The sequence below is a fragment of the Melozone crissalis genome, unplaced genomic scaffold (genome assembly GCF_028551555.1).
Source record: "Melozone crissalis strain CALT ecotype California unplaced genomic scaffold, PUWL_Pcris_2 ptg000007l_1, whole genome shotgun sequence".
In the NCBI taxonomy this organism is placed as follows: Eukaryota; Metazoa; Chordata; class Aves; order Passeriformes; family Passerellidae; genus Melozone; species Melozone crissalis.
Window position 1 is genome coordinate 17,635,384 of NW_026535785.1, and position 144,179 is coordinate 17,779,562.

A 144,179-nucleotide genomic window follows, 5' to 3' on the forward strand; every position below is an offset into this window, starting at 1 on the left:
GAGAGGGGAAAGGCTGGCCCAGAGTTCAAGCTGGAGAAGAAAATTCCAGGGGAAAGGGAGATGGGAGGACATGACAGCAGCCTTCAAACAGAGTATTCTGCTGCAGACAAGAGCAGTGATTACTGATGTCTCTGGTCAATATAGCAGCCAGAGGATTAAGCTGCAGCAAGGAAGAGCTGGGTTAGACATCAAGAATAATGTTCAAGTTACTGAAGGAGTTCACTGAAGCAGTTTCATTTCTGTCAGTAGATCTTTAGCACTTGGACATGCAACTGTCAGAAATGACAGAGAGTTCATCTGGATTTTCACAAGGGGCAGAAATAATGAGTGGCCTTCTGAGGTTTGTTTTGATCAGAGGAGAACCTACACAATATTAATCTCCTCTGCTCCACATTCCTGAAAACACTGAGGGCAAGTTCTCTCTTAGGCAAAAGGATTTTAACAAAGGGACCTAGAATGATTCTAACATTTTCAAATTTAGGTGTAGTGAAAAGAGGCTCCCTGCTGGCAAGCCAAGGACCTTGATTTGTTATTGGCAGAGATGCCACAAGTGAGTGGGACAGCTCTGGGATGTACAGACAGTAAGCACTTCCCCTCTCTTTGCATCCTACCATGCTGAAAGGCCATGTTTCTGCTGGCTTTTCACTTCATCATTTATGAGAAGCTGATAATGGCATTAGCAAAAATAATAAAGAAGTTAAGAGGGATTCTGGATATTCTGGTGAAATGTTCAGAGCCTTCAGTAGAACACCAGTGTCTCGTGCAGATGTGTGAAGGGAGAAGGTGCTTTGAGATCTGCTGTCAGGCTTCAGTGCTGTGCAGAAGGAATATGGCCAGAGGGAGTGCAGCCCTGCCCTCACTCAGGAGCATTTACACCCAGGTCTCACCCACAAAACAACATCAGCTTCACTCCAGCTGCTGGCATATTGTTCATAGCATGTAAGGGAACAAGACCTGGCAGCCCATCCCCTCCTGTGCCTCTGCAGTTTCAGCATGCAGGAAGTTTGGTGGCAGCAGCTGCATTCCCTGTGTCCCCCTGGCCCAGAGGAGCATTTGTCATGGACACACAGCCCCCAGTACAGCCAGGACAAGGCAGGGCAGGGGAATACTGCTGGCACTGCCTCAGCCTTTTGAAATGCAACACAAATAGAACCTGCCAGATCTTCTCCAAAAATGTATTGCACATTCTTTTTTTTTTTCTTTTGCCCAAATAGAATTGTTTTTCTACTTCATGAGGACCTCAATCCTTCCTTTACCCAGCCCAACTGTCCAGCTCAGAGCTGTTGTGGCATCCTTTGCCAAAAGCCATCAGGAAAGCCCTCACTGTGACTGCAAGAGGCATTTTTTGTGTTAACATTTGTGCTTGCTGAACATGTCTGATATTAACTCAATTTGCATTGCTCTTGTTTAGCCTTGCTGTTTAGGGGGTTGTTCTAACCTGCTCTGTGGATTGAGGGGACATGTTTGCCACAAAGTATTCCAACAAAAAAATGATCCAAATTACTATTCTGGGCCACAGCTTTAGTTGTATTTATTTTTTTGCTTACTGAGTTTGTAAAGCCTAGAAATAGCAATCCCCCACTGTTTCCATCATGTTTACTTTCTTGTTATATGTGTTTGCTCTGTTTTAGGGTTTTTCCTTTTGATTCTTATTTTATTTTTAAGAGTCAGGGTACAGTTTCTTAAAAGAAAAGCAATCAAACAGGGGCACAGATACTGCTCTGCAGATTACCAGATAGTGAGGAATATGTTTGTGTAAGGGACATGTTTTTATGTGCCTCATCCTAAAAAACACTGCTGTCAATACAAATACATTCAGCTTATCCATGGAAATCAGTACTTGACAGGAAAGGGATCTGAAAGGGAGCAGATGATTCCACTGTTCTTGTTAAGTGCCTTAAATGTGATCTAAAGGAATTATGAGCAATTTACTCATGAAATACCAGAATGTAGCAATAGTGCTGCTAAGTGAGTATTTATGAAGGAAAACAAAGCAGAATGATTTAACAGGAAGGACTTGGAGAAGAGCATTGAGAGGAAAAGCATAACTAAATCAAGAAGCTCCCATAAAACAACTAGCAAAGAAAGAAAACCAAGCAGTGAAGAAATGAAAGTAAAAACATTCAAGAAATATATTCAATTATTCAAGTTGATACCCTTTTCTCCCCCAAGCCTTGTTCCATGATGAATATCCCCACAATCCTTCCAGCTAGGAAATAGCTCTTTGGATGCAGACCAGGAGGTGCAATGAGTCAAACAGAAACAGTCAGGAAGGAGAAAAAAAATACTGAAAAATACAGTGGCTTTGCATAATGCATATCCAGAGTCAGCAATGTGGTCATTGATTTCTGACCCAAAAGGTAAATATAAATAAATAAAGATCTAAAATAGTTTCTCTTACTCAAAGACAAGTTAAATATAAATAGAACAAATACATTATTATTACTACTCTGACTCTGAGTGCCAGAATGATACAGTAACTTCTGAGAGTTTCCCCCATTTGAAATAGAACTTGAAAATAGCAATGAACCACAAAACCCTGGATCTCCTGGGCCTCTGCCTAAGAGCAGCAACAATCATTAGTGCCCAGTGATCTAGGGCATTCTTTGGGTGGCAGGTGAGCCACACTACCCTGGCATGGGGGGCAGGAGCTGGATGCTCCTCTGGCTCTGAATTTCCCAGATGCCCTGGGTCCCATGTGGGTCATAAAAGCTGATGCTTTGTGAAGGCTGGCATAGAACAGAGTTAAAGAATAAAGTAGGGATTTATTAAGAGGCCTCAGTGGATCCACCTTGGGCAGCACAACCCAAAATGCTCACAAAATGCACGATCGGTCACAGGGTCTCTCATTTTATAAGTTCTGCTCCATTTGCACATTGCAGTTCATTGTCCCATTCCAGCTTTAGCCCATGCAGTCCCATCCTGCTTGTTTTTCTCTCTCCAGCCCACGGTGTTTGTGCTCTTGAGTCTGAGATTTGGATCATTTGTCCTTGGTCCTCAGCTAGAGCAGGAATTGTTTTGTCTCCCTGCTCTGTGCAGAGCTCACCATCCCTTAATGTGAAACCCAGACCCACACACTAAAGCAGCACAGAATGTGAAAAATATAACAGCTAAACCTGAGGCATCACCCAGGCACTCCCACATCCATGTTGCTCTCCACACAAGACATCCCTGAGCAGCTGTACAGGAGAGGCACAGGGGACAAAACACTCTTTGAGGGGTTACCCTAGCGAAAGCCACACTCCCTGAGGAGGAAGGAAGTGCTTCAACCTCCTAAAGCCTCTCAGAGTCACTCAGAGGGAAGCTCCTTAGTGAAAGTGTTTGCTTGACCACAGGCGGGAAATTTTGCGCAGGACTGGGCTCTTGGAGACTGCCTTGGTTTGGTGCCTTCTGCTGAGCCCTGGCTTTGTGACCTGAGCACTCCAGTGCTTGTAGGAAGCCTGGCTGCCTCTCCAGTGCAGATGGGGTTTAACTGGAGCATGAGAACTCAGGTTCAGGCCACCTCCAACTCTGTAAGCCCAAACTTGGGCAGCACCACTGAATCACAGGTTGGAGAAGGCCTCTGGTATCACTGAGTCCAACAACCAGCCCAGCCCCACTGCCAGGCGTGGCAGCAGCTCTCTGGCCACAGAGAGAAACACAACTTTCCCAGGCATTGTTCTGGGAAGAGTCTGTGAGACTAGAGAAAAGAATGAGAAACAATTCTTACCTTCACTTGTTGCCCCTGTTGTTGTGATCATGTGGAATGTGTTATGGAGATTTGTTTACCAAAGGGCGGTTTCTTAATTAATCAATGGTGATGGGGTTTGGATTGGAGGATCAATTAGGTCCACCTGTATCATGACAGTCTATAAAAGAACAATGGGTTTGTTAATAAAGATTATTATTGATCAGCCTTCTGTGAATCATGGAGTCTGTGCTTGGACCCCCTTGCTGTAACAGTCATGCTCACCACTGACCATGTCCTCAGGTGTCCACATGCTTTGTGAACACTGCCAGGGATGGGGACCCCACCATTTCCTTGGGCAGCCCATTCCAATACTTGAAAACCCTTTCCATGAAAATTTCCCTAACATCCAATCTAAATTTTCCCTGGCCTAAATTTCCTGAGGCAGTTCCCTCTGCTCCTGTTCCTGGGAGCACAGCCCGACCCCCTGGCTGTCCCCTCCTGGCAGGGAGTTGTGCAGAGTCACAAGGGCCCCCTGAGCCTCCTTTGCTCCAGCCTGAGCCCCTTCCCAGCTCCCTCAGCCCCTTCCCCAGCTCCATTTTCTGCCCTGGCCATGCTCCAGCCCTTCCAGGTCTCTGGTGGCCATGACAGGCCCAGAAGTGGCCCCAACACCCAGAATCACAGAATATTCTGTGTTGGAAGGGACCTTCAAGCATATTGGAAGAGTGAAAGACATTAAACACTGGTCAGAATAGAGATGAGAGTCACTAAGGAATGAGAGCAGTAGTGCAGAAGTGATTCATTCACACAGGGCGTGTCAATGTGCAGATGGGGCCCAGCACCTCCACACAGGTCACCTCCTTGGAAATCAGGGCCATGGACAGGGTTATTAAACCCAGCCTTTATTTCAGGAGCTGGGATAGCAGCAACTGTGTGAGGGAGAGATGGGTTTCAGCTGGAGGAACTGCAGAAACCTGTGGTGGTGGCAGTGCCAGCTCCCGCAGGCCATGCCCAGCCCTGCTGGGCTCACCCTGGAACTGCCATGGGGACATTCCTGCCTAGCTTTCCATCCTGCACAGAGCACACACGCTGCTCTAACCTTTCTCTTTAAACCATTTTACTGGTTAAACTCGAGTTTTCTGCACCTTAAAAAATCAGAGCAGCTCACCAGGAGGGCAGGGTGATCCCTGGCCAGGTGGCCACACAGCTGGAAGGATCAGAGCTGGATGAAAGCAAACAGTTAATGGGGCCCTGGAGAATTCGAAAACACTTCAAAAGGCAGGAATCAGGGATTCACTGTGAGCCATTCACTCCTGAGCCATGCCAAGGACAGTCCCACATCGCAGTCAGTGTGGGTGTTTGGCTTCAAAGGACACATGAATTTTGCACAACATGAATCCTCTGAATTTCACACCATTTCCCAGCAGTTTTATCAGCTTGGTTCATGCTCCATGCAAGTGCTTTTAACACTATCCTACCTTTCATGATGGGTGATTTTGTTTGCCACATGATTTCCTATAATCCAAGTAAAAATTACAATAAAACATGACACCTTTTCACATTCTACTTTAACTTCATAATTTGTATTGATAAAACTGTACAAACACAACTCATTTTGCATAGCACCAAGACTATGGGTACCCTCCTATTAAAAAAAAAAAAACACCCCAAAAGCTTCCCAAAATCAGAGGAATGTTTCAAAGTAGAAGGGAAACTAAGCAACTTTAAAAAACCACATTAGCTTTATGCAAAACTTAAGTTAGATGCTCAGATCTGACAATAAATATTGAATATAAAACATCTAATGCATCAAAAAAATCAACACATCATCCTATTTTGACCACATGAACATTTCATAACTAAAGCTGGTTTGATAAATATTAATATTCAGTTTCTTTTCACTTACTAAAATGTTAGAAACCCACAAGATAGCAATTTTGTAAGTACAAGAAGATAACATTCCTGGATACAGGGAAATCTGTAAATTACATTGACTGAGGCTTCTTTAAACAAAAAGATAAATTTAAAATGTCCTAACTTCTGATTTATTTGCTAGTTTTATACTGAAAGGATTAATAAATCTTCTAGAAACTTAAGATGTGTAAGTATAATATCAGGTTAATATATCACATAAGTAATCTTAATAACGATTATATATTCCCATCCTGTGAATAAGGAAAATATTTTTCTTTCCATGTAGTGCATCCATCCCTTTTACTTGGAAAATCCTTGTTAAAAGGAAAATTTCCTAGCTGTGGATTCTGCCTCTCAGGTCTGTTTTATAAAGCCCAGCTACCAGGAACTCTGAATGATGGGTTATGGAAGGCACAGCAGCTTCACTTGGATCATTGTTTTTCACAACTCTCATCCTCACACACTGTTGAAAGGAAGCAGCAAGAAGCTACTAATATTATTTTTCAATATGATATGATATGATTAATATAATATAATATAATATAATATAATATAATATATTGCAATATTATACTGTAACATAGATAAAAAATATATATCATATATTACATCTATAATATATAATATTATAATGTAATATAATATTAAAAAATCATTTATATTATATATTGTAATATTATACTATAACATATATTATATTATAATATATAAATATAATATAATTTATATTATATTATATTATATTATATTATATTATATTACATATATAATATTATATATGTTATGTTATGTTATGTTATGTTATGTTATGTTATGTTATGTTATGTTATGTTATATTATTCCAAAGATCTGTGTGTTTACCAGCTGCTGAACCTTACGGCCTCTCTCCTCCCCACCAGCACATGTTGCTCCTCAGAGCCATTATTTGGGTTGTTGCCCCTAAGCCAGGGTGTGGATTTTTAAGCCACATAAATACATTGTGCAGAACACTCAGACAGGTTTCAGCTCTGCAGCCACCTAAATGATCTAGCACTTAGCAGTTTTATTTTTCTTGTTTAACAAAAACGATCCCTGGCTAGTGTAGCATGAATAACCTTCCTCAGGATAGTTTAAAGCCACACTGTAATAAAGTATGCATCCCACTGCAATGATTACAATGTCATCTACTCCATTTCTGCATGAACAGCCTAAATTGTAAGTTATTACAGCATTGCTGGCAGTGTGCTGGGTATTTTTTTAAACTAACACTCACATGCTTAGGGGGCAGGCACAGGAAAAAGCTGCAGAGTGGAGGTCAGTGAGGACAAACCAAGGTGGCAACTGCAGTTTTAGCATCTCCACTTTGTGTACAGAGTCCTGCTCCAAAGGGCTTGGAAACACCAATTAACTGCTTTTGTGGTTTTGTTGTTGTAGTTTTTATATTTTTTAATATTTTAAGTCAAGGACAAAAGTTGGAATTTAATAGTCCTTGTGGGTCCCTTCCAAATCAGGATATTCTATGATTCTGTGATTTACATTTTTAATTTAAACTTAACATGTAATATTTTGCATCCAATTAAAAGTGATGTTGAATGAAAAATCATAGAATCACAGAATAATAGAAAGGTTTGGCATGGAAAGGAACATTAAAATCCATCTTATTCCACCCCAGCCATGGCAGGGACACCTTCCACTGTCCCAGGCTGCTCCAGCCCCAGTGTCCAGCCTGGCCTTGGGCACTGCCCAAGGGATCCAGGGGCAGCCCCAGCTGCTCTGGGCACCCTGTGCCAGGGCCTGCCCACCCTCACAGGGAGGAACCCAGTGCTTCAATCAAAGCACTATTCTAAATTCTAAAATTTCTTTTAAAATGAGCTGCTATAAAATACAGGAATAATGTTCTTCTCTAAGCCATTGGTTAAAAAATTCTTCTTCAGCACCCACTGCAATGTTTCCATGCCTGTTTCCAAAATCCAAAGGTTTGGCTGCAAACTGAATTCTGTGAGAGGGCCCTGAGCTGAGCCAGGTGCTCTCAGCAGAGTCCATAGCCATGCACAGAGTTCCCCCCTGGTGCTGCATTCTGCCTGCATCCCTGACGTGTCAGTCCCAGTCACTAAATGCCCAAGAACTACATGGCTCCCTGCTGAGCAACCTTTGCAAAGTTCAATGCCTAACAACAGTGGGGTTTGTTTCATTTCATGTCCACAGTGCTCTGTAAGGTGCAAACATCCCTGGAACTGAGGGGACACACTTGATGAATGCAATCTCTTACAGAAGGTACTGATGAAAATCAACCTCCAAACCATCATGTCACAATAACTAAATAACTAAAACTGTCAAGAATTAGAGAATATCAACCTGCAGAGAGTGATGTTCACTGTTGGCTTAAAGTCCAGTTCTCTTTGGATATTCAATGCCCGGTTTCAGACCAGCCTGCACATCTCTCTTTGCATGCAGGCTGTTATCACCATGTGCACATAACTCCTAATTTAAGCTCAGACATATTTAGATACCAACATCTGGACAGGAGAGAAGTAGTATTAGACAATTCCTTTAATCTGGCACACATATTAAATGTATCTAAACTGCATGTTTGTCATGAAAGGCAGCATTTTATGCAGATCAAAGTGTGTTTAAATGATTTAACATTTGTTAACTTCCCATTCTGCAATTTAACTGCTAGGACAGTATCTCTGATAAGGCCATGCCAATGCTCACAGCTCAATGTCTTTAAAACAAGAAATTTTTTCTGGTGGGGATACTTTGGGGAATGATCACATCATTATTTTTCCTATACTAGTATTTTCCCAATTGGCAGGTGAGCCATGTATTCCCTCCAAGCTCCTGCTGCCCGTTGGGCACAAACTAAGCACTAAAATTGCATCTCTAAGATAACTGAGATGCAGCACTCACACACAGAATATCCATTATTCCATGCTGTTCTAGACCAATTGTTTCCTGAAGGACTCCAAGGTGAAAGGACCACAATGACATAATGGCCTTCAATTTATAGTGCTTTGAACATTCAACAATTTCTATATTCCTGCATTTTTCAGCAGTGGTAAGAAACATTAATAAAAAACCATTAAATTCTAGGTTAGTGTTTATTTCTTGGAAAGACTGAAAAACTTTCAGTTAAAATACAGCTGTTTCTCTATTAAGATTTGGTTTTGAGGGTCAGTCACATTATCATGAAAGAGGTGAAATAGCCCTGAATTGACCAAGGGACATTTGTAAAATGCTTTTCACAGACAATCCAGGGAGATGATCATTAGCTGTGTCTCTAGCACAGGTGGGAATGGGACCCATGTGGAAATCACCCTTCACTTTGCAGTGGTTTTCCCTTAAGTTTTCAGTAGTTCCATGGAAATTACCTGGTAAGAGACCAGGTTATCAATAAGGCTTGAGGAAAAAAACACCCAGAGCATGCTGAGGTGACAATGCAGAAACTGTGAGACAGAAATCCTTTTGGAAAGCTCTCTGTACAAGCAAACATTTCAGTTCTTTTCTCAAGTTAAATCAAAAAGTTTGTCTGAATAAGGACAAACATTTCAGTCCTTTTCTCAAGTTAAATCACAAAGTTTATCTCAATAACCAGCATATATTAAGAAGGAAATGTTAAACCCACAAGGCAACTATGAATACAATTGTCTAAATAGGAATGTCAAGTCTAGTTAGTCCAGAGTTTGTGGGGAAACTTATTTTTGGTTTCCCTTTCCTATGGAAAGTGAAACATAGCTGACAAGAAATAGTGTGGAATGAAACAAAGCAGTGATACAGAGCTGTGTGATTTAATTGCAGACAGCCTCCAGCTCAACCCCCAGGAGCACTTACCCAAAATTCCTCATGGAGGCAGAGTGGGAAGCTCCCTAAAGCATTTCAAAAGTGTGCCCTGCCCTCTTTTGCCAGGATACCCTCATAAGGGTGAGAAATCATGGAATTGTCACAAATTGACAGGTGTGTGCCTCAGCCTTACTGCAAGTGAATTCTGCAGCAGGGACCTCACCACAGACATCAGCAGGGGCTGGTGCTGAGTGCTCACAGAAGGGATTCCAGGGAAATTGAGGAAACACCACTTCAGGATCCTTTTCTGTAAAAATCCGACCTGACCAAATCATAGGCCTTAGCAGAAACAATTTAAACACTCATTTTTTAACCTTTGGGGCAAAAATAATTTATGTAGAGTTTCTAATCCTAGAATCATAGAATTATTTTGGAACGGGACCTTGAAGATCATCTAGTTCCAACCCCCCTGCTGTGGGCAGGGACACCTTCAACTAGATGCAACATTTAATAGACAGAAAATGAATTGGGCACCTGCCCAAGAGCTAGTATCTGTTTAGTGTTTCAAATAAGAGGCTCTAACTTGACCAGCCCTTAAGCATTCACTAATCTTTAGACTGAAGTCTTCAGAACTGGCAAAAAACAAACCCTGAAGAAATCATTGTCTAACTGAGGGAGCACAGGAGCCAGCTCAGACAAGGAGGGGAGGAAGCAGAGATTTTGGAGTTGTCAAGCCCAGAAAACACCTGAACTGCTGGTAACCCTACAGAAGGCAGGAGCTCTCCAGCCTCAGCCTTCCCAAACACTGGAGCAGAAAATCAGGCAGGGAATGCAGAGTGCAAAGGTGTGGCTTGGCAGGCAGAGCTGGCTGTAGGTGTGCCCAAAGCAGGAGCAAACACCCAAAGCACAGATTAGGAAGATTAGGGAGATGAAGAGTGGGTGCTGCCCCTCTCGTTGGGCCCCAGAGACACATCTCATGGGGGAAAACCTCCTTTTAACAATTCTGTGCCAGGATTGAGAGATGCACAGGACGTTTTTTGCTCTTCAGGTTGTTGTTTATTGTTATCTCATCAGAAGTTCGGGATGATGTCTGCACCAGACTTAGCGCTCAAGAAAGCACAGCAGAAAAGGTCACAAGATGTACAGTTTCAATGTCTTTTATTTGTTCTACCCAATTAGCTGTTTCATCCAATTAACTCTTAAAACATACTTTATTTCTACCTTTCTTTCAACAACTAATCCCCTGTCCACATAACCTCTGCACTGCTCCTTCCCGTGGCCAATCACCCTGTGCCACCAACACTGCATAAAGTGGAGCAGATGAAGAAGAAGCTCAGACAATGCCCAAGATCCCCCATCTTGCCTCCTACCTACTTCCATATTAAATTCCCAAAAATAAATTTCTCACCCTGTGCCAAACTACACTATTCTCTATTATCTATTTCACACACTGGTAGACTCTGGTCTATCCTAAAATCTTGGAAGCCTTCTCCATGGGCTGTGGAGGTCAAAGGTAGTGCTTCTCTGGGGGTCAGGATAGAATCACAGAATCACAGAATAATGAGGTTGGAAGAGACCTCTGAGATCATCGAGTCCAACCTATGCCCTAACACCTCAACCAGACTACAGCACCAAGTGCCCTGTCCAGTCTTTTTTTAAACACATCCAGAGATGGTGATTCCACCACCTCCCTGGGAAGACCATTCCAGTACTTTATTATTCTTTTGGTGAAATTTTTTTTCCTAATATCCAACTTATACCTTCCCTGATGTGGCTTGAGACTGTGCCCTCTGGTTCTGTCACAGACCAGCCCCACCTGTCTGCAGCCTCCCTTCAGGAGCTGTAGAGAGCAATAAAGTCACCTCTGAGCCTCCTCTTCTCCAGGCTAAACAACCCCAGTTCCTTCAAACATTCCTCATAAGGCTTGTGTTCCAGGCCTCTCACCAGCCTCCTCAGAGCAGGCAGAGAAACAATCCCTGGGTGCCAACAATGAAACATCACTTTGGTTCCAAACCCAAACAGTTCTGTGAGAACAGACTGGGTCCCAACCAGGACACACTCCTGAGTGCAGGCAGGAGATGAAAGGACAGGGAATGGAGAGCTGGAGCAGCATTGATGGACAAGAAAAGATACAACCTCCAAAGCAGGATTCATGAACATATTCTTCAGAAAATTCAAACCCAAATAGAAGTTTGCAAGGCAATGAAAAGGCAAAGGAATGAGGATGTGTACAAAGCAACCAACACAAGCAAATTTCAGTGCAATGGTACCTACAACCACCAAAGAATATGGAGATCAAAAAGGAATACAAATATTGTACAGGTTCACCTCCCATCCAACAAGTAAAAGGAGAGAGTTATAATTAGCAGCCAACCCAACTTCAATTGCTAGACAGGTTCTGAAATATAATTATTAAATAATCAATTAATAATGACCTACAGGATAATATAGTGATGGAAATAGGCAACACAGATTTGTCAGGAGCAACCAATTAAATTTTCTTCTTTTACAGGTAGCTAGTATAACAGATAAGGCAGAAGCAGTAGATGTAAAACAGCCCCACTTCTATAAAGCTTTAAATACTGCTAGGCATGGAATCTCCATTGGCAAGCTAGGGAAATATTACCTGGATGAAAAAGACCCTTGAGCTAAATCCCTAATTAATTTAAAAGATATGTTCAAGGAGCAATTACCAATATTCTTATTTTGAACTGAAAGAGGCATTAAGATGGAAATTCATCGGAGTCCACTCAAGCAATATCTAAATTATCCTCCAGTGAAGAGGGCCAGGGAAAAGTGCTGGGGAAAGAAGGCAGGAGGACATGCAAGCATAGATCTTTGTGATCCAAAATGATCTTTACAAGCTGGAAACAAAGCCAATAAACACCCCTAGGATGAAATTTGTTAAAGGCAGATTCAAGTCATTGTGTGTGGGAGTAAGTCATGAAATGCACCGAGAACAACTAACAAGAAAAGGGTCAGATGTCAAAATTGAAGAAAGGAATATATGAGGTGGAATTTGAACAGCAGTAAAACAAGCTCATTCTCCAATCCCCAGCACAAGCAGGACTGTGAAACATGGACAAGCATTCCTGACAAGTGTGGGGATGAGCCAGGTTCTGAGATCCCAAAATAGATGATGTCAAATTTCAGGCTCTACAAGAGGGAAACAATAAAGACAATAGTTTTTAGAACATGACAGATAAAGAGGAGCTGAAGGAACTTGATGTGTTTGATTTACAAAAGGAAACATTAAAGTGAGATTCATGAGAGACTTACAATGCAAAAATCTGCAAAATGACAGTCAACCTAAGCAGGGCAGGAAAAAACAAATGACAGGCATTATAATTTGGTTCAAAGATTTACTTTCGAAATTAGGAAAAGTTTTCTGACTAAAAGAGGTACCAAGTCTTCAGAGATTTCTAGAAAGGCTGCAGAAAGCCTTTTGATTTGTTGTTGCTATGAACACTTTAGACAAACAGCTATTTTAGTACATGATTTCTTACAGACATCCTAGCCTTAATTTTCTATAGTTAATGGATTATTTTGCTACAGCCAGAGGAACTCTAGGTCAACAAAATTCTAAGCAAACTGAAGAAATTATTTCTAAATCCTTAAGGAAAAATTAATCTTTGCAAGTTTAGTGAAGGTCACTAAAAGACATGGAGTAAAATAAATATTCAATTCTAAATGTGATTGAAACTCATTAGAGGTGGCAAGCACAAATACACTGCATATTTTTATTGATTTTGCTTTTTTTAGAGGAAAATTTTTCCCAATAATTATTTTTTTACTCCACATCAGGTTATGTAAGGGCAAGGACAGCTGAGCTTATGTTGTTCACTGGGATTCCCCCCTTATACTCAAATTCTGATTGTAACTGTAATGAAGGAGAATGTCAGAACTTAGTACTTCTGACCAAGTACTTCTAAAATTTCCTTCAGGTGGAAAAAAATGAGACCCTTTGACATCCAGGACAAGAACTTAATGAACTGCAAATCATCACAAATGGTGACAGCATCCCTGCTGTGGGAGGGAGCAGAGAGGCACAGAAACAGGCATGGGAGAAACCATTTATTTCCAGTCACGTCATGGAATGGCTGCAACTCAACCACTGAATCCAACCTCAGTGCCACCTTCAGGAGCAGAAATTTTCACCTCCCCAGTGCAATTGATCATTTAAACCTGTTTTGATCAGCAGAGAAAGACACCCAGTGATTGTTTTGCACAAATAAATGATTTACCAAAAATCCAAATCCTGTCCTTTCCTAAACAAGTATGAGTTGGGTCAGGCCCAGTGTCAGGAGGATTTTCAGCCCTGTGGGTAGGATGGTCAGAACATCTCACTGAACCCATCCCTGACCCTACCACAGCCCCATTGGCTGATTTATTCCTGGTTGCCAAGAAATCACACTGCTCCTCTCTTTACACTGTCTGGAGCTCTATCTTTGGGCCTTAACATGGTGTTTAATTAATACCTTTTGTTTATTAAGATAATTTAAATTTGTTTATTAAGATAATTTAAATTTGTTAAGATAGTAACAAATTATTAAGATAATTCGATTATTAAGATAATTTGTGATTCTTGGAAATATGAATAAGCCCCCAAATGGTTGATATGAACTTCAAGTAGCATGAAAGGTGGAATATTAGCAAGAGGATAGAAATAACCTCAAGCTCTGTAGAACAGAGAATTGACAGCTTGGTTTAAACTGGCCCTTTTCCCCTCTCTATTTTGCAGCTTATCAACAGGAATTTCTAGGTTTTAGGAGCACATAAGCAATGAAACTTGGATTTCTCAGGCAAAAATTGCTCCAGTGCTGTTATTACCTGATAAAATGCTGACCAATTTTTGGTATCCCACTGACAAAGCTGAATGCTTTCATACAAAAACAGAAACAAAACAAATTTTATTTTCTGCCCCGCTGACCAGCAAGCACATAAGAAATGAGGACCACAATGGACATATAATGTTGCAGTCCTACTTATTGATAATTATCTTTTACGTATCTGAGTCAGCTTATGTTCCTGAAGGTGTAGGGATACCCTGGAGGAATAACAGCAAGAATTAACACTCTAGTGCACATGCTAATTAGGATTTAATTAGGGAATTTAAAAAATGCAGAGTGCATGTTTTCAGCAAGTGCAAATTATCAACTTATTGCTTATAGGGTTGGGGGGTTTTATTGCAAATATCATAATTGTCACTTTACATAAAATTCAAGAAATTCAAATTCTATTTCAGTTTTTAGGAAGAAATAATTTTTCCTCTGGCACATTTTCATTTATTATAATTCTTGTAACATTCTATCCCAATTTATAATTTTTTCTACATTACTAATTCAGCGTGAAAGATATTAAATTGCTTTTTTTTATGCTATTACAATGTACACAGGATGTTCCCTACAAATTGCACTATAACATTTTCCTTCAGCCTTTGCTGTTCATCTGAATAACAGTTATAACCTGTGGGTCAATAAAACTATTCCCTCAAAAAAAGAAAAAGGGTGCAGGCCTTTCTGGGTTTATTTTTTCCAGGAGAAAAAGCAAAATAAAAAATGCCAAGCTCTGTTTTAACACAGCAGTGCTTTCCCCTCCTGCTCTCACCTTTCCTTCCCAGGAAGATGTTCCACTTCTCTCAAAGGCTGGTGGGATCCTGACATGAATAGTTGGGAATTTTGACCCTGATCACACAGTGTTGACAGGAATTCTTCCAGTCCTTCCCCTGCATTTGGCCATTCTCTGCGTCTGCTCACTGGAAAATCCACACAGGAGACAAATTAACATGCAATAAAAGCAAATTTTAAAGATCTCTCTAGCTGGGCTCTCAGAGAAACTTCTGGCAAGGGACTTCCTAATGAAAAGGAATTAACAAGATGAATAAAGTGTTAAGAAAACTCAATTTGCATCAGAACTGTAATTCTTTCAAAACAGACCCTTTAAACAAAAGGTAATCTTGTCAAATACCTTTCTCCTTTAATTATTAATGCTAACTGCCGTTCTTCATTGTTTTCTTTTCAAAATCCAGACTTTTCCAGTGTGCTTCCTTTGCTGTTTGTGGATGTGTTTTCAGCCCCAGTGCTCAGTGAAGACAGGTGTGTCATTTGTGTCATGGGAGGGCCAGCACAGGAACACGCCCCCAGACTCCCCACTTTAATTCCTGGACATCTTCAGAACCTACTAATTAGACTCCAGCACAATTAACATCCTTGCAAGTGTCTCCATCCTCCCATTCTCTGCGGATGAATGGGGAGAAAGCAAATAAAGGCATCTTTACCAGAATCTCTGGGATGGAACACCAGTGAGAGCAGTGATGGCACAGCCTGGCAGAACCACCAAAATACCTTTGCAGGATTGCTCACAACACAGAAAACTCCTGTGGACCACGAGCCCAGAGCTCCTTTGAGTCAGCACTCATCACCAACACTGAGAGCAGTGTCAGTTCAGGGGTTGGAATGGCCACATTTTTTTTTTTTTTTTTGTTCTCATAGGCTGCATTTTGATTAATTTGCTAGACCAAGATTTGAAAAAATGAAAATTAAATGAAAATGAAGGAAAAAATCCAACCAACAAACCAACCTACCCAGAAAAAGCAATGGAAGATACTTCAATAAGACAGCCCTGACACTGCATTTAGTTGTCTGAGTGATTTTTAGTGCCGATATTTAGGCAGGTAATTTGGGTTCTGCATCACTGAATTCATCAGGTTATTACTGGTGGGGTGGGGAGAGAGCACCTGAACACACAAGCACTCAGCACAAATGGATCAGCCAGAAAGGAAACAACACCTAAAACTAACTGGGAGATGCTGATGACACATTTTTGTAATAAAAAGAATTCATCTAACTTCAGATACAAGTCCTTTTCCTAAAAAAAACCAAAAAAAACCCCAAAACCCAAACAAACAAGCAAAAAAAAAAAAAAAAAAACCAAACCCACAAACAAAAAACCCCCACCAAACAAACCCCAAAACACACCTAAATCTTCAATTCCTCCCTTGTCATAAAAACTATTGATCTCCTCTCCAGTGATCTGAATATACAATTCACTTCCTTCAGTGCCTGTACTGAAGTCTATTAGGCGCAAACAAAACATTTCAGAAAACAGATCAGAAAGGAAAGTTTCTGACCTTTAGCAGTCACCAGGTTCAAGGATAAAATTCATTTTTTCTGAAGATCATGCCCCATGAAAAAGGTAAGTGAAGTATAGTCCTAAACACTGTGATTTTGCCTCAGTGAAGTTACATTTTAAAAAAAGAATAGAAGCTTCAGGGACTGTCTGGCAGGATGGATGTGCTGTGAGAGGATAGCCCAGCAAAAACTGAGACATCAGATTTTGTTTAGTTTTCCCTCTGCTTTCATTCAGCATTCAGGCTCACCCTCACCCAGACGAGATTATAACATAATAATAGGCAAGAGCTAATAAATTTGTGCTCTCAGTACATCACTCAGCTGTCTCTGATATCACAATATTTAAAGGATCTATCACAGCATGAAACATTTCAGATAAGCCTTTGTAACAATTGCAAATTAAATCATTTAAAAACAGTTTTATAACCCAATTCCTTCCAAACACTTTTCCTTGCCAATAGCTGGACTGAATTTCAAGACAACATATAGGAATATGATAAAAAACAGCACAAAAAGGCAAAGTTTTTATTAAAACATTGTTTCAGAAAAGACTTTAAATGAGATTAAATTTAGCAGATGTTTGTAGCTAATTAGTAGGTCATGATGTCTCATGAAATGTTTCAAACCACATGAAATTTAGCAGATGTTTTGTAGATAATTACTAGGTCACTTAAAGAAATATTTACTTTTTGACTACTCACCATGTGTACAGTAAAACAGGTGGTTTTAAAAGCACTTCAAAGCAAGAGCAGGGAGAGGCTTTATCTTGTAGAAATTGAATTTATCCTGCTGAAATGCCAAATGTTGTCAATTGAAATATTGAAATATAAGATGCAGCTTTTTACACGAATGCTGTAAAACATTTGAAAACATCAGAGCAAAGAATTTCACAGCTGGTCACCCCCCCTGCTGTATTTTCAGTGACATCCCCATCGAGCACAGCACTGGATGCATTCATTTACACTTTCATCTGCAACCAAACACTGAAGGACAACAAGACCAAAAAACAAAAATTTCTGAAATAAAAATTTCAGAAAATGAATTTTTTCTTTCCATTTCTTCCTGGAGCAACTCATCTCTCTCCAGCAACTCCTCCAGGAAGCCTGGCAAGACCAGGTTTGTGTTTAATTTGTAGGCTGGAGGAAGAAGATGGCATTTCATGTCAGGACCAGAGGCTCTTTCTCTCCACCTCCAAGAAGGAAAATCAAGGATTCAGATGGAGCAGAAATTCAGGCAGAGCCTACTGTGGATGAGGGTCAAGTTTTGGATTTAACTTCCTTCCAGTGACATCTATCCTGGTCTAAAATCTTCCTCAAAAGATCAAGGATTACTCTCAGTAAAATAATTCTATTGTTATTATTATTACTGCTGTTGTTAAAAACAGCCATGATAGTAAAAAGTCCCAATAATTATTATTATAATAATTAATAATTCTGCTGTTATTATTAATTAATTATTCTTTATTATTATTACTACTACTATTATTATTGTTAAAAAAACAGCCATGTTAGTAAAAAAGTCCAAATCTAAATTCAACACGTTTCTTTCAGATAACTTAACTTTACATCCACTATTCCAAACTTGTAATTTTCAAATAAAGTGTGAAGAAGTCGTGTTCCTTCCCATGACTTCTTCTTTAACCAAGTTATCTCAGAAGAAAGGTGATTTCATTTGGGTGCATTTCAGGTTGTTGTGTGTCTGAGCAGCAAATTGCACCTCACAAACACTGACCAGTGAATAAAAAAATTAACAGTATGGGGTACAAGCTTTCAGGATCTGCAAATTAAATATTTATGTGCAATATTTAGAATCATAGAATATCCTGAGATAGAAGGGACCCACAGGGATCATTGACCCATCTCCTGTCCCTGCAGACCCCCCAGCAATCCCCCCTGTGCATCCCTGGCAGCCTCAGGGCTGTGCCCATTCCCTGGAGCCTGGGCAGTGCCAGCACCTCTGGGGGATCAGAACCTTGCCCTGATCACAGCCTGATCCTTGTGACTTTAGACCTTTAGTGCAGTTCAAATTCATACTCCTCTCACCCATTTTAAGCACAAGTTTCAAAGCACATTCCTACACCACTGAAATCCCATTTTGTGTGCAGTTGGCACATGTTTTTTGAGCTCTCCTGCTCGTGACCTCTCATCACAAACATCCTTCCCTCCATCCCTGTTTGCAGCTCCTGGAGCCTCCCCACCCACCCAGCCCTGGGGGTTTCACAGGGTGCCCTCAGCCTCCCACACCCTGCAGAGCTGAGCTGGGACGGTGTCACCAGGATATTTTATGAAAAATCCCTTCACCAGGATTTCTTCTCCTGGGAAGCTTCAGCTTCTCCCAGTTTTGCTGCTTTGGAATGTGATTTGAAGAATTGTTTACCCAGAATGTGAATGGTTTTAATTTAATGGCCAATCACAGGCAGCTGTGTCAGACTCTCTGAGTCTGTCTCGGGTTTTTATTATCATTCCTGTCTAGTCTTCTGATGTATCCTTTCTCTTTCTTTAGAATAGTTTTAGTATAGCATTTTCATATAACATAATATACTATATATAATATATATAGTATATATATATATATAGGATTATATATATCCTATAATATAGTATACTATAATATACTATACTATACTTAATATAATATAATAATTATGGTATAGCATTTTCATATAATATACTATAATATAATATACTATAATATGATATACTATAATATATAACAAAATCATATAACAATTATATTATATATTTTATATATATAAAATATATAATATAATATAATAATAATGTAATGTAGTGTAATGTAATGTTATGATAATATAATATAATATAATATAATATAATATAATATAATATAATATAATATAATATAATATAATATAATATAATATATCAGCCTTCTGAGAACTTGGAGTCAAATTCTCATCTCTCACCTCACCCTGGGGACCCAACACCACAACAGGAGGGCACAGCCCTGGCTGCAGCCAGCCCTGACCCTGTGCCAGGGCAGCTGGCAGCATTCCTGGTTTGGAATGGGACAGGGCATTTCCTGGGAATAACATTAATCTCAAGAGTTCTGCAGGAAAAAAGTAATATATTCCTGAAGTAATATTCCTGAAGAAAAAAGTTATATTCCTGAAGAAAAGTAGTATATTCCTGCCTCTCTCTCTGTTTCAAACACACTTGTGAAAGCTTTCCTCACATTTTTGAGTCTATTTATATTAAGCCTGACTGTGAGAGGTCCATTATAAATAGAATAATATACAAACAAACAAACACACAAAATTCTCCCTTCTATCATAATATTTAGTCTGTGCAAAAATTTGGGGTTTTTTTCCCTTATTGCCTCCTGTTTCACCCCCTTTGAGGGCATTCAGCCAGTGACCAAGCTGGCTGAGCTTGTGCTGATATGTTAGCATGGGTTTGTGTAAGGGCAGGCAGATTTCTTACACTTCAAGCAGGTTTGTAACTCCAGGAACTTACTTATTCTTTCCAAATGAATGGTGGCAAAGATTCTATGAAAGAGAAAGCAGGTGAGGGGAAGCTGACAAGCTACTAGGTCAAGAGAGAGGTGAAGGATCTGAAAGGCTCATAAAAAAAAATAAAAATCAAAACTCATTGCAAGCTCATAATGGCATTTCTTCCAGTACACCAGGGAGCAGCAAGTGACCCTGCAAGGGGATGTAAAGGGGGAGATGGGGAGGGGGGAATTTCTTTTACCAGAGAAAAAACCCAGAAATCCAATCCTGCAAGGAGATCTCAGAAACCCACAGTGCTGCTGGGCAAGAGCAAACCAGAGGATTGAGAAGATGATGCTTTTGGAAATACTGGAGAATTGAAGAATGGATCAGGACATAGAGAATTCTGCTAATGAAGAAAATTAAATAAATCAAACTAAAATACAGCTACTTACTGTATTCCAAATTGAAACCTACAGACTGGGTGATTCTTAATATAAAATGTGATGGTTCAGGAGCTGGAACTGATCATCCAGCATCCTTTCATCATGGCTGCTGCCCTTTCTTGGAAAAGCTGACCACCACAGAAGTCTGGACAGGGACTGTGGCCACATTTTGATTTGGTATGATGGTGCTCTGCCAGGTAAGAAGAGCAGATAAAGCTGTGAGAACATCTCTCTGTGCAGGGTGGTTCAGCAAGCTGTTACTGCAAATGCAGCTCAAAGCTGGGGCTCAAACCTACCAAGCTTCTGAAGGGCTAAAACTGCCTACAAGAAATGGTATTATTTCCGCCAGACCAAATTCTTGACCACTGTTCCATGACCAGCTGTGTTTTCTTGGCAAGTGGTAGAACATTCTAAGAATCGAAGGAATACAGACTATTTAAAATGGTTTTGTGCTGCCTGAAGTTGAATCAGATGTGTATGGGGGGACAGAAATATTGTTGGCTCTCAGAAAAAAAACCCCTCAGGTTTTGTAAGAACAAAATAGTGGTAGATCATCCCTTTAATGTGCATCACACTCTTCCTGCAGTTGCTCTTTGCTGCTGCAGCAAGGCTCTGTCTTCTGCCATTGAATTGTTTTAATTGTCAGGCCAACAAAGAAATGCAGCAAAGCTTCCCAGTCAGAGCTCTCCAAAGTCAATGGTAGCAATCAAACTTGTCTCTGGAATTATTTTTTTTTAATTAAAATTTATTTGCTGGAATTAATTCATACTCAGTAATTCCAGCTGAAAGGGCCATCCATAAATATGTTCATCTATTCCTCCCAGGTCCTTTAGCAGTTTTCAGAATTCTCTCAGATTACACAGAGATTTAAAAGGGATGAGTCATAAAATAAGAAGTATCTCCCCGTAGTTTCTGCTTGTAGCTGCATTCATATTTAACTGAGCTGTGCTTGTCTTATTTGGCTCCACTTAGGAGCTAAATGTGAATTTCACCACGAATCCAGGGAAGATGAAGGCCTCCTCAATTTGTAAACTAGAAATTAGCACTGTTTGCTTTAACACTGTAAAATGTTGCAAACAAACAGCTCATGAGCAGTACCAGCTCCTCTCATGTGAAGTGACACATTCACACCTTTGCTGAGAGCATCCGTTGGCTGCAGAGCTTCTGCGAGGTTGGGCTAACAATGCAGCAGAGTTTATGTTTGCATGCTGACACTGTATCCTGGAAACAGAACTACAGCTTCTGGGCTAATTCCAGAATATACCTCGCATATTCCAGCTTCTTGTTCACATTTTTTGCTCTAGGGGTTGTTTGGTTGTTTGGAGTTTTTTGCTTGTTTGTTTTTTGGTGGGTTTTTTTATATCTGTGTTGTTTCTGATACCAAAACAATGGCCATTGGAAGAGTTTCTGGGGATTCCACTGAATTATTTGTGGCATAAACCAAGCAGAAGTGATCTGGCCAAAGCTCTGCCTGCAGACAGGCAGGGAAAAAATGTGACAAAAATTCTACTGGTTTCCTCAGGAAACAGGATAAGGCTTATTCTGCATCACTCTGAATTTCAGTCCATGACATTTCAAATTTAGGGGGTGTTTTTCTGTTAGACATTTGAGCATTCCCCAGCAGAACCCATGCTTAGAACTTTTAAGAATGACCACGCTAATCATAAATGCAGATATACTAGAGAAAAGGGAAGAGAGCAGTTATTATACACTGGGGTTTTCATTAAGCTTTATCATAAAGTCATTAATATCCTCAAAAGCAAAATTAATGATGAGGTTTTTTTAAACACTTTAGCACAACCACTCCCAGACAGAGATCTGTAGTTTCAAATAAAAATATCATTCCCTATTACCCCAACACAACCTCCTAATATTAATTTGAGGTTACCTCCAAGCCACAGCAGCTTGGCCTCTTCACACAAATTCCTGTTATTTCCAGCAAGGCTGCAGATCTTTGGTTAAAACCCCCATAACCCAAAGAGCAGCACTTTTTTCTCTCTTTTTTTTTTTAGTGAAATTATACCAAAAAAAAAGCTTAAATTATCAGCATCTTGCCAACTCCCTAATGGCAAAGTTGTATAAACCCATATTTAAAGAGCAAAACCACTGCGTCCCCATCTTGAGTCATACAAATTACTGCTTTCAAAGGACCTGCTTGCTGAAAAGGAATATGCAGAAATGTCCCTGCATCTTTCAGCTAATTTAATTTGTTTTCCTTTTTTTTTTTTTTTTTTTGACCTTCAAGTGTCATCACAGGAACAAGCACTGAGCACTAATTAGGACCCTCCAACCACACCTAATAAGTCTTAATAAGCAGTCTGCTGTACTGGATGAATCAGCACCACTGTATGAGGCACTCCTGCAGATTTCAGGCAATATTCCACCACGGTCTGTGCATTCCTCTGCCAACAAAAAACTCACCAGCACCTCTGCCAAAACTCAAAACACCGTTACTTTGCTTCTAGTTACTTAAAATGAGATTAATGAGTACGCACTTTAGCTTGTTTTTTACTTATTAAGAGTTTATTCAATTTTAATGTAGCCTAAATCAACAATTATGGGACCTTTGTTGTTGTTTGCTTTTAATGCTTTAGGCACTTTCAGGATTTACTGTTCACATCTGAAAAAATTGCAAAGGTGCTCTGGGTAATTTTTCCTCTGGAAATGTACATTTACAATTAAAATTAATTGCAATTATTAAACACCAACACTTTGCCTCAATTATCTGAGCACTCACATTAGAAAAGAAAAACCTTAAAATATTTATTTGTGAGAATTAGAGAACATTACTTTAGGCCTTAGTGAAGTCTAAAATGCCCATTAAATGTCTGAGTGAGCTTTGGAATACTCAAATTCCCATTAAAGCTAAAATATTGACCACAGCACACACATTCCTTTCTCTGAACTCACCTACAAGTCTAAATCAATTCCTCAGTTGTCTGATACTTTGAAGCAAGTGGCTTTTTGAAAATATCAGGGTACAAAGAAGCAATGAGCATCAATCCCTTGAATAAAAGTATTTCCCTCTTTTGCCCTTCCTTAGAAACACAAGAATCATTTAGGTTGGAAAAAATTGCTCAAATCACTGAGTCCCACCATTATCTTGATTCACAACACTTTTTTAAAGAGAAAAAGCCCAAAAAATATACCAAAGTACCCTCATCATGTGAGGTTCTATGTAGCACACATAATTTTAACACCTCACTTCTTCGTAAAAGAGCTTTTTTAACAATCATCAGAGTCCAATTCTGAAATTCTGTCACATTTCTCAATGATTTGCAGAATTATTCCATATGATATCCAACTTTGGCACCTTTGTGCATGCTGTTCATTAGCAAACACATAATTTGGTTTTGTATATTCTGAAATGTCCTGGCTAAAAGGCTTTGACATATTTCCAGGAGCTTTTGCAGAGTGTCCATCCCTGATCTCCATGCTGGTCTGACCCCAGGGACTCTGCTGGAGCTGTCTGGGACTCCTGAATATTTGATAGCAGAGTTCGGGATCTGTGTGTGTCATGGCACTTTCCAAATTCCTGGGAAACAGACAGGTCCCAGGATCACCTGGGACATAAATAATGAGCCCAAAATGGTATCACAGCTTTAGATGTTTGCTGTTTATCCCCTGCAGAACCAGACAAGGCATGGAAATCTCCCTGCCCTCCTACTCCCAAACTTGACTCCAGTCTGCCTGATGCTAACTCCTTTTATTTTAATTATTATTTATATTAACAACCCAACAGCAACACTAACTGTAATCTCACTTATATAAAAATACACTGCTCTAATGAAGTAGACATGAGTAAATAAATTTCCAACTAATTTCTTAATTTTGCCTGTGCCCATTTCTGCTGTCTCAAATGGAGTACAGAATAAAACTAATCTACAGAGTCTTCAAGAAACAAATAAAGCAAGAATATCTCTATTATTTTATCCTAGTAATACTTTAATTGATTGCAATCACCTTGAATTAACTTAGACCTTTCCCAGCAAAACATTAATTTCTATTGACCAAACAAAATCAACCAACCTAAATCAGTAGGTTTAATAATTTCATATCTCCTGAAGAAAGCAACTTATTTCTCCACTTCAGAAATGCCAAATAAGCAATTGGTTTTTTTCTTACTGAAATAACTAGATCCATACAAACACTGTTATTCAACAAATAGTACCAGCACCAATACTGTGAAGTTCTTAAATATTCAGGTTGGGTCATTAAAACAGGTTGGTGTAGAATTAATTGACAAAAATTGCTACAACTCACCTCAAAATTATTTGGTCATGATGAGGTAAAAGGCCAAATTGTCTGTAAAATCATATTCTTAAATCAGCATGAATCAGCCTGGCAGTTAGGCTGTTAACAGTTTAATCCTCTTGGATGACAGAGTTAAGAAACATTATATATTATTAATATGGCTGGCTAATTTCTAATTAGGAACCCATTAGCAGTTCTAACAACAAGAGATTTTGATGGATTTGCAGTCAACCTGGCCAAAAAGAAAAAAAAATTAATAAATTACTAGGTGACCTCTTGCATGGGATTCTTCCATCTGTCCATTATCATTTAATGCCAGTCAAACCTGGATTGAAAATAGAGGAAATGTGGGTGTGTTCTGACCTAATTTCATCAGTGCACAATGACCTCTTACCTTCTTCTGTGGGCTTCCCTCAGGGATCATGGCAACTTGTCTTAAATCAAACTGTTTTTTCTTAATTAAGAATTAAAACCCCAAGTTATTTCCTGGCTCGCTCATTCTCCTAAGTTTGAAGGTGCACCCTGAGAGAAATGTAAGCATTAAATCATACCTTCATGGCCTATTTGTAAAAGGGAAGAATAATAATTGGCTTTAGTGGGGTCTGAGCTGAGCTCTAAGTCAAGACAGCTCCAGTGGCTCTGCAACGGAACTGACAAAAAACCAAAAAATTGCACATGGAGGGGTGTGAGGCTGTGCATGGAAATACAAGTGAACAGGAAAAATGAAGAAGCTTATCAAGGCTCACTGAGATGTCCATCACTCCTCCACAGGGACATGGTTAATATCCAGTTAAACACTATTTAGCTGTTTTTTCCTTTTGTTGCTTAGGGTTCATAAAAGTCAAATTAGTGTGGAAGAGTTTGGAATAAGCTTTATTGGAGTCCTTCCTTGTGGATGCTGAGGACTGCTCAGAGAAGAAAGTCAGATAAAGTTTGCCAGACATTCCTCTGGGAAGCTTTGAGAAAGCTCAGAGGAAGAATTAAAACAACCCTGCAGCTGCTCTTTTGCTCTTGTTGTTACCTCTAAGATGTTTACAAGAGGGGTGCTGTTCCTAATTAACCAATGGTGCGAGGGGGGCTCATTAGGGACCAGCCAGGTCCACCTTGATGGTAACTGTCTAGAAGAAGAGTCTGTGGTTTCTAATAAAGAAATTTATTAGAAAATTAAAGGCATTGTGCCTTCCGAGACTTTGGAGTCTATATATCACTTTATTCACTCATCCTCAATAAAATAGCCACAGTTCCTGTCACCAACTCAGCCTCAGCCCAGGTGTGGCTCCTGCTCTGGAGAAGGTTTAGCAGCAACAGTGCAGCATTTGAAAGGGAAAATATGTCAATATTGCAAGGTTCAGTTTGCCCTGCACCAAAGGGACAGCAGAGCATTAGGACATGTGGAAACTTAAAACTCACCCAAATCCTTCTGCGGAATAGCTGAAAGGACTCTGGAATGAACAGGAATAAAAGGAAGCTTTGCCATGTCCATGTTCTGCTGGAGCTGACAGTCCCAAGTATTGAGGGCACATTTCTCAGGAGTACTGGAGAACTTTTAAACACTGCCCATCACTGAATTGCTCTTCCTTTGTAATTCTGTAAATTCCAGAGGCTTTGGCTCCTGAGAACACTGAGGAGCAGTTCCTACCATTTTCCTGGAGGCTGACATGAAATTCTGTTCTGGAGAAGAATGAAGCAGGACAGGAACACGTTCCAGAATTTCCTAGAACAGGAAGCAACAGACTGAGCAGCATCTTGTGTCCCAAAATTCATAAAGTGCATGTCAAACACACAAACAGGACACAATGAGAAGAGTAAAGCCAACCTGGCCAAGAACAGCTGCCTACAAACATTGAACTGGTGCTTCTTGTCTCCAACCTGTGGCTATTGACTGGAATAGAATGCACTGAGTGGCAGCACAGCTTTCAGCTGGGTCAGAGTGGTTTGGAGAAAATAATTGGATACCAAGTCACAAAATAAAGCAGGTTATAATCAAAGGAGACTATTTCTTATGATATTCCACTTCTGAAATAAAGCAAAAAGCTCATGCATTATCCTGTGCTTGCAAACTATAAACTCTGTGAACCTGTAATCCCACTCAAAGTAGCAAAGGAAAGGTCTCTTATTGCTGTGGTGTTTTTTGGAGATTTATTCCACCCACCCACTCTGGTATATACAAATCCCCTTTTCTTTCCCTTCTCTTTCAAAATAGAAAATCAGGTGGGTTTTTTCCCTTGTTTGTTTGTTGTTGCTGTTTTTAAGAGTGATGAAATCTGAGTCAGATCATAAAAATATTAATAAAATAAATAAATTTTAAAATAGTTTAACATTTTATACCCCAAGCCAAAAAAAAACCCCAAACCAAACTAAAATGTCCCCAGGTATTACCATAATACAAACATTAATTTATCATATAATCTGACATTCTTTTAGATTTCATTAAGAGCAAGAATAAATCTGAATGTTATCCACTACCCTATAATGAAGATTTCAAGCCAAGCATACATTATAAATGCTGAAGATGGCTGCAACAAGTTAGCCAGTGAGTTATTCCTAAAATTCTCTGCTACTAAAATGAAATTGACCCTGTAGCCAGCCCTGTTTCCAGAACATATTGTAACAGATTGTGTTTTATTGCTGGTTCTTTTAAAGATCTCAGACTGCCAATGGAAAGCCCAAAAGCAGCCATTTATGATTCAGTTTTAAAACCCTGTAGAAGTATGGATTATACACAAATTTATAACTCATATACATTTAGATCTGCCTTGGAAAAGATGAGAAAATACTAAATGTTTGCAGGAAAGAGGCACAATTGAAAATGAAGAGCCAAAACATGATTGTTAATCAAATTTTTCGGTGTTTCAGTGTCTGGCTCTCTTGAAATATTTCCACAACATTTCACAACTTGGCTTAGGTTACACTGCAGTTCAGCTTTTACTGCAGGACTGCCTGGATTTCAGTGCTTGGTGTCCACTGGCATTTGGAAATTTGGTCAGTGGCTTGTACCAGCACAAGAAAATTGCAATTAAATCCTTGAGTGCCCTTGTAGCGGTGTAACTGTCTTTTCTGTGAAGTGGATACCCTGTGCAGTGTCATAAATTATTATTGATATCTAATCAATAGATATCTACAGCCATGGATAACAGGTTTATTTACTGTCCCAGGCCAGAAAGGGAGGGAGAGTCTTTCTCATGAAATAAAGGTTTCTTCTGCTGCAACTGCAATCAAAACTTCATTTTAAGTTTCATATTGAATTCATTTGATATGTTTATTTTTAATTCCAAGCACTGCCTGCCATAGATTCTTAATTATTGCTCAGTGCCGTCATAACATTATTTGTTTTTTTAAACTTATGAGCAATGGCTGCTTTCTGCCTGATTCTGAAACCACATTTTTCTCCAGTGACTTGGGCACTTTGCTTTCTCTTCCCAGACCTCCCTTTAAGCTCTTGCATGGGCAGCATCGTCGTATTTTTGTTTTTCTGGTTTAGAGGAGAAGCTGATGCCCTTTGGTCCCAAGGAATGGTCCTGTACTGAGGAAATAGTAATAAATTCTGCTTTCCTTCCTTCAATATCTCTGAGTGTAATATCTTCCTACTTTAGGAGATATTTTAGCTTCAGTCAAGGTATACAAACACACATAGTGTGAGATCATATGTGAATACTTCCTTTTCCACTATCTTTGCTGAGTTATTGTAGGAAAATGCAACATGCTCTTAAATACTGCAGAAAAACAAATTACTAAAAGTCATTCAGTTTCAGGCTCTTTTCCTAAATAACTAAAGGCCAGCTAACTTTTTCTCTTAAATCACAGTGGAGGACCCCAGGTAAAAACAGTAATGGAAGAAAAAAATACCTTAAAGTTGGCAAGCTCAGTAGCATGAAGTTTGCTCCTCCAGAAAAATCAATTGCTAGAAAGGCAAGAAAGCTGAAAGGAGAGCAGGCTGATGAGAGAAAGGAAAATTAGGATTTCATTGCTAGGCAGTAACGTTCCCACTGACAGCTCTTTTCTAAAGATGCTAAAGACAGGTTAGATAGTTTGTATTTTGAAAACAGGTTTTCCCCTTTCACCTCAGATTACCTGAATTCAAATAATTTGAATTTAGAATAATTCTGATTTACAGATCCATATTGTACTTAAAGTGTACTTAAAGTATGAAGGAGGAACCATCTAAAAATCCACAACTGCCACTTACAAGCTGGCTCAGAGGCTCTCCCTCTGAAACTTAAGTTACAATATCCAATCCCACATTCCAGAGGTATTTTGGATATATCCAGTATGGAAACCAGTGGCTCTACATGATACTCAGTATCCTGCACATCATTATAAAAGCTAAATGCTTAGTTCACGTACATTAATATGTGGGTAGTTAAGGTACATTAATATGTGGGCATGCAAAGCTTTTCAAAAGCAAGACACAGAAAATTAGTAATCCATCAAAATTTGAATTTTAACAGAGCTGCAGCATTAAAGATAAAAACAATGCTGTGTCTGATCACCAAGCAGTAAGAACAGCAGGTAAATATTTGCTTGATTTCAGTTCACCTTAAAAGAACAACAGAATACAGAACAAAGAAATAGCAGATAATGATGCAATGCTCACTTAAAAATTTGAGCCTTTGCCTCACATTTATGAGGAATATTCCTCTTCTTCCCAAATGATAATTACAATTTTAAGTCAAATTTCTACATATTCTTGCATTGTGGCCTTCCAGCAGCTGAAGCAACAATAAAGGTGGAGAGAGATAATTGACAAAGGTCTGGAGTGACCTGACAAGGGAGAATGGTTTCAAACTGCCAGAGGGCTGGGTGGGATCTTGGCAATGAGGAATTGTTCCCTGGCAGGGTGGGCAGCCCTGGCACAGGGTGCCCAGAGCAGCTGGGGCTGCCCCTGGATCCCTGGCAGTGCCCAAGGCCAGGCTGGACACTGGGGCTGGGGCAGCCTGGGACAGTGGGAGGTGTCCCTGCCCAAGGAGGGGTAGAAAAAGATTTTGAGGGTCCTTTCCAACCCAGCCCATTCTGTGATTCTATGAACACTAAGCAGCTTTCTGCTTTTTCTGATGGGTGTTAGCTGCAAAATGCATTTATGCTCCCAAAGTCACAGGCATATGAAGGAGGAAAGAAACTGCAGAAAAGTCTCCCTACATTCCTTTTCCTCAAATTGCAGTTTGTTTGCAAGAGGGGGTTTTGGTTAGTCAGGCTCCAGAATTAGTTTGATTTCATTTAATGTATGCTGTAGGATTCACCAGGTACAGGGAGAAATCAAGCTTGAACCTTCCTCATGCTGGGGGAACATAAAAGTATCCATGCAGCATTAACATCAATCATTAATTACTAGCATTGCTTATAAAATCCAAAAATAACAAAGGTTACACAGGCCAATGGGATCAAAGCTGTGTCCTGGCTCAGACAGTCACAGGCTTTTCTTTAGTATCTTTTTAGTATAGTATTCTTCAGTATCTTTGTAATATAGTATCTACTTAGTATGTCATTTAGTATACTATTAGTGTAGCTTATATATATAAATATATATATATGTGTGTGTGTGTGTGTATATATATATATATATGTACATACATACATACATATATAGTATAGCTTAATAAAGCAATTGTTCAGCCTTCTGAAGTCATGGAGTCAGAGCACATTATTCCCTGGCTGGGGGATTGTTTCCACCATAGGACAGTGCTGGAGAGCTGCTGTGAGCAGCTGGCCAAAGCTGAAAGAGCTCTGTTCACCCTGCCTGCAGCACCCCAGCAGGAAGCTGCTCCTGAACTGAAGGTTTTAGCTGAAGAGACAGACATAACAGTCCAGAAAAGGCCAAAAAATCAAGCAGTGCCAGGCTCAGCTCCTGCTGTTCTCCTTCTCCAGCTGCAGTGTCTCTTGCTGGGAGGTGAGGCTGCTCACAGAGCCCAAGAGCCACCACTTGTCCCAGAGAGGCTTCAAGGGGACTCCTGGGCTTCCCCCAAGCCCCAACAGATCATCATCCTGACAGGCTGGGAAAAGGGAGGAGAAATTACTTCCAGACAGGGTTATTTACTTTTTTCTCCTAAGTTTGTCTTTTTTCTCCTACCACAGTTTGCACATTTGCAAAAATATCAGGAAGGATCACTTGGGGCAGGGACCAGAAACTTGTTTCTTTTCATTCACAGGGATCTTCTCAGCCCTTCATCTCTGAGAAAACAAAGATCTGATATAAGTTGAGTGCGGGAGTATCTATAAAACTTGGGGAAAATATTTTCTATGACTGAAGATTATGTTTATTCCTTTAATGATACACTTAGTCACAAGGGCTTTTCAAACATGTATGAAACCTAAAACAATAATAAGTATCTAAAAGGATGCCCTAGTTATAAAGGCTGAGCACACACAGCTCTCAAGCTAAAGATCCAATCACTTGTTTGGGGTATAAGGAGTTTCAAACAGAATTTTGGTTTTTGTTCTCATTAACACTGAGTGATGTAGCAGCTCTGTGGCATAAGAGGGAACTTGTGGAAAATATAAAGACAATTCTAGATATTAAGAGAAAAACTGTGATAGTGGGTCCGGCATTACACATACAAATATGAAAAATGCTCATCCAAATGCCACTGATTTTGTGATGATGTTCTTGAACAGAATCACAAATCATGTTTCTCATTAGTGCTTTGATAATTCTTTTTCTTTAGAGTTTTCCACTTTCTCCTGTGCTTCATTCTTCTGCTCTAACTCCAATGGCTTAACAGGTTCTAGAACAAAAGTGCATTTCATTAACTGAATGGAACAGGCACCAGCATTTCACTGTCACCTTGTACCTAAATAAAACCAGAAAATCTTGAGGATTCTGAAGCAGAACAGGCTGACTCTTAAAAAGATGAAGCAGACCAATGTAGGAGTCCAGCTAAAACAAGACAAATCCTGCCAGGTCCTGGCATTTTGTTTGCAAACCCATTCAGCAGATATTATGCCTTCCCACCAAGGAAACTGCAGCAGCAGAAGTCTTGAGATATCCATGTTTATCACACTTCTCGTGCTTGGATCTGTGGAGCCCCACAGCAGCAACACTTCCAGTTCTTTCTTTATTTCTACAGGTCCCCAAACTTGTTTTCATTGACACAAGACATTTTCTTGGAAGCTAGGAAATGTGATTTCCATGATCTTTCCAAACTGCTTCCTCCTTTTCTCTGCATAAAGCCATGGATAATCCTTTGCAGAAGGACTATTTGTGGCTTTATTCAAAGAAAAGGAGAATCACACCAACAGGGAACATCAATCCTCCCTCCTTCCATCTCACTGTGGCTCAGGTCTGGGATCAGTCTATAACAGCAGTTTCACACCTGATTTTTTTCTGATCACAATGAAATTGTCATTAATGGTACAGAACTGCTGCTATCCTGCTCAGCTGGCCTCTGTAATTCTCTAGAGGAAGGAAATATAATTTAAAATCTTGTAATACTTGTTTCTCTCTAGACACAGCCCATCTCTGAACTTCTACACTGCATTAGCTCACAGCATGTTGTGTACACTCCAAACAACATTCCAGGCTGCTTCTTGATGAACATTTTAGTATTTACTCTTGACTTAGGAGTTGGATTTGGTGGCAAACAGAGCTGAGATAAAGAAGTCTCAGCTTGGACAGTCCTTGAAGTTCAGCCAGACTGTCTTGACACAGGTGGGATGAAACCAGAGCCAGCATCACCTTAAATCCCTCGTGCTTGTTCAAGATTTATGATTCAGCAAATCCCTCCTGGAGCCTCAGTGGCAGCAGGAGAATGCAGTCTCCAGTACACAGCGTACAATTTACACAGAAAACTGAATTATACCGGGTCCAACACCAGGAGCCACCAACTGTGACAAAATCCAAGCCTTTAAAGTGCACCAAGCCCATTTACAAATTCTGTGTCTTAAAAAGCTGCAATTGCCCTTATTACCAAAACCAGATTTCCACCAAATTCTGAGCAGCTGAGCAGAGTTTTAAGGAAAATACACCCTTTTTGTTACACATTGGTGTTCAGGTGCTCTGAACATCAAACTTACATCACTCACTGTTGTTCAAACACAAACATTTGCAGCTTTAGGTACTTTCAGGCTATGTGGATCTTCCTTGTTTAATTGCCTTAGAACACACATCAAACATGATTGAATGAGAAAGATAAGCCTTTCCTTTTTGAGGAAAGATTTGTTCTAAATTCTGTTGAACAGGAAACTAAACTAATATGAAATGTTTCCCTTCACATCCTGATCAAGCTATCAACAGCACTGAGCAAACAGATTGTGCTTTATCACCTGTTTTATTGTCTGTTTATGTACAAGCACCACTGCTATCAACTGGGCACATTCCTCAAGCCTCTGCAACATCACAGCCCCTCAACCATTTGATCTACAGGCAGAATTATGATGAAATATGAGAGGGTTGATAGATTTCTCAGACAGAGAGGAAACATGAAGGGGAAAAAAGTGGGAAATTATAAAATAAGCTTTCTATATATATCTTTATGCTTTAATCCTAACAAATAAGTAACTATTATACTCCATTTGCTGAAAGTAGAATTGTAATTTGTACACATACACAGTAAGCTCTAAGAGAAAACAGAATTGTTTATCACTTGAAATTGAAATAGAGACATTTTGTATAGAAGCCTAAAAAGCCCCACTACATACCTTTAATGCGTCCAAGCTGAACAATATTAATTGCCATAAAAAGTAATTTTTTTCCACTCTGAGGAATACCAGGTAAAATATTTGCTAAGCAGATGAAGAGGTAAATAAAGTCTGTGCTACACTGTATGGCAAAAGGAAGAGACATTTCTTCATGGATTTTCCCAAAGGAATAAGGCTCACACACAATAATTTAGAGAAGAAAAAATTGCAGGGGACTTTCTTATGAGAGGCTACATCTAAAATCCAGTAAAGAAAATGGGAATTTCTCCACTGAGATTACAGGAGTCTAAATCTAACACAATATATAGAAAAACCCCAATGTATTTAACTTCAGCTCTCTGTAAGAGATATACAGAAAAACCTCTTTTAATGATCAGAAGCACTTATGTCTACTTGTAGCAATTACCATGCCAGGAATATGTTCTTTTTTTGGATACACTGGACTGCAACAAGATTGAGGCAGAAAGCAGAACAGCCACTTTTGTGAATTACTGCAGAAGTGCTCAGGGTATCAGGTCTAGCAAGTGTCTCATGGCTATCACCTGTGCTTGTCTTAATGACAAAGATGAAAATGCATCAAACAAAATCTGAGCTCAGTCAGGGAGTCAATCAAAAAAAGCTTAGCCTGGGGAGGGGGGGGGAAGCTAAAGGAATCTGCAATGAAATAGAGCATTTTTATTTGTTTTTGGGATTCCACACAATATTGTTCTCCCTTCTCACTACTAATAATTAATCCCAATACAGAGTTTATTTGGAAAAGTGCATGTAACCTTCTGCCTTGTTATGAAAAGAAATTCTTCCTGAATTAAAGGAACAGGGTCATCTGCACAGAAACTGCATTATCTGAAAGTGCACAATTCCTCTGCAGTTTTTCCTTCTGATATCAACTCCATCTTTATCACTTGTGTCAAGCAAAAGGACCATGTAGTTTTCATAGCTCACTTTTAAACTTTCATCGAGGTATGAACAACATTAAATAGATTTGATTCCACTCATCAAAAAAACAATTGGATTCACTTACTGGGATGTTTAGTAAAGAGAAGCTTTGGGGTCCAAATTGAACTAAGTGCAATTGATCTGTGGGCAACACCAAGAAAGAAACCATTCTGTCCTTCATTTTTTAAAGAGAAGACATTTGCCGAGGCAAAAAAATCTTGTAACAAGCTTAATTCTGAGCACATGCACTGCATAAAATATAAATAAATGTAGAAGCAGGTACAAGAAGGGAGGTCACTTCAAACATCTGGTGTTCTGTCTCTAAAGTTCTGTGATACTACTGAATTCTAGCTGTTATGAACAGTAAGATAAATTAAGAAAGAGTTATGAAAATTGCAGCCAGTTAGAGGAGAAATTACATTTATTTCATGGAACCTTCACCTTCTAAGGACACTGATCACTGTAACCTTTTTAGACCAATCAACACATTTTATATTTTTTATATATTATGTAGATGTGCACACACTCACACATATATATCTGTAGATATAATCTTAATATAGTATATATATTTATATGAATATAAATATATATTTACAGAAATATATATTTATATAGATAAATATAAATGTTTATAGATTTATATTAATATATATGAATATATATATTTATATGAAAGTAAGCTTAATACTCTTAGATTTTGTACTATTCAAGTTATTAAAGTAAAAACTGTGTTTGCTTAAACAACACCACTTTCTGCTACTTTTTACATATTGTTTACACTGGAGAAATCACTTTCTTTAGGTAAACATTTTCTGATTTCTCCATATTTTATGGGACTGCATCAGGCTTTGAGGTTTGATTCCCCACACAAATATTTCCTTGTGTAGAACAGCAAGGATAAGGATGGATTCCTCTGAAGGCACTTCCATCTTCCAGCTGGATTCATCGCACAAGGAATGCTGAATATAAAGGCAGTTACCTCCCCCCAAAAGCACAAAGCACTACAGTCCAATTTGTCAGATAATCTTACCAGTCCCTGATCCCTTCTCAGACTGACACATGAAATGAGGAGTAGCCCACAGAGCAAACTCTGGAGTTTGTCTGTCACATTCACATTCTCTGAAAAAATCCCTTGACCCAGGGTTTTTCTCCTGGGAAGCTGAGGAGCCTCAGAGAAAAGGAAAACAATTCTTATCTCATTTGCTTCTCCTGTGCTGTGCTCATGTGGAATGTGTTTGGAGATTGTTTACCCACAGGTGATTGTTCCATTGCATTCTGCTGTGAGCTGAGGGCCAAGCTGTGTCAGGACTCTGGAGAGAGTCAGGAGTTTTCATTATTGTTTTTTTAGCATTCTGTAAGTATCCTTTCTCTAGAATAGAATAGAAATAGAAATATGGAATGGAATGGAATGGAATGGAATGGAATGGAATGGAATGGAATAGAATAGAATAGAATAGAATAGAATAGAATAGAATAGAATAGAATAGAATAATAAATTGGCCTTTTGAGAACATGGAGTCAGATTTATCATTCCTTCCTCCATCTGGGGGAACACAAATACAATATTTATGCTTTGTCTCAGGAGGATGGAAGCATTCCCAGAGCTTCAGCTGCCCATCACAGTCAGTCAGTCACTGCAGAGCAGGGCTCCCTGCTCCTGACCTGACAGCAGTCATGCTCCAAACCTCATCACCAGCTTGCTCTTGACTCCTTCAACATGAAATGTTACAGTGCACTGCTTGTCTTGGGAATAAGAATCGTGAAATGACTTACTGGATAATTATGGCTTGAGAAGAAATGTGTTAAAAGCACAAGCTGTTTAAAGACAAAACCCCTACTTGAATTCACAGATAACTTATTTACTGTAAATGTTTGTGCTCTAATCAGTAAGTACTCTAGAAATCAATGTGGGCACGCTGAAAATGTTTTTCCCAAGAGATGGAATTATCTTGGGACACCTCAGGACTGTGGAATGAATCTTATAAACTAAGAATTATCATAAATATTTGCACATTTCACTTAGCTTTCAAGAAACATCCTGCCACAACCAGTGAGTGTGGGGCTGTGTTAACACCTGTGCTCCTTCCTTCTACGCCCTCCTGCCATCAGCAGCACATCTGTGCACTTACACTGATTATTGTTTTTCATGAGAAAATTTTGCTGCATTTTTAGGGACATTATTCAAGACCAAAGCATTTTTTTTTTCTGTGAATTTCAGATATTATTCATGTGGCTTTCTAAAACACAAAGTCTTCCTTCAGTATAAGACTTTAGAAAAAATCAGTTTAAAGTTTGACAAAAATTTAAAAAAAATAATTTAAATTAAGCATATTTGTGGAAAACCAGTTGTATTTCCAAAGAACACTGGCAGCACTCCTTCTGCACCTCCCTTCCGCATAAAATTTTTCCATGAATGAGAAAATATTCAGTTTTTGATTTCATGACCAGCAACCACAATTTTAAGTAGATTTGTTGAAGTATCTCCATCATAAAATATATATCCAAATTCCAACATAGCACCAAGTTTCACAGCTTAATAGAAATTATTGTTAAAGTTCTCATTTTGCAAATTTAGTGGGGGAATTTGAAAGAGATTCATACTTTTTAAAATGTGACAGTGACAGACCATAAAAGGAGGGAAAAATTATTTTATTCATTGGGTTAAATATTGCTTGTATGCCTGCAATCCCTGCTGCACAAACCACCCTTTTGATGAATATTTTTTAAACACAGCAAATATCTAGCATAAAACAATAAAACGTGTACCTGGAGAGGAACCCAGCAGGACTCCAATTTTCAGAACTATCCTGCAATTAAACTTTTACTCTTTACATCAATAATGACACTGAATATTGAGCTAGATTGCCATGCAATAATGAGCTTTAAAACAGGACTCTGAATGCCTAGTAGGCTGTGAAATGCTGGGTGATGTTATTTAGCACATGCACACAGCAGGTTGGCAGCTCCTCCCTCCCAGTGAGGGATAAGTGAAAAATCTGCCAATTTTTGGGGGGGGAAAAGGGTTAACCCTTGCAGAAGCAGTTAAACCAGTAGCTGCCAAGGTGAAGTTCTACCTGTTTGTTATTGTAATCACAGGTCGTTTTCACTAATTGCTCCTTTTGTATCGGTAAGGCCCTGCCTGGGGCTAAGTTGATGGTCCTTCTCCCGAATAGTGACAGGGGGGGACATGGGGGGGGGCATCAGAGAAAATGCAAAATAACCTCAAGACCAGCATGCCATGGGAAGCTACCCACCAAACTTACCGAAAAGACCCCCAAACCAACGAGCCAACACAGAATTAAGAGATCAGAGTGATGTCTGGATGTGAGGAACAGAGTACCGAGCCTGCAGAGATGCTGAGAACCTTTGTTGCCCCCCGCCCCCGACCTCAGCTGGAACCAAGACCACAACCCTAGAAAACTCAAAAGTGAAGAAAATATGGGGCTATGGCCGCTGCTCTTGTGAGGACAGGACCCCCAGCTCTGCCCTTTAGGGGACAAAGCTGCACATTCCCACATTCCTCCTCCTCAAAGTCACTCTGGGAGCAGCAACAGCAAACCGCGGACGCGTCGAGCTTCCCAACCTTGAGCTGATCACTTTTAATAAAGCCATTAAAGTGAGAAAAAGTCTTGTGCCCTGTTTATTTCAAGGGATGGCCATGAAACCTTCATTGTCAGATGATTGCTGCTAACTCTCTATTCCATCAGTGCTGCTCAGCTGTGCTGCAGTGGCCAGCATCCTGGCAGTGAATGATGACCACTACAGATGTTTTACGCATCTGTCTTAAAGAACAGCCAAGACAGGGAGATAACAACTTTTAAGAAGGATGCCAAATAACAATTTGTTTATTCACTGCTACACCTTTCTGGTGTTTTTGCTTATGACCTTTTACATTTTTGAGCAAGGCACTGCAGAAACAAACATTGGAGGTGGAGTGGAAGATGTAGAGCAATAGCAGAGATAAAGTGAAATAAGACACCAGCTTAAACACTGCCAGAGAACAAAGGGCTGACGTGTTGAGTAGGCAGGTTACAGAGAAAAGTCCCTGTCCAAGATAATTACATTTTGCACATCAGCTTTGGGCTGGATAAAATAGTCCTGGGTTTGCTTGTGTATCATGACTCCAAGATTTGAAAAAGTAAAAGGATGAAGGAAATCAGCAGGGCTGTCATTTTCTTCCCTGACACTAATGCAAGAGAAAAAGAGAACATGTTTATATGGTGTGACTGACACAAGACTTCAGCTTTAAGGGAGCATAACCATTTATCCTTGTTTACAGCAAAAGAGAAGGATAAGGAACTGCTCTGTGATAGCAGCGGCACAGCTTTCATTATCAAACACAGCCTACCCAGAAACTGAAGCACGTGTCTTTTGGAAACAAACAAAAATCAAGACTGGGAAAAATATTTCAGGAAAGTGAGAGAACAGATCCACAATCCCTCATCTCCAAAGGCACCACTGTGTAACAGGCCATGCCACACACACTCCAAAGACACACAATTCTTTAAGAAGGGTTTGAATCAGTGGTTTCACCCTTTGCATTCTGAAGAGGTTCTGAGAGAGAAGTTCCTCTGCTTCTTGATGCTTCTATGAAAGTCAATAAATGAACTCTTTCTGATGAATAAAGGTCCTCTTGGAGATCACCAATCCAAATTCAATTTCAGGCAGTCAGGACAATTTGCCTTCCCAGAATGGCCTTGTTTTGCATTTCCAGTTTTGTTCTGAGCCTTTTTTGTAGCAGGTTTGGTTGTTACCAGCTGCTGAGTTTCACTGCAGCAGTGCCTCTATTGATTAGGACAAGAGCACAAATGAATTAGGAATAGGAGAGCTCATTTAAAGTGGGAGGCTGTAACTTTATTTACTTTTATCACAAGCAGAGATATTACACTAAAATGTTTTTGCTTGGTTCAATAAGTTGCTAACAGTGTTCCAAACCAAATAAAGATACAGCCTAGGCCCTCAGATCATCAGGTCTTCCACCATTAAAAAAGCAGGAAAGCAAATACAGAAGAGCTGTCTTAATCAGAGAGGATTAAGAATACCTTTTTAAATTATTGTACCAAAAATATGGTGCTCATTATCTCCTTTATATCCTGCATCACACTGGAAATTATTTGTTATACTGCAAGTAAACCTGTTGCTAGCTGAGTTTACAACTTCCCTTTCCCTGGTGGCCTGGCTCTAAACATCCAGCCTTCTCTAAGAGGAGACCTTGGAAATGCAGGTTCCCTGGAAAAATGCATTCTGACTGTGTCTTAGCACATTGTCCTGGGAATGCCAGGGCTCTCTTTAATTCAGGGCAAGGGAGGTGGTGCTGCCCCACACATGGACACAAAGACAGGAGCAGCTCTGCTCTCCTGGACCAGCAGCTGGTAAAATAAAGTGGGAAAGGACCTCAGCCAGGACTGCAGTGTGATGGTGTTCACAGAGGTCTTATGTTGAAGGAAGAGATGGAGATCTGACTCTATATTTTAGAAGGCTTGATATATTATTTTATGATATATGTTACATTAAAACTATACTAAAAGAATAGAAGAAAAGGTTCTGCTCAGAAGGCTGGCTAAGCTAAGAATAGAAAGGAAAAGAATGATAACAAAGGCAGCTGTCCTGGACACTCTGTCTGAGCCAGCTGACTGTGATTGGCCATTAATTAGAAACATCCAACATGGCCCAATCCCAGATCCCCCTGTTGCATTCCACAGCAGCAGATAATCATTGTTTACACTTTGTTCCTGAGGCCTCACAGATTCTCAGGAGGAAAAAATCCTAAGGAAAGGATTTTTCATAAAAGATGTCTGCGACACTGCAGGGCTGATTTTCAGGGATCAGCCTTCTCCTTGCCTGTGTGACCACAGGTCTGGACAGACAGGAGGATTGGAACTGCCCTGGAGCCTGCACACTGGCACTGGGAGGGCTCCAAACCCTGCCAACACTGTTCAAACACACACAGACCTGTCCCAACTTACTCAAAGGATGCACAGCATAACTTCTGAAACGCCACAGAGTTTTTGACCACATTAACAATTGCTCTCTGCCACTTTAACTTGCAATTTAAAAAAAATATATATACATATTCCTTCACCCTCTATGGTTCAAGCAGAACCAGTGAACTCTGCTTGTAGCAGAAAGCAGATTTTCTGCAGCAAGAAAGCATTGCTGTGGTATCAGTTATTTATATTTGCATGACAAACAGTTGCTGGCTCCTTGCCTAACGCGTTGGTGTTGGAACATTTGGTCCAAACAGTGTGTCTGCCAGCTCAGGACTGTGCTGAATCTGTCACCAGGCCTTAGATAAATGTGTCACCCCTGACAGGCTGCATGTGGATGGTTTGAACCACGATGAGGGCGAGTGGCTGACCACAACTCAGCCTGTCCTAGGATTGCACACTCTTCCCACGCACACACAAATAGTGAGGGCAGCTCCAGACCCATTTCTATTTCCTGACTGTGGGTGTTGTACTGTTGCCCACCACTCTGAATACTATTTCAATTCACAAGTGGGCCAAAGAAGCCTTTACAGCCAAAAAAATTCCCAAACAAAATAAACGAAATGAAACCCCAACCCCGCAGTCCTATGTCAGCGACACGAAATCTGTTGCATAAATTAGGATATGAAATACCACAAGCAAGTTCTCCAAGTGCCTTCCCCCGAGACTGTGCCACTACAGGGCACCTATTCCCCCAGTCAATGGATGCAAAGTGAGCAGCAATGAAATCCTGCAGTCTAAAAGAGCCACCAGGGCTCTCCCCAGCCACTCTGGTGCGTATCTCCACTGTGTGATGCCAGATGTACTGAAATCCACTCGTTTAGCCTGTGCTGGAATCACAGGGATGGTTCTGAGGCTCTGCTCTGTGTTTCACTGACCTTCCTCCCTCTGAGCTCAGTAGGGGTTGGCTTTCAAAGAGAGAACCACTGAGCCCAAAGGTACCCACACCACAGGCAGCACCGGAAAAACACCACTGGTATGCCAGTGATTCGATGGAAAACTCATTTTTGGTGCCTCACTGGAATGCAGAAAATCATCCTTTACAAAGCAAACAGAATGAATTGTAATAATTGAAAACAGCGTGAGCTCTCACTGTTAATTTGGGGAAAGGGATCTCGAAATCTGAACAGTTCCCATCTGAAGCAATGACAAAGAATTTACCAGCAATTTATAGAAATGCCAAGCCAACGTAATAGGGATTTAACTGAGCAGCAGATGGAAAGGAAAAGAGTTGTCTCTGCTTTTGCAGAACTGCTTAGCACAAATGAAGCCAGCAGGGTATCTGCTGAGTGACATCACACTTGGGTAATAAATAGATCTTCCCTGGCAAAATTATGACCCAAAAATGTAACTCACTTTTGGAAAGTTTAGAAAACACATATAAACAGTAAATTTGGTAATTCTTATTTGTCCTGTTTTCTGGAATACTAAGAAGAAACTGCCAAAAACTTATATGTGTACCTGCATACTGTGCTCTGGACACTCATCCTGGCAAATTTAAACACTTTGTTCCTCAGCTTTTAAAAAAAATTTACCTATATTGCAGTTTTTTGTTGTTGCTTTGTTTCCTTTTGGGATGCTGAGAATTTAAGTCACTAGAAACAAGTGACTGTCCTTATCAAAACAGAAGACTTAACTTTGCTTGGAGGTTTCTGAAGCTTAATTTCTACTTTCTATACACTCATGATCACTGAAGTCATAAATATACTTCACCTCACTGCAGTCAATTATGGCAAAACTACGTGTCTGCATCTGCTTTACTCTAATCCTCAACATAAATGTGCTTAAGCATGGGAATTAACCTGCTGAACCATACTTAATTACATCCAGGGAAGAAAAAGACAGTGAAGAGCCTGTCCTGGAGACTGGATCCATATTCCACACAAAGATCAGTCCAGCAGGAGGGCTCTGCTGGGCCCTGGGGTGGTTCCAGGGGGTTGGTGCAGGCTGTGATGCTGCAGGAGACAGCCAGGGCTGGCAGCCACAACAGAGCCTGTGCTGGGAACAGCTGAGGACACAGCTCCCTCCAGCCCAGATGTGCCAGACTAAAGCTGCTGCCAAGCTCCCTGTGCCTGCTCCTGCTCTCACAGCTCTGGCTCTGAGTGCCATCCTCCCTCACACGAGCAGGGTGGCTCCAGCCAGTTTGTGGAGGAGTCTCTCCAGTCCCAGCTTGCTGCCTGGAATAGGGGAGGGAGCTTTCCAAAGGGCAGCTGTGCTGCTGGGGAGCACAACTGGGCCTGCAGGGGTGAGCACGGGGTGCAGGGCATCGCTGGCAGGAGATGATTGCTTCCAGAGGCACAGGGAGCTGCAGCCTGGCACAGCTGTCTGTGCCCGTGGTGCCTTGAGAGGCTGTCCTAGAGCAGAGGCTGGAGGGAGTTAAAGAATAAAGTTGGGATTTACTAAAAGTCCTCAATGGATCCACCTTGGGCAGCACAAGAGCCCAGCCAGGGCTGCACCCAAGGTGAACAAAAATGGTCACAAAATGCACGACCGGGCACGGGGTCTGTCACTGTGATCAGCTCTGCTCCATTTGCACATTGGAGTCAATTGTCCAATTCCAGCTTTAGCCCATGCAGTCCCATCCCTCTCATTTCACAGAATTCCCAGAATGATCAGGTTGAAAGAGACCTTCAAGATCATTGAGTCCAACCCAGCCCCAACACCTCAGCTGAACCCTGGCACCCAGTGCCACATCCAGGCTTTGTTAAACACACCCAGGGATGGGGACTCCACCACCTCCCTGGGCAGAGCATTCCAGAACTTTATCACTTTTTCCATTAAAAACTTTTTCCCAATATCCAACCTGTATTTCCCTTGGAGCAGCTTGAGGCTGTGTGCTCTGGCTGTGTCGGTGCTGCTGGAGACAGAGCCCAGCCCCAGCTGAGCACAGGCACCTTTCAGGAGCTGTGCAGAGTGATGGGGGCACCCCTGAGTCTCCTTTTCTCCAGGCTGAGCACCCCCAGCTCCCTTTTTCTCTCTCCAGCCCACATTGTTTGTGCTCTTAGGCTGAGATTTGGATCATTTGTCCTTGGTCCTCAGCTAGAGCAGGAATTGTTTTGTCTCCCTGCTCTGTGCACAGAGCTCACCATCCCCTAATATGAAGCTCAGAACTACACACTAAAGCAGCACAGAATCTGCAAAATATGAAAGCTAAAACTGAAGGCATCACCTGTGCCTGCCGATGAGCTGGGAGCCAGCACAGCCCAGCTGGGTGAGGGCTGCAATCCCCATCCCTCTCCTCTCTCACCTCCCCCAATCTCTGCTCATTTCCACCGGGCCCATGCCTGTGAAAAACAGGCTGCAGTAAACCCAAGGCAAAGAATTGGTAAATGTTTTACTGGTCTTTTCACCTGGATTTTAATGATTTTACTATCCTTACAATTTTAAAGTACTTTCCTGAGAATCCCTTGAATTATTCATGCATTGTGCAGGAAGGCCAGCCTAGAACACCACTAAATATTATGCAGGTACTGAATGGGGAAGTGCTTTGTCTATTTGCTATTGTGTTATTTAAACAGAATTCTTATTAGCAACAAAACATGACCACCAGCAATAAAACACCTCTTTTTTGATATCTGAGGGTTCACAAAGTGTTTCAAAAGGCACCACACTCAATGTTGTGCTGGTAAAATTACACTTTGCCTCCTCACCTAACAAGCATTTCCATTAAACATAGCATTCTCAGCAAGATGTTTTCTCAATGGCGAATACTTTGATTGACAAAGGATTAAATTACTGCTGAACCTTTCGTGATTTATGGCTCTTAACACCTGTTAGGTGTTAAATTTACCTTTTCACATCTCTGCTGTGCAAGATATCTGCTCCCACTTCATTAAGGTCCTGTGTTTTACACCAGTGATGACACTTCAACACAAAAACTGATGCCTTTTTGAATATAATACTGAGAGGCTTTTTAATAAATTTATCTTTAATGATTTCACTGGCTATTTTTTGCCTCACAGAATGGATTCAAAGAAGGAATTTTGGAAGAAAAGCAGTGCTGAATTTGGTGTTTTTCTTGTTGCCCCCTGCAATATGGCATGGTGGAAAAAAAGATACTTTTTGCACTAACAAATTGTCTATAGACACTGTGTCTGAATAGCAATGGGCAAAATATATTGAATTCAGCACCTAAATTTCAAGAAAGGATTCTCTTAAGGGCTATGAATTACACCTAAAAGAGGTTCAATATATATGTGCAATCAAATATAGCATATAATTAAACAAAAAAATATTTAATCATCACCCAAATTTTCTCTTAAAGAAATTTATTACAGTGCTGCAGTAGCACAGTTAAAAACCACTGAGACTATCAGAGCATCACAGTGTATTTGTACAGGCAAGAAGTGCTCAAATATTTTAATAAGGTGCTGTGCAGTAATAACTTCAGTGTGTTCCCAGATCACAGAATTAATTTACAGTCCTTTTGCAAAACTAAATGGATTTAATATAGTGATCATAAATTAACACTAGCAATGGATGTAAACAGCTATCTGAGAGAGATTTCCTTCAGTTCTGTACCTGTTTGTGATGTGATAAACCAGACTTCAAGGTATTACAGCAGAGAGGCAATCTGTTTAATATGGGAAACAGACTTGGAGGCAGGAGGTGACCTGTTTGCAGAATTCTCCTAAATCCCAGGACAATTATTAGAGAAGCACTTCTATATAATCTTGACAAAGGCAGAGGAACGTGGCTCTGTGGTGATGTGACTTCTCGAGAAATCTTTTAATTAAACAAACGCAAAGGGAAAGGTTAAGTGAAAAATAAACAGCTCCTAAACAGGCATGATGAAAAGAGCTTAACCCACATCAAAGGGGCAGGAGATGGTTTCAGTATTAAATCAGACCTTGGGAGTTAATCTGGCCAGGAGGAGCCTCAGAGTCTTTTCTGAAGTGCACATCTGTGTGACTCAGCCTGTTCTTGCTCACAGCCAGCATATCCATCCATAAAATACACATGCAAGTTTTCAACTCCATGTTAAACCACAACAACTTGCTTTCCATTCCCTTCTTTTGGAAACATTTTTAAGACAGCTGCAATCCACTGCTTCAAGATTCCAGACTAGAATTTTGCAACTGGAAAACTGCATTAAACCTGCAGGAAGCCCAGACAAAATTCAGATTGGTTGGTTCTTTTTGTGTGTGACTTCTCTGTACTCTTTGGAATAGCAGTGAACCAAAACCACCTGGTCAACTGGCACAGGCAGGACATGACTCTGGTTCTGAGGATGAGGAGCTTTCCACCGGCTGCAAAAGAAGCTGGCACCCACACTGCCCAGGTGAAAGCTGCTGCTCCACCAAGGCCTTTGGAAAATCACTCAAAAGGTGGTGGGAGAATCTATTCCTTCTATTGAGTCTATCCCATTTCTTCTTTCTCTATAAGAGAAGATGCAAAATTAAATCTGGTGAAGAAGTGTTGGAAAGACAATTTCTCAAAGACCTGAGAGCCTCATGCTCATGAGTGTGGTGACAGCCCCAACAACCATGCACCTGCAGTCAGTATTTCCTTCTATTTCCACCAGTTCTGAGTGGTTTGCCTGTCATTTTGTATAATTCAGTGCCTCATCCTCCCAAGATCCATACCATCACTTCCTTAAATCATACTGGGAACACACTCTGCATTTTCAAATGTGAGAAACCTTAATTGGAAACACCAAATGTGCCTTTTTACATCTCATCCTGGTAGACAAGAGACCAAGCAGATTCCAAGTTGGATGTGTGCACCAGAATTAAGATTTAAAGGAAATTTATGTGCTTCAACCTGCCAGAGCGACACCCAGAATTCCCATCTATTCCCTTCATGCATGTACATTTTCACCAGTAATATTTCAGGTGTTACAGATGTGATTTTCTGGTGAGACCAGACCTAAGTTAGAGCAAGGCTTCCTTTGTTTGGTTTTTACCTCAGCAACATTTGTCTTCTACATTACCATTTTTCATAAACTAGAGAAGGCCATTCTCTCTCCTCCTGGCCTAGCACATTTGTTTCATATTCTCCTGGTCCAAGCACAGGCACCTAAAGCACTTTACATCCTGCTGGGGAGCTCATTTGCTCCCTTTTCTATCCAACAAAATCCTTCTTCATGTTCAACCTCCCTCCTGGCCACCATTTCCACGTGGTTGGGTTGCAGTTTGACTGATCCCTTGCTGAGGATCTGTACATGAACCCAGAATTATGATTTTTCTGGAGGAGGAAATGGGACTGGGGTTGTTTTTCCTGGGCTTGACTCAGTTCAGGGAGTGGTCAGCAAAGCACCAGACTCCAGACGGACACAAGTGACCATGCAACTTTGACAGTGACAAACAGACAGCCCTGGCTTTAGCTGAAGAGGAATATTTAGATATTTCTGTTGCTATCTAATGGGTAACATTGGGTTCTTCTCATTTTTAAGGTTTTTATATCAGCTTTCCAGGGTTCTTCATTATCTGAACACCTTTATTTGATACCTAAAGTGTCTAGTTCCAAACCCAATGATGAATTATGAATAATACTGGTTAAATTTATAATACATCCAAAATCAGATAAAAGATGTAAAAAGAAACAATAATTAGTTTTATCACCTGCTTTTTCTCCGAGGCAAAGAATTTATCAAGCTAAGATCAAAAAAACAGTCCTCTTAAAAAAATAAATATTGTTCTTAAAAGAGATATTGATTTGGCATATCTTCAAACAGTATAAACCTGGAAATAATACTGCTAATGAAAACATCTAAACAGCCTAAGGTACTTGACCTTTCCCAAAGCTCACTATAAATAGCTTCCAATACTGAGGCTTGCACTCTGCAACTGCAGCAGATTGATAAGGAACAACAGCAATGCAGAGGGAGCAAAACAGGTTATGAAACACTGTCCCCTGTTTCAGATAGCACAATATAAACCACTCCTGTTAATGCACTGAGGATGCCAAGGTTATGTGGCTGAATTCAGTCCTGTGATGAACGAGTGCAAAGGATGTCAGAAATGTGCTGGGATAAACAAAGAGCAGAAACAACTCTGGTTTCTGCAAGAGAAAGTGGCATTTGTTTTGAAATAGCCTGGGTTTTTTTGATAATTCCCTAAAGAGCCTGGGAGCCTGTGCTTTAGGCAGCACCTTCAGTAACACAAAGCTCAGCCCAAGCAGACAAGCCCATTTGGCAAGGAGAGATACAATTAAAAAATTAATGATAAAAAAATATAGGGTAGAATGATGTTTTTGGAGTTATACTCTCTCCAAACACACTGTTCCATATTGCTCTGAAGCAATCTTTTCCATAATAAACCTACCTTCAGAATGAAGATATTTCTTCTGATTGGAAAAATCCCACATAATTCATAATTCCACATCAAGAGCAGTATAGCAAGACGTTTTATTTCTTAAAGGTAACTACTTTCTCTCTTTTGGTTTAAAAAGTATCCAAAAAGCATGGTATAAATAGAGGTAAGCCCTATTTATCTAGGGTAAAACCCTTCCACAACATTTCAGTATTCCTAATATTGCCCCAAGAATTAATTTCTAAGAATTAAACAAGTTGGGCCTTTCTAAATATTGACCTAGTCACCAATGTTTTCCTTTTTCAGAATTCATTAGACACTGACATGGCTCATTTAGAAACCAAAGTACCTGATCTATTCAGTATCCTGTGAACATTCCCTGCCAGCCTGGGGCTGGGCATTTCTTAGCTCTATAATTCCATTACAAAATGTTTCCAGTGTAGTTGTGATGTCTCTGCATATGAAGATCAGCATCTTACACAGATAATAGAATCTGAATGCTAATTTCTCCTAAAAACAACCACTAGAACAAGAATCATCAGGCCTTGCTGGAGTATTAACTGTGTTAAAACCAGCATTGTTCCTTTACACGTTTTTAAATGCCAATAAACTACCTTAGTCCCCACAGGTCTGTCATAATTCATGCATGAGATTATCTCATTTTACTACTCTGGAATATGTTCTGAATACAATTCTTGTTTCATTTCTTCTGGGAAAAGGGAGAGGTTACTACTTCAAACTGCTTCATCTGAAAAATTTCATAATTAACTCAATGTTAATTCTGTGCTACAACACAAACATAATCACGTTATTAAATTAATATTTAATTATAAAATAATCACTGTGCAATATAAAGGGTAAAAACAAATTACAGAATGATTACAGAGTAATTAAATATTTATCATTGAAACATCTGAGTGACAATTTGTGACCATAATGTGCTGAGAATTTTGTCCACAGCAAACTGCTGTGAACCACAGTGAATCTCTTTCCCTATCTTTTACACTCAGATTATTAAACCAGGCTTTATCATCTCTGTGTGAGAGTAACCATGGGTTTTTACTCAGCTGTATTATCCTCTGTGAGTAAACACAGAACTATCACTCCAGAATTGTGCTGCTCACTCAAAAGGAGTAACTAAGCTACTTTTTATAACTGTTCATTAAGAATATCATGGAGTACAAATGTTTTCTTTTCCTCATGTAAGTTTGTAAAAATAAAGGAAAAGGCCTGAAAACTTCTGAGGTTTAATGAAGGGAATGAGACAAGAACTACTCCATGATCAGGTATTACTGTCACATTCATATTTTCTGGAAAAATCCCTTCACCCAGGATTCTGCTGGGAAGCTGAGGAGCCTCAGAGAAAAGGAAAACAATGCTTATCTCATTTGCTTCTCCTGTGTTGTGCTCATGTGGAATGTGTTTGGAGATTGTTTACCCACAGGTGATTGTTCCATTGCATTCTGCTGGGAGTTGTTTTCACTCTTTGGCCAATCAGGACCAAGCTGTGTCAGGACTCTGGAGAGAGTCAGGAGTTTTCATTATTGTCTTTTTAGCCTTCTGTAAGTATTCTTTCTGTATTCTTTAGTATAATTTAGTATTCTTTAATATAATATAGTAACATAAAATAATAAATTAGCCTTCTGAGAACACGGAGTCAGATTCATCATTCCTTCCTCTGTCTGGGAACCCCACAAATACAAGATATCACCACCGCTAAAACCCCCTGGGTTCAGCCTAACCCACTTCAGATATTCTAAATTTGAGTGAACAGCAGCTACACAGACACAGTCCCAGCTGCCCTTGCAGGATAAATCTCCTTCCTCACCAAGGCCAGGCACAAACATTTCCATGCACAGAGCCCTTCCCTGCCCTGAAACGCTGGGCTCAGACACCAGCAGGGCTGCAATTCTCTGCGCCTCACCCAGGGAATCAACATTAAAGTTTTCACAGGCAAGTTTCCTCCCAGGAGCTGCTTCTTGTAGAGACAAAGAGAGAAGCAAACATGAGAAGAAAGCGAGCGTGTTACTTCACTGCTAAAAACAGCTCCCCTTGAAATTTCACTGAGTGATGATCTAAAAGAAAGCCATGATCCTTGGGGTTGGGATCTGAAGGTTAACCCTGAGCAGAGTCTGCACTCTCTGTATGGCTGGAAAATAAAAATGCCCCAGAAAAAGAGATGCTAAATTTACCATAGGTGTAATAAATGATCCTAAGAATAAAGGTAAAAGTATTTCTGCCACTGCCATGCAATGAACAGCTCGTTCTGTGCCTGAAAATTCTCTCTTTTTTTTATGCAAGCATGGGTGATGGCACAGAGGAGATGTCACTAATCTACTTTGTTTTCCAAATCTAGTGACAAAGATAAATATTCCCAGAGAATTTCTGCTGTGAGGCTCTCCAGAAGAAGGCTCTCTCTTTGCTTTGCCTATTCTCCCTTTCTTTTTTTTAGCACCAAATCTAATTTACTTGGGAAATTGTGGAAAATTATCAAAACAGCTCCGATTTCACCCCTACTGAATAGCAAAAATCCAATTCTTTTACAGCATTTAAGTTTCCAAATTGAGAATCTTTGTATTCCCACAAGATATTTTACTGTGGGAGTGTAAATGAACACAAGGATGCCCAGAAAAAAGAAAAAATCACACTTGGGAAAGGTAAATTTCTTCAAAGAACCCTCCACAGCAGGTTATCAATGGAATCTAATGGAACTTCCTAGGAAGAGCAGTTGTGGGTGAATTGCTGAAGGAACTAATTACTGCAGGGTGAAATGACAGCACACAGTGCTGAAGGGGTCTGAAGTTCCTGACACAGTTGGCCTGCTTGTTACTTAAATGAAAGAGCTGGACAGGAAACTTCACATCAGTAAGGAGGACAAAGAGGTGAAAAAGCGTTTTCTTGAGATGAAACAGAAGGTAACAACGTAAATCAAGAAATTAAAATCAAGCCTGGGCTAACTGCAAGTCAAAATATAGTTTGACTGGACTAGAAGAGCTCCTTCTAACATGGCTATCAAAAAATTACATGGGAATGAAATTTTAACTGAACTAATTGAACATCACAAAACTTTTCTGCAGAGATTCTTAGAAAGAAAGAAAAGATTCTTATCTACATGTAAATATTGCTGACAGCAATAAGTTTAAGATGTCTCCACTATAAATTCATACCTTATCATTAATACCATCAATAAGACTGACAAAGCAAAGAAATCAAGTAACAGGTTGAAAATATTAATTGGAAATAACTTCAATAGCAAAAGTCATTTTCCTGGCACAATCTCTGCTTAGTCAAAAATGAGTAGAGCTGAGGAAAGAATACCTGATGTACACTAAGGAAAGCTTAAAAACTTGCAATCTGAAAAATAACATGGACAAAGATAAAAGCCAGGCCTCCATATGTAAGCTAAACATGTTTAGTATTTTATTAAAAATGTTGTTAGAATTTTTTTTGTTATAGTGAGAATATTTAATAAGGGAAAAGAAGAAGGATGGGTCTTTGGAGGGTATGGGATTCCAGAAGACATCACAATCCATTGACCCTGCCCAGAGGGGAGCCCTTCCAGACTTGTTCTGAAATCCTGGATTGACCATAAACTCACCCCTTACCTGGTTAACTCCACCAGGATTAGTCATTTATTCAGACACCTTTGCACCACTTGGGCGTTAAACATCTTTTGCTTATGCCAGCACAACCTGCAGCAATCTTGCTTTACATCAGCATGAGACAGAATGCAGAATTTAACACCAATTACAAACTGGCTCTTCCTTTATCTGTTGCCAAATAGCAAGGAATTATTTGTTGCTTCCTAGGTACCTTGGTGATTAATGAAGTTTAAGAAGGGCACCTTCACTAATAATATGTGCCTCACATTGATCATGTTTCCAGCAATCATTAGTATTCATTAACAGCAGTCAACTTCTTAATTCCTTTTTGCTTAAGTCCAAATTATTGCAAGTTATTTACAACACCCTGTAGGAAAGAACAAAGCTCTCACAAAATCTTAATGGCTTATTCCCAGATCCTCATATACCAGCACTTCTGGGAAATACATGCACACTGCAAAAATATCCTGGCTGATAGTCCAGAGAATTAACTGCACATAAAACACTCTGTCCAGAGTAAGCAGAAGATAAACTTGCATCATGAACATGGCAGAAATACAAGATACAGGAAGGTAAAATAACTCACTTGCTCAGATCTGATTGTCTTCTATAAATTCAGCACTGCAGGCTTCTCCTTCTCCAGGTGGTCTGGTGCAGTTTTAGGATAATTACAGCATCAAACCATCCTACAATTTGTCTGCACAATCTCACCAGAAATCTCCCAGGCCAGCTCCATGCAAGGAGCTCTCCCAGTGTGCCTATCAATTTACTTCTTGCTTCTTACAAACCAAACCTATGTTAGAATCATGGAATCACAGAAGATGCTGAGTTGGAAGGGACCCATCAGGATCATCCAGTCCAGCTCCTGTCCCTGCCCAGACCCCTCAGAAATCCCCTCTGTGCATCCCTTGGGGCTGTGTCCATTTTCTGGGCAGTGCCAGCACCTCTGGGGAAGCAGAACCTTTCCCTGATCTCCCACCAACCTTGGCCCAGGAGCAGAGATAAATTCCTGCCCCTCTGCTTCCCCTTTACGTTCCTTTAATTGGGAATTAAAAATATTTTTGCCCAAGCTGAGTATCTCTTGCCTGTGACAGTGACTGGTAAAGATTTTCCCTCTCTTTATCTCACCCCAAAGCTTTCTCATTCCAGTTTTTCCCCCCATCCACCTGAGGAGCAGGGGGTGAACAAGAAGCTGGGTGAGCAATTGTCTGGTACCTGTGTCTGCCCAAAGATTTCCAGCATTTCTTGTTCACAATGGTGCCATCCTATTATTTCAGAGCCTACTTTGAGATATTCCTACATCTCCCCAGCCAGCTTCTCCACTTCACAATCTGTGTATAAAAAGTACTCCAAATAATATCCAGGCATCCTTCTTATCACTTTTCTCTTTTGATTTAAATATTCAAATATTACAAGGCAAAGCATCAGAACTCTAAGATTTATGAATACATCACCCATCTGGCAATGGTCTGAGGTTCCTAGCTGCAGTAGATGAGTAAATCTGAAATTATAATTCCTTCAAAGACCGTCAGGATGACATAAATTTGCTAAAATCTGTAACATTTTGTGAAATGCACTAGAAACATTGCATGCCTCAAGATGCAATGCATATATACCCCTATCAGGAGTTCAAATATTGGAAAACAAGTGAAATCTATGATAATTTTTCCACTGAGGGACATAAGAAAAATATAATGCCATAAACACAGAGACTGCCTTTTGGAGAGTTACTTTCTAATTCCTCTATTGGACTGAAATAAAATGGAAATATTGTGGTTCACAACAGTAAAACACAAATGTACAAGAAAGAACACAGACCTCAGCTGAGGAGAAATCTGTTGAAGAAGAAATAGTTGACTGCATTTAAAAATATCAGATTTCTGCTGCTGTGTCATTCAGAAGAGATTGTTTCTTTCTTCCTCAGGTGAACTTCCTGTGCAATAGGAGAAATACAATAAAAGTATTGTCAAAACTTAAAAACCTGTCTGCCAATGCTCACATTCTCTTGCCATTTGTGGTTTTGCATTTCTGGTGCCTCATTGGGCATTCTGGAGGGATCTCATTGATGTTCAGGCCTGCCCAGCCTGCACTCACAGCCACAGAGGTCTGTGATGTGCTGCAATCCTCCAGCCAAGGAATTCATTGTCTCTCCCACTCCAGGCCCACTTCTTTCCTTTCACATCAGAGCAAGAACAGCACAGGAATGAGGAGAGCAAGGTTTGGATGTGGGCTGTGGCAGGAAAGGCTGAAAACTCTTCCACACTGGGGAGATTCGCTCTGCTAATGATGGCTTGTGAAGGCTGGCCTAGAACAGAGGCTGGACAGAGTTACAGAATAAAGCAGGGATTTACTAAAAGGCCTCAATGGATCCACCTTGGGCAGCACAAGAGCCCAGCCAGGGCTGCACCCAAGATGAACCAAAATGGCCCCAAAATGCACGACCAGGCACGGAGTCTGTCCCTGGGATCAGTTCTGCTCCATTTGCATCTTGCAGTTCATTGTCCCATTCCAGCTTTAGCCCATGCAGTCCCACCCTGCTTGTTTTTCTCTCTCCAGCCCACGGTGTTTGTGCTCTTGGGCTGAGATTTGGATCATTTGTCCTTGGTCCTCAGCTAGAGCAGGGATTGTTTTGTCTCCCTGCTCTGTGCAGAGAGCTCACCGTCCCCTAATGTGAAGCTCAGACCCACACACAAAAGCAGCACAGAGCCTGAAAAATAGAAAAGCTCAAACCTGAGGCATCACTAAGACTGTCCTGAGTACTTTCTGCAGCAATGAGGAGGCCAGTAACTCCAAAGCTGATCCCTCCCCTGGGTCCAAGCAATGTCTTGTGCTGGAATATTTCTGATGTAGAAATTTGATTTTGATGAATAGCTCTGTGTCATAAAAAGAAATAACTGACATCATCTTCCTGAAGAGCTAATTTGAAAGCCTGGCAGCTATAAACACACCTCCAAGCAGCAGCTATTAATGAATGGCTTTTCCTCTCAACTTTTCAGGTCTGGGAAAAGAATAAGGAACTTCAAACTTGTCCATATGAATGATTATGGAGATATTTGTCATGCACAGGCCCATCTGCATGCATGGGTTAGCTGTGGATTCACCTCTGTGGGTTGGAATGAGGCCTTGCAGCCAAAAACCAAAGCAGAGCATCAGCAGTGAAAAACCTGACCCAGGCACATGGTTAAGCAGCTTAGACATTCCTTTTCCACTGGATTTCTTTGTAGCAAAGAAGCAGCTAAATAAATAATAAAGCAGATTTTAGAGAAAGGCTTGAAAAATTAATGGAAATCTGCATGATCAAGCCTGGAAGAGCCCGATGTGAAGCTGGCTGCAGAGCTCTGATCAAATCAGAATAGTCAGGGAACAGTTTCACAGCAATGCAGACATCTCTGGGAATACTTTTATAGTGACACCACCTCAGCACAGTTTATTAGACTTGTTAAGACACATTATAATAATATCTGACAAATAAGTAAGTTTGGATCTATTCCAAAATGAATCTATGTATCATTATAGCAGATTCACATGCTGGTTTAAAAATATGGAGTTATGCAATAGACAAAATTACCATAAAGGTAAAGGAGCAAAATAAACCAAGCAGTAAAATAAATTGATTTTCAGGCGATGTAGCTCTTACAGTTCCTCTGAACTCTAACAATACAAAACAACTCATGATGAAAGAAAAGAGATGAGCAATCCCATTTCACTTGTCCCATTCCTGGGCTCCAAAACCTGGAGCAAATGAAGGGATGGGAATTTCTAGCAGAGAGCTTTTTTCTCACTACTACTTAAACATACAAAATAAAAACAAGGACTAATTAGTGCTGATATTGGGGAACTCCAGGCAGCACTGAACACCAAAACTCCATGGCTGCTCTTTATTCAACATCCTGCTTTTTCTGGCTCAAACTTTAGCCAACTCTGCTGGCATTTCCTACACTGGGTCTCTCTCTCTCTGGTTGAGCTTTTCTTTCTCATTTTTAATACTTTCCTCCTGCTCAGCCATTTCTGAGACTGGCAGTGGGAGAGAGGAATTTTGCACATGCAAAACAGTTCCCAGACTTTTTTGTTTTGAAGCCTGCTAGCATTTCCACACTTCCCACACATGTAAGCAGGAGCTCAAAGAATAACAAGAGAAAGAATCTGTTCTCAGTGACTGAACTGAAGCCTCTCACAGCTCAAACTGTTGGATTTTGCTGACCAAACTTTACGAGCATTGTGTCTCTGGAAGAAAGTGGATATTAAATTCATGTCCCAATGCCCTGGGCTCACTGAGCACCTCCTGCTCTTTGGTAGTGGGGAAGGGTTTAATGATAATTGCTGTTACAAGACAAAGTCAGGTGTTGGCATAAAAAGCTGAGATCTTTTGTCTCCTTGCACTCTGCTGGCATTCTGACACCACTGAATCACAAGCTAAAGAAAGAAAGAAAAGGAGCAGTCTGAAGGTGCAAAGAATGTGCCAAAAAGCTAACTTGTTAAAGAAGAAGAGGTTGAGATAAGCAAAAAAAAAACAACCCAATCCCAAACAAACCAGGATTAGTTGGTATTTCTGAAGGATAAAGAACTGGGAGGCAGAAATGAGAAAGAAAGCTCAGTTTTTGTAGTCAGTCCATTCCTGGTGGGTAGCAAGGTGTAATCATAATGTACCAGCAAGAAGTGGCCCAATGCCAGGTATTTCTCAGCTTTTAGAGGGATGCACAGTGGAGTGTCACTTTTATTTTGTATATATTTGGTGGAACATATACATGCTGAGAGCATGTATAGGATATTTCAGGAAGGATATTTCAGTTTCTCAGAAATTCAGCAATTTTTTATTTTTCTAGAAAAATAACACTGACTCAGGACAATGAGCCAAAAACTTGGGAGTGTGTACTTATTGTCAAATATGACATTTCTAGAATTAAATATCCACTTCAAAGTACCAAACTACTTGCTAAAATTCAGAGCAGGACATCCAAGCAAATTTGGCCGTTCTAGACAGATACGGATAAAATACATGGATATGGATAAAATACCTGTCATTTCCATGGCTACTCACCATTGACTAACACAGGAGATTTTTATTCTGACTGTGGAACTCAATTTCAGTCTGCACCTGCCACAACTCCCATCACAGCTCATTAGGGATCCCCCACAGTCAGGAAATCTGGAGAGCAGATGCCAAACAAGTTGGCCTGCCTGGGGATCTAGTCTAGAAGCCATGGATTATGAAATCACATGGCAAGTGGTTCCAAATACATGACCTAAGAAGTGTTGGGTGCTTGGCAACCCATCTGTATTCATCTAGAGCCAGATGAGCAATTTAAGAGAAAATGAAGTTTCATTATGAGCTCATAAAAATGGAAACCACTAACATGAAATGCTTCCAATCAGATAATATGAAAAATGGAACAAGTGAAAAAGTCACAAAAATGCAAGATTTATTGCTACTGCAACAATCTGGTAAATAAATTCCAAAAAAAATTTCTAATTTTCATGTTCTCCTCCATCGCTAGGTCATATCCTCATAAATTCCTGAAAATTCTTACCAAAGGAATACAAAGAGCAGTTTCCTCCTGTGGGAAAACACTCAATATTGTAATGGCAGCACTTACTACAATTTATAGTTTGCTGCCAAACTCCACACTGCACACAGGGCGCACTGCTGCAACGCATATAGCATCAGCGCTCCAGTTTTTAAAATCATACAAAAAAGGGATATTTATTGAGAAGAAAGCCCGACCCTCAACAAAGCACTGCTGTTGGAGATGATAAGAGGAAATCATATGATATATTTCACACTAGGACCTAGGAGAAAATGCTTCCAATCAAATGCACTTTCTGGATGAAGGAGAACACGCAGAGCAAAGGCACACAGAGAACCTGTGACAACAGGGTACAATTACAGTTACAACTGATCCAAACGCTGCTCTCCAAAAGCAAATGGTTTTTTAGAATTTCTTTGGGACCTCTGTGGCAATTTAAGGTGGCTTCTTTAATGGAGGAACTCTTGCAACAATGGGAAAAACTCTGTGCCATAAAATTGAAAAACGTTTACTTCTCCTCTCCCATACAGCACACAAGCATTTTGATTACCACTCCACACTAAAAGGATGTTTCAATTTAAAGCTCTTCAAGGGGCTGCCAGAAATGCTCCTCTCAATGATAAGTCCATTTTACAAGACAAGTGGGAGAGCATTGCCTTCCTAAGGGCCAGGAAAGTATATTATTGTGTTATTTACAGCCAAGTGACAAAACAAAGAGGAATGTGGAAGATATCAAAGAGAATCCAAGACCAGAAGCATTAACACATAGTTTGAAAAAAGACACAATGCTTTAGGTTTATTCTCTCCCCCACCCCATTGGTTTTCATAGACTCTGAAGTTTAAAAGTGATGGAAAACCTTCTGAGGGAAAACTCAAAGCTGTGGTCAGCAGGTTAACCAGGTGGTAACTTGGTTCTACAGGTTGAACAATCCTACCTCATAAATAGGAAAAACTATTTGAGGATGGGATGCCCATGGCAGCCCTGGCTGCAGAGATCACACAAATGGAGCTTCAGATCCTGAGAAAAATAAGCAGAAAAAAACCCAGCTGAGCTAGAGCTCTGAATTTCAGCAAAGGAGATTTTACCCTGCTCAGGGATCTTCAGGGAACATCACAATATGAGAATGTCCTAAAGTGCAAAGAGGGGCAGGGCCTGGCAGGGGAAGCATTTCATCAAGGAAGGTCAAACCACAAAGTGCTTTAGCAAATATCATGGATATTTCCAAGCCTGCCCAGAGAGTTTTTCTATGCACTGGGAGACCATTCCCTACCCCTCTGAACCATTCCAGCAGCCACACGAGCTGCCCAATGCACAGACCCTGAGCAATCTGCTTGGAAAAGCATCACTGCGCATGAGGACAAGAGCAGGTCATAGACAGAGATCTTCTAAAATAAATCATTTTAATCAAACCCAAGATATTTTGGAAAATAAAAACAACAAAGCCCAGGATTATTTAGGTTCTCTGTAATAAGATCACAGGTGCATGAATGAGTATTGTTTTAATGTTTCTTGTGCTGCATGTACACTATGAGAAACACAAAGTACAGATATACTGCAATTGAGTGAGGATATAAACAAACAGTAATCTGTTAATAAAAACACATTTCTTGGTACAAAAATTTAAATAAGAACGCACTTTATCAAAAAATATTTTCCTTTGTCAAATATCCTGTGCAATGATTACTATTGCATTTTTAACAATCTGCCACTGGCAGATTACAAGCCTAATACTGTATAAAAATAAAAAACAAATCCTATTTCACTAATATTTTTTTAAACACTGGTTTCCTATTCCTGGAGGTATTTAAAAGCCGTAGAAGATGTGGCACTCAGGGACATGGTTTTGTGGTGGGTCTAGCAGTGCTGGCTTAATTGTTGGACTCAAAGGTCTTTTCCTACCTGAAAGATTCCATAATGTTGTAATTCTATGATTATGGCTCTCATTCAAAAATGCCCCTAGATTATTCCAACATCTTCACTGCAAATTGGATCAGACTCAAAGGTCAAGAATGGTACCAGAAGAGTGACTAATCCCCAGCACAAGGGATGAAAAAACCTTTATAATTTAGTCCCTGCAAGTGCATTTACCTCCTTTCTCCAGGCCTTGTGGTGGCTGAACTCCTTCAAAGGCTGAGGAGAGGCAGAATTTAGCTGCAAACAGAACTAACCATTGTCTGAGGTGTTTGGTGAGTATTCACCAAACCAATACCAAATATTTTCCTGCAGGAAATTTGTGTCAGTCCACCAGGAGTTGACGTTTGTTAGAGTTTGTTTTCCCTATTTTGCTGCCACCTGAGTGCCAGTTTCCAGCCAGGTGAGGCTCCTGTCACTGTCACAGGTGCCATTGACCCTCACAAGGAGCACAGCAATCACAAACCCTCCTTCTCAGGGGGCCCTGGCTCTGGAACAAGCAGCTGACAACTGCCAATTATTTCATCTTTTGTGCCCATTTCCCTCTGGGACACGCACAGTGTCCATGCTGGGGGTGAGTAAGCTGCAAATGTCTTCATTCTTCTGATACATATTCTGCCCAAGGAATTTAATTACAGGGAGGAGTCTTTGGAACGGGTTACACTTGCAAGCAGCACTACACAAGAGAGACGAGAATTAAAGATAGATGGTAATGGTGGTAACAGAAAGAAAGACATGATGCATACCTTTTGTTTGAAAATTGCAAAGGTCTATCATGGCAAATAACCATCTGTTTTTGTAAAGGAACCAGAAGAACCAACCAAGAATCAACTATTTGCAAAAAAGTGCAAGGAGTTCTTGCACCAGTTCAAGGATGCATCAGCTTCAGAGCAATGAGCAGAATCCTTAGGAAAGGAGCTGAGGCCAAGAAAGAAAACTGTGGCCTCAGTCAAACATGGCATGTAAGCATCAGTCGAGTTTTAACAAACTCTACAACCCTGGTGATGTAAAAATATGTAAAAATGGACAAAGGGCACATTTTCGATGACCACAGTGACATTATTCACTTCTTTAGAAATGCCCTGGATAGAGATATGTGCAAGCAGAGCACAGTTCTCAGACTATATGGAAATTTTTTTGAAGTATGAGCTTATGTTTTAGAAACCCTGACAATTATAACTCTGTTAATCAAGATCTGCTTATTTTATCATGATAGCTTGTAACAGTAATAGCAGTATTTAAAAAAAAAAAAAAAACAGAAAAGAAAAAGGAAGTTACTGGCAAGTCCTATCAAAATCATCACAAGCTGTATGTTAATCTTAGCACCTTGTTTTCCAAGCTGTTGACAAAGTTCACAGGAAGGATTTGGGGAGCACACAGTGCAGATTTCTGTTGAAAACATCCATCTTAGCCATCAGGGGAAAGAATCATAACCTGGTATCAAAGAAATGAAGGCAGAGTTGGATTTTAAAGTAAACGCCCTCTGCTCAAGTTTAGTGTTCACTATTGCATTCAGCTACAAGTACCAACATACTCGGTTGGTTACAAAGCTAAAGCCTCTCTCCAGGAAAAAGGAAATGCTAAATTAATTAACTCCAGCCATTTAATTATTTAATTATTAATTAATCAATAACTAATAATTAATAATCATTAATTTGTTAGTTATTTAATTATTTAATTAACTCTAATATGCTTCTTCATAGGACTTATCTTTTGAAGTAAGAAGTTCCAAAAATGTTGAGAAAATTTCAAGAGAAACAGGTGGGACAAAATGGAACTCTGCTAGATCACCCACTAAGAAAATGTGTGTATTTTGGTCATTTCATATCTCAAGGAGAGTTTCAGGCACTTGCTTAGAGGAAATGTGCATTTAGGCATTCTTCAGAACCAGGACCTATGCTGGCTTTGCTCTGGGAATTGTGGAATGGTTTGGGTTGGAAGAGACATTAAAGATCATCTTGTTCAGACCCTGCCATGGGCAGGAACACCTTCCTCCATCCCAGGCTGCTCCAAGCTCCATCCAACCTTGGGCATCTCCAGGGATGGGCCACACTGAGCTCCCCCCAAAACCCCAGCTGTGCCAGCCTTTCCTCCCAGCAGAGCTGCTCCATCCCTCTGCTCACCCTGGAGCCTCCTCTGGGCTCATTCAGAGCTCACCCATTTTAGAGAAGCACAACAGCAAAATCATCTCCCCCTGAATCCATCAAGGAGCTCCTCTTGTAGAGCTTTTGCAGGGGTTGTGCATGTGAAGTGCAGCATGTACAGCACTGCTGATAAGTGTTGGCACAGCAGGCAGCCCATAATAAGCCAGAGAGACAGTAAAGCATTGCAGCAATTCAGCACAGAGACAAAGAGTTCTGGCCATAAAATCATCTGTCTACACAAATCTAGGAAAAGCAGGAAAAATGACATCTTCACTGAGGCAAATAATGTTCCAAACATACCAAGGCATGTAAATCATTGCAGGAGAGCACATGTTCATCTTCATGAGCAGACTGGGTGCTGACAGGTAGATCATTCACTGCACTGGCAGGCTTGGTAGAACTATTTTCTCTGACTTGACTTCCCAGCACTCTGCTTACTTCATACATTTCAGTTGGAGGGAATAAAATAATCCAGCACCAATAACTGTTGCCACAGAGATTATTCGGGAATTACATACTCAACGCTATTTTTCTTTTTTCTCACATTAAGCAGACTGAAACTTGCAGGAAGAGCTTTTCATATCCTGACCAACTTGGGGATAAATGTCAATTAAGTCCAAAGCAGTTCATGCTAAAGAAAAAGTCTTTCAGAGATGGGTACTGAACCAAACCAACAGAGTTCAGAAAAGAGATCTTTATCTCACTGTGGCCAGATCTCTGAAAAATATAAAAATGTAACCCATACAATTATTACATTATATTCAGGAATTCTCCTGGATTTAAATTCATGGAAGAATGGCATCTCATACTGCAGCCAGTCTGGGCACAGAGCTCAGAGAAGGGGAATAAGAAATTAGAGAAGACAACACCATAGAAGGACTGGCTAGAACAGTGTGAGAACGAGGCATTAAAATACTACAGAGATTTATAAAATCTTGAGAAATAGTGAGGAAAATAAATGTGGGGTAATACATTTTCTCACAGTACAAGAACTGAGAAACCATCAATGAAAGTATTAGGTAGCATATTAAAAGTCCAAAAGGGAAAGTAATGCTTAAACTTCTAACACAATCCATAGTTACATTGTGAAATTCATTCCCACAAGATGTGGCGGAACACAAGAACAACTCTTAAAAGTCTGAGCCATAATTCCTGGAAGATTCTTCACAAGTCACAATCAAATGCAATTAATGCTTTTCAAGGCATTTCCAACTCAATAAATCTGCACCATTGTTGGCTAAAAGCACAAATAATAAAGAGGGAAGGGTCACTCTGCTCCTCTGACATTTCTAATCCTTTTTCCTGGAAACACTTAGTGAAAATTCTGCAGCTTCAGGTATTAGGAACAAGATACAGTGTATGACAACTCTCAAATTCCTATTATCCCCTTAGGAATCCTGAAGGAAAACACAATCACAGTGCACTTTATTAAAGGGCTCTTCCTTGCATAGGTGACTTTAGGCTGCATCATGTATAACAATATCAGTTTCTAACAAAGACACACAAATATGACTAATTGATAAGATACAGACATTGTTATTAAGTCCTTTCTCAAACCAGCACCAAAGTTTCACTAAACTCACAGAAAACTAAAGCTCTCAAAATCCTGCTCAAACCATGAGCTACATATTTTGTATTCTGGACAATATAAGTTCATGCCTTACATTTCTAACTTTCTAGTACTGCCATAAATGACAACCAAGACATGTAAAACCATAAAAAACAATTCCCCAAAAGTACAAAATTAGCGCATGCAGGGATATATTTTTTTTCTCTTCACTGTCCTGTTGTTAAGTTTGATCAGTACTCCTCTAATTGCACTTAGCAGAACTTTGTTAATTAGGTCTTTGCTAATTTTTTCAGAGCAACTGGAATCAAAATGCAGAGCTTCAATTCCATTCAACATCATGCTCCAGCTATTGGAAAGAAAGCTTGCATACTTCATGACTAGTTTCCATCTTGAAATTTCTATCTTGTTTTATATATATAATTATATTCTAAAACTTTAAACTCTAAGTTTTTTACTATGTGATATTACACATTTCTATTCAAACTCCACACCCACATTCCCAGTTTTGTAACTCAATTTTGGAAGCTTCTCCACAGCCTCAGGTCAGTGCAGTGTTCTCCTGGGGGTCAGTGCCTGGCAGCACAGAAAGTCTGAAATTCTCAGTAACCAGGGTTCCAACACTTGTTTTCTCTCCATTTGCGTTGCACACTACTTTATCTAGAATGCACCACTGACAGGGAAAAATCTTCCTGTTGCTAAAAATACTTTGGAAAATTGTTTGTATTGATTCTTGATTCATTTTCTAATTGGTATCACTAGTATTCTGTGTTCTTACATTTTATGCAACCTATTTTACCTAATAATTTAAAACCAGAAATGTGTTCCTCAGGAGCTGGATGCCATTTTTTTTCCTACTTGCCATGCTAATGTTCATAATGGCTTTACCAAAAGTCACAGATAAATAGTTTGAGTTAAAATTTTATTAATTACTACTAATGCCACATGTTCTGAGTATTTCCTAACTACGTACAAAACTGATCTTTTAAAGATTAAAACTCTATTTTCCATAAGTTTCTATCAAGTCTTTTAAGAGAGCTCTGCACGGGTATTTTAATGTTCACTTACTTTAAAAACAAAGTGTTTTCATCCTGCAGATATCTCATTATTTGTCAATCTTGACAATTTCTTTGTTCTGCTCTCTCATAAACCACTTTCCTTGGGAATCCCTGAGGAATGTCTGTTTATCCTAGGGAATACCTCCTTCCTATCTGTAGATGTAATTGAGGAATCTTCTTTTCACCTAAAAAGCACCCATCAAACCCTCAAACAACAAACAAACAAATCAACCCCACGCTCCCACAGTGCTCAGATCATTGTGCTGTGCAAAGGAAGCACCTTTAAATATTTTAGGAATGTGGTGAAAAACACAGTGAAGAACATGCAGCTCCTGTAAACACCTAGGAGACTAAAATATGCTGACAAAAACCAAAAAACATGGTATGCTTCAGTCACCACAAAAATGATGAATGAACTTTTCTACTGATTGACAACAAAAGTCCACAGGCCTCTAAAAGAGGTTCGTTGTATAAAGAAATGTGGTAACTCTCCAAGAGCAACAGAAAAGTTTAAATTCAAAATTATGTACAGCATTTTACTTCCTAATCAAATGCTTGCCAGATTATGGATTTGATAAAGTGCACACAGCCACAAATAACACTTGTAATGAATGTTACCTGTCAATAGCTGGTCACTTATTTCTCAAAAATCAAGTGTTAAGTCATTGAAAAAGTTATGAAGGGAGAAAAACAAGAATAGCATCAACAATAACAGAAAACAATCTGCAAGAATCTCCTTAATTCTCTTTTCTGTAACATTTGAAGTGAGAAAGTGAAGAATCCTTAAATATATTCTGTGCTTGACTGGTATGCAAAACTTCCTGTCAGTGGATGTAAACTCCTAAAAAGATCTGCAGTGTAGATAAGAGAGCTGCAGTGGGACCAGAGAAAAGAATTTTACCTCAAGGATAGCATAGAAAAGAAAATAAATGTCTGGTTCAGAACAGATGTTACGAAGCTTATCAGGAGATTAAGCTGGAAATGGCCTGAAACACAAAACATCCCTACACCTTGTAAGATGCTTAGCAAGGTGCATCAGCACCACCCAAGCACTGCAACGGAGAAAGGGAAATTTTCTTTTGTTGTCTCCATTTCTGACATATTCTTTAACTCATCCCAAATCTGTGCTGCTTCTGCTGCTTCCTAAAGCAGCTGCCTCTCCCAGGCTATCAGCCAGCTCTCAGAATTTCCTCCTCTGTGGAATTCTGTCATTAGCCCCAAATTCCCCCTCTGTTGTCTTCACAACCCCTCGGCCTTTACTCTTCCTCCTGCCCTCCCTTATCCACTTCATTCTACTCCTATTTCTCACCAGTCACCCTTCACACAGCAAGTTTTACTCCTCTTCCCTGACAAAGGAATTCTAGAAAAACCACAGCATCTTACCATCACATATTACTCACTCCTGCATACATTATTTCTATGGCTGTGTTATCAGCGTTCATTACAAACTCTTTGATAAGAGTATTACCTGTTGATCTCTAGCACCTTTTCTGCACTGGGTACGCACCAATAGCTGTTTCCTTGCCATTAATATAATTTGTTACTTGCAGACTACAAGTTCCATGGAATTTCAGTGTGACCCCCAACTCCAGAATTACAGCCTTACTTGTATATTGTAAATGCACCGTGAGCCCAGTGGCAGGGAAGAATGATGAATCTGTCTCCATGTTCTCAGAAGGCTAATTTATTATTTTATGATACTATGTTATATTAAAGAATACTATTCCAAAGAATACAGAAAAGATACTTAAGAATACAGAAAAGATAATAATGAAAACTTGTGACTTTTTCCAGAGTCCTGACACAGCTTGGCCCTGATTGGCCAAAGAGTGAAAACAACTCCCAGCAGAATGCAATGGAACAATCACCTGTGGGTAAACAATCTCCAAACACATTCCACATGAGCACAACACAGGAGAAGCAAATGAGATAAGAATTGTTTTCCTTTTCTCTTGGCCTCTCACTGCCTTTCAGCTTCCCAGGACAAAAGCCCTGGGTGAAAGAATCATGTTCAGAGAATGTGAATGCCACACTTGAAGTTCACTCCACAAGATAGAATTGTTTACCCCATTTACATTTTAATTTTAAAAGCTTTTAGTAACACAAAACCATGCTGCCTTCTCTACCTTATTTGAATGGACATTGCAAGAACACATTACACTCACGCACCTCACGAAAAGCAAAATTTATAATTTGCTCACTAGTGCAAAGGAGAAAATTTATCTTAAAATGTTTAACTGCCTTTAAGGAACGTTGCAGCACTTTTATTCTGAAATAAAACAGTTCCTACATAAGCCAGAAGGGCACTCCACATTCTAAGATTTGAGCTCTGCTTAATAATTGACTTTTTTATTCAATTGCTCATTGAAAATTCAAGTTTTTGATACTAAAGAACGCAGTTTAAATGAAAACAGGATCCCTGGAGAATTTAATAGCATACTTCCCATAGTTTAGACTTTCTGAACAAGTCAGCTTTTATCAGCAATAATTGAAGTTGCCAAATTCAAGAACAGAACTGATGTGGCTACACACTGAGAAACCATTTAGTGACAGCACAAATACAGAACACTGTAATTAGTTGCCTAACTATTGGTACAAAAAAAATTGTGCAGTGTGCTGCCACCTCTACATAAATTTCAAAGCGCTAATATTGTGCATTATTTCTACAGTCATCAACATTAAGTGGTTTGCTTTGCCCATCTGTACTTGTAATTAATTGATTCATAACTTTATGTAACTGAACAAAGATATTTGAAATATACTGAAGTAAAACACTGTGTTATTGAAAGATCATTATCCAAATAATCACAACAGCACCTACATTTGAAATGTTTCAGTTTGACTTGTGCAAAAACATTCTGAAGGACTACCCAAAGAATGTTTTAAAAGTGATTTTTGTTCCCATCAAGTACATGATGTTGTTTGCCTTTAAGCTGTTTCTGAGCCATTCTTATTTAGTGGAGATTTTTTACTTCAAAGAACAGAGGTTTACATGAGGTCTCCCCCTTGGTGCAACTTCACAGCTGCACAGGTGGAGAAAAATAAGTGAACACCACAGTGAAGAAAAACAAAACATGTTTTCATACAAAACTCCCAGAAAAGAAGGTTATGAGTGTGCTTTTTGACTTTTGACTTACATTTTTATTATGCTACTTGACCTGGCCTTCAGTCTAGCCTTTCTCCTGCCCATGAAACTCACAAGATGCAGGGAGGACACATTGCACTCACAAAAAGAGAGAAATATGCCCCATTTTGTTGCTCCAGAAATTTACCTACCATCACCAACCAGTTTATTAAATTCCATGTAGCAGAACTGCCCAAAACTTTAATCTTTACCAGCCAAAAGTAGAAGACATAAAGGCCATTATATTATTCTACCAATTTTCCTCAGCCTAAATCCTTTCAACACAGCCAAAGTCATGTATACCAAAAAACTTAGGAGAAAAAAAGAAGTGAGAGGGCATTTCCTCTCATAATATATAAAGATGGAGTGCCATATTTATGCAAATTATGTAACAATTTCCTAGGTTTATTTTACAAATTTAGATGTCCTAGTTTTCAAAGGTAAGCAGTTTATTGTACATATCTTCCGAACATCTTTGCCTGATTCCTTTAATCTCTCCTTTGCACAGGTATCAAAATATGATTCAGTCACTCAGATGGTTTGAATTCTTCCAGTTGTTCGTCTTACAAGGACAAGTGGAAGGAGCCTTCTTGTACACATTCACTGTAACTTTTAAAAAATTAAATTTCCCTCTCAGAGCAGAACACAAGTGATGAGACATGACATCTTCATTCAACCCTCCAACCCTCTCGTCCATCAGCTCCTGATGCTAAAAATGTCCTCCTGAGCTTCACTTTGTCCAGCACTTCATGAGGTTGTTTAGGTGGGACTTGAGGTTTCACACCAGCCTCCTTCACTGAGGACTCCTTGTCTCTTGTGCTTTGCTTTCACAAGCACAAAGATCCTCAAAAGAAACAGACCATTTAGAAAGGCACTAACATCATTGTGCTTTTTCTTGACCCAAAGACTTCCTGCAGTTTCAATTCTCTGCTTCTGTGAAGCATCTAAAATACTCTTCAGATTCTGAAGTGACTGGCAGCAATTAAACTCCATCCACAATACAATACTGGATATTAATTTAAGCACTGGGCAGCACAGAGCTAGCAAAACTGACTTCAGGGATGTCTCAAGAATTATTGCACTTAGTGTGTGTGCAATAGCTATTTATCCCAGGTTCCTGGGCATCAGGAAGCTGAGCAGAGCTCCAAAACTCCTGCCTGGCACGTAGAATTACTGACCAAAAGATCAGATACTGAATGTAAAGAGGGAAAGGACAGGCAGAATTTAACAAGTAAATTCATACTTGAAATGGATTAAGAGGTGGTGATCTGTGTGTACCCCTATGGCAACCAAGCCTGGACATTCATAGAGGTCCCACTAACACCTTCTGCCTGTGCAAATTGATATTTTTTAAAGTCATTGGGCAGACTAAAGAACTTTGGAGGTAAGGAACACATTCCTTGATTTTGTACAGTACCAGAAGCCCCAAAGTCGAGGGTTTGATCCCCATAGGAGCCCCTTGGACTCAGTGAATCTCCTGGGTCCCTTCTAACTCAGAACGTTCTGTGATTCTACTACCAACAAGAACTGATATTTAGGTAATACAAGAGATGCACACTCATGAAAAATCAGCCCAATCCAACACTTCTGTGCAGTTCCATGTGCCTGATCACTGCATTTGTTCCCTGCAATCATTCCACAAACACAAGACAAGTCCCATATATTTGGAAGAAACTTTCCATCAAATTTCAGAATGGTGCTGCATATAAGCACCAAATACACTCCTGTTTCTGGAGAGGGGTTGCCATGAGGCTGAAAAGCAGGAAATATACACTACAGGTTAGAAAATGACTGCAGGAAAAGCCTCCTGTATACTTGCTTTTATTTTATTATCCCAGTTAGTGGTAATGAATTCAACTATTATAAACCTCTTCTATAACAAGGAACAATGGATTAAATATCACAACAGCCATCCAAAATATTTTGCTATCAAACCAGAGAGATATTTCTCCTTCATTTTCAATCACTTGCAGCACCAAACACTCTTTTATAAAAAGATAACATTAATATAAGACCTTTTTTGACCGTTCAACAAGACTACATGTAAAATAACAGCGTTCAGAACTCTCTGTTGGAAATCTATCTGGAATGGACAGATCATCAAGAAAAAGAAATTTTAAAAAAAGGCAGAAAAATATCTATACTTACACGACATTAATTTGTAGTGAAGAATAACCAGGTAAAACTCTTCACTCTTTTGTGGGGCATGTCACACGTGCACATGTACGTGTTTTTCTCCACAAATAATCTGCAATATTTTTTATAAATTGTCAGAGAATGGCATCCTAGTGTCCTAAGTAAGTGTAGCCAGCTAACAGCACTGATTGCCTGTATTTATTACTGGGAGTTTGCTTTAAGAGGAACAGATGGTTTCCATGTGCTCCCAATCAAATACTCTCAGCTGCTTATTTGATCATCCACACTAGGTTTTTTGATTTAAATAATTGAGCTTTAGCATTCTGTACTTTTAAAATTTGACCTGCTGCCTGCAGCTCTTTTGACTTGTGGCAATTGCTGTTGGCTGGTGGCCAGCAGCCTTTTCCTCAGACCCCAGCACAGTTAATTCAGCAGTGAATTGAAAACAGACACTCTGTATTCCTTAGGATAACATAGTCTAAATTCTGTTCTCCAAATAATCCCTATAGAGGCATACAAGAACAATTAATAATTCAACTATTAACCAAAAATGAAAGACTCGTTTAATCTCATTTAACACTGAGCAGTCTTATGACACATAAATGAGTGGCTTTAACCCAGTGTTTATTTAATTATTTAAAGCGCAAAGTCGTTTAAAATACAAATGCATAATTTACAGGGAGACAAATAACATTTAAAATCCACCTTCTATTTCTCTTGTCCATTTGTTTCAGAGCCAAGGCTTGTTGCAAAATCATTCCATTACACTCTGCATCTTGGGTTATTTACTTGAAAACACAAATATGTATATCAGTGAGTTCTTTAGCTGCTATTCACTGCAAAAAAACAGCCCTTGGTGTTCTGCTGAGTTTAGTCTGTTACTGCCACTGGAGTTGGATGTTTTAATGAGATAATATAAGCTCTTTTGCCTGGCAAGTGCAAGGAAATAAGCACACTAGGCTTGTCTGGTTACTGAATGATGGAAATGTATGTTTGTAATTACCAACACACAATTTGGCATATGCTCCCTTTTGGGAGAGTTCTTCAAATAAAAGTTTAAAACATCAGGGTAATCATTGGCAAAATGGAGGGTTAAATCAAACATTAATCTGAGAAAAAAAAAAGAAAAATTGAGAGAGCAAAAAAGTGCCTGGGAAAGAGCACAAAAATGCATTCAGAGAAATCTTAGTTCTTTATAAATATGTATTGAAGGGTCTTCTGAAAATGAAAACACATATAACTGCACTAAGGCATATTGCCTAATAGTGGAACTGCCTACAGAATTCAGAATATTACATTTACAAATTAAGTTTGAATTCTTTTTTAGTCTTTTGATTTGGTCTGTCTAGGTTAGGCCTGAGGAAATGTTGTGTTAGATTGCTGACTGGCAGTATAAAATTCCAACCTGAAACCTCTGATGGCTGAGTCAGGTCAATGAATCTGTTAGAACAGAATGAGGACTAGTAGGTTGTTTTTCTTCTGTGTGTATGTATATGCAGTGAACCAAACAAAAAAAGTTTGAGTGAGGATAATAGGGTTAATTAAGGTAAGGATAATTGGTTTAGTTGTTTGCACCCATCCTCCCAGATTTACAATAGTGTATCAGCAAAATATCTTCAGAGCCAAGAAAGGAAAGTAAAACAAAAAAAAATAAGAATAATTAAATGCTTCCAAAGACAGAAATGGTGCCCATTGGGCGCCCTGGCAAATGGAAGTGTGCAGGGGAGGAGGAGATCAGCCAGTGAGAAGCAGTGGGTCAGACAAAGGGTCAATATTCCCCAACCCCCTGTGGTTCTGGGTTCTGACTGTCAGGGAGCAGAAGGTCACAGCACATTAACTGGAGTTCCTGCACGGGGAGGAGGAATAATAGTAAAAAGGGCAGTGCTGCCAGTGCTGCCAAAAGCAACAGCACAATCGAGGGAGAGGAGGAGGATTCCATATGCCAGAAGGATGGAGAGCCAGATTTGCAAAGATACTTCAGTACCTAACAAATGGTACTGAGCTCCTAGCTGCAAGACATGTTAACAGCTGATTACTCTCACTGATTACAAAGCTGTACAGTAGTTAAGGCTCTCAATTCCCCAGGGACATAACAGGGTGCTCTCAGTCACACAGGTTTGTCAGCTGATTTCCACCTACATTCATCTAGTACCTAGGGTTTGGGCAATATTCATCCAGTCCTGACCAGACCCTCAAATTTTCCAAGATGCTGCAATATTTGGATTTAGAAATGAGTACTCTGAAGGTATCCCAACAGTTTGTAAAAAAGTAAAAAACCTCAGCTAGCACTGATTGAAAACTTCTTGCAGACTTCCCACATTCATCTGCCCGAAGTGTCTGCATTTCAGTTCATTATTTGTTTTTATTTTCTGCTAATTAAAAACATAAAATGAAAGGAATAATTACTTAATATTATTGGGGTAAAGCCCTTAGTTGAGTTGAAGTAGAATGGGAAAGCAAGTTCCTGCCCAAACTTATTTAGAGTAGGATGTTGGATGTCTTACCCCAAACCCTTCTTCTAGGCTAGGGGATACTGTAGGGCCACTTTCACTCAGTTTTATTATTTCAATTATTTTAGACTGTAAAATAATAAACCAGTTGTTAATAACAAACAAACAAAAGCAAGCAAAAGAAAAAAACCAAACCAAAACCCAAACCAAAACAGAATCCCAGAATGGTTTGGTTGGAAGGGACATTAAAGCCCATCCAGTGCCACCCCAGCCATGGCAGGGACACCTACCACTGTCCCAGGCTGCTCCAGCCCCAGTGTCCAACCTGGCCTTGGGCACCCTGTGCCAGGGCCTGCCCACCCTGCCAGGGAACAATTCTGAGGGAAGGTAAAGCACAGAAAGAATATTGAATAAAATTGAGAGGTAAAGAGTACAGCTGCTCACTGGAGAAACCAAAGGGGCTTGGAGGTCTTTGGGTGTTGGGATCTCTAGGCTGTGAGAGTGACCCCAAGAAAAGCTGGAAAGTCTCTTTTCCCAGCCCAGCACTCGAAGAAGCAGTCAGGGCTCTTCATTTCTCAGTCTCAAGGTTGTTTATTGTTCCTTATCTATAAAATTCTTCCTCCTGTTCTGCTGAGGTCTGTCCAGCAGGACAGTTCCAGGCACTCTGCCTGCCCCCAGGGCAGTGTTATGTATTTATACTAAAAACTACATGTGCAATATTTACAATTACTTTCCAATACCTATCACCTGTGTTAGACAGTGAGCTTCTACTCTAAACCAATCTAAAAGTGCCAACATCACAGCAGAAGATGGAGGCCAAGAAGAAGAAGAAAGGCTGGATACACCCAGATCCCTCCATCTTGCTCCCTTGAATCCCCATTCTAAAACCCCAAAATCTACTTTTCCACCTTGTGATAAATTCACTATCATTCTACTTAATTTGTCATTGCTTGCAGATCTTTATCTAAAGTTGGTAACTTGCTCCATGGATCATAATCAAAACCACAGGGGCATCCAGGGTCTCTGAGCCCCCTGGCAGGGCCTTGGCTGCTCAGGACAGCCAGAGGGATGTCCTGGGTCCTGACATTTGGGGGTTTATTTTTCAAGGTAACTAAAATATGCTGGTTATGTAAGAGGCTTCTCCTGACTTCAGAAGTGTGCAAATGCTCAGAGTGCTCTGGAAAAACAAAGCCTAACAATATGGACAAAATAAACACCTTGATCATTACCAGATGGAATTTGTGTATTCGGCATTACTTAATTTCATAAATACTTAATCATCATTAAAGTCACTAGATGGCTTTTTAAAAGCAGTTAGTTGTTAAGATGATTGGCAGTTTTCCTTGCTGTTGATAACACCTAATGATGCATTGCAGAATGGAAAGCTACATTAAGAAATCCAAAAATACCTTCCCTGTACTCGCCACATTAGATAATTCTGAGTTTTTCTTTCCACAGACATTTACTGGTACTTAACAAGTAAAGAAGGCTGATGGATGTCAAAGGCTCTCCAAGGACACTTTTCTGTTTATTTATTCAAAAGTTTCTTCAACTGATTTTTATGTGTTGGTTGTTTTTCCCCCTACTCTATGGGCCCAACAAACACAATTAGTTTTGTGGTATCAGCTGAATCACTTCAGAAATTCATAATTTTTTACTTGTCTTTATATGAGAAACACAATTATTATGTTCAGCATTTAAACTCAAGCCTTGGCTTACAATAAAGCATTAGGACATGAAAAAGTATCTTGACTTGTTTGTGCAATAGGAAAAAAATCTGTTGGGGTACTGAAGAGGCCAAAACCAGAAGATAAAAATGGGATCAGCCTCATATAAGAGTTTAGTAAACATAAATTAGCTTCAAAATCAGATTTACACAGGACAGCACTCACACCTCTAACAGCCACCCTGACTTTCAGCAAGCCCAGAGTACAAATACAGAAATACAGGCTGCACCTTCCAAACCTTCCTTTTTGCTTCTCTTCCCACTGTTTATACACCAGGATCCTACAACACTGAGCATATTTACTTAACTTCAGGCAAACAAGAAAAGCTCCTTAGTGATGTGCTCTATTTAACTATTTTTTAATTAATTCTAAATACAGAGGCCTTTGTTGTATTTAATTATTCGTGTTTTGTATGACAGACTAATCACAAACATTATCATTAATTCTGAATAGAAGAAAAAGAGAATATAATATTTTCCCTAAATTTCTACTTTATTTTTTTCTTTCTGGTTGGCTGCATCAGTGGTAAGTTTCCCCTACTTATGAAGGAAAGGAAAAAATAAAGAATTTGCAAAGCTAACCACCAACTTTGATATTTCTATGGAAATGTAATTGTTAATTCCAATGAGAAATTTAAGTTATGCATAATTTAGAGCTTTTAGTCTGTACAAATACAGCATAGCAATAGAACAAAACAGTTACTACCTAAAAGTTTTAAGCCTTAATTTGGCCTGGATTTGTAAAGGAATGTTTGATTTCTCTCACAATTGAGCTTCCAGTTTTTCACAGTACCTTCACTTCACCACTACCAAGGCCAGGGGCTTAAAAATTAGGCTACTTTTCATTTTTAAAGCCTGTATGTAGAAGCCAGACTTTGAATACTTTTTCCTATAGAAGAAATTCCTCCAGAAGAGCATAATTTTACACATTAAAAATACAATAACAAGAATACCCATGGAAGTTCTTGACAAAAGGACTTTAGGTGCTCCACCCTCAGTGGTGACCATGGCCAGGATGATTGGCTTTATCTCCCTGGCTCCTCCTTCATGCCTTTTTGGAACACTGAAAGGACATTTCCATTCCTCAGGCCCCTCTCCCAAGCCCCATGGCCATTCCAGGCTTGTGGAGAGTGGCCTCACAGAGAAATCAGGCATGAACCCACCAGGGCCTAGGCACTTTGGGATGTGCAGTTTAGGTGTTCCCCAACCTGATCTGGTCCCACCATAGCAAACACTCCCTGGGATTGCTGAGCCCTGTGTTCCTGCTGGCCAGCCCTGCTGCTGGGGCTGGGATGGAGATGTTTGATGCCTCAGCCTCCTCACCCTGTGCCCCAGGGCCCTGCCTCAGCTCTGCAGCAGGCTCCTGTTTTCCCTGTATTCCTTTGGCTCCTCACGTATTTATAAAATTATAATAACAAGAATACCCATGAAAATTCTTTACAAAAGGACTTTAGGTGCTCCACCCTGGGTGGTGCCAATGGCCAGGATGACTGGCTGTATCTCCCTGGCTCTTTCTTGCCCTTTTGGAGCACTGAAAGGACATTTTGCACTCCTCCAGTCCTCAGGCCCCTCTCCCAAACTCCATGGCCATTCCAGGGTGGTGGAGAATGGCCTCACAGGGAAATCAGGCATGAACCCATCAGGGCCCAGGCACTTTGGGATGTGCAGTTTAGGTGTTCCCTAACCTGAGCAAAGACTCCCTGGGATTGCTGGGCCCTGTGTTCCTGCAGGCCAGCCTTGCAGCTGGGGCTGGGATTTAGGAGATGTTTGATGCCTCAGCCTCCTCACCCTGCGCCCCAGGGCCTTGCCCCAGCTCTGCAGCTGGTCCTGTTTTCCCTGTGTTCCTCTGGCTCCTGATGTATTAATGAAAGCTCTTCTTGTAGCCTTTGACAATCTCACCAGACTTGACTCCAAGTGGGCCGTGCCTTTCCTAACCCATCCCTGAATGCTCAGCTTCTCTATATTCCTCCCAGGAATGACTTTGTCTTTGCTTCTATCTATCATGTATTCCCCTTCCATGTTTGAATTTTGCCAGGAGCAGCCTGTTGATCCCTACAGGCCTCCTGGCTGTCCTGTTTTTGGTTAGACTGTTTTTAGCTTGGAGGATGCAGCTTTCCTGCAACCCTGCTGCCACTAAGGCCCCCACCCATCCTGCTGAGGGAATCCCTGGAAGCAGAATCCTGAAAAGATCCAAGTCTGCCTTTCCAAACAGACTTTTGGGGTTTCTTATCCTCAGGAAGGAGCTGATTCTTTAAGTGTGGGGTTCCCCCTCACTCCCTAGCATGGGACAGCCATGGGACACATCCTGCTCTCTGTTCCCTGGTGATCCCAGCCTGGTGCCTCTGCCACAGCTGATTTCTCACTCCAGAGAGGGCAGCAGGACTGGGACCCCTCCTTGCAGCCCCCAGGGTGAAACCCATCCCTGCACAGCCCTGGATGTAGTGGTGCTTTGGTTAGCTCTAAATAAGCTCAGTCTACTTAAATAGAACAGAGATGAGAAGCCTAAGGAGCCGAACATGGGGGCTCAGACTACAAACCAAGGCATGACTTCTGCCCCTGCAATGCCATCCTCTGCAAGGTGGCAAACCCCACAGCACTGCACTGAGGCCACTGATGCACTTGATGGCACATAACTCATGCTCTGTAGCTTAAAAATACCCCAGCTGCTCTGAAAGGTGACACCACTACACCACTTTTCCTTCTGCAGTTTTTTAAATGATGCAGAAAGAAGAGTCACACCTTGTTCTTAAAATAAACAAAGTATTTTGCTTTTTTTGTAACCTCTGACAGCACAAAGTAAAATGATTCATTAAATGACTACTTTATGGTTATTTATGAGATGCTAACTAGGTGTATGATGTGCTAATTATTAGGAAAGCACACATTTGGAACATATCCAGGTGTCTTTCCAAATCTTTTTCCCCAGGTGCAGCTGTTTTTCAATCTCTTTCTGTTTGAATGAACATAACAGTATCTACAATTTCTTTACTTTCATTGTTTTATAAGAGCAAATTCAGGGCACCTGATCACCAGCCATTCTCTCTCACCTGGACAGTGCTTTTACCAAATCCACAAAAAACATTTAAGCAAGAAAAAGTATCCCAACCATATTTTTTGAAATTAAAACAGACAAGATACAAGACTAAGAGGCTGCTAATATGCAAAGTCTCTGCAAGGGCAGTGAAGATCTTTTAAAAGATTCCAGGAGAAAAAAAGGTTGAAGGGCTCCCCAGATTCATCCCAGTCCAACTTAGGAAAACCTTCCTATTGCTGATCGTACAAGTCTGGATGATCAATATAAGCACCTAAAAAGAAAACTGATCCCCCTCCATGCTCTGTGCTGTCTCTAGGGCTGATGGAATTGTCCTGTTCTAAAGACACAGAACAAGGATGTGGATTCCTGGAGCAGGAAGAGCCTGAGCTGAGTCCCAGAGGCAGAGCAGGCACCAACACTGCCCCACTCAGGTGAGACCCCACCTGCAGAGCTGCCCCAGCCTGGGCCAGCCCAGGAGGGACCTGGAGCTGCTCAGAGAGCCCAGAGGAGGCTCCAGGGTGAGCAGAGGGATGGAGCAGCTCTGCTGGGAGGAAAGGCTGGCACAGCTGGCATTGTTCACCTGCACAGGAGAAGCTTTGGCTGAGCTCAGGGTGGCCTTGCAGGGCCTGAAGGAGCTGCAGGAAAGATGGAGAGAGACAATTGCCAAGGGCTGGAGGGACAGGAGCCAGGGAATGGCTCCCAGTGCCAGAGGGCAGGGCTGGCTGGGATCTTGGGAATGAGGAATTGTTCCCTGTGAGGGTGGGCAGGCCCTGTGTTGTGTAATGTTGCAACAGAGTCCATCATGTCCAGGGAGAGTGGGGCTGCTGGTGCTGGGCATGGGAACAAAATGAGTCTTCATTTTATAAAGCTCAAGAATGCATTTATCACCTCTGGGGATGAGGAGAGGGATGAAGACAAATGACTGGGTAAAGGCAGGGTCGTGGGGCTTTTATTTGGTATCACAGGGGTGGAGTTCAGGGTTTGGGTCAAGGGAGGAATTATTATCAACACAAGGAGGGTAAAATCAAATTTCTGCTTGTTTGGAATGGGAGCACTGCACAGCCCTGGCACAGGGTGCCCAGAGCAGCTGGGGCTGCCCCTGGATCCCTGGCAGTGCCCAAGGCCAGGCTGGACACTGGGGCTGGAGCAGCCTGGGACAGTGGAAGGTGTCCCTGCCATGGCAGGAGTGGGATGAGATGAGCTTTAATGTCCCTCCCATCCCAAACCACTCTTGTGTCTCTATGACAAGCAAGAGGAGTCCAAAGCAGTGAATCTTATCCTGAAGTTAAATAACTGGGAAATTTTTACTACACTGGCATGTTCAATTGGAGGAGATCAATACACACATCCCATTTCATGGACTATTTACTAGTCTGATTGTGATTGCATCAGTGCTAAATGGAAATGTATTTCAAAAGGATTCACTTACATTGACATCACTGTCACTGATTACACTGATGTGGTCATGCCTGGAAAGATGTTTAAGTAGCAGTAGAATTCAGAATTAATCAATTTTGACATATATTTGAGTGCAAAACCTGTGGCTCCACAGCACAGAACCGAGAAAGAGAAGAGAAAGTACCACCAGGCACTGATATTCTTTAACCATCAATACAGCATTTTTTATCTCACCCCTAGCATTTTCCATAGTACTTTGTTGAGATTATTCCCGCATTGAATTAGATGTCAAACCATACAGAACAATTGTATCTTTGTGCTTCAAACAGTCACGAGCTGAGACAGAGTTCCAGGTTTCAGCAAATGGAAGGATGGAAAAGGAAGATATTTTCCTGACAATAAATTTGAAGTTAAGACAATAGTAAATAAGAGAAGGCAGCACATGTGTGCAGAGTCATGGCATTATAGATAAGGCACAAAGCATTTGGTGCATACCACATAATTAAGTTGAATATTTACATTTCCTAACATAAAAAATATTTTTAAATTATAGATTGCAAACAAAAGGTTTGTTCACCTTGCAGTAATGGGAAGAATAAAAGATTTTACTTAATATTCTGCTAAGTCTAAATTCCTGAGCATGTCACAGAATAATTATTTTATTTTTCATTTCTTAGTGATGCATGCCTAATTTGAGGAGGTTTTTGATCTTTGTTTACAACCTGTATTCTTGTGTTTATTAGCTAATTTAAGTTCTGTTCCACATTCTGAGAAAATTATTTCAAGTACTTGGATTATGTTACTAGTCATATGTAATAAGTTAAAAAATTAATTTCATTGCACTTACCCTTTAAAATAAGCAAAGGTTAGGGTTGGGGGGAAACAGTAAAGTTCAGATCAACAATGCATGTTTTATTAAAACCAGAGCTTGTGAATTGTAGAAATAAAAAATATTTCTAAAATACAAAACTGAGCACATTTTCTCTTATAAGCAGAATACATTTTTGCTTGGTTTACAAAAATCATTAAAACAACATTGAAGGCAACAAAGAAATATTCTAATACAGAAAATAAAAGAACATCAGCTTGTTGCTGGTATAGATAACTGTAGGCTTAAGTTACAGTTTTATTCAAATGCACGTTATTTCCCCCCTCTCTGTCCTGTCCTACCCTGAAGATGTTAATGCATATTTCAGTGACCATGACACTCCCCTTTTAGAACAGTCTGGTCAGCTGCTGCTTGATGAATTTATGCTTAATCTGTAATTATCTATGCAGTCTAGAAAAGAAAACCAGGACAGATTTGAGAGAATAAAGGCTATGAGAAATTCTGGATATATTTTTCCCTAGAAAATACAGTATATTTGGATTTATTTTTCATCAATATTTTGCTAAACTTAAATAATTTTCAAGAAAGAACTTTTTTTTTTTCCATTTCATACCATTCATTCAAAAGGCAAATCAAGCTAAACATGAAACTGCCCCTGACTTTGGTATTATTTGGAAAACTGACAAGAAAGTAGCAAATGAAGGTGTAGTCTAGGCTCAGGGTACTGGCCTGCCCCAAAATTGCACAGGACCCCTTTACCTTCCTACCCAATCCTGCAGTGGTTTGTGCTTATAATTTAATCCTAATGGGAAAACCTCTGGGGTTTCAATGGGTGAGATTCGGGTTCAGCCCCTTCTTTAAATACTCAGAGAGTATCACAGAATAATTAGCAATCAAGAGGAATAACAGAATAAGTTAAAACCAAAACTCAATGAGCTAAAACTCTTTCTTTGGAGCAGGGTTGGAGCAGTGCTCCTCTCCCTTTGCCTGGCTCTGCTCTTTATTCCCACCAGGAATCTCCCACCCAAGAGCCCCACGCTGCTCTTGCCACTTCTCCACCCACACCACGATTGTCCATCAGTGCTGTGCACACCTCCTGCCCTCCTGCTGCTGCCTCAGGTTTGGCTTTTCTATTTTTCAGGTTCTGTATTGCTTTAGTGTGTGGGTCTGGGCTTCATATCAGGGGATGGTGAGCTCTCTGCACAGAGCAGGGAGACAAAACAATTCCTGCTCCAGCTGGGCACCAGGGACAAATGATCCAAATCTCAGCCCAAGAGCACAAACACCGTGGGCTGGAGAGAGAAAAACAAGCAGGGTGGGACTGCATGGGCTAAAGCTGGAATGGGACAATGAACTGCAAGATGCAAATGGAGCAGAACTGATCCAAGTGCCCGGTCGTGCATTTTGTGACCATTTTTGTTCATCTTGGGTGCAGCCCTGGCTGGGCTCTTGTGCTGCCCAAGGTGGATCCATTGAGGCCTTTTAATAAATCCCTGCTTTATTCTTTACCTCTGTCCAGCCTCTGTTCTAGGCTGGCCTTCCCAAGTCATCTCTGCCTCAGGTGTGATGGAGATCAGGCAGCTCGGGCTGGCCAAGCCCTTTTTAACACAGCCAGGAAAGCTTTGCTGGGTTCTGTAAAATCTGCTGACTGCAGCACTCAGCTCTAGGCTCTCCTGTTGTCATCATATTTCAAAAGTTCCATACCTTGGTGATTTCTCATGGACATCTCCTCACAGCAGTGACTCCTTCTTCATAGCACAGCCAACAAACTCCAGCTCTCCCCTCACCCAGCTCACCCACTCTTTTATAGTCCTCATCCTTATTGGACACAGCTGTGCCCTGTTAAGGGCAGGCCTGTTCCCAATCTTTGGTGATTAGTACAGCTGCAGCTCCTCAGGTGTGAGATTACCTTCTGCGCTATATCTTTATTCTCTGACATTCTATCCCTCCACACTCTCCAAGCCTTTAATTATTCCACATTACGGAATCTACTTCCTTTCCTGAAAATGATCATTTTAAATCTTTTAAAAGAAGTAAAGCCACAATGTTGTAGCCATTTTGATAATGAAAAGAACAAAAAAATTCCTAAAAAAGCAGTGCAAAGTTAAAAAAAACACCAAATATTTAACTGTTAATATGGTTTTAAGTATTCCAACAAAGAATTTATTTCAGTCTGTTGCCTTTGTTTGGTCAATATATTTTTTTTTATTTTTACTTTAACCCCAAACTATTTGCGCTGTTGTTTCAGGGTTAAAAAAAATAGACTGAACTAAAAATTTCTAATGAGCATTACATATAGTCTGAAAGACAAATCATTAAAAATAAATTCATATAGAAGTTGATCTTAAGACAGCACAGATTTAATAATATATAGACATGTTTTAAAAAGATAATGTATTCCTCAGGTGTGAAATCATTCTGGGTCAAGACTGTAGTGAATTTCTAAACAAATAAAGGAACAAGATTTAAAAAAAAGCTTTAGAAGTAAAAAGAAATTGTCTAAATTTTACCAAGTGAGTTGGTAATTGAGTTAGTTAAGCTAAAGAAAGAGTTCTAAAACACTTAACAATCATTTCAGAACAGAAGCATTAAAAGTGTCTAAGGTGGGCAAGAATACCCATCTGCAATCAACCAGATCAAGATATTGTCTAATTTCAGTGCAGTACAGTGGAAAAGGCTTATAGGTGACATAAAATCTTATTACAATTTTCCTCAATTCTACTGGTAATTTTCATTAATATGAAAAATAAAAAGGCACATTACTATGACAGTGACATGATGTGAGCAATTTTATTGAAGTAGAAAGCTAAGAATGATAATATGCAATAATTATTTTATTGATGCACAGGAAATGAATTATTCATAGTTACAAAGTATCTGTGGATAATTCTAATTACTTGCTTTTAAAGTATATGAGATCCACAGAAAATACATTAACTTTGATTGAACACCTGCTATCCTGTGGAAGATAACAAGCACCAGATTCCAAACTTTTTTGACATTGACATCAATGGCATTAGGGCTTCCAAGGGTGTATTACTAAAAGATCATGGAGGATTTTGTTCTATTCTCTGTTTCACTGGCCTGTGATAACTTCTGATAAAACCAGGCAGACAGTGAGAGCTCAAGTTCATCTCCTGTTTCATATTTTTAGTTCATGGTTCACTCTGCATCTGTATTTTATCTAATGCAGGGTTATTAATGAGGTCAATGTCTGTATTATCAAGTGTCCTCTGGGATAAACTTATTATTTAAATTCTCTAATCTGCATAAGTCTCAGTGCTAGCATGTAGTAATAGTTATTGTTATTCTGTGTATTAAGTTGACCTGCTAATTGTTTGATGTGTCTGATCTTTGCAAGCACAGTTTTAGGTAGGTGGCTACAACTTGCAAATTTTGAATTGCTGGAGTTCAGATTCTGCCACTTCACTCTGAGGATTACCTTTAGGCTAAGAACAATCCAGTATTTCTGCTATCAGCTGCCCAGCTGGAAGCTCAGTGTAACAGGGAAGGGAATAAAGTCCATTACAAACTTCAGGCATGTGTGGTAAGGGGGAGTTCTTCACATTACTTGCCACAAAATCCTTTCCAAAAATGGTGTTCACCATAAAACCCATTGCTTCAAAGACAGGCAGAATGCTCATGGATTATTTCACTATCCTTTACCAAAAATAAAATTAAATCTAGAGTGATTTGAATGGAATCCCTACTTTTTCAAAGCAGCAGCAATAAATATTTCTTTGGGATAAAAAAATAAAAGTTCCATTCTTTCCTGTTTTGCAAGACAAATTATGGGCTGTGCAACCTATTTCTGAAAAATACCCAAGAATATTTTAGTACTTATCTGGACATTGACTCATCTGACTTACAGGGCAGATAATTACCTGTTGCCTTGGGGTTAATCAAGTTAATTACAGTATGAAACATACCACCATATGATACATTAATTTTTAAAGATTCCTTCTCTATACATTCTGCTGAACTACAACACATATTCCACAAGACACCACATAATCTTTCCCCCCTATACACTGCTCTATAAAACTATTTATTTGCTGGGCATTCTATACATTCCACTACAGGATTGCACACTAAATTATTTCCTCATAAGTTTTCATAAAGTATGAAATACAGTGGGCATGTGCTAGGTTAAGCTCAGCCATACTTCCTGTTCATACAGTGTATTTGGTCTCTTCTTACCCAAATAATCTCCATTTCCCAAGCAATCATTCCATTGTTAACTTCATTTTGTCTGACTAAATATAGAACAGCTTTTGAAATTACTTAGCAATGTGTTTGCTAGAGCAGTTGCTCAAAATAAAGGAAATGTCAAGAGAAGCTGAAGTGTTGGAGCTGAAGGTCAGCTGATTTTTCCTGTGTACATTTGTTAGGCGCAATAATGATTTACCCTTTTTCAATTGCTTAAATTTTTAATCAAGCAGATGCAACAGAATTATGAAACAAGAGTAAATACATCACAATCATTTTGACACAGACTTCATAAAATCAGAATGGCAGGTTTTGTTGGTTTGAATTGTTCCAAATCAATCTGGTGTTTGCAACTGCCAATTACATTCTTAAAAATTTCTGTAGGTTTTCAGCTACTTACAAGCAGCTCCAGCTCCCCTTCTGCTGTGAGGATACAAGACCCACAGAAACAGCTTAAGAGGAAGAAAAATTATTTCATTTTCCTTCCCAGCTCTGGTTTTCACTCACACAGAAATTGTGCCAGAGTGCAGTGTGATGGAAGGGATTGTTACACAGTAATTATTTCTCTCTAAGAAACAGATTAAGAAATTGATATGTCCTAAAAACCATGAAGCAGCCACCTAGATATGATTTTAGCACTGTTGGATTTCAACTGATATGACACTATTTGAAAAATTACTCATCCTATTGCCAACCTATGCACGTGCCATCTTCTACTGTTCTCTGACAAGACTGGTCTTTAAGAGGATATTGATTTTAAAAAAGGAAAAAGAAAAACAAAACAGAAAAATGCTACAGAAAATTGTGATCCTAGTTTTTTTTTTAGGAACTTTTAGGAACTTTTTTAGGAAAAGTTGAAATTGATTCCCAATTTTACCCATAGCAGATGGTGGGATACTCTCCTTCTCCATGACCTGTACCAAAAAGCTCATACCACTCTTCAAGGAGTTCATAAAATATCAAACATATTTCTGCTGAGAGGGGCCAGACAACAGAAAAAGAGGGACATTAAAAGACGCTTAAAAAGCATCCTGACAGGAAATAAAGATGGAGCATCAAAGCACAATAAGAGTAACTTGAAGCCATGAGATCTGTCAGTTCAGGGCTGCTACAGGATTAGGAGTTCATGTGTTGGTGGATGCTGTATTTGTTACTGGTACCTGAAACACACCTGGAGAACCTCTCTGGGTTTTTGGATGAACCAAAAACTCAAGGGAAAACACAACTGCCCTCAGCAGAGCTGTAAGTTACAGATATTAATTCAGTCACTTTAAATAACATGCTGGATTTTGGGATAGGAGAGGATTCAGTACCTCAAAAAGAGGGGGGAATTGTCAGAAAGGAAATGCAAAGAAACTTGAAAGTACACAGAGCAAAGCAGTCAAAGTAAGAAAGAAATAAAGTGCATTGCTGCAAGAATTAAAACTTTTGATCATAACCTAATCTGTACACACAACAAAGAAAGATGGACACAGGGCACTGGGGGCTGTGCCACTAAAAGGATGGAGATCATTGGTTTGCTTTATATAATGCAAAATAAATGAAAATATAGAGCTTAGATATGACAATTAATCTCTAACAATTTTTTGCTGAGGTTTACCCTAAGAGTAACTCATGTAACTCTCTGAGAATTGTATTTAAATTGCACGAAATCTGAGAGAAGCCTTCTATAACTGCCTACTCCAAAACTTTTAGGCTGGCTGTTGGCTCTCAACTCTAGCTTTAAATCCACTCTTATCTCCCATGAAATTCTCACAGTTCAGTTAATCCAAAAATACAAACATTTACTCATTTATGAGCTTCAGAATCAAACAAGTTTCCAAATGTAATCTCTGAATATGACAGAGGAAACGGCATGTCTAGAAATGACTGATCAAAGCAACAGCAAGAGCTCAGCCTGTCCTTGGATTCACATTGAAATGCTTGGCTTGCCTTTAAACAAGGTAAACACGTGTAAAATGTGAGGTACAGGGCTTGCAGTTCCCATCTAACTCATCCCCAGTTTGATTTGTGCAAATATGTTTATTTATTATTTAAAAATTATTCCTTATTTTCAAAGCCTTCCCAGCTAAAAGGAGAACAGAAATGTTGTCATCAGCAGAGACTAAGGTAAAGCTCTGCTAGAAAATAAAGAAAATATCACTTTCTATCGGTGAAAGTCAAGTCACAGATGAATTGTAATTATTCCAAAAATGTGCAGCAATTTCATGTGGCAAAGTTCAAAGGAAGTGGTGATGTACTTGGGAAATGGCAGAGATGTCCTTAGAAAGGTAAATATGCAGGTATTTTCATGTAAATAAAGGTACTGCACGACTAGACCTGCTAATCAGAAAAATAATGACTGGTTGTTATAATGAGACATGGCTGCCCTGAGTTGGTTGATCACTCAAGGTTTATTTTTAAGTGTTACACCAGCAAAACCACTAACAACAGCAAAGCAGCTCAACCTTTCCTGGGATATTTTCAAAATTAAAAGAGAATGTCTTAGAGAAAAACAGCAAAAGACAACACCCACAGGCACCATGACCACAGGTTGCCATGAAATTTATCTCCATGCAGGGAGCACAGGTAACAAAACAAATAAATGAGAAAAGAAAGGGAGCCAAATTGAGCTATTTGTACTTGTGCTGTTGTAACTACTGCCATTTTTGAAGAGGCCAGAGTTTTGTCATACCATGACATAAATACCTTAATGTGAGCTGAGGTATTTTGCTCAGCTTGACTTACACTGGACAGAACTTTCCATATTCTTGGAGTAGAAATCTAATTCTCCTACAAAAACACAGTTATTATAATATAAAAAATAATTCTATGGGACTGAGCATTGTATCAGACCTTGTGCAATGTACTCAATTAGGATGAATTGCCAAAAGTCATTCTCTGGTGTTGCAAAAGGCAACACCAGGCACCACGACCACAGGTTACCATGAGAGTCATCTCCATGCAGGGAGCACATGTACACAAAACAAATCAATGAGAAAAGAAAGGCAGCCAACGTGAGCTATTTGTGCTTGTGCTATTGTAACTACTGCCATTTTTGAAGAGGCCAGAGTTTTGTCATACCATGACATAAATATTACTTCATGTGAGCTATTTCCTTTGGCTTACACCGGACAGAACTTTCCTTATTCTTGGAGTAGAAATCTAATTCTCCTACAAAAACACGGTTATTATAATATGAAAAATAATTCTATGGGACTGAGCATTGTATCTGACCTTGTGCAATGTACTCAATTAGGATGAATTGCCAAAAGTCATTCTCTGAGAGAAACCCATATAAACTCCTTTGTGCTTACCTCGGAATAGCCCAGTGTTCTTCAACATGCAACATGATTTTTAATTGAGAGAAACACATAAAAACATCTTTATACATTATAGACTCACTGCAGAGAATATAAATAAAGAGTCACGGTAGGATTCAGATTAATTCCTTTTTTTAAAAAAGTCATATTCAGGCTACAGAAAATTAACTGCACTTTTTTCTTTTTTTTCCTGAAGGTTCATATCTGAATTAAAAGTGGCAAAGAGAGAAGCTGATAAAGGAAACAGCAAGGACACATCTAATGTGGTCTGAACAACACAGAGAAGGAGCAAAGCCCATAGAGACCTTCTAAGATTGTTCAGCAAAATAGAATTTGAAGTAGGGGCAAGAACTGCTGCATTCAGGGAACCAGAACTTCATAGATGTCCTAGAAACAAATAATGCACCAAAATGAGAAAGGTCTCACAGGAGAAATGAAATGCAGAACCCTGAACTTGCAGTTCTGCTCCTGTGACCAAACAGGACAAAACTTTTGGCACCTGACCAGCCCTAAAAACCCCAAACCACAGCAGGTTTTATGGTGAGATACCCTGACAACTCTTCACATTTAAATCTCTTGTAGAAAAGCAGTCAAATCACCCCTCACTGACAGAAACTGAGGCAATACTTTCTACAGAATATTGCTGACTGACATCCAATAGACCTTTCCTTAATGCTCTTTTCATGATGTTTCACCTCAGGATAAATAAAAAGCCCAGGGAATCAGCACACCAGTTAGACTGGGAAAACTCCCCTACAAAATTAATACAATTTTGATGAATGTCAAATTTAAAAAATATTTCAAATTTAGAAATAACAACAAGGAAAAAAAACCCAATAGTTTTTATGCTTTTGCTTCTTGCATTAAAACATGTGAATTACAGACATGGCAATACTTTCCCACATGCTCTTTTATATTCTCCATGGTGCCAGAGGAAATTAAAACCCTACTGAAAAAAAAAATTAAATCCCTGCAAGCTCCAGCTTTTATTTATGCTGGAGATATTTTATATAACTATGTATATGTATTATACATACATACATTAAAATATCTGAAAAGCAAAGAGTATTTTTCAAAATCGGAACTGTATTTCATTCTGAAATGTGCACAGTTACCTTAATTTTGAGAACTCAGGAAAATCCAATTTATATAAGCAGATTTGGAATCCTTTTCTGCAATTGCCTCCCCTGAAGGTTTTTTTGATATCTGTCTCTTTTGCTGGAAGCACTGCCAATGACTTTTTCTGAAAATATTTGAAAGGGGCAATATTATCAAATGTAAAGGAAGTAGAAACATATTATTTTAAATTAAATAAGACTTATTACCACAATATTAAGAGATAGGCTAAGCATCTTCTTCAAGATCAGCAACAAGGCAACTTTTGAATGGCTGTAGTTGCTGCTTTTCAAATTTTGTGTTCTATTGAAACTAGAAAATAAAACTCTAAATACTTGGACACTTTTCATGTGCAACACATGCCTGAGGCTGAGCTTCCACTTTCAGATATTTATTTTTTAATATATTAAATCATTCCAAGGACTACCACCTCTTACACAGGAACTAGAGAAAGCTAACACATTGAATCAGAAACAGCAAGGATTTTTTCTTTTACACTTCTTTTATTTATTCTTTGCTATCCCAAATCCCCTCTATTTTTGGGGATGGGTTCCCATCAAGAAGGCAGCAATAAATTCTCTTCCCTTTCAGAACCATAGTTACCAAGTAAAAAGATTTTTCAGAATCTAGGTATTTGTATTCTAAAATGACAAAAAATACTTATTTGTATTCCTATTTGCCATATAAAACTGGGGTCACTTTGAAACAATTTATAATCTTTGCAAATAATACCACTGGAAAATGCCACATCATAAGCATGATGGATTAGTTTGTTTAAAAGATGATAACTGAGAATTACTGCCAGTCTGGTAGTTCTTTATCTAGCAATAGTTCATTTCTTTCATCAGCAATTATAACAGAAATTGGAAAACCATGGAACATTTCTGCATTCCCTGTGTACAGCTCATGAATCTCTATTTATCAAGCTTATATTCTGTGTTTAGATAGTTTGAATATTTCATAAAATTTGTGATGCCAGTAAAATAGCCATTTTTTCATTAAGAAAAAGAAAATAATATTTATATGTTTTTGTTATATAATTTTCTAAAGAACAGCTTTTCACCATAGAATATCATTAATATCAATTTTAAAAATCAGCAGACATCTTATCAATTCTCTCACTGAATTCCATTCAATTTCAGTAATTCTCAACTAAATCTCAATTAAACCCAATTTCTTCACATTAATTTAATTACTTCTGATCTCTATCAATACCCTTTGTTAATTTCAATTACTTTCAATAAACCTTCAATTAAATCCTTTTACCTCTAATTAATTTCCATACATTTGTTTTCCTTTAACTCATGTGATGGCTTTAAAACCAATCAATGCAATGTCTCTCTGTCTCTTGAAACATCATGTATACATGTATAACAACTCATAGAAAAAGTAATAAAAATTGTGGCTATTTTGGAAGAAGTTAATTAATTAGAAGGTTTATATAAATTTGACAGCTTCCAATTGCCTATGGAGTTAATTGTGAATACTCTGATAAAACAGTGAAAGCTCTTGGCTTTTCCATCACATTAGAGCCATGTGGGCATTGATGGTTATTCAGAGTTATCCAGATATTTTCCAGGTTATCCTCTCCTGATTTGAAAGTCTCCTCAAAGACACCTCAAAGATTGTATTTAGAGAATCCACCTACAGAAAAAGCTCCCAAGTGCCAGATTGCAGAATTCAAAGCAGGTGTGCACACTCTGGGTCCAGGGAAATGCTCTGGCTTCACCTGAATGAGGCTCTGATCACCTGGAATTTGGATTTTTTTTTTTTAATTTACTTTACTAAACTCAGTTTAAATCTTTATTCCTTCATTAGCTAGAACTTATCTCTGAAGCAGAAGACAGAATTAAAAAACACTGGTGGTTTTTAATTGATTAATTTAACTCTGATGCTGTTGAGTCAGGGATGGAATGAATAACTCCAGTCATCAGAAGGTGTAATAGAATTCCTTTATTAGGAAAAATTCTGACTTTTATGGTCTGACTCTCTAAGCTGATCCCTGATTGGCCTCAAAGTGAAAACCTCTCACACCATTGGTGGCCTATGAACAGCACACTCTGGAGAACCATATCTATAAACAATGGTCACAGAAAGAGAGATAATAATTGTTTGAATTCTTTCCTCTAAATTTCCCACAGCTTCTACACAGCTTCCCAGGATCTTCCTGGGAGAAACACGTCTCTGTTCAGAGAATATGTAATTATTACACACCAGTTCAGCCCCTTCAAAACCAGACTCACAGCCAGGGCAGCTCTGTGGATGTTGGCTCTGATCCTTCTCTTCTTCCTCTCTACCAACCTGGTGAGGCCAAAGCTTTTTAGGGGTGCAAGTGACACTCTGCGTCCTCTCAGCTCCAGGAGATGTGAAATCCCTGAGCTGCTCCAGCCAGGGGAATCATCAAACACCAGCTAGACAAGAGGTTTTGCTGCTTGGTGTAGCTCCCACCTCACATTCACAGTGAAGCACATTCCACATCCACATTCCCACTGGACGAGCCAGGCTGCAATTCAGCTGAGAACCTCAATATTCCCATCTCCTGTAGGAAAAATTCCCAAAGTTCACCAGACTGAAATTCAGGTGAGAACCTCAATATTCCCATCTCCTTAGGGTCCATTCCCAAAGCTTATCAGGCTCTCTTACCACTGAATTTTGCAGCATCCCGTGAAAACAGGCCTAATCTGCCAAAAAAAGGTATTGTTTCTTAGTAAATGCTGCAGAAAGGCCTCCTTAAGGTGGTTTATCCACTTTGAGTCACTGAGGAAAACATATACATGCAACCCTAAAGCCCAGGGTAAGTCCACACTTCTTTCAGGAAATACACTCTGAGCCCCTATTTTCCTGTGCTTGTGTCATGTCCCCCTCTCAGTCTAAGTATTTCCTTCAAATGTCTGAAAAATCCTTTCAAACTTACAGAAATCTATCAAATGCTCATAAAGCATGACATTCCTATAATAGAGCAATAACAGAAAAATAAATACACTGAGCTTCTCTAGGAAAAGGTGTTAATTTTCAAAGAGAATGTGTGTGTTTTAAGGCCATTCCTGAAATAATCCCCCTGGTTTCCCCTCATTAAAGAGCATTCCATAAGCACTCTCTCTACCCGGAGTTGCTGATAATTAGACCATGAGGGATTCTCTCCAGCCTGGCTTGGATGAGGACCTCAGTGCCCTCAGGCCAAACTCCTTCCTCTTGAATGGAGGAAAGTGAAACAAAGCTTGGCAGGTTTGGTTCCTTTAAGAAGTTTTTAAAACTTCTTTTGTTCAATATGAGAATTGGGTTTATTTTCTTTCAATCTCTCATGGGTTTAATATAGAATGGTACCCTGACTCTAAGTATTGTGAACCAGGAAAAAAAAAAAAAGGATTCAATGGAGTACTTTATGTTTTTCATTCTACAGAATTTTTTTCAGTTAAACTAAAAAAAATGGAGAAAAAAGTAAAAGAAACACCAAAAAAAGAAACTAACAACAACAACAACAAATCTGGACAGAAAACATTTCCCAGACATTTAGAATATTTTTGTGCAATATTCAGCTCCTTCACCTACTAAAGTTCTTACTAGGACTTTCCCAAGTCAGTAATTTTAAGTTGAAATTATTAAATACTTGCAGCCAAGCCAGAAGTATGAAGGGGAAAAAATAAAAACCAGATTACTGGAACTTTGACATGTTGCCACTCACCCTCTCTGCTGCATCATGATCTTCTGAAGTAGGCACTAGTAAATCATCTTCAGTAATCTATAGCTTATAAATGGTCACAAACATATTTTTTATCTTTTAAACTGCCACTGAGAAGTAGAAAAGGTCTATATGGCCTAGACTTTTGAAAATCCCACAGAATAATCACTCATCTGGGGAAGAAAGTTCTTGAATCCTGAGGTGTGACCGTGTTCACAGGGGTCTTAGGACAAGGGAAGACATGAGGATCTGACTCCATGTTTCAGAAAGCTGCTTCATTATTTTATGATATATATTACATTAAAACTATACTAAAAGAATAGAAGAAAGGATTTCACCAGAAGGCTAGCTAAGAATAGAAAAAGAAGAGATCCTAACAAAAGCTTGTGTCTTGGACTCTCTGTCCAAGCCAGCTGACTGTGATTGGCCATTAATTAGAAACAACCACATGAGATCAATCACAGATGCACCTGTTGCATTCCACAGCAGCAGATAACCATTGTTTGCATTTTCTTCTTGAAGCCTCTCCAATGCTCAGGAGGAAAAATCCGAAAAAAAGGATTTTTTATAAAAGATGCCTGTGACACTGAGGAAGTGCTATAAAATTTAAAAAATAAAAGGAAAAAACTCCTCAAGTAGTAAAGACTTAATGCACTACAATTTGAGATCTAAAATTCCTTTAAATACTCAACACCTTTAAGATAATAAAAAATATAAATAGAATCACAAAACCAATAATATTGAAAAATCCCTGCCAGGCCATGGAGTCCCAGCTGTGCCCGATGCCCACCTTGTCCCCAGCCCAGAGCCCTGAGTGCCACCTCCAGCCCTTCCTGGGCCACCTGCAGGGATGGGCACTCCAAAGCTCCCTGGGCAGCCCCTGCCAAGGCCTGAGCAGCCTTTCCATGGGCAAATTCCTGCTGGTGCCCACCCTGAGCCCAGCCTGAGGCCGTTCCCTCTGCTCCTGTCCCTGTTCCTGGGAGCACAGCCCGACCCTCCGGCTGTCCCCTCCTGGCAGGGAGTTGTGCAGAGCCACAAGGGCCCCCTGAGCCTCCTTTGCTCCAGGCTCAGCCCCTTCCCAGCTCCCTCAGCCCCTCCTCCTATGACTTACAAAATGAATAAATTTCCCCCCCTTCCCTACCAGATACAGGCACTAAATAGAGTTCAGGTTTAAATGAGATGCAACTTCAAAATGGAACATTTTTGATAAAATTAGCATCTCTCTCAAGCTATTTGGCACAGAAATCACATATGCCAAAGATATAAAAAAAGTACACGTACACTGCCTGTAACAGCCATGCACTGTTTTCTTCCTCTAAAAGGCACTAAGCTTAACAGAGGAATTCAAATTCCAGTCTCTATTCTCTTCTCTCTTTTCCTCCTTGTCCAAACCTCCTAATGATAACACAGCAATAATTTGTTCTATCCCCACTGCAATGTACTTCAGATTTTGTCAGCATTTTCCACTTAAACATGGCATTATTTTTTCCTGTCCCACTTTGAGGTTTCTGAGTAGTTTGAAAGTGTCTTTCCAACAGAAATATCTTTGTGTAAGTATGTCCATTTCTGAATGGTTATGATTAAGGAGATTATGTTGCAGGCAACTAGCAGAGCACATCTCGTAATTAAAACCAATTCTTTCAGGGCTGGTGCATCATTCTTCCAAACTCAATACCTTGCCACTTCTGTGTCCTCCTAATAAATTCAAATATAGTTTTATCCCAGCACCATCACAGTATTTGTTGTACAGTGTGTGTGAGAAAGCATTTGTTGCAGTTGTTTTTAAGCTGCTATAATTTTTCCAAATGTGGTTATCTCTACAATAAGCAGAACACACTTGAATGTTGAGGACACAGTCTATTTAAGGAAAATTGTTTTTCTGCTAATCATGTAACATTCTACCTTCTCAGACCTAACTCTGGTCTCTTCAGAATACTTGTCAAGGCACACAAAGAGCTCTAAGTTTACACACTCCAGGAATTGTCAGGACAGTGGCTTAAAACACAAGCACGATACCCCCAGAAGTCATCTTTGTGTGCCTGATAGCTGAACACTTCAAATATTTTCCATTACCAGAAAAAAATGAATTTCTATTGATCTTCATCCTCTCTAGAGCATCCTTTGGAAAAATGATATATATGTATAGATGAGGCACTGCTCACTTCAGTACCACAACGATTGGCTCCAAGTGAAAAATGAGGACAGCAGCTCATTATGGAGCACACAGGGGGCAGTGCCTTTGTTTCCTTGGCTTTTTTTTTTTTTTTTTTTTTTTTTTTTGCCAGAGTAAATGGCAAAAAAAATTTATTTAAAACTTCCTCACCAAAAGCACTTGTGTTTACATTACAGCATAAGGAGGCTTTAGCCTGGAACTAAAAAACCCAACCACCAACCCAAAAAGCAGGGGAGAGAAAGGGAGGTTTGAGAGACAGTGCACAGCCCTTACTCCTCTTGCTGTAAATGGATAAATCACTAGCCATTTTTATGGAACATAATCTATTATAATTTCTTATTTCTCTACAATCATTGTATTTTGCTTTATAACGTTGCTTTATAAACATGGATGAAAAAAAGCTAAATTATCTCTATAAGGCAATCAGATGGGGTTTTGCGATTAAAAACAACAACAAAACAAACACAAATAACAATCCACATTCAAGATCAAGGAAAAAAGCCCAGTAGTTTCTCTCAGAACATCAGAAGTGTTTGGGGTTGAAGGGACTTTTAGGATCATCTTGTTCCACCCCTGCCATGGGCTTCCAATAGCCCAGAGTGCTCCAGGTGGAAGTGTCCAGGGCCAGGCTGGACAAGGAAAGTGTCACAAACCTGGAACTGGACGGTCACAAAGCTCCCTGCCTACACAAGGCACCGTGAAAATTCAGAGGCCGAGCACAACTTCCTAATTTGATTGGAAAGTGGAAGAAATTAAGATTAAAGCCCAATAATTAATCCTCTTTATGAAAGAAAGAACTCTTGTGGAGAAATTCAGGAGGCGCAAAGCAGTAGGAAAACCAGCACCAGAATTTTTTTTTTTTTGTGAGCCACAAGACCCCTATTTCTTTTTCAAAATTCTCTGCATCCAAGTGGACACAGCATCACAAATCATCTCTTATGGAAAGAGTTATACTTCTGTATTCCAGCCCAAAAACTGCAACAGAGGAGCAACAAAACAAGGTGATATTAAATTACTCCATAGTGACTCTTCTCTAAAGAATTTGCAAAAGGCAGATTCACCCAGAAAATATGGAATAGGGGAAAATCTAACCACTTCTGACCAATTATCCATACACAGGATATACCCTGAAGCTTTCTGTGCTGGCTTCATTTCCACAACTAAGGACAGGAGTTTTGATTGGTCTGAATAAAGGAGAGAACAGAAGTTTCCTATCAATATTTTCCCTTCTGGGCTTTTTTAGGAACAAACACTTACTTTACTACAGCTAAGTCCTCTGTTTTGCATCCAGTAAAAGGTTCTCTACTCTGGATGAGCAAAGGAAGCTGATTAAATGAAAGGATTCTTGCTTGCTTTGTGCAGGAAGACAGCTTCTCAGGTTTGTAGATAACCAGAAAATTCCTCAGAGGTCCAAACCTGCAGACACACAGCATCACCAATTTCAGAAGCAGCTGAACACCAGAGACATCGCAGTTACTGTCAGAAGTTTGGTGCTCTCATCTTTGCTAAGCCTGATAAACCCATTTTTATTTCCTGCCAGCAGTTCCCAGTGGTGGGAGCAGACCCCAAGCAGGCAGCACTGCACTCCCACTGTGCAGCAACCCCAGCAGGCTCAGAACCAAGTGGAGCAATTCATGAGGAGCCCCTAAAGAAGGTGAAAGAAGTTCTGTGCAGAGAGGTCTTGGATTAAAAGCTAGCAAGTGTAGCTGTGCAATCAAAGGTGGGATTTGCATTGCAGAGTTTGGTTCCTTCCCAATCACCAGCTCCAAAGTGGGGCTCTGATCACCTCCCTGCAGCTCCCCAATCAGGTGCCCCTGCCAAAGTGCACTGAAGAACTGCATGATGTGACAAAATGTGATGTGACAGGGAAATTTTAAAGGAGAACCCACTAATTTGAACCAATAATTGCTACAATTCACACAGCCCCATGACTTATATATTGAATTTTCCAAGCTGGATTTGTGGCATATTTTTAACTGGATTAAATGTCAACCTCGACGGAGCAATTAGCATTTAAAAAAAATATTTCTCATCAATAGAGTACTATTTATCACCTGGCAGGTAACAATTTCTTATTCCTACCTTTAGTACTGTGGAATATTTTCTCTCAAATAACATATTCAATCAAAAGAACACAACATTTTATGCTAATGTAATCTTTGTACAGCTTTAGCAAAAATCTCAAGTGCTGATAATTACAAAGAAGTCTGTGATGGGATTCCAGAAAACTGGCATTTTATTTATTTATATTTAGGAGGACAAAAATTCAGCATATTCCTGAACAATGTTCAGTAGCACAAACTGTTATCTTTGCATGCCTTGTATTTCTAGCTGAGATATTGGAAATAGCTCTGGAAAAGAGCAGGCAACACAGTGCAAAGCTTCTGGAGAACTGTGCCATCTACATACAAACACCACACATTCCCTTGGAAAGGTGACACAAACATTTCCATCTGTCAGTTTTCAAATTTAAAAAAGGAAAAAAAATGGGGCAGGTTCTATATAAAGCAGCACTCTGGTACCACATAGCAATATTCTAGGATGACAAAATTAATATAAATAGCAATATTCTAGGATGAAAATTAATATAAATTTTTGGATGGTCTGCTGGGCACCACCACAATGCCTCCATAACTGGAGGTTTGGAGTGGAGGCATCATCTTCAGAATGAACACAGAAAAAGTAATTATGGGAGATGAATGTATGCATTTAACAGATTATATATTAGAATCCCAGAAGGATTTGGGGTGGGAGGGACGTTAAAGTTCATCCCATCCCACCCCTGCCATGGCAGGGACACCTTATTTCAATGCTTGGACTTAGCACCAACCCTTGCTCCAGGTTTCCAGTGTCAGGTTAATATAGAAAGGAAACTGCCCATTTCTCCTTGTTTATTTACTGCTTCAGATGTTTTTCCTATACCTAAATGGTTTTGTTCCTAGAAATTTCATAAGGGATTCATCCAAGGCTCAAGCTCCTGCACAGCTTAACTAGTTTTATTGCCAGTACCAGCCAACTGAGAATAGAAAAAAGATTGAAATTCTTTATTTTTGGGTGTGTAATTGGCTTGGACCATTTTTAAAGCTAACAAAATATTGGAAATCCTCAACGCTACTGCACATCTCAGTTCTATTTTGCAGAAAACTGCTCAATATCTTTCCATTCTTTGGGTGATGTACCAATGTTAGCATGTGTTAAAAAGCTCCATGCAGTACATGACCATTTCTAACCTCTCACATGTTCAGCTTTCTCATAGTCAATGATCAGACTGTTTGCTTTGATATTAATTGCACATATTTCAGGCAAGATTAAGCAGCAAAAAAAAATAAATTAAAAAATTATTAAAAAAATAAATAAATAAATAAATAAAATAAAATCAGAAGAACCAGAAGGAAGAGGCTTCTTAAGCTCTTTTAGCTGCTTAGAAGTAAATCATAAAATGTCAAGCTAGAAAAATTGGCTCAGATAAGTATGGTTTTTCCTGAATTAGTTCCCTAAGCTTTTATCCTTGCTGAACACTTTCAAGTCAATGCTAAAGGCTGTGCTTACCTTAATATTAAACAGTTGTGCTACAACACGTGCAAAATATGGGATGTATGAGCTGTTCTCAAAGTGAAAGAGTTTGTGTCTCTCTGTTTAAATAAGGAAAATATCGAATTTGTTTGGCACCAGAAGGAACAGCAAAGCCATTAGGATTATTTTTAGGTATTTCTCTTCCATTTGGCTGAGGGCTTCCACTGGTTTTATCTTCCATTATATTCATTATACACTGCAAAACTGGAGATCTTAAATCTTGCAGCTATTTAATCTCATATATTCAAGTTTTAACAATAATATAGTTATGTCTGTTAGCAATTACACTGTCATAATTATATCATCATATTTTCAAGTGTTCAAGGCTTTAAAATTTTTAAACAAGCTGTCATTTCAGATTCCACAGGGCTTTCATTCTTTTTCTGTGACCTATCAGAAATCCTGTTAATACTTAGTCGTGCACTATATATGGAAAGAGAGTATATAATTTAGATAATGTATCCTTAATTCTGGATCCAATGCCCAGAATGTACGAAAGGAAGCGTTTTAAGGAAATATTAAAAATCTAAAGTTTTGTAAAATTGAAATTCTAAGCCTGAAAATAACTCTTTACAAACCTTTTTTTCAGCATGGTAATGAAAGAATTTAAAACAAAAAATATGTTAATGTAGATATATTTTTTTAGATGGCTGCAATATCCATGATATAAACAAAACAGAAATTCCACAAATTTTGTGTTTAGCTAGGATTTTGGCTACACACCTCAAATTTAAAGGTTCCCTTTGCTCCCCTCCCAGACATCAACATCTTAGAATCCCATCCCTGAATTAAACTGTGCTCTTGTTCTCAAACCTGCAAGATTTCCCACCGAGGTAGATCACTCAGGCCATGCAGAATGTTGTCAGGGAGCCCTTGATTGTGGCCTTAGTAGATAAGACATGATTCTATCAGTACTGAGAGATGTTCTTTCCTCTCAGGAAATGGCCACCAAGGATGGCAGCTGCTACCTGCATATCAAGAAGATAAATTTGCATTTGAAGTCCTTTCTCCATTCCCCAGCATCCCCACCACTGAGGAGCACTTCTTGCAGTGTGAGAAGCCCAGCAGGAACAGGGGTTTGTATGGATGTTCCCTTCCTAGCAGGAACAGGAGTGTGCAGGGATCTTCCCTTCAAACGGGAGCAGGGGTGTGCAGGGATGTTCATCCCTCCTGCAGGAACAGGGTTGTCACACTCACATTCTCTGAAAAATCCCTTGACCCAGGATTTTTTCCATGGGAAGCTAAGAAGCCTCAGAGAAAAAGGAAAACAATTCTTATCTCATTTGCTTCTCCTGTGTTGTGCTCATGTGGAATGTGTTTGGAGATTGTTTACCCACAGGTGATTGTTCCATTGGGTTCTGCTGGGAGTTGTTTTCACTCTTTGGCCAATCAGGGCCAAGCTGTGTCAGGACTCTGGAGAGAGTCAGGAGTTTTCTTTATTATCTTTTTAGCCTTCTGTAAGTATCCTTTCTGTATTCTTTAGCATAGTTTAGTATAGCATTCTTTAATATAATATAGTATGATAAAGTAATAAATTAGCCATCTGAGAACATGGAGTCAGATTCATCATTCCTCCCTGCCATGGGGCACCCTGCAAATACAATACAGGGATGTGCAGAGATGTTCATCTCTCCAAAAAGGAACAGGGGTGTGCAGGGATGTTCCCTTCAAACAGGAACAGAGGTTTGCAGGAATGTTCCCTCCCAGCAGGAGCACAGCTTGGCAGGGATGTGCCCCTGCCTGCAAGGACTGTGGGTGCGGCACTGAGGTCAGGATGGAGCTCCTTCCTCCCAGACATCTGCCTCATCTCGTCCTGCATTGGAAGCTGAGGGGACCATTTTGTCAGGCAAATCTATCGGGGCAGAAGTGTATTTGAGAGGAAATACCTGTAGAAAACTTGACTTCTGTGTGCGCCTTGAAACCTAAACAAAAGTGTGTGCAATTCTTGTGTGTGCATCTTATACACAAAGCTAACCAGAAGCTAACTACAAAGGGTTTAAAAAATTTAGAAAAAGAGTAATATTAAAAAAATAAAAACTAATATTAAAAATTACAATAGGATTAATATTAAAATCCACTCCAGTGCACATACAGAGAATGAAGGGATGGGCATCATCTTAAGCTGTGCCAGGGGAAGCTCAGGGTGGGCACCAGCAGGGATTTGCCTATGGAAAGGCTGCTCAGGCCTTGGCAGGGGCTGCCCAGGGAGCTTTGGAGTGCCCATCCCTGCAGGTGGCCCAGGAAGGGCTGGAGGTGGCACTCAGGGCTCTGGGCTGGGGACAAGGTGGGCATCGGGCACTCCATGGTCTCAGAAATCTTTTCCAGCCTCACAGATTCTGGGATTCTACAAATAGATTTGTAGTGCAAGTCAAATACACATCTAACTTAGCATGAGTTATAATTCATCCACCCTTAAATGGAACAGCGGTTCAGAAAAATAATGTGCATTTCCTTTGAGGTTAAAGATGTCCTAGGGAAAAATAACATGGCAGAGTCATAAAACAAAACAAGGGGGAGGAAAATTTGTACTACACAAAGCAGAGTGTTTTCAATACATCTTGATTGATGGTTCAAAACAAGGGATTGAAAGCAAAAGATATTAAATTTCAGCACACAACAATGGTCAAACGTCTTTTCCACAGGGCATATTCAGACTTGCAAATAAACACAAATAGTCATTAAAAGTTTGTATTTAACATACTGCACTTAGTAACTTAGAATTGAGCAAAATCCCTGAATACAAAAAGCAATTAAATGTAAAGAAAATGTGAAATTGCTGTAGTCCTTTTCTCTTCAATAATATATGATTTTTTTGGTATGATTTTGTGAGGCAGTTTCAGCTGGATCCCCTTTGTGACTCGCAGAATTATTAATATGATGTGCTGTTTCTGAAAGCATTTGGTAAATGTGCCAACATGCAAATTAAATACACTACAGACTATGGCAATAACATATTGATTCTCCTTTTCTGACAATAAATTTTATCTTAAAAATAAGTACATGTCCATGGACACATATTAATGTAAATAATCCATGAAGGAATAGGGGCTGATCTTGGCCAACAAGCAATCACAAGGTGCTTATATAATCTCAATGGAGGTCAAGGGGTTTTTCAGGACTTCAGGAATTTTAAACCAGTCTCTGGAAAAATACAACAAACAAGCAGGTCCCTTTAAACAAAATATTTTGCCTTCTAACCATAAAAAGCATAAAAATATGAAATCTTTGATTAGAGAGCAATTATTTTTTTAAGTACTGAAAGTAATCCCTGTAGCTGCTCTTTAACAGCACCATAGGCAAGACTGATAATGCTTTTGGAAACAGAAAGAACGTGACAGACATTTGGGATAAAATGTTACTCCAGTGTTTATTTTTAGTTCCACAAACTTATATTCTTTTAGAAAATATCTTTCCTATCAGCTATAAGGAAGAATCAGTCTAATCTAAGTACTGTTTCAAGTGCAGCTCCAAACTTTCTGTAATCATTTTCTGAATTGGTACAATTTTATGATGGAAATATCCTGAAGCTCTTTAAAAAAATAAAATTGAAAACATGATTTTCTATTTTCAGTGAATAATCTCCCAATGGAAGAGTTGGCTAAACAAAGAGAAAAATAATATAACCTTTCCACTGTTCCCACTGAAGCAGCCTATTCAGTGATCAAACATAACTTAGTTACATGCTGCAGAATCTTAACAACTTGTAAGTAATGAAGAATCCATATTTTCCAGTTACCAACATTTAAGGAACATCTGCTATCTAAACATCTTGATAGAAGGGAAAAAAAAAAATTTTCTTTGATACTCCAATAAAATCAGATGGTGTGTGGTAATGAGGCAGAAATGTTCATGGAGGCACCCAAGGAGCCCAACCAGAAGCTGAGGAAGACTAAAAGACAAAGTTTAAAGTAAAAAAGGGATTATTCCTTAAAACTATGAAGATTAAAAAGATCAGTTTGAAAATACAAGCATATTGTGGCACAGGCATGTTAAAAACTTGACTTTCAGTACCACCACATTAACAGCAGCACTATAATCCCACTAATAAAACCAGTCCATCCATAGGTGTAAAAACAAAAGGAGGCATTTGAGTAAGAAATTGCTCCAGTTTTTCCAAGCATTTACAAAGACTTTTTCCTGTAAAAATGCTAAAGAAAGAAATCTGAATACCATATTCCAGAAAATATGAATATTGCAACTCTTTCTGAATGTAATAGATCCAATGACTCTTTTACTTCTTTATATTCTTGTTCAGTTTCCAAAAAGTGATTTCTCAACTCTCCAATAGCAAAAGCTGATTTTTTAAAAATTTGCAATAAAAAAATTTAAATTTTTAGCAGAACTATTACAAGAGGATTAATTACAACTAAAAATATATAGAAATATCAAAAGATATTCAAACTCTTTTATATTCTTTACCTTGAGGAGAAAGAACAGAATAAAAATTATCTATGTGAATTTAAATGGGAAATGAAATGTTTCATCTCCCAAATACACATGGAAACACAAATAATAGAACTGGAAATGAGACTATTAATGAAAATTTCCCTGAAAATTTGGATACAAATACATGTCCTTCCAATATCCTATGACTTGAGAAGATTGTATGATTATGATTTTTAACTTGAAAATTATTGACAAATCTGTTTATTTAATCCAAATTTTAACTAAATCTGTGACAGTAGGGAATGCAGAAAGAAATACCAACACTTGTTGGTTTTCCTTATTCCTCACTGAAATCACCCACCACAGCTCAGGTCCAGGAGTGCTGTGCACAACCACTGTGCCCCCATCCCTGTTCAAGCCACTGGAGATGTTCCATAGACAATTCATCACTGTATTAATCCAAAATCCCTCTATATTTATTTATATTCTTCTTCTGCTTTTCACTATTTCTTTCCTTTAAAGCCCCTTAAAATTCAGAGAATCTGCTTAAATTCCCTTTTTCCTTTAGAACATGAGTGAGGAAGAACACTACATTTGGTATTCCTGAATTCTCAATGTGTAATGGAAAGAATTTAAAAATTCAACTGAAAAGACTCCAAAAATGAATCTACACATATTTTCATTTTTCATATCAATCCATAATGTCATTCTAACCATAATTTGAATTTTTTTTCCCAGCTTCTTTTTCAAGCTATAGAAATAAACCAGAAGCTTTGCTTTTCAAGCACAACTGAGCCAATTAAGAGATCCAAATTACTGGATAATTGATCTTATTTTGACCTTTGAGAACTAATTTAGGGAGTAAAATGGCAGATCATTAACAGCTCAAGAAAATAAATTCTGTCTGAAAGTCATATTAATCCTTGGTGCAAAATAAGTATTTAAATGTCCATGCAGTTTACTTGTCACTTTTGTGCACTTTTCATCTTTTGTACATTAAAAAAAAAATCTACAGTCCATTATTTTGAATTGATACATATTTTAATTTTTAGTTTATTCTCTATGGTGTTTAGGGGCATCCATCATAACAGAGAAAATTTAATAGACTTACAGGATGGTTTGGGTAGGGAGGGGCATTAAAGTTAATCTCATTGCACCTCCTTCCATGGCATGCTTGCTATTATGTTCTTCTTTCAAGTTAGAATACAAATTTAAGTAAAAATTTGGACATAATGATTTTCTAGTGTACTACCTGAATGTGTGTTGCTAAGGGAATGAAGAACATGTTGAAATTCTGTGTAGAAGGAGCTGGATTTGAGAGGTGGGATTATCAGATTTGAAGCAATCACTGAATCACAGACTTGTTTGTGTTGAGGGGCCCTTTAAACCCATCCAGTGCCACCCCTGCCATGCTCAGGGACACCTCCCACTGTCCCAGGCTGCTCCAGCCCCAGTGTCCAACCTGGCCTTGGGCACTGCCAGGGATCCAGGGCCAGCCACATTTCTCTTCATAGAGAAAAGCAAGGCACAATTCATCCCAAGAATATTTCTGGGATTCACATTCTCTGAACCTCAGAGAAAGAAAACACAGTTCTTATCACTTGCTGTGCCTATGTTTGTGCCAAAGTAGAATGCAATGTGGAGATTGTTTACCCAAAGTGAGGATGTTTTGTTTCCTTGGCCTGTCAGTGCCAGGTGTGTGTGTGTGTGTGTGTGTGTGTGTGTGTCTGTGTGTGTGTCGGGACTGTTGGGGGACAGTCAGGAGATTCTGGGCAGTGTGTGCAGGGTTGGGTGCTTGGCAGGTTCAGTTTTAGATATATAGAATAATATAGTATAATAAAGTAATTAATCAGCCTTCTGATATCCATGGAGTCAGATGCATCATTCTCTTCCCTCACTGGGGCCTTCGCAGCATTGCTATATCCAGGGGCAGCCCCAGCTGCTCTGGGCACCCTGTGCCAGGGCTGCCCACCCTGCCAGGGAACAGTTCCTCATTCCCAAGATCCCACCCAGCCCTGCCCTCTGGCACTGGCAGCCATTCCCTGGCTCCTGTCCCTCCAGCCCTTGGCAATTGTCTCTCTCCATCTTTCCTGCAGCTCCTTCAGGCCCTGCAAGGCCACCCTGAGCTCAGCCAAAGCTTCTCCTGTGCAGGTGAGCAATGGCAGCTGTGCCAGCCTTTCCTCCCAGCAGAGCTGCTCCATCCCTGGTGATGTTTGCACTGAAGTAATTTCTGACCCAGCCCTTTGGGTGCCACGTTCCTGGCAAGCAGTGTTTCCATCCTGGCTGCAGTGTGGATACCCTGTGTGACCTTGGTGCACACCCTCACAGCTCCTGGGCTCACTGTGCAGCACAGAATTCCCTCCATTCCTAATAATCAATACATTATAAATTAACTCCTCCTAACAGAACTCAAGGTTTATCATGTAGATCAAGACTTGGGCACAGCAGACAATGATGCAAGCTTGATTTCTTTTCAACAGTCCATCAATAATTTCTTACGCATTTTTCCTCTTGGGCTCATTCCTACAGCACCCATTGCCACTGCAGGGCAGCCACAGCAAACCAAACTGCTGACCTCCCTTCTGGATTTTCCTGCCTTGTCTGAGGGGAAATTCATGGCAGCAAGATTTCTCTTCAGCTGTGAGAGAAAAACATTGTTTTCCTCGCCTGTACACTGGGCTCAGAAGGGTACAAGAGCAGCAGAAACTAATCGCTGTGGTTGTACATGCAGAGTACAGTGAGTCCCCTCGTTTTTTTTATCTTGAAGGTAGCTTAATAGTTTGAGAACAGAGTCTTATTAATGTAAATGAAGCTCTAATAGCATATTGCATGAAATTCTTTTTATTAAGCATTTCTTTGGAAAACAGCCTACAAACTGGATTAATCCATTGCACTGTATTTCCACTAAGCACCTAACCAAAGTGACTTTTCAAACAGATTGCTGAGTAAACTTTAAAGTAGCCAATAAAGATACTTCTGCTGTAAAAAAAAAAAAGTGTTTCATATGTAGTTAATTTCACACTTATTTGCACTGGAAAATTAAATTTTTACTTATCAACATGCCACAGAAATATTGGAGGAAACTCTGCTCTGATGTTCTACACAGCACTTTTTGCTTTAGGCAAACTATAATGCAATTAATTGACAATTAGGAAGTTGACATTATAATCCTGGTAATATTGTCTAATTCTCCAGTGGCACTGTCCACACAGCCAGTCCATTTCATCAAGAAGAACAAAAATACTTGTTTGCAATGCCTAAGAATGAACCTAAATTCCTGGATTATTTTCTAAAATAGTGTCAAGGAACACTAATCATTCATGAGCTTTGGAAATGATGCCTTAGGCCTCATTCCAGGGCACTACACTTTCACTGCAAGGAGAAAGAAAATAGGATTGAGCATCTGTGACTGACACTAACACCTTACACTGGCTCATTATCTACTTAAAATGAGAAAAAAAAAGAAACCATTTTCTGGGTAAAACCAAAGAAAAATTAATTGTCTGTCATTTAAAACAAAATGGTGTGGGCTATTTCTAGACAAAGTTTAGGATGTTACCTTCATCAGACTGAAAATCTGCTTTATTTTAAGACAGATTTCAAATCAAGAGGCATTCATAATTTCTTTTTTTAGATTTCAAACATGTTTCAAGTTGTAAATATTACTGAGAGTTGTTTTTCAGTTCCTTGTCCTGAGGCTTTTCTCATATAACAAGTGTAATACCCAATACATTATAAATTAACTCCTCCTGACAGAACTCAAGGTTTATCATGTAGATCAATTAAGACTTAGGCACAGCAGACAATGATGCAAGTTTGATTTGTTTTCAACAGTCTATCAATAATTCCTTACGCATTTTTCTTCTTAAATATTGAATCAAGCATCAACAATAAATCCTGCTACAAGTTTGCCTCAGTGGCTTAAAGAGGGCATCCATTTGAGTCCCTAAAATACAACAGTTACTTCAAATTCCTGGGAAAGCATCAGAAACTACAGAAAAGCTCTGTCTTACAATGCTGTACACTGCTAATGGTTGATGACAAGAAGAAAACCACAAGATCTGTCTGTGCAGGGCCAGGGGCTCTCCTCCATCATCCCTGTGTGTCCCTTCCAACCCAAGATATTCCACATTCTGGGATTTATCGCAAAGCTGAAAGTAACACCAAGCTGATAATATATTTAATGATTATATTTAGTGTGTATTCACCCTTACATTTTGTGATCTGCTTCCATTGCACTATTGTATTTGCAGGGAAAGTCCCAAAGGCAGGAATGGTGCATCTGACTCTATGTTCTCAGAAAGCTAATTTATAATATACTTTGTAATACTATATTATATTATAGAATACTATATTATACTAACTCAAGAGTACAGAAAAGATACTGAGTACTAAAAAGACAATAATGAAAACTCGTGACTCTTTCCAGAGTCCTGACACAGCTTGGCCCTGATTGGCCAAAGAGTGAAAACAACTCACAGCAGAATACAATGAAACAATCTCCAAACACATTCTACATGAGCAAAACACAGGAGAAGCAAATGAGATAAAAATTGTTTTCCTTTTTCTCTGAGGCTTCTCAGCTTACCAGGAGAAAAACCCTGGGCAAAAGGATTTTTTCAGAGAATGTGAATGCCACATTGCACCCCTGACACAACAGCTGACCTTTCAGGCCTGTTTAATCAGGAATAAGCCAATTCCATTCCCCTTTCTGGTCTCCTTGATCCCCTGTCCCTGTGAGTTTCTGCCATGCCATGATGGTGAGCAGTCCTGAACAGAACCTTGCAGCTCCAGGTTCTAAGAGGAAATGGTGGGGCTTTGTTTTCTCAGCAATGATCCCTTTTTTACATTTGCATTTTTTACATTTTACATTACATTTTTTATATTTGCAACAGGCCTTCCCTGAGTACCTGTGTGGGATACAGAGACTGCCTTCTTGGAAAAGATCCTGCATTCTCTTAATTCTAGAACACTTGTAAGAAAATGTATCTTTTTTTTCTGACAATTTACCAGCCAAAGTCTGCTGTTCTTTAAAATTTTAGGAAAACACGTTAAAGATAGACTTTTCCCCCTATATTCTCTACTTTCAATGAGTGAATATTAAAAAGTAAAAGTCAAAAGATTTGTCAAAAGTTCTGCAACGTCTTATAAGCAGTGTGCAGTACTCCCTGTAATCAGGCAGTATAAATATTGGCTGACTCACACTCCCTACTGCTTATCTGCAAGTAAAAAGCTTATCTTGTATGTAAGTAAACATTCTCTTACTGTCTTTCATTGATGCCAAATGATAAAATAGAAGCCCAGCCTGGAGGAGCCCTCTCAATTTTAAAAGGCTTAGAAGATCTGAAATATCCAGATACAAGATGCTCAAGGCAAGGGTTGCAGCAAACCTGACTGTTCCCTCAGTGAGTAACACTTAGAAAAGTGTCATAATGGATTGCTTGAGGGATATATTCTATATATTTCCAGTGGCCGTATTGCTCCCATGCAGTAAACACTGAATTATGAAAGGTTATCAATTATGAGTAACCACCATGCACATTGTAATCACTTTGTTTCTCAATTCTGCAATGGTACTTCCATTATTTAAATAATTCCATTTTGCTTTTATTTCCAGAGCTCCTAGCTGGAATAGATGTTTTAATAAACATGTTTCACTTGATTTTCATTGTTTTACATTGAAACAATTCAGAAATTTTTATTAATGAAGAATCATTAATTGATGCTAATCAGGATTGGCTAGTGATTTCAAGTTTAAGCAAAAGTGCTGCAAGCAACGCCTAATAGTTTATGACCACAAATAGAGGGAGATCTGTAGGTGGAAGACAGATGAAATCTAAATAATTACTAATATTTACAATGCAAATCAACAGTGCCATGATTGTCATATTTTCAATTATCCTTACACAGTTGGCTGTCATGAATGTAAACACCCATGTCTTACAAGACTTAATTTCTCTTCTCAAAGTGTCAGATGCTACTTTTCTTTTGATATATTTATTTTTATTTGACAAATCATGTTTTGTTTTGTTTTTTTTAACTGGGAAAAGTTATTCTCATTCATAATTTCATTAGAACACCATGGAGCCAGAGATTCATTTATCTGTGTCTCTATCAATCTAATGTTTTTCATATTTTGTTCAGCATGATTAGGTTTTGTTTATTTTATATAAGGGTTGTTTCTTGCATTTTTGAAACCTCATCTTATTTGTTTTTACTCTTTCCCTGCTTCTCCATTTCTTGGTAGGGATAAGTCATCAATACTGGATAGATCATCAATACTACACAAATAAAGCAGATGGTAAAGATTGAATATAAAAGATTATAGATATAAATATATAATTATATATATATATAATTATATTATAAATATAAAGATTGTTCATGGTAAAGATTGAATATATTCTCTCACACTCTTCATGCAAAACTGCTCTCACCTTACTTCTCACTGTAAGGTATCACACACCAACCTGGCTCTAAAAGCAAAGCCTTTGCTGACACTATCAAAATACTCTTTCCATCTTTCCAGCCTCTCCTGGCTGCCATTCCCACATCTGCCAACAAATCCCTCACTCCAAATGCTCTCCAGGAGAGCTCCAAGATATTACAATCATCATTTCTTTCTAACAATCAGTTCAGATGGACATTCACCAGTGCATCAGCAGAGAATGGCTCACATTACCTTTGTCCGGAAAGAATTTCAACATTCAATTATAGTTCTATTATCTGAGTTTTTCTCTCTCCTCAGTAGACATGGACAAGGAAGAAAAGTGAGGGCAAGAGGGAAATGGGGAAGAAAGCCACAAATGTTATGAATAAGGAATATTTGTGGCCTTCTCTCTTTTTCTCCTTTCCTTTCCTACCATTCTAAGTTGACCAGGGGAAAGAAAACAAAGGGACAAGAGTAACCATAATGCAAACATGTTAAATGCCATGTATTATTCTAAGATACCTGACTGGAGCAAGTGATGCTTTAAGGGTTTAGAGGAAGAAAAAAGCTGTATTTGCAGCTCCCCAGTGCACTGTCCTTCAGTGCTTTTGCAGGGCTCCTTTCCTCCTTTCAGTTGTTAAATGTGTGATTCTTGACTCAAAATCTGTAGCTAATTAACTAAGGGCTAATAAGAGCACAATAGGAATAGAGTGCCAAATAACTTTGTTCAAACATACCCATATGGTCCAACAGACATTTTGAACACACTTTCTCTCCAGAAGTTAAACTAAAGAAGACCTCTTCTCTCTGTCTCCCTGTCTGTGTGTACACAGAGTGCTGAGACAGACAGGAAAATTGAACAAAATACCAGTTCAGCTCTAACACAAATGACAAAGTCAAATAACGATATTCTACAGATCTTTCACTGTGTTGGACAGACTGAGATTTCATAAAGGATCCAAAGACCACAGAATTCTTCTGCTTTTTCTCTGCAAGACCATCATCCTTTTAAAATCTTTTTTCTTCTATACATGTTTCACATTTCATGAATTATGTGCATTATTACAATATCTGCAGGTCCTGCTTGTGATCAGCTCTTCATGCTACCAGACCTTGAACTTCACAGTTCTGAACTTCCAGGTCCCCAGGTGCTTTTAAAAAAAAATCATCTTGTCCTGTCTAGATTAAAATAAATTATTGGCTAATTCACAGCAATAAAAGAAAATTCTACGAAACTGGAAGCCCTGTCATTTTACTGATTCTTAATCTCAGCTGAACTATTTTTTTTTTAATTAATCTCATTTATTCTATGAAAATAGTAGCCAATTCCAGAGTGGCCAAGTGGGCATGTCCACAGGCAGACCTGTGGCAGCAATTTAATGAAGGATAGATATAAAATCATACCAAACTCTGGTGCAGTGTCCATTAAAAGCAGAAGATAACTTTGTTAGAGCCTCAGCCCAACAATGCTTATGAGATCACACTAAGCACTTTAAGGAGCTTAATGATTGTTCACAGAGTAGACCAGGCCAACAGGGATTTCCAGGTGCAATTTGAGTGTGGTTAGATATTGCATCTGAGGTTCAGATATCCCTCTAATGACTTCCATTTATTTGCACTAAGAAATACCCTGCTGTGGCTCAAAAAAACCATCTTGCTCACAATTACATCTGAAAGTCGAGAAAGCTTCACACCATTCCAAAACCTGAAGTGTACAAACTGTGTATAAATAGCACTAACAGGAGCAAAGACAAGTTGGGAATTAGGACTGCAGTGTCAGGGGATTCAAAGTCAGGAAAGCAAAGTAGAAATCCTCGGGATCCCATACTCTTTACAAATGCAGCTCTCATAAGAACACTACAGAAATTATGTACTTTAAAATACATGGGGGATCTCTAATGGCCTATGTTGACCAGGGCACAAATCCCTTACCATTTTTTAAATTGCATTTTTTAATCAATTTATTTTTATTGCTTTATTTGTTAACTGTACAGCAGCAGCTAAAACTCCTGATTAAGGATCAAGGGTGAAAAGATATCAGTTGCACATCACTGTGCTCTTCCACTGCCTTTTGTGAAAAAAATATGCTCTGCATATGTCATGTGCACATGAGAAACATTAAGCTTTTCTTCTAACCAGCACTTTTTTTAGTGTATTTTACCCCTTTTTTCTTAAAACTTGAACACCAAAAACTCCTCATGCAGCCAGGAGGTGGGATCTAAAAGGCTAACATTGACAACTTTCTGCCCTAGGAAGCATTTCAATTCAGCCTCTTCATAGAATTTAGAAATATCCTGAATAGGGTAAGAGTGAAAACATTCTCTGTTATCTTTTATTTACCAATTAACCATTCCCAGTTTGTCTTCTGGAGCCAGCTGCCCTAAATTATAACGACGTAACAGCTCTTCTACACTTCTATAACTGCACTTTAAAGTCAACTACAAGCAAAGTCTCATATTTCTTAGAGGATAAAGGCACTTGTTTAGGCATTATGGGATGTAATAGCTAGGTTTTGGATCCAGGGGATATGGGGGATAAATCCTGATCTGCTCCAGTCTGTCAAAGTTGACATGTTCCAAAATATAATATGAGCTTTAGTGTAAAAATACATCCACAGCACTGCCAGGATGCCTCCATGATTAGACTTTACAGGAGTTGAGGATTCCAACTTTCACAGCCTAAATTCAATGAAATACCACTTTGGAGGAATAAATCCTTTCATTGACAGGCAATGATTGTGTATTCTTAAAATTCAAAAGGGGATGAGAGGCTGTGCTTTAAAACCCTTCACAGGATTCTGAAGAGTTTTGAAGACTCTGCCTTGTGATCTATGAGATAATAAACTTCATGGGTTACCTAAAATGCATCCCTAGCCTAGGACCAAGGGCTTTCCAGGCTGAAAAAAATATTATAGAATGCTGTGATACAAAGTCCTAAGCACAGCAAAGCTGATTAGGTTCTAATTGACCATTATCTCTCTCACAGATAGAAATGTATGGATTTTATGTGCCAATGTTTACACTTAGTCAAGAGAAATAAAATTCTCAATGCTGTTAAGTTACAATAAGGAAAAAATTCCATCCCAGCAAAGATTATTTCAGACCTTTTATTGCCCAGTGTTTGGATCTCAGTTGCTCTCAACAATTCAAAGAGCACTCCTAGCTTGAACTGTTTTTATGTTTAATTACAGAAAGATGAATGCAACTCATTCTATTTTGTGTTCCTTATTAATGTCTACAAGGCACTAAGTGTGGCATTATCCCTTGATATCTACTGGAATGCTGAAGACAATTCAAAAATTTAATTTACCGCTTCCTAAGTTTCCCATTAAAAGCACATGATACACATTGATTGCTTCCTAACATTTAAATACCCATGGGTGGAGCTATTTTTTTTAAATATGAAATTCTCAGACTACTCCAGAATTCTGTTTAGGGCATCTCAAGTGCTGCAGGTACTGCAGTTACTGAGTTACTGCTCACCAGCTGAAGTCATGTGAGACACGCAGCCCTGTGTATGAAGGAGGGGATTTAGTTGGAGCTGCTGTGAAAACTAAGTGCACACTTAGAGGGGGAAAAACCCACTATTTTCTAAAGCAGTTTTAGGTATTATCCTTTCCTTGGAGGTGTGTCCCCTGAAATAATTAAAATATTGTATTTTGTAAAGCATTAACTGAGAGATCAATGCAATCATTTATCAGTGCACTCAACCTCAATCCGTTTCAGATAAGAGATCACACATTAACAAACAGAAATGAAATTAGATTTACACTTTTTATGAAGTTTAACTATGTGACCATGCTCGTGCCCTCTCCAGACCTGGAACACCATCTCAGTTCCTGCACAGGCCTTACCCAAAAAGTAAGACACATACTTTTAACCCATATTCTGAGACTAGAGCTTGGCAGTAGGAAAGTTTCTGTAAATAATATTTCCATTTAGCATTTTTACTGTAAAAAGAACATTGCAGCTTCTGTAGAGCTCCATAATCTATGGTCAGGGCTTTAGAACTCTCAGGCTTTCCTGAAAGACACATTTTATGCTGGTTCTTGATACTGAAGCAGACTTTAAAACAGAAAATTTATTTGTGCAAATGATTCCCCACTGCAACTACAAGAAGTTTGTATCTATAGATATAAAATTTTGCTACCAAACTCAACTATTGTAATAAAAATACTAAAAACTGTTAAAAAATACTCCTCTACAAAAAATAAAGCTATCCTGTAGAAAGCTAAGAACTGCCCCACATAAAGTCTCCTAGCTGTCCTTTCAGGCAGCAGAATTCACAAATAAATTTAGACTTTGTTGAAAAAAATGCAAAGAGGTTTGAAGTAATTTGAGGTTTTAAAATGACATGAGTTCCAATGGTTAAGCAGACTGTCATTTTTTGAGACAGGACATGTCTTTCTAGTAGAAACTTAATATCTCAGATTTATAGAAAACAAAATAAATAGCTGCTAAATTAATTGCAGTGACATTTTCAATTAAACCACAATACTAATGAAGAACATCAGGGGAAAAAATACAAAAAAAAACCCAGTCCTATTTTGTGCAGAGTGGAAACTGAAATAAACTAGAGTTAAAATGAAAGATGAGTTTTACTTGAATTAATAAAAGGAAAAATGCCTCTCAACAAAGAAGTTGTGCCTTCATAAACTCCTACATATCAGCACACTTAAATTTTATTTGATCCCTAAATCTACGTACTTCCAGAAATGTTTTCTGCAGTTTGGTTATATTGCAAAGTAAGATTATATTGCTATTGAGTTCATTTTCTCAGTATATAATGCCAAACTGAGTTGCAGTGTGTGACAGATTTATGTCTATATGCTTGGGAAAAGCAGGAAATAGGAGGCATTTCAATCTACACTGCATGGCAAGACCTCAGAAACAGTTTAAGAAACTCAATGTGGTACAATGCAGAGGAGGGTTCAGCTTCTCCCAAGCCTTGTCTAACCACCATACACATATTTCCTGCAGCATGGTTTAAAATGCAATGCAAAGTCTAAAGTGATTTCTCCTGGAAAGCAAATACCTGCTCTGCAAGGCCTAACTGCAGCTCATGGGTAAATTAAAACAAAACAGGGTCACAGTTCCTGTGCAGACACTTGTGACAACATCAATTGATAAGTTGTCACTGTGAAAAAGCTGAATTTACAATGAATTACTACATATTTCAGTGCTTTTAGCAATGATCACCACACAGACACTGGGAGTTATAAAGAAATAAGTTTTTTAATGACCAAGCAGTGCATTGCTATTATTGCATGTAGTCCTGCAGCTGCACATGTAAAAAATCAATTACATTAATGGTGTTTGGTGATGTCCCTGATACAAACTGGCAGCTTCTGTTCAGCTGATAAAGAAAAGAAAGAATTATCCTGACTAGCACTGTGACAGCCTTGCTGGCAATGTCAGCAGGAACCTCAATTCACAGAATTCACAGAATTACTGGGCTGGGAGACTTTCAAGATCATGGAGTCCAACCCATGCTCTAACACCTCGACTATGCCACCAAGTGCTGTATTCATTTTTTTTCAACACATCCAGGAATGGTGACCCCACCACCTCTCAGGAGGGCAGGCCATTCCAGAACTTTATCACCCTTTCTGTGAAAAACTGCAAAGGAAATTATGCTTGAAGTGTTCTCACTGCCCCTGGAGCTCTGGCAGCCTCAGGGCTGTGCCCATTCCCTGGGAGCCTGAGCAGTGCCAGCACCTCTGGGGGAGGCAGAACCTTTCCCTCATCTCAGCCAGACCTGCCCTGCCCAGCTCCAGCCATTCCCTGGGGACGCAGAACCTTTCCCTGATCTCTGCTCTGCCCAGCTCCAGCCATTCCCTGGGGACGCAGAACCTTTCCCTGATCTCTGCTCTGCCCAGCTCCAGCCATTCCCTGGGGACGCAGAACCTTTCCCTGATCTCTGCTCTGCCCAGCTCCAGCCATTCCCTGGGGACGCAGAACCTTTCCCTGATCTCTGCTCTGCCCAGCTCCAGCCATTCCCTGGGGACACAGAACCTTTCCCTGATCTCGCTCTGCCCAGCTCCAGCCATTCCCTGGGGACACAGAACCTTTCCCTGATCCAGCCTGACCCTGCTCAGCTCCAGCCATTCCCTGGGGATCAGAACCTTTCCCTGATCTCAGCCTGAGCCTGCCCTGCCCAGCTCCAGCCATTCCTGGGGGATCAGAACCTTTCCCTGATCTCCGCCTGAGCCTGCCCAGCTCCAGCTTTTCCCTGGGGGATCAGAACCTTTCCCTGATCTCAGCCTGAGCCTGACCTGCCCAGCTCCAGCCATTCCTGGGGGATCAGAACCTTTCCCTGATCTCCGCCTGAGCCTGCCCAGCTCCAGCTTTTCCCTGGGGGATCAGAACCTTTCCCTGATCTCCGCCTGAGCCTGCCCAGCTCCAGCTTTTCCCTGGGGGATCAGAACCTTTCCCTGATCTCAGCCTGAGCCTGACCCTGCTCAGCTCCAGCCATTCCCTGGGGATCAGAACCTTTCCCTGATCTCCGCCTGAGCCTGCCCAGCTCCAGCTTTTCCCTGGGGGATCAGAACCTTTCCCTGATCTCAGCCTGAGCCTGACCTGCCCAGCTCCAGCCATTCCTGGGGGATCAGAACCTTTCCCTGATCTCCGCCTGAGCCTGCCCAGCTCTAGCCATTCCCTGGCCCAGAGTTGCCCCTCAGGAACTGATGCTGAGCTCTTCCCTCAGTCTCCAGCCCTGCTTACAACCACATGGTGAAAGCCATGACTAAAATGAAGCGCATATTTGGCAGGGAAATCACCTCAACAAAAAGGTTAAAGAATGGATTAATGGCACAACAGAGACTCCACTGTATGGACAACAGTGTCATGCAAAGAAATGGAAGACCACAGCTTTTTTCTTCTCCAGGGGTCTCTCAGGCATTAAAATAGATCTTTAAAAGAATATATATAGGTTCTGAGTATTTACATTTAAAAGAAAATAACCTTGAAACATGAAGTCCTACAGAGTGGTTAATCTCTGGCATTAAGTGCCCAGAGTATCCTCTGAAGGATCCTCTGTTAGTCACTACAGTCCTGTGATGAGAGCTCTCACAGTCCCCCTTTATCCTTCAAACAAAACACTTGCAGTGGTTCACTGCCAACACCAGCAAAGGCCAGACTGCTCTGTTTTGTACAGCAAAAGCACAGCTACACTGAGGTTATATCTGACTAAAGGAAATTTGACAGTTTTTCAATAAATATACATAGCAGCATCAGGTCAAGTGTCATTCTTCAAGCTGGTGTACTTCACCTGTGCATCTGCATTTGCAATGCAAACTGCATCTTCTGACTCCATTTCCACTGTGCTCTGTTTCCATACACTCTCATCAAAGCACCAAAACAGGAGATATATATATGTATAAAAATCCACCCATAAAATACTTCTTATCACGTTCATGCAGTTCACTTTTTTCTTAGTGCCTTGCTTTTCTTCTAATTTCTCCTGTGGTGTTGAGCTTTTTTATTTTCCTCCTCCTTTTAACATTTTGAAATAAATTAAAAGAAAATAACAATCCCAAAAAGCTCACGCCAGTTGGCAGGGAAATTAAAAATCACAGATCCAAAAGTACTTTCCTAGTTCATGAAAACATCTCTAATGAGACAGATGAAAATATGAATTGCTCCTAATGAGCTCAAAATTGCACATATTTCCCTTAGTTTAATTTTGTAAGCCTTCACAGATATTTTGTGTTATGCTTTATTATAAAACAAGAAGTGGCCACAAGGCTGTGATAACCAATTTGTGAGATTAAAGTACTCAACTTGAATGGTTTCATTAACTTCCAAGCCATGAGTCAGAGTTAGCATAAAATACAATTCCTTTGCTATTCATAGAGGGTCTTACTCTCCAGTGACTTCCAACATTTTGGATTCATTAGCACCTGAGAAGAATAACACTGTTATTCCTGACAGTCAGTGCTGCACTCAGTGGCACAGCCATGAAAGGATAATTTACAGCCAAGCTGTGACAAATAATGCCCTAAACAAGGGTTGGATCTGCGCTGTGGGGCTCAACCTCACAGGGAACCCACCCTGCAGTGCTCACTCCCACATTCCAAACAGATTTGGGAGGGGATGAAGCAAAGCCAGCACAAACATTTCAGCTTTTCTGAAGAGAGTTTGGTATGGCCAGAAGTGCACGAGAGTTATTGAATTTTATATAAATCTACAGAAAATTGTAGAAAGTTAGTGCACTGCAGACAGAAAATGCAAATATGAGATTTGCAAAAGTTCCACATAGATTCCTGTTTTTAGATGTGACTGACTCATGTAATGGAGGTAGGAGAGGGGAGTAAAGGATGATAACAAAAAAAAGGGGAGGAGATAACAAAGCTGAGACCCCATGCAGACAGTGGGAAGTCATGAGACCCTGCAACACTCTCAGATCTGGAGTCCTGAGGTTTCTGTATGAAAGTTAACACAAGCCAGTGAACTTTATATGAGCTTTTGCTATAGAAGTGGATGAAATATGATCTACTGCTACAAACTACAGAATAGTTCTGGTGTGTTCAACTAAATAAAGTAAATGTGCAACCTCCAGGCAGACTGTGCCTTCTCTCCTGTGGGAAACAGAAGTGGTGTCTTCAGTAAAACTGAGCTTATCCTTGAGAAAAGTGTTTTAATATCCAAATGCATTCAGTTTTCACACTGTCATTTGCTGCTAAATCACAGATTTTAAAGGATGACTGCTCTACCACATACCTCAACCTTAGCACTCTGGCAAAGTGAAGAACCTCATTTTCTCACTAGTTGTACGTAAACAGTTTGAGGTGCTGACCATATTGCACTGACAGGAGAGGCACAAAGTGCTGCTCACAGAAGAGCAGTGTCTGTATAGCAGGAGCACAGGGCAGCAGTGAATCATACTCAGCATGGCAACAGAACAGAAGGAAATATCACTACCGAATGCCAGAACATGCTCATGGCTGTCCTGTAAGCACCTACAGAGGAGAATAATGAAGAGAGAGAAAAACATTTGCAATAAACATCCTAAAACTTTGAAGAGTAATTCTGTGCATTTGTTAAACCTATTGCAGAAAAGAACATCCAAGCCAGATTGGAGCAACCTGATCAGTGGAAGGTGTCCCTGCCCATGGTCCCTTCCAAGCCTAACAATTCCACGATTCCATAGCTCTCCTTCACCACTGCTGTTTGCTCCTGCTCTCTCCATTCCAGGAATTGAAATAAGGCTTTCCATAACCTTGACACCTCCAAGGACAATTTAATTACAAGACCAGGACTGTCTTTCTCTGTTTGTGAGCCCCACCATTGCTTTGCAGCCCAGGCACAGGTGGTTGCTGCCTTCCCTTCCCCACACTTGTGAGACACATCCATGTGTGACACATCCATGTGTGACACCAGGGCTTGTGACTAAAGCTCCCTGGAACCAACTGCCAACAGGTGGAGAACCAACACTATCCTGGCATCCAGCTCAAGGGAACTCAGCTAAATCATACCTAAACCATCCTGGTGGCAGCTCACAAACCGAGTCCTCTGTCCTTTCATTTTTCACACCAGATTTGTTCATTGCATTAATAATTTTCCTATGAAAATACCACCACTGTACTTGCAGTTTTGCTTAGCATTAACAAAGAGAGTATGCTGTTGACATTCAATATGTGAATATGCATTTATAAATAATTTACTGATAATCCAAGTGCTTTTTGCTGCAAAATGGACTCACTAGGGTGATCCTTTTGTACTCTTGGTTTTTATGGGGCATTTGGAATTTCTATGAGCATACACCTAACATGCTACTTTAAAATTCTTTTTATGATCTTTGGAACAATAAAAAAAATTAAAAAAAAAAAGAAAAAGAAAAGCACACACAAAGTCTCAGTTGAAAACTGTGGCCTTGGCAAGCATTTGTGGATTTCCACAGATCTTCATAGAGTCTCGACTGAACATCAGTAAAATATCAGTGAAACAGATACTGCATGTCATCTCCAAGAACATCTCCTCATCTCCTGCATGTTGACAGTCAGAAAAACCCTCATACTCTGTTTCTGAAAGCTTGATGGTAATTTCAAATCTACTTATGTCTTTGAGGGTTTTAAAATATACTTTATAAAGTCAAGTTTTGGGTGTCTAATAAAAGGTAAAATAAAAACAAACAAAATACCCCACCCCAAAATATGATGCCTGTCAAGTGATCTATTTCTATCTCCTTCAGCAATAGGATAACGTGAGGAATGGAAGAAAACAGAAAAAAATATCACAACTTCTGTGGTTCCTTCTATTAATAAAATATTCACTTAGGGAAAAAAAAAGTATAAACTTAAATGGACTCCAAACTTTCACAATTTAATTAAAATGGCTTTTAAATTAATCTTACAGTGAAAGCAGCAGCCCAGGACAAAATGCATATGGTTTCTTTTTTAAGACCAGTTACATTTCTTAATTGGTTTCAGAAAATACCCAACTATTGAATCCTATAGAATGAGTGTGTGGCCTTTAAAAACCCTTGTAAATGAGAACTGCTGGCAGGACAATTAGCATTTAAAAGCTAGAATGACCTTAAATCTGTGCATCATTGTGATTCGTTTGGACTTTAATATCAAGTACAGAACCAAAAAATACCTCAGCTGCCAAGAGAAAGAGCTCCCAGCAGCAGGAGAAGGACACTGGGTAATAGGGTGAAGCATGTGCAGTGAATCATAAAGGACAAACTGGTGTGATCAGCTTTGATTTGTGTTGACTTAGCAGCCAACCAGAAGGGCCTTCCTGGGCACTGAGCATGCAAAAGGAAGGGAACAAATCTTTTGCTTCTGATCTTACATGGGGGAACCTCCCTGAAATGTTTATCCCTATAATGAATTTCAGGTTGCACAAGGTAATAAACTGGGCATAAATTCTGTTTCCAAGGAATCACTGGATAACCAGGTGCCTAACTGTACTGTGAATCTGAAATCATCTAAACAAAATAGATGAAACACTTCACTTTATAAATATATATATCAGATATAAATATATGTGTTATGGTTATATATATAAGAGGTATAATTTAATTTTAAATATAATTTGCATATATTGCTTGCAATTATACTATTTCATGTAATATTCTGCCATTCTGAAAATGAGATGACTTCTCTTATCTCTAGAAATGACAGCACTGGCTTGGGGTTGGAGCAGTGGTGTGTTACAGCTGCTGATTGTACCAAAACCAAAGATTCTTAAGTCAAAAGCTGAACATTTATATTGGCTGAGATTGCAATTAAAGCAGAATAATGACTACAAGTGTTCCCTATCTGAAGGTGATTTGTTTTAAGCTTAAATCACTGTGTTGTCTTTTGCTCCAGCTCTCATTCTCATGTTCCAAACTACACAAAAATAAATATCCATAAATGTTAAATTTATTTCTATATAGAAATGCCATATATTTACAAGATTTTAATAAATATAACTGAGTTAAATCCCTAATAATAATACACTGAATATAGATTATATTCTAAATATCATAAATTTTTTACAGGAATAATTTAATTCCATTTCCTCAATGGAAATGCATCAGTAACTACTGATGTTAGTCAAAGTTCACTGGGAGTTTCTGGAAAACCCACTGATGGCCAAAAATTGCACAGTACCCTGGTCATCACAGAAATAACAAGATCACAGAATGGTTTGGAGTGGGAGGGACATTAAAGCCCATCCAGTGCCACCCCAGCCATGGCAGGGACACCTCCCACTGTCCCAGGCTGCTCCAGCCCCAGTGTCCAGCCTGGCCTGGGCCCCAGCTGCTCTGGGCACCCTGTGCCAGGGCCTGCCCACCCTGCCAGGGAACAATTCCTCATTGCCAAGATCCCACCCAGCCCTGCCCTCTGGCACTGGCAGCCATTCCCTGGCTCCTGTCCCTCCAGCCCTTGGCAATTGTCTCTCTTCATCTTTCCTGCAGCTCCTTCAGGCCCTGCAAGGCCACCCTGAGCTCAGCCAAAGCTTCTCCTGTGCAGGTGAACAATGGCAGCTGTGCCAGCCTTTCCTCCCAGCAGAGCTGCTCCATCCCTCTGATCACCCTGGAGCCTCCTCTGGGCTCTCTGAGCAGCTCCAGGTCCCTCCTGGGCTGGCCCAGCCTGGGGCAGCTCTGCAGGTGCGAAATCACTGAGGGGCAGAGGGGCAGAATTCCCTCCCCTGCTGCCCCCAGCCCAGGGCAGGGTTTGGGGTGGTTGTGCATGGCCAGCTCCCACCCACCAGCACCCCCAGGATGCTGCAGTGAATGGTGGTGTTGGAGGTCAGTGAGATTTGACCACATCCTTCTGATCCATAGCCCTGCCTGCACCTGAGACTGTTTTGCCCAGATTCCCCAGAATAGTTCAGCTAAACTTATGGCAAGTGAATTATCTTGTCAGTTTTGCACTTTCCATGTGGATTAAGTTTATGATGTGCAGATTGCTTGAGAGGAGACTATTTAAATCAGATGTTAAGTCCCATTAAATAATTTGTTCACTCATGCCAGGTGTTCCACAGAGATATTTCAGATAGCAATTTTCTTAATATAGCTTACGCAAATACTTAAAAATTTTGACAACAGTAGGTACAGAAGTAACAGTTTGTCATTCAGGAAATGACAGTTCCCTGTAAATAGAGATTACCAAAATATGTGTGTGATTACAGTTTTAGAATACTAAAATAGTTAATAATTGACAGCTCACCAAGGGTTAAGCAACCCAATAGTTTTATGGATTTTAGGAAAAAAAATTTTTCACCAAAAAGGTGATGAAACATTGGCACAACTGGCCAGGGCAGTGGTGGAGTCACCATGCCTGGAGGCAACATAAGAATGTGCAGATGGGGGCACCTGGGGGACAGGGTTTGTGATGGCCTCGGCAATGCTGGGGTAACAGATTAACTCCAACTTAAAGGTCTTTTCTAGCCCCAATAATTCCATGATTCTGCGATTCTAAGTTCATAACTAAGTTTTGCAACTCTCCAATATTAGAAAGAGTGCCCTGGCAAAATCCCAGTGTAGATAATCACATCCTACCTGCCTCCATCTCTCCTGTCATTTGCACTTAGTCAGTTGTTTAATTTCCTACTAAGATTGTCCTGTAGATTTTGCAATTAGCTCCCTATGTCAGAACACACAGCACTGATTCCTACAAAACAAGGGTGAGTTCAACTCACTGAAGTCAAACAGCACCATGGCAATGTCATGTTTAATTCATGTGTAGCATAGGTTGTTGTATAAGATTATGATCATTATTTTCTGTCTCAATTTTGTCTTACATATAATTATAACAGCATTAAAAATTAAGAAATATTCCTGCTCTGTTTATCATCTGAAGAGACTAGAAATAAAGGTGAAGAGGAGGGCAGAGCTAGCAGCTCATCATACTGCGAACATAATCAAGACTTCTAAACAGAACAGAAAGTTTAACAGCCAGACAGTTCCCCAAGCCAGTAGGTGTTAAAATAGTTCTGAAGGATCCCTGGAAGACAAGCAGATTGAAATTGGGAGTGTGGTCTGCAAGAATCCCACGAGCAGACGAGAAGGAAAACACAACAAATTCTGGATGCAGGGAAGAGAGAGGAAAACGTGTCCTGTGGTACTGGGAGCACTGGTGTGGGGCACTGGCTGCACCAGGGAGCACTCAGCCAACAAGAGTGAGATCTGAAACCTGAGAACAAACTCTGGACAAGGCAAATATATGGGAGGAGAATGGAGAAAACACACTGCCAAGAGATGGATGGTATTGAACCATACAACTGCATGCACCAGAATAATTCTCTGTGTGTGTACATATATATATGTATAAAATTATTGTGGTGTTGTGAGGTCCCCAGGACGAGAGATGAGAATTTGGCTCCACGTTCTCAGAAGGCTGATATCATATCACATCATATGAATGCTATACTAAAACTATAAAGAAAGAGAAAGGATATATCAGAAGGCTTGAGAAGAATGATAATAAAAACCCATGACAAACTCTGACACAGAGTCTGACACAGCTGCCTGTGATTGGCCATTAAATTAAAACAATTCACATGCTGGGTAAACAAGTCTCCAAATCATATTCCAAAGCAGCAAAACAGGAAGAAGCTGAAGCTTCCCAGAAGAAGAAATCCTGGTGAAGGGATTTTTCATAAAATATCACAGTGACAAATTATATAAATAATTATAATTATATATTATGTTAAAATGCACCTATAATTAAATTAAATATAAAAATTATATATAATTCTATATAATTATCTACATAGATAATTTTTATATATGTGTACATATATGGGTGTGTATATATATATATATATACATAATATATAAATTATTGGCAACAAACAGCTAGGACAGGATGGCAATGGGAGGGGCAATGAAGCCATCCACAGACAGAACACTCAAGCTACAAAGGACACTGACAGCTGTACTTGTCCTGAAATCAGGAAAGCAAACAGAATGATGCTGCCCATTAAGGAACCTTCTCACACTTTTAGGAGTTCCTGAAACTTCTTCCTTGCAAACTGGTGACACTTCCTGAAGGATGGCTGGTCAAGCATGGGCAGAAAGGATTGACCAATATCATTCCTTCTGTAGTTAGGACAAGAGTGATTTTTTCTTTTACTGCACCCCCAAAGGAGTTATCAGACCCTGTGGAAGCAGGGCAGGAATCCCAGCAGGTTCTTGTTGGAACTGGATGTCAGTGCTGCTGACCTAACTTCTGAAGGGTTTGCATGCTGCGAAGCTGCACAGGAAGATGCCAACTGAACAGTGGTGTTTGATTATGTTTAAGAGAAATATATTTATTTCTCTTAACCTTGCCCAACTGCATTCAGAATAACGAATGTCTGAGGAAACTGCACACGTGTAATTTGCAAGAGACGGAGCAATACAATTAAGTGTGAAATAGCTTTGGACAACTCTTTTTATAAAATATAGTTCTATTCTATAAAATAGTTTGAACTAGAATGCCCAAAATTAAGGTTTTTATTCTGAACCATAAATGTTCTGATTTCAGTGGAAAGGAAAAGTCTCATTTTTAATGTTACATTCACTTAGCTTTCAAAATCTGATCCACATTATGCTCTGTGTGTGCTAACATGAGCAATGTTGTAATCAATTCCATTTAGCACACCGAATTGATAGCAATTTCATTACTATTTAATGTTGAAAAGGTGCTGGGATGAAATTTTCCTAATAAAGGCCTTTTAGCAAGACCTGCTTTTATTAGCAGTTAATACACTACGTGGGGACCATTAAGATTTGCTCTTCAAAATCCTAATCCAAATTCTCCTCTAGTCATATGTGAATAGCACCATTACCAATAATTATATTATTTCAGGTTTCCAGCAGAAAGACTGAACCAAATTATATATTGGAAAATAATGGTGGAAAATAAATAATTGTGGAAAAAATGGTCAGAAAATAAAACAGTCAGACAATAAAATGGCGGAAGACGCAATGGCGGAAGACGCAATGGCGGAAGACAGACACTGGTAGAAGATAAAGGGATGCACTCAATTGTGGTATAGATTCATTTCTTACTGATTTTTTTGTTGTTTGCTTAGTAATGCCATGATCACTACTTTAGCCCAAAATTTCCACAAGTCTCAGTCCCAAAAACTCTCAATGTCTTCTTGTGCATGCACAGAACTTAACCTGACTATGAATAATGCTGCAGGTTTTGGCACATTAAGCACACCATGGGGGAGAAGGAAAGGAACCTTATAGGCACTTAAGCACTGCTGAAGCATCTTTTTAATACAGCATCAAACTTGCATACCACAAAATTAATTACATTTAATTTCATGTTTGCAAAACATTTCTAATATTTTTCATTTCCTTTAAAGCATACCATCCAAAAAGGGAGAAGCAGTGTGTAGTTGCACAGTTTGCTTGACAAAAAGAAATACTTTTCATTGAAAAAATTGAAATATGTTCAGGATGTTTCCTTTGCCCTAGAGCAGAATGGATACCTCATTCACTGGAACCTTCATTCTGATATTAAATGTCAGAACTGTGTCTCAACCAACCAACTACAAACAGTTGTCTATTAAATAATATGAATTCTTAACTTAGAGCTTAACTAAATATCTAAAAACTTATCTTAAAATAAAAAAAACCTCATAACAAAAGCCAAACTGATCTATTTCCCAGATCCATCACTGCAGAACAGACACAAGAAGTTCCATCTGGTTTTTCCATAGCAGTCTCATATTAGCTTAAGTTTGAAAATGAGCCCATTGAATTTCATTTACTATGCAAGTTCCTTGGATAAAAAGAGATTTCACTGAAAAGGGGCCTGAAAAAAATGAATGTAACTAAGCAGCTGACTTCCTAAAACCACATTTAAATTGTCATGTCTCAAGTTTCTCAATCCATGGAGACATGGGAGCCATAATCCATGTTGTGGTTTGTGCAGAATGGGATTCTGAAGGCCAAACACTGAAAATAAGACCATAATTTCCTGGCATTACTCTACCTAATTTGAATTCATAGAAGATTCAAGAGTTAATTATTTCAACCTAAAAATATACCCCAACGACAGTAACTTTAAACAGCTGATCTCTTCCTCCAAATTTACAATTCAGGCTTCTCAAACCAGTGTGAGTGAAACTTGGAAACATTTTGTAGGGACAGAGGCAGCAGCACCTACTGCTGAGACAGCTTAGTGTCAGCACTTCATCAAAAATGAGAGTGAAAGATTTCCTTTCCCTTTACCCTATCTTCTTTTACATTTAGACCTTTGAAATCTCAGAAAATACCTTACATTTCACCAGAAAATTCATACACAGCCAATATAATATTACAGTGATGATTTAGAACACTGAAATTAATTTGAAGTATCTGTTTTGTTTTTTATAAAGATAATTTTATTAGGTATTATGCACTGAAAGTGTGTTTTCTTGCTTTCCTTTTGGACTCATTTACCTACAAATTCCTTCCTTGCTTAACTTCATTCCACAAGAAAATAATTTTTTCGTCTCCCAATTCTCCTCTTTGTACATCACCAATATCAAGCCCAAACCTAAACTATTTAAACAATGTCAATTTATTAGGGGAAGAAAGGATAAGAGGTAGGTTGTAAAACTGTGGATGCTTCAGAAAAGGAAATATAGAAAAATACAGCTGTGACTGTAAGGTAAATTATGTGCTAACATGTGATAATAAATTTTTATTCTCACTCCCTTAGTTGTTCTTTGAGAAGTCTTGGCAGCTACTTCATTAAGAATTCCTTTCACTATATACATTTTTACTACACAAAGTCACATTGAAGTGAAAAATCCATGCACCATTGAGTTTAATATGACTTTATATAATACGACTAATGTACAGTTATAATATATTTCAATGAACCACACTGTAAGGCAGGAAAACTCGGCTTAAATACCCACCATTTGTTTGGTGAAAGGGCTCAGAGCCAGAGACCAAAAGTAGGACTTAAAGGCCAGACTTCCCACAATATAAACCAGCAGTGATGTGTTAAATTTTGGAAAGGAGATTATTTTCCCCACTTTTCCCCTATGCCACCACTTTTTCATTGAACATCCCTTCTTGCTGATGCTGGGCATTCCTGGCTGGACCATCCCGCAGCAGGATGGATTCCCCTGGTTCCCTGCAGCACTGAAAGCAGAGCTGTGCCTGTCTTGGGGCCAGCTCAGCCTGAGCTCCACACTCACTGTCTTTTAAAAACAGGGAAAAAGCAAAACTCAGTTTTTCTGGCCAAAGCTTCAGGTAAGGTTTTACAAATGGGTAATGACATCACTTCCAGCACTCTCACTCACAAGGAAAATATCAATTCTCCATCGTCCATTAGGAAAAATCCTGTGAGCTAAACTCTTCCCCCACAACATTAGGTATGTGTCCATGTGCATCGTTGCACACTGCATAATGTACACATTTCTGTAAGAGAAAAATCACCTAAAATTATAACAGCACTGTAAGTGTGATGTGTTTATGAATCTGCCAGTTATTTGGATTTTGCTACATTTTCTCAGATGACTAATTACCACTAGAGCACCTCCCAGGGAGTTTAGCTGGCTGCTGTAAATTAAACTGTAAGACCTTATTACATTAATTGAAGAAGAAGTGAAAAAAAAAAAAGTTAAAGCTGTTTTTGTTGAAAGAAACTACACAGCTTCAGAAATTAGTATAATTTCTTATTATTTTCTTAACTGTTTCTCACCTCCCATTTTTCTGTTCTTCCCTCTCTTCTACAGCATTTTTCTCCTTTCTGATGTCTAATCAGATAAAAAATTCTAAAGACTCAAAAGAATGGGATACTTTGGCTGGTGTACATATATATATATATATATATATAATATATATATAAATTATATATCTAAAAATATATATATAAATTAAATATATATAAAATTATATATATCTATATCTAGATATAGATATATCTAAAGAGCCTGTCCACTCTGCCAGGGAACAATTCCTAATTCCCAATATCCCATCCAGCCCAGTCCTCTGGCACTGGGAGCCTGAAATAGGGGTCTCCTTGAGCCAGGTCTCATGATCTCTTGGAGATCTATTTCACACCCAAGATAGCTCAGCTACCTTAGAAGGCATAAAATCAGCAAGATGGCTTCTATAGCAGCGTTAGAAACAAAAAAGTTTTAATAAAAATAACAAAACTCTTTACAGAGAAAAACTGAGCCAAGTACAAAAAGTTTTTGGTCCTGGTAAACACCTCAAAAAAACAATTAGTTTCTTTGTTCTCATATTTTTCCAGTAAATTGCTCAGGCAGGACTTTTTAGCTCCTGTCCAATTGGCCATCCTTAAGTTTGAGGTGCCCCAGGTCCTATGAGGTGTCGTTTTTGCTAATTGAACAAAGAAACTTCTGAGCTTTTTTCCTTTTCAAAAGAGACAAAAGACAGTTCTGTCACTCCATCAACAAAGAGCACATTCCCATTGGAGCCATTTCCTGTGTGCTCCTGGGTGCCAGCTGTGTTTGCTGCTGAAATGTGATGGGGCCAGGGTGAGGAACAGCCCCTGCCCTGGGAGCACTTTGTGTTTGGTCCATCTCCCTCTGCTGATGGACAAGTCCATCCTCAATAAAGAAACTCTCGCCTGTCAGAGGCAGAAGTTTCAAATCTCTCCTTAGGAAACCCAAGTCTGATAAATTTTTCATAAATGGCTTGAGCACAACAACTTTTACAGCTGATGTGATTCTGCATCATTTCCTCAAATCAAGAAATAGCACATTTCCACAGTGAAAAGTGAAGCACTAACCCAGCAGTCTCTCCCCATAACCAGCAATACCAAATGCACCCGAGTAACTCCCCTCTTTTCAAAACCTTTCAAAAAGATTTCTATCCAGGAATGAATTTTTATTCTCTGATTGTGTTCACTTTTCTTCCTTTTTTTCCCTTTTCTTCTATCTACCGCATTTTATGAACTTATTACATGCACAAATCTCCCAAATTCCCACATTTTAACATCCACGTCACTATGTGAAGGCAGTGAAAGTCACAGAAACTCCTGGACTTTGTGACTGAACTAAAGCCTGGAAATCTAGTCCTCAAGAAAAAAAATATTTTTTTCCAAGATAGATCTTCATTTAATCACAATTAGAATTATTTCCCTTCTTTCTTTCATTATGTAAATTTCTCCAAAGCCTATGACATGTTCCTCTAGAGCAGACAGGCACAACCATCAGCATATTATCTACAGTCTTCATCAAAAGTCTTATAAAATTATAAAGACACTCCCAAGAAAGGCAGACAATTCAGTCACTGCCCATTCAAAATAATCTCATAACCCTCATGACAGACACGCCGTATTAGTAGTTCATTTTAAATAAGGTAATTCATTATTACATCTTATTTATTTTAGTGCTTAATTATAGACTCCTTTTTACATTTTGTGAGAGCACACACAGAAAATAAGCAATTGCATTAGCCACTTCAATATTGACAAAATTAACTGGATTACAGTCAGCAAAATGCAATCTTTGGTTCTGAAATAACTGTAAATTTTTGTGGAGAGCATCAGCATTGAGCACTTCTGTCTCTAAACACAGATTCATACTTATATCCCAATCTGTATTGCAAAGTTGGAAGTGCGTAATGAACTTTAGGTGTTGTCAAGAAAGAATTAAGACAAACCAAACCCCAACCACACCCACAACACCAACATCCTCTCCTGGTTGTAAGGGATTTTCCTTCAGACATCTGAGAGACAGCCAGAGGCCCAAGTATTGAAAATGCAGAATAAACTTTTCTGTGCATGTGCTAATGATCAAAAGGTTACACTGGGACATTTGAGCAGAAAACCCCATTAATAATATGGCTAGAGGGGAAATCATTCAGCTCTGGGTTGCAATGGTGATGAATAAAGGTTGCCATGAACTTGAAATTATTGTCTGAAATTACAACGCTGTATCAAAGGTCAATGCCAGCTTTGCTCGTTTAGGAAAAGAGCTAATTATATTTACAACATAAACCACTTGAGCTATAAAGCAATTAAAAATGGTTTTAGAATGGAATTAATAAATTGATTGATAAGTGATCAATGTTATAGGGTTAGCTAATTTAGAAGCCCAACACAACTGTAGGAAAATAGTTTGTAGAACCCCTGGGCTGCATTAGGAGCATTTGCCTAGAAATCAAATCAAAAACTATGAGTTGAGGTTACCAAATAATACTCAAGATGAGGAAAAGCAGCTTGCCATGGCTACCAAAGGTGCAGGCACACTGTATCAGTGTGTCACTGGATAATATTGACTGTCCCCTACACTTGAGTCAAGTGCAGAGCACAGCAGGGCCAGCAGAGCTTTGGGAGGTACCAGGCAACTCTTTCTTTTGTGTATTTCAACAGCCATTCTGAAATTTGCCACAATTAGTGATCCCAAAGCAGCATTTTTGGAAAGACACAAAGAATTTGTTTTGGGGGAATGAGGTAATGTCAAACCCGAAACAGAGCTTTACAACAAACAAACAAAAAAGAAAAAGAAACAAAAAATTACCCTCAACCCCCTCCCAAAGCACACTACCACCCCCACATTGCACAGTAAATATTCCCCAAAAGACCCAAACACACAGCAGAAACACATGAACTCTCTGCCTCATGCACAAACTTCATAATTACCACCCTGAGGCTTTTAGACATTCTGACAATATTGCATTGACTAACCTCAGAGACAAAAATCTGCCCTGCCCAACAGAGAAAAGACAAAGGTGACAGAAATCTGTCATGAAAGACAGCCCTGTAGCCACTTATATTTTTTCTCCATTATTTTCAATTTTTACTTCATCTTTTCATTACCTGTATCTCAACAGGCAATTGTGACATTGTTAATATTGTACTGAATAATGTGTTGACCATGGAGACAAAGAAAAATACATATTCAGGAGGCACCAAACCTGCATGAAAGAACTGGTTGCAATGTTCTTTGAATGTTATTTTAGTGCTTACAGGGCATTACATGCTGTTTAAGTAGCTGACTGAGTTTTTCTGCAAATTGGAGCATTAATATTTTTCAAGATAACAATTCAACCAGAAAAGTGAATTTTCTCTACATGTGACATCTATATTCATATACTATATGGTAGGAACATAGGCAAATAAGGTTTCTTTATTCTGACATGTCTTGAAAGTTGCATGTCTTACATATTGTTTTACATTCAGCTAAAACCACTCAGCATGAGAAAAAAAAAAATGAAGACAGAGATTTAAATGTTATTTAAGATGAAAAAAAGTAAAATAAAATCCTAACAATGCACTGAAATGAAAGAATCAGCCTTACTCTTGAAACCAATCTTTTTAGCACTTTCTCTGTATTACCCTGGCACGAGGAACAGATGAGCACTGCTAAAAAAAAGTTAGGACCAGTGTCAATAAGGAGCAGAAATGAGATATCATGGCAAATGAACTGGATTATCTCCATGACTGAAGATAAAGGGAATGAAAGCCATAAGTATAAAAGCCAAGAGGATTCAGCTAACTAAGAAAAATCCTAGGCTGCACCAAAGATCTCATCAATCAGAAATGGCTGTGGAGAAAACACAGATGGATGCATTAGAAACCATCCCTGCAAAACACCCTTATTGCTGCAAACCATGTTTGCACAAGTCAAACACAAAGATATAATGCTAAAAGCAAGTTATATTCATAGAGATATTGGATTCAATCCTATGGAAAAGTGTGAAAAATGCCAGAACATAATTTCAAATAGTAAGGGGCAAACAGAATGTGACCTAGGTTTGTTCCTACCTCAGCAAGGATGTTAAATGTGAGTGACCCATGAGAGGTGTGCCAACATTGTGCCACTGCTCTGCCACACACAGAGGATGTTTTATGGGCATGGTGGTTTTGGTAGCTCCTTTTCCTGTTGTTGTATTGCTAGGACAGCCAATAAAACAGCTGAGCAGGCAGAGCTCAGCCTCTTGGAGCTGTTTCCTAGCAGAGGCTCACATCATCTCCTGTTGGTGTCCCTCCCCTTGGGCCAGCCACAGCACAGAGACACCCCCTTGGCAGTGCCAGGTGAGGCTGTTGGTCCCCAAATCTCCCATCACAGTGCCAGGTGAGGCTGTTGGTCCCCAAAGCAGTGCCCCAGGTGAGGCTGTTGGTCCCCAAGGGTCCATGGGTACATCTGCAGAGGATGCTGTAAAACTCCGGCATGTTACCAGCACAGCCTTGACAAGTTATAGGCGAGAGGTGAAGAAAGGGATTGAGCAAATTAAAGGATTGAAAAACTGTTTTCCTTAGAGAGCAAGGCAAATTAGGGTTCATGGATTTAAGATAGAAATCAACAGTTTTCTACAATCAGAGCTATCAGCATCTGGAACACCTTTAGGAACAGTTTCAGATGAGAAACTGTAAGGACAAACTAACATTTTACATGCATCTTCATACATTTGAGAAAGGAATATTTCATTGCTGTACATGACTGATGGCACAAGACCTAAAGATCATTCCAGATGGAAGCCTGGCACAGCTGCCATTGTTCACCTGCACAGGAGAAGCTTTGGCTGAGCTCAGGGTGGCCTTGCAGGGCCTGAAGGAGCTGCAGGAAAGATGGAGAGAGACAATTGCCAAGGGCTGCAGGGACAGGAGCCCTTGAATGGCTCCCAGTGCTACAGGCCAGGCTGGACACTGGGGCTGGAGCAGCCTGGGACAGGGGAAGGTGTCCCTCCCATGGCTGGGTTGGCACTGGATGGGTTTAAAGAGCCCCTCAACCCAAACCATTCCGTGATCCAGTGATTGCTTCAAATCCAGTTCCTTCCATACAGAAGGAACTGGATTTGAAGCAATCACCTTTCAAATCCAGTTCCTTCCATACAAAATTTCAACATGTTCTTCATTCCCTTAGCAACACACATTCAGGAAGTTCATTAGAAAATCATTATGTCAAAACTTTTACTGAACTCTGTGTTCTAACGTGGAAGAAGAACATAGCAGCAAACATATAATCATTATATTTTCTGCAGAAAGTGGGTCAAAATCATCTCCAACCCATAGCTAATTACGAAAGACAATTTGTAGCTGAAGCATCTTTCGTGCCTAGCTAGACACCATAGATTTATTAGCAGCTGATATGTACTTTACACAATTAAAAAGATATAAACAGGTCCTACCTTTATACTTAGGAACTATTAGGCTGTTGTTACAACAGCTGCTGCAAATTAATCCACTGTAATCCTTCGACACTCTGCCATTAGTTACACAACAAAATCAGAGGTTCTTGAAAACCAAAACAAAAAGTGTGAAATCGTTCTAATTACATACTTAACTTATGAAAAATGAGAGTATTCCATTTGTCACCATCCAAAACTCCTAGAAAATTAAAAGATAAATTACTCTGAACCAGTTTACTTTTCACCACAAGATATCCATCTAGTGAAACCTTACCCTAAATTAAGATAATTAAGATATGTTACCTTAACATTCCTATGGCCAGGGAATTTATTTTCTCTCTTCACCTTATATATCAAGAATTTATCCTCAAGTGAAAAACGAAAAAAAACATAAACTCCAGAAGAGTAGTAGATTACATGGAAAAATCATAGTAAAATACTCAAGCACTATTTCATTTAATACTTAAACTTCAAGAGCATTTTAATATGCATTTTCATTGCTACCCTCTTCATGAAATCTGACTGGGAAGACAGAAGTGTGGAAGGAATCAGGGAGGATTTAGGAATACTGAAAACCAAGAAAAAATACAAAGAAGGTAGAAAACCTGTTTGGAACATTTCAAAATTACATGTCACCAATGACATTCTGCTGTGAAATGATGGCAACTTAATATCTTCATCTAAGGGACCCTGATTTGAAATATTTATATAACACATGAAACAGGACTCTTGGTAACAATGAGAACTGTCAAGTACTGAAAATAGTGAGCATTGCCATGCAATTTTTTCCTGTCAAGCTCAAATCCTTTCTCTCAGAGCTGGGGAGGAAGTATCAGCTCTCACGCTGAGTTCTTTACTCTCCCTTCCCAGGAATGACTCCCGTGCCATCACTCTGGGCACACGGTGTGCCAAGTCACATCCCTACCCAAGTCCCTCTCACCCATTGGCAAGCACACAAAACCCAGATATTCTTCCTACCCCAGCACTGGGGGCATTTCTTTTCTAGGAAAGCTTTATCTGCACGGTCTCTTTAGAGTGGGACCCAAACTTCAAAAAATGAGTCTAAATCCTTGCCATCCACTCTGCTTGGATGCCTCCATCCCTGTGGACTTGGTGCAGCTCATTTGGCTTTTCAGAACAGAAGGGGGTTGGAACATTTTTAACAGAAACAAAGCACAGTTCAGGGGAGCAGTAGCATGTGAGTAAAGACCAAGCAAAATTTGTGTCATCCACTTTTTCCCCTTTCCTCATCAACAGAAATCAGGAAATAGATCATTCTCAATATTTCTGTGCCCCATTGGAGTGCCAAGAGGTTCATCTGAACTCAGCCCAAAGCATCCTCCTCAAAAAATGCAATGGAAAAGAGATTTCTGTGAAAATGCCCACATTGTCAGAAGACCACTGTTTTTGCCTTATTAGAACATCTTTTCTTCAACAACTATCAAAAGAGAAAACAAATTTCTTTCTCAACACAAAGAATTTGTGCTGTAATTTCAACTAGGCTTTCGGTGTCCAGTGATTCCCCTCATCTACAGCAAATATCCCTGGATAGCCATGTCTCAAAACATCTGCAGGGTGACTTCTCAATTTTCATCTGACATTAATCTTGCCAGAAGGGAGTGTGTGTGTTTGTGTGCCTCCTTGTTGATGGGTTTTCCCCATTCACACAGAAAAACATCTGTGGCATTCTTTGTAATTTAACAAAAAATTAAAAATATCCTAAATTAGAAGAACTGATTTTTCAGTCCTAGGGTTGCAGTTTAAAATTAGGGATTAACCAAAATTCACCAGATGCACTGTTCCTTCCATAACTCACTCATATGTATAGTTATACTTTATATAGATATAAAAGATAAATGTGTGTGTATAGATACATAAATATATCCACACATAAATATTCTTAGCAGTGCCATGTTAATATCTGGGCTGAAGAGCTCAGGGGTCTTTTCCATCCTAAATGATTTTACGATACAGAATATATTTGTGTCATTTAGTGGCAAAGACTACATAACAAAAGGGGAAAAAACTTAACTGCCTTTATGAGAGAATACGTTCAGCTGAAGCTAAAAACCACATGACTTTGATTCATCATTTCTTATTTTTTAATGATTCATAAAAGAGAGCACATGCTTGAGCAGTAATTAGTATTGAGGAGCCATCAGAATCAGTTGTTACAGGATTAAGATCTTCAAAGCCAGCAGTCATAATCTCCTAAGGTTTTCCACTTGTCCAACAAAAAAACTGTCAAATATATAAATCAGAAAAATAACTACATTGGAGCCCAAAAGTACAGCTAACAGCTTTTCCAGAATAATTTAAGATGGTATTCTGTCCAACTGAAGCTGGGTGCATATGCTGAACACCCCAGCACATAGCAGAAGCACAGCCAAATAAAATAGAAATAGAAGTACAGCTACTGTTTTCATTTAGAAAATAATACCACAGTCCCCACTTCCCAAGTACTTGTCTTGTTAATTAATACAACATTTAAATGTCCCTTCGAACATGATGGGAATGGACACAGAACGAGGAATAAAAGTCAAAGTCCTGCTATAACTGAAAACATTGGCAAGACTTTTAAAAACTGAATCTGAATGTTGGAAGTAAAATCTAGAAATCCCAACATGCTCCAGTCTATTTGAGATGGAAAGCAAAGAAAATAGTAATCTTGAATATTAAACTACCTTCAAGTGAGCAATAGCTCCTTTTAGTAGATACTATCACTGTTATTAACAACTTCTGTTTTGAACTGGTGTAAAAAAAACACTTCAGCTTGTGGTAAACATTATTGGAAAAAATCTGCACCATTTCAGAGAGGAATAAAGCCCAAGTACATAGATATCTATATAACAATGTTTCATAAAGCCTTTTTTATTTGTTCCATTAATATCCACTCTGCTACTTTTATCTAAGAAGGATAAAAATATTTAATGATATTGACTGTCACTGTTCTAGGCCATATTAATAAAAACAAATGAGTAGAGGGATGGTTCACTACACAGTATTCATTATAACTGCTGTACAGAGGGAGAGAACCATCCAGAAACTGTGATAAGGTTGCCCAGCAGCACCAGGTGTGTGTAACTCCAGGCAATGCAACTCCAGCACGTTGTGAGGACACAAAAAACTCAAATAACTTATTTAAAGTAGCTGCAGAGATTGCAAGCCCAAAACTTCCCCTTCACAGAAATGTTGTAAACCCTTTCATGCTCCCTGTCCTAAGAGATCAGATGACACAGATATGCCCAAGTAAAAATGCTTAAACTGACACCTGCTGCTGTTTGAGCAATGTACAGATTGCTAAAAACAACTGTAAATGACAGAAACAAAACAAATAAGAGCCACAGATAAGATCTAATCATATTTATTATCAAGAGAGAGGCTTCAGACACCAATCACACAAACTGGATTCCTTCCAAACAGTGCCTGAGAAAGCTTAAAAAAACCCCAAACAACCAAAATCTAAATTACCAAACTAGACATAAAGGATCATTCTGTCTCATTTGTGTAGCCTGCAGTTCACAAGAACAACAAGTAAAGATCATGTTTCAAACCTTAGGTCATTTCCAATGGCACACAACTCGCAGGGGTCCATCCAATTGCTTAGAAAAAAAAATACTCCTAGTTAGATAAAAACCTGACATCTTGTCATACATGTCAACAGCCATGAGTCCACTTTGGTCAACAGTAAATGTGGACCAACAAAGAACTAACACAGAGTCACTGAATAAATGTAAAAATCCATCTTGCCCTGTGAGAACTGCACAATAAAAGTTACATTTTTTCATCCGTTCTGGGTACTTTGTTGTGGTTCATGTGATCGCTTCTGTCAACGCCAGAAAAAATATTAATTTGTGAAGATATGTCTAATTAAGCAATTTTACACCTTAAGAATTTTTTGATTGCAAGAGGAATGGCAAACCAAAATCTGCACCCATAAAATGTGTTTTATACTGAGTTTAATCTTCTTCCACTCTCTTTTTCCTTTCCAATTCAATTTCCACATTGAGACATGCAATGATTTGGTTACAAACATGACTGGCTGCCTTTATGATATTATATGAATTGTCATAAAGAATGCTTTCTAGTTGAATTAACGTGACAGGTATGCAACAGATTCTGTAAAAATAAAGTCACAATATGCCATAATATTTCACAATGCTCTAAAACTGACAAGCAGTTCCCTAATTACTGCTTACACAGAAATTCTAAACACCATTTTCCTCTGTTTACTTTGCTAAGCAATCTATTATTTCTGTGCATGCTATGCTGCAAATGCAATCGCAGTTAAAAAGAAAAAATGTGATACATTTATCTTTCATACTTATCAGAAAAATGTCAAGGCCTGACATGGTAAACTAAACATCTGGTTACACAAGGAAAACTCTGGATTTATAAACAGCACTAAGTTTACACAGAAGTATTTGGTTTTATTTCTCTATTTCATTCTTATTGGCTAAAAATATTTAGCCAATGCCTGCAGGGCTGCTTCAATTCGTAGAAGATTTTTACTCTTGTTGCTTATGCAGATCATGGCTCTGCACTGCAAAGTGAAAGGGACTCTTTTGTAAAAACCCTTTTTGAGACCAAACAGTCCCTTTGTCTTCCCAAGGCACTGTTTTCATTGCAAGGGAAAAGAATCTCCTCTTCAAGGAAATCTTGAAGGAGATTGAATTGATGCAGAGGTCTTTGTACTTAGGGTACCAGTAATTTCAATAGAAATTCAATAGAATAGAATTGTTCATCAGAAAATATCCATTTACTCAAATTAAAACAGTTATTGATTTATTTCTATTGCTAAAATATCTCTATTGAATGTGAAATTTCTGATAAATTCCTGACATTAGGAGCACAAAACAAGGCCAAAAGCTGAGGCAGTGAAGCAGGGATTCTGACCCCTTGTGATTTGCTAAATTCCTTGAAAAAATGGAAACAAGTAGGATCCTTTCTCAAGGCCCTCTGCCCCTGTTAACCGCAGATCCATATCCCAAAGTACTTCCAGGGACCCCATCCTGCAGGAACATAGTGCATTACTCCACCCTTGGGTGCACTGATTCATCACAGCCTATTGTGTGTTCTTAAGCTAAACAAGCCCACACAAAAGTAGAAACAGCAGCTTATGTTCAGCCTGTGATTTGCATATTAAAATTCAGTTTTTAAACATGTCTTAATCTGCATGCTGTGCTCCATCTCTTGAAGTGGCTATTACAGAACTTACTTGTCTCTGAGAAAGTGTTAGATGCCAAACTAAGCAACATGTCTGGAACACAGCAATCATTTTATCCAGCCTCCTCAAGTGCTTTGCCATCCTTAGAGCCATTCTTCCAGCTTTCCACAGCTTTGCTTCAGTCTGCAGTTCTGCTAAGGACTGTCCTCACCATTATGCCAAATTCCAGTTCTCTGCACAGTATTATCACAAACACAATATTAGCACTTAAAACTCAATTGCAAGAAATAGATAAATCCCACACTAGAGGTGGATAAATAATATATGGACTTTAGTGAGCTCCTAGGATCATAACTTTATGAATAAACAGCTCTTTTCAGTAACTGCACAGCCTGTTTCTTTCCATCCCTTAAACCAAATGAACATTAGAATGGTTTCTCTATTCCTTAAGAATATGGATTTATTTGTTTCCACTTCAAGTTGGTCACAGTGCCAACAATCACCTGAATGCAAACAGCTGAGCCTCAAGCCAGATCTGGGAAATGTGTCTCAAATAATCAGTTTATAAGTGTTTTAAGACAACAAGGATTGTTGAAATGCTGCTTCTGAAAATTTTAGATGGGTATTAAAATAGCGTTAGTATAACAAAAAACCTGCTTATCTTTCTGAAATGATACACCAAGGACTGAGAAAACCACCTCAAAACATGAGCAAGACAGTTTTCAGAGAGTTTTTAAGAGAATAGTTGTGACATTTCCATTCAAAGCAAAAATCAACATCAATAAAAAAAAAATGTAACTTTTACTTCAGTCTATATTTTTTCAGGAAATTTTCAACCTTTGCCCAGAAACACAAAGAACTCCCACTGAACAGGTCTCCTTTCTAAAAATGTGCAATTTAGAGTTAAGCACTTACTGTGGCAGTTATACCACTCTATTAAAATGAGTAGTGAGTGGTAAAGTTGGTAATCATGTTTGCACTTCAAACCACAGAACAAACTTCATATTTTTGTTTAATTCAAGCAGTTACTCTTAGTGCACTCATGAGCAGACACCAAACTCATAAATGTTTGATTCTGTGAAGCAAATAACAGCAAAATACGCCTGACCACAAATTTAATTAGGATGGCGAAATGGCTCCAAAGGAAGAACAGTGGTCTGCTGTGACAAACCACAGACCAGGGGAATCCACAGGAGAATTTAACTCAGTGCAAATCACCCAGCTGCAAAGGGCAAAGCTGAGGATGTCTTCAAGGAATGCACAGCTAACAGCTACAGAAAGTTGTTGGTTCATTTTTCAAGTGAATATGAGTATGTTTAACTGCTGCATAAAGAAAAAAAATATATGATCCAGCTGCAGTTTTATGGTTCTTCTCCAGGGCAGGATGGTACATTTGTAGAATCCAATGAAAATGGTTGTTTTCCTTTGCCTACAGAAAGAACGTGGTTGGTTTGCTTGTCTGATGTTTGGTGGTTTCTGTAGTTTTCTTTTTCCTTCCTCCCCTATTCCCTTTCTTTTAAGTGGAGAGATCAAATTTAGATGGATGTTTTATTGGAACTCATAGGGCTTGGCTCAAACGCCAACTGCTGGCTCTCACTCATTACTGAAATGGTTCATTATTCACTCAGTCTGATTCTATTCAAATCCTGGCAAGTTAATATTCCACTTTACAGTTTATCACCTGCTATCAGAGCTCTGGTGCCTCCTTAAAGCTCCAGGGTCTCCTTCAGTCCCAGGGGACAGTGCAGCACCTCCTCTCTCACTTCCTCTGTGCTGCCTTTAATTCTCCATACGCAGAAACACAACCCACCTCTGCAATCACAGCTTTCAACTTCAAGTTGGTTTTATTTTTCTTTTACATGATTTGGAACTTTTTTTTTTACTCATATCACAAGGCTATTCGGAGTGGTAAGTCTTGTGATTCCACTCACCACGATTTGTTGTATACCTGTGTGCTTCATCCCTCCTGTTTATGATGAGGTGAGCAACATAAAATTTTATCTTATAAAACAAATCCAGTCAAAGAGTCAGGTCTGTCAAGAAGGGGCTTTACTGACTTGCAGAGACCTGGCAATACATGCTGAGTGTAAAATATTTCACAGGAAACAGCTAAAAGTTCTTTTGCATGGTAGTTGTCCTTGTTCTGGGTTTTCTGACACGTAACTAAATTTCATCTTACCAGCATTATTTTAATAATCTGTGCTGTTGTTCTTTTGCACAATATATTTCTTAAATTCCCTCTGCATTATCTGCAGGAAGGTGAACACACACAATGTTCCTACAAAAACCTTTGCTGAGGTCTCTACTGTCCCCAAAGCTTTAGTGCCACCAATGTTACTCTGGTAAGTAAATGTGCACTTGTTTCCTTGGAACACCATTCCCAACCTCATCCCAGGATAGCACAGCATAACCCTCTCCATCAAGGAAAAGCTAGGGCCCCTGTCAGAGAGCTTTGCTTTAGTGCACTGAAGCATATTTTCTCCACCAAACCTGTCAAATTGTGTTCTTTATACTCCAGCTTGTCCCAGGAATGGCAATCTGAAGGGGTGGAATGCAAAAAAAAGTGGTGGTTTGGCTAGAAAAACAGACACATTTTAACATGCCATCTAAAAAGGGCATAGCTGATTTCTTCTCTACAGGAATGATGATTTGTAAAATTGCTACAAATGTGATTTATTAGACAAATTATAGGCTTGTGTTTAGCATTATACTTCTTTTAGAGTGTGTTATCATTTAGACAGGGTTTTTTACATAACACATCCTGTCTTGCCTCAAAATTAGCATTATTAATTCTCAGAATCCAATGGCACACAAGGGCAAGTCCTAAACCTATCTAAAAATTCAGTCTTCAACAGAAATTTACATAAGAAAGATTTAATATTTGACATGTATATTTATATTCCTTATTTTTATTTAAAATATAGATTGAAATGCCAGAACCTTACACAATAAAATGGGAAGTACAGCTTGGGGAGTAAAATGCAATAATGATGCGGCATTTTCCTGTGTGACAAGAACGTGTGGAGGCTGGTTTGTGTCAAGTCAATATACCTTGGAAAAACATGGGAAACTGTTGCAAATCTCTCATTTTGTTTGTTTTTGCAAAGAATATTGCCATCACTTATTTCTGATACACCAAACTGTGAAAATAAATTCACTAAGCTGACTAAGAAGCCTCATTTAAAAGGTCAAGATTTTGTCTTTTATCAACACTTTAAAAATGGAGATACCACTTATGATGGGATGAGTAACTCTGTAAAGAAAATACTAAAGATAATTTCTGCCGGCAGCTTTTGAAATAAATATGGAACACCTTCCCAAAAGGAATATCAACCTCCTGCTCTAACTGCAGCATTCATTGGATACAGACTGCCACATTTCTATGTCCCAAGTTCCATATGACAAGTCTAAGCCCACTGTACATTAATGCACCAACTTCATATCAACAAGTCATTCAGAGCACCTGCAGAGACACAGCATAAGAAAATTATTGAAAAGTTTTAATTATTAAAACTCTAACATTTTAATAAAGTTTCTTCTAAACTACTGCATCTAAACTACCCTTCATATGCTACAAGATAATTGGTATTTAGGTAATGCACTAATAAACCTAAATGCTGTAATTACATTACCAGCAGCAGAGTACTGAGTAGATGTCAGCCACAACCACAGAATCACAGAAACTGGGTGGGAAAGGATTTCAAGAAGTTGTGTTTTTTCATTTCCTGTGCTTTAAAAATACCCAAGTAGATTTCTGAGCTGCTTTGCAATTGTTTCAGATCTATATGGGGTGAAAAAGCAATCCATGCTCCTATGGAACAGTGCTAATACAGTGACTATTCTACACATTTACTATCTAATACATAAAATTGTTGTTTTGTCTCTTCCCTATGTAAAATGTACCTCATGTCAGAGAGCCAATGACATTGGAAAACCCCTGCCAGGCCATGGAGTCCCAGCTGTGCCCGATGCCCACCTTGTCCCCAGCCCAGAGCCCTGAGTGCCACCTCCAGCCCTTCCTGGGCCACCTGCAGGGATGGGCACTCCAAAGCTCCCTGGGCAGCCCCTGCCAAGGCCTGAGCAGCCTTTCCATGGGCAAATCCCTGCTGGTGCCCACCCTGAGCCCAGCCTGAGGCCGTTCCCTCTGCTCCTGTCCCTGTTCCTGGGAGCACAGCCCGGCCCCCCGGCTGTCCCCTCCTGGCAGGGAGTTGTGCAGAGCCACAAGGGCCCCCTGAGCCTCCTTTGCTCCAGGCTGAGCCCCTTCCCAGCTCCCTCAGCCCCTGCTGGGGCTCCAGCCCCTTGCCCAGGTCTTTTTTCCAATCCTAAATACAGGTAATAAAACAGATTCAGATGTGCAGCCACATCCCAGACTTTCCCACTTTGGAAAAAGAGTTTGGAGCTCACTTCTAAGTTTGGTTGTGCACTGTATCTTGGGTTATACTGTCCTGCCCAACTCAGCTCAGCACTACTGACTGGAATTCCCATGAACAGCAATGTCTTCAGCAGTTAATTAAGGAACTTGTATCTTTCTGACAGGATGAGTGTGATTTCAGTTCTCAGATTCTTTCTTTGGTCCCTGTTTTGTTGGTCAAAAGAAAAGATCATTACACACTGCTGAAGGGTGCTCCCCCTTTGCATCTTCAGATGCAAATGAAGACTTCAAATAGTGCAAACACATCTATTAAACATGAACAAAGGTAGCAAGACTCAGAGAAGGTGGCCTTTCATTAATATTAGATTAATGAAAAACCATGTTTCCCACTTACTGCTGTCATAATTTACAGCAATTCCACATGGGAAATTAACTTCACAGACCCTTTTTAACCCCTTATTTTTTAACAAGTGAAGGCAATTTAAAGTGAAAGAACAAACCCCTCATTTTGGTATACCTAAGACATTGATTGGCACATACAGACACAAACAATGAACTGAATCACTGGGCTCTATTGGATTTTCTTTTCAAATTCAGTATGAGTAACTCTCACTATTTTTGCCTACTTATTCTTTATTGCTGTTGGGCAGTGGATGCAACAGAGTATGAATGGCAGAACCAGCAGCTGTGATTCTACCACATGCTGGAAGAACAAAAAGAACCCCCAAGAAAACAACCAAAAACCACCTCCAGCTGTGTTTTTAAAAGTATCATTTCTTCCAAATGATCACAGGCCATGCATTTTTTTGACTTAGGTGAGAGCCAGGGCTCACAGCCAGCTTGATGCAGCTTTTACTAGCAACATGTAAGAATTAGGGAGCTGTCAAAAAATATCATTAGAGCTTTTTAGTGATTATTTTCCTTCAATAAGTCACTCCAAATTAGAATCTAATGCTTGCTTTCTTGGATGGCTTCTAGTTTTCTGGAGGTGAAAGAATACAAGCCACAAATGAAAAATCCGACTTGGTTTGTCGTTAATTTTTAATTTGTTTTGAAACATTTCCTACATATCTTACTAGGATTCACAATTAATTTTAGAGCCAGTACAGCACATATCTGTTAATAGCAGAGAGATTGAAATCTAAATGTCAGATCCCAGAAGTGAGTTTGCCACTGTTCTGGAAGCACCACTGCCTACATGATGAAGGCCATTCCTGAAGTCCACCATGAAAAAAGCCCTCTGGCTGCTCAGGAATAATATACTTAAAATTAAAAAAACCACTTGTTTCTAAAAGTAGGTAAAGATTTATTCTTTCATTTGTGAATCACACATCAGACCCTCAAAAAAATTCAACATTATTACTGATTTGGCATTACTGATGAGGTACAATCTGAATTTAGACCAATATCTAAGCATGAGTGAACTTGATTATCCATCATGCCCTCTTTATCCAGACCCCACATGGCCACAACTGCCCCTGGTTTCTGCCACACTAAATTCAGGAGGGAAAGGAAGGAGGATCTGCTCTGCTACTCCATGTACCAGGAAAAAATGTGAAGCATCTGCCCCTCTTGGCTCCCATGTGCAAAGTCTGCACCAACACATGTGAGGAAACCCACAGAAACAAACAGAGTGCATGTTTGTTACTGCACCTAAATTTAGGGATAAAGCTGATTCCTAACAAAGAGCATTTTTATTTGCATCTCTCCAGGTGCATGTGCTACTGCTCAGAAAGGCTGAATTTGTGACACACCCTATTTTATCATACATTCAGCAGGGTTTTTTCCAATCTGGTAATTTTCCAGTGCCCCCAGTAAATCTGTAACAAAATTATAAGTTTTCAGCGCTTCATGATTACTTGCACAATAAGATGATTCTGTCTTCTTACTTCTTACCTGTCTTATTTTCATTTATTGTGTTCTCAAAGAATACTGATCATGACAGATTGGAGAACACTATTTCCAGAAAGCACTCTGCAAAGTATATAAGGATAGCAAGCTCTTGGTTTCCCTGGTTACCTTGAATTTACATGGCACTGAATTAAGAACAAAAACCTGTTAGTCAGAATCCTTATTGGTTCCATCTAGAATGAGATTTTTAGACAATGTTAACCCCTGCATTTTTCAGGCTCACTAAAACAAAACAAGATACAAAGAAGCAGCATATTTGTAAATATGATAACTAGAAACTGAATTAAGAAAAAAGAATCAGGCATGCTCAGGGAGCTCTGGAGCTGATGTTAGGATCAGATACCCAAGGCAGGAATGTATATGTTATATACATGGCTTTAGACTGACCCAAGGACCCCAACTCCTGCCTGCTCTAGAGGTAGAATGCCCAGAATATTACCAAATACTTTCAGACCTGGCTAATTTTCACCCAAAACCACAGTCCAGCATGCAGAACTAAATATAAAATACAGCACTTTTACAAAAGCTTACTATTTTTGGAGTGCCAGATTAGGTTACAGCCTTCTGTGTATGAATTGGCATATACATCTATAAGTACACATGGAAAGTGTTCTCTGACTTCCACCAAATCCAGCATCAAGTTTGGTATTTACAGAGAGCACCACCCCTCTCTGCTCTGCAGATTTCACAAGATCTGTGCATAATGCAACCCCATAGGAGCCAGGAAAAGCCACAACAGAAATACTTAAGTATTTCCTGATTGAAAATAAGCCTTGACACCAGCACTTGTTTTATCATCAGCAGTGACATAGCACCAAGCAGCAACAATTCTCTGTTTTTGCAACTTTCACTGGTGCAATTTCATCAGCTCTTATCTGGAAATCACTAAATATTATTAATGTCTTTGTCTCCATCATTGCCTCTCCATTATTTCAGTGTTCATACAGCAGAAAGAACACAGGAACATCACAGTGGTTCAGGAAGTAGACTACATGGAATACAGCTAACATAAGAGAGGAGTATAAAGGAGGGTTGAACACAAAATTTGGAAGGGTAAAAAAAAAATTTCAACCTTTCAGAAAGGACAAAAACAAGATTTAAAAAAGTATAAAGGAAAACCTGTGTTCTCAGTGATTAAAAATGTGTAAGGATGAGAACATAAATTAGCTCTCTACTCAAGTCTATAGAATGCAGTAGGAATTTTGGCTACTGAGACTTTAGTTTCCACATAAAAATAAAAATCCTCAGTATTCCTAACTTACTAAAAAAGTTTATATTTCCTTTCACTGAAAGTATTTAAGCATAACTTCATTTTATTATAAATGAGACCCAAAAGGAAGAAATACAATATTACTGCATGAACAACTCAGTCTTTAGCAGAAATTTTTTAACAACCTGGAATCCCACAAGTAAAAGGTTGGAGCACTGGTACTTGGTAATAGCACACACTCTCAGTTATGTTAAAAGGAAACATAAAAGTAAAATTAAGTAGATTTTCTACTAAAATCTAATTAAAGTAAAGTAGATTTTCATTTCAGGTTGGATGGGGCTTGAAGCATCCTGGTCTAGTGGAAGGTGTCCCTGCCCATTGCAGAGCTTGGAATGAGCTTTAAAATCTCTCCCAACCCAGGCCATCCCATAATTCTGTGTTGCTCTAAAATTAAGAAAACAAAAAAAAAAAAGACTGTATGCACACACACAAAAAGCTGTTGATGCTCGGATTTCTTCTGCCACCAGAAATAAAATTACTCAGTGCAAGGAGCCACTGCAATGCACATCTTGTGCTGCTTCTTGCTGCAGGAAAGTGGATCTCAAAGAGGAGGGACTCCAATTCTCAGGTGCACCCAAGTACAAACCAACAACCACATCTACAGGGCAAGAAAACTCCCACCAAAACACAGAACAAATGTGTAACATTACAGCTGAAATTCTGCTGTGACACCAGCACATATCACTGTGACACCTGAAGTTTCCTGAAATACCAGCAAAAAGGAAAGAAACTGTTCTAGGATGCCAAATCTCTCTCTCTCAAGAGAGATTTTCCAAGATGTGGCATGCAAACCATCAGGGAAAAAACATAGATCTGCAATTCTACTTTACTGCCTGAGGCAGTAAATAAAAATAAAGGTATTTCACACACTGATTTCCTTCCCTAGGCAAAGAAACCTCTCAAATTTCAGAAGTGTTTCATTATCAGGCTCATCTAAAAAAAGTCTGCAACAACTAAAGCCAAAGTAAAGACCTGCTGCACAGGTTAGAAAAAACCAAAAATTTAGTAGAATATTATGCCTTGAATCTCTGCTAACATTGAGTTGCAACTGGATAATCTCCTGGCACTGAGAAAAGCCCTGGAATAGAGTCCTGCTCTGGAAGGCAGTGATAGAGTTCTC